The sequence below is a fragment of the Rhinolophus sinicus genome, chromosome 18, assembly GCF_057876585.1.
Source record: "Rhinolophus sinicus isolate RSI-liver-muscle chromosome 18, RSI-T2T, whole genome shotgun sequence".
NCBI classification, from domain to species: domain Eukaryota; kingdom Metazoa; phylum Chordata; class Mammalia; order Chiroptera; family Rhinolophidae; genus Rhinolophus; species Rhinolophus sinicus.
In genome coordinates, this window is record NC_142518.1 from 22,190,097 (window position 1) to 22,334,275 (window position 144,179).

Consider the following 144,179-nt stretch of genomic DNA (forward strand, 5'->3'; position numbering starts at 1 on the left):
CTTCATCAGAAATTCCCATCCAATAATGAAACTAGATGAACATCTAATCCAGTGGATATGCGTGCTTAATTGCCCAGATATCATGTCAAATCAATTTACAGATCTCTTGGCTTTACTTTGACACACGTAGGAATTTCCTGGGAGTATTGTTATCATCCACATTCAGTAGGTTTGGTGCGTGGCCTGACATTCTACATTTCTAGCAGTCTCCCAGGGGATGACAATGTTGTCCATCTGCATAGGACCACCCTTTGAGTTGCCACGATCTTAAGGCACCTGTGTTCTGCATCTTAACATGAGGCATTATTCATAGCAAAAGTTTTTATGTAGAGCATACCTACTGTGTCTGCAGTGCTTACTAGAAAGTTTGATTTATGTCATTTAATCCTCAAAGTAACCCTATCAAATATGATGTTTTTTAAAGAACGCAAATGTGGCTTTCAGAAAAGTTGATTCTTTTCCCCACATTCACACAGCTACCAGTAGTAGATGCCAGGGATTTGGACCCAGGTGTTTCTGTTTTTTTTTTTACTCCAAAAGACAGAAGAAAAAAAAGGAAAAAAAAAGCCAGAACACTATTCTATGTTATTATATGCAAAGTCCTGTACAGAGTACTTTAAGAGAAAGATGAGGAGATGAGGAAGAGTTTCTACCCTTTGGAAGTCAATAGTAGCCTAATGGCAGGAATTTGATATACACATTAAAAGATACATAACAGTTTTTAAGTATTGTGCAAGTATCAAAGAAGTGTAGACTATTGAGTTAAATAGTAGTAAAAATGGAAAGGAAAAATTAATCAACAACATATTTCTGTAAAATTACTTTGAATTAACTCTCATTAATTTCTGTTGTGGTAAACTACAAAAATATTTCCAATACAATTTAAAAACTGGCACTGGCATGCTTAATGGATATAAAGCATATTCAAGAGTTTAGAAAAGAAAGCCCTTGCTCATGGAGAAGTGGAGAAAATGAATATACCTTCAAAAAAATAGTGATAGGTGTTGGGTGAAGAGTGAAGAAGACATGGAACACAGTTCATTTTAGGGAAAGGGTATGAACAAAGGTGTATGAACAATGGTTTGTCATGGGGATTGAATGGACCTATTTGACTAGAGCAGAGAATTCCTAATTTGGAGACTACCCAGTTACCCATTGCTGCAGAATAAACCATACCAAAACTTTGTGGTTTACAATAACAATCATTGGGCAGCCAGGTGGCTCAGGTGGTTGGAGCGCTGTGTTCCTAACACTGCGGTCACTGGTTCGATTCCCACATGGGCCAGTGAGCTGCACTCTCTACAGCTAAGATAGTGAACAACCACTTGACCTGGAGGTGAGCTGCCATGAGCAGCCGGCCGTGGCTGGCGACCCACCAACTGGCTCAGCTGGGTAGAGCACAATGCTAATAATACCAACAGGGGCCAGTGAGTTGCGTCCTCCATGACTAGACTGAAAACAACGGCTTGACTCAGAGTTGGCGGGGAGGGAGGAAAAATAAAATAAAATAACAACCATTTATTTAGTTCACAATTCTGTAGGTGGGTTCTGGTCTGGGCCAGGCTGGGCTGATCTCACCTGGGATTGCTCATGTGTCTGTGGTCAGCTAGGAGCTGACAGACCCCAATGGCCTTGCTAGTATGTCTAACATAATGCTTGGCTAGAGCAATGAGGATGAATGAAACCTTGTCTGTCATCAACAGGCTAGACAAGTGACAAGGGCACCAAGGTGACAGGCCCCAGTGAACCAGTGTTTTTCAAGCTTCTACTTGTGTCACATTTGCTAATATCCCATTGATCAAAGCAAATCACATTGGTCAAAGGAAATCACATGGCCAATCCATGTTCAAAAGACTCTACCTCTTGACAGGAGATGAGAATAGTGGGCATTCCAACAACTGCCGCTTGTAAATAACAGTGAAGAAGAAGTTGGAACTATTCTGAGAGTTATTGTTGATAGGGAGAGCGGGCTCTCCAAGGTCCCTTCAAAATCTGCACTTGTATGATTATGTAATTCAAAATTTAAATTTGTCATTTGAAAAATGTCTATAAACTAGCTGTTTGTGGTTTAAAAATACGTAATACTAGAGAGCTATAAAGGGAAAAGTCTCCTCCTCTAGCCCCCTCATTTCCACTCCCCAGAGGAAAAAAAATTGTTTTCAGCTTTATAGTTATCTTTTCTGGCAGAACTAAGTTTTTCTTACAGGTTTTTGCAAATTTTTGGTGTAAGCTTCATTGAACACAAGATACATTAAAGAAATTTGGTATAGAATTATTAATACTTTTGTAAATTTTTAACACTGAGCTCTAGACAAGTGATCACTACTATTATTGAGCATTTATTATGAGCAAGGAATTAGACATTTAGCACATAAAAACTATTAATACTAAGTCTCAATTTCTACCTCCACTCACTCGTAGTTTAGTGGTTTCTTTATGTCTCTGACCAGGAAAAAGAATGACTGTGCTGCAGACAGGAAATTACTATTTAATACTAGGAGAGTCTTCTTCCTGTTTTACCCAAAGATAAAAAGTAAGCTTTTGAGGGTGTATTCTCTTCAGGCAAGTTTCATTTCTTCACTGTGATTCCTATGAACCACTTTATAGACTGGAATCTAAGGTAATCCATTTGAACCACTCCTTGGATCTATCTGCCTTCTTACAATTTACAAGGAAATGAAACTGTTGCCTTTACAAAGTTTTTATCCTGGGTTCAAGACAATCAAGAAAAACTGGTTCTTGCCAGTCCTCTGACATAAGTCTTGGGATGAGGAGTCAACTGCCTATGCCGAATCCACTCGCCCAACCCAGATTTATAAAGTGACTTCCCACGAAACTGTGTGAAACTTGAGTGGCATGAGAGAAAAGTCCCTCCATACAAGAATAGTACCTTGTCAACTCATGCAACTGAACAACAAAAAAACAAACAACCCAATTGAAAAATGGGCAGAGGACTTGAAGAGACATTTCTCCAAAGAGGACATACAAATGGCAAATAGACATATGAAAAAATGCTCAACATCACTAATCATCAGAGAAATGCAAATCAAAACCACAATGAGATATCACCTCACCCCAGTCAGAATGGCCATCATCAACAAGACAAATAGTAACAAATGTTGGAGAGGCTGTGGAGAAAAAGGAACCCTCATACACTGTTGGTGGGAATGCAGACTGGTGCAGCCGTTATGGAAGGCGGTGTGGAGGTTCCTCAAAAAATTACGAATAGAATTGCCATATGACCCAGCAATCCCTCTCCTGGGTATCTACCCAAAAAATCTGAAAACATTTAGAGATAAAGACACGTGTGCTCCAATGTTCATTGCAGCTTTGTTTACAGTGGCCAAGACATGGAAACAACCAAAATGTCCTTCGATAGATGAATGGATGAAGAAGTTGTGGTATATATACACAATGGAATACTATTCGGCAGTAAGAAAAGATGATATAGGAACATTTGTGACAACATGGATGGATCTTGAGAGTGTAATGCTGAGCGAAATAAGTCAGACAGAAAAAGCAGAGAACCATGTGATTTCACTGATATGTGGTATATAAACCAAAACAACAAAAGAACAAGACAAACAAATGAGAAACAGAAACTCATAGACACAGACAATGGTTTGGTGGTTGCCAGAGGGTAAGGGGGGTGGGGGGTGGGGGGTGGGGGGTGGGAGATGTGGGTAAGGGGGATCGAATATATGGTGATGGAAGGAGAACTGACTCTGGGTGATGAACACACAACGGGATTTATAGATGATGTAATACAGAATTGTACACCTGAAATCTATGTAATTTTACTAACAACTGTCACCTCAATAAATTTAATAAAAAAAAAAAAAAAAAAAAAAAAAAAAAAAAAGAATAGTACCTTGTCAAATAATTAACCACTTTGTCTTTATTCCTTTAAATTTTAAAGTCATTTCTGCATGCAAAATCTCACATTAAAAGGTAATTTCCCAGGGGAACTTTTAAGATGTGTACTCCAAACTCTGTGGGTTGAGTTTAGCTGAGTAATGACTATGTTAGCAACTCACACCTTAGCTAGCCTGCCATCAAGAACGAGGAAGCTGGGCCCACATGTTACACTAGCACAGGTGCCTCTTCGCCTCTTGCTTTGAACCTCCTGCCTCAACTCTGCTCGAAATGGACCCCAACTGCTCCTACCCCACTGGATCCTGCACCCGCACTGGTTCCTGGAAATGCAAAGACCACAGACACACCTCCTACAAGAAGAGCTGTCCGGTCTGCCCAGGGCTGCTTCTATGAAGGACCATCAGACAAGTACAGCCTCTGGGCCTGACGTTGGGGGGAAGCTGCTCCCCAATATAAATGGAGCAACGTGTTCAAACCTACATTTTTTTTCATTCCGCCTGACCTATCTTATCTATGAAATATGTGAAGGATAATAAAAGTTGTTGACTTTTTTAAAAAATGCAACATTATTTACAATAGCCAAGATATGGAAGCAACATAACTGCCCATCAATAGATGATTGGATAAAGAAACTGTGGTATATGTATACAATGGAGTGTTACTCTGCCATAAAAAAAAGAATGAAATCTTACCATCTGCAACAATATGAATGGACCTAGAGGATATTATGCTAAGTGAAATGAGTCAGACTGAGAAAAATAAATACCATATAATCTCACTTATAAGTGGAATCTAAAGAAGAAAATAAACAAACAAAACTGAAACAAACTCAGATACAGATAATAAACTGAGGGTTGACAGGGGAGGGATATTAGTGGGCAGAGTGTAAAAGATGGAGTAAGAAGTACAAACTGATAGTTACAAAATAGTCACAGGGATACAAAGCAAAGCATAGGGAATATAGTAAATAATATGGTAATAACTATGTATAGTGCACGGTGGGTACTAGACTAGTCAGGGGGATCATTTCTTATATAAATGTCTAACCACCATGCTGCACACCTGCAACTAATATAATATTGAATGTCAAAAAGAAAAAAGAATAAGGAGGTTGGGAAGAGAATGGTACAATGTTTCCCCCCCAGCTGAGGCAGTCGGTCGCCGCCCACTCACGGCAGCTCTCGCTGGCTGCTGGTCACTCACGCTGGCCATAGGCTGCTCATGGCAGCACACATGGCAGTTCACACTGGTTGCTGATCACTCATGCTGGCTGCCGGCCACTCATGGCAGCACACAGTAGCCCATGGCAGCACACAGCAGCCTGCAACAGCCCACGCCAACCTCTGGCTGCTCACAGCAGCCCAGCTCCAGGGAGAGCTGTTGTTCACAATCTTAGCTGTAAAGGGCGCAGTTCACTGGCCCATGTGGGAATCGAACTGGCGACCTCGGTGTTAGGAGCACAGCGCTCTAATCCTGAGCCACTGGGCCTGCCCCGGGAAGAGTATTTTATAAGCTTTTCAGATAACAGTGGATAGTCTTCTTCCAAATGCTGACACATTTCATATTGTATAATATCAAAAAAAGCACTTTTGTTAATGTCACGACCACTCTTATCAGAAAAATCTTTAAGTGTTGGGAAGCTGTCAAAATCATAATAGCGGATCAATTATTTCCAAAAATTTTAATTTTTCATTTAAAAACTTAAATTTTATTGCTGACGACATATACTGTCAATAGTTTTCCTCAAAGTGAAAGACTCCCTTCATTCTCAAAAAGATGTCTGCCAAAATTCCAAGTCCGGATAGCAATAGTTTGTCCATTGTTCTTTCAAGTAAATATGGTGTTTTGTGAGAAAATCTACTACCCTGTTTCCCTGAAAATAAGACCTAACCGGACAAACAGCTCTAATGCGTCTTTTGAAGCAAAAATTAATATAAGACCCAGTATTATATTATAGTAAAATAAGACCGGGTCTTTAACATGATATAGTATGATATGATATGATATGATATGATATGATATGATATGATATGATATGATATAATTTAATTTAATTTTTGCTCCAAAAGATGCTTTAGAGCTGATTGTCTGGCTAGGTCTTATTTGCAGGGAAACACGGTAGCTCCGCTTTCTACTCAGTCACCCAAGTGCTTTTCCTGGAGGCATTAATTTTACTTCAATATGCAGCAAAAGTGCTTTATACATACTTCACATTTCATTACAGATAATATTTTTAAAGTGTACTCAAGGGTCAAGATTTAATAAAATTAATGTTTTTTGATGCTTCATCAAGGGCATTCTTAAATTACATAGGCATTTTTTTATTGTGATTGTGTGGTAATGAAGAATAAAATGACTACTAGTAGAATTTGATGCCACTGCCTTGATTTGTGCTAAGGAGCCAGCTTTTTTTTTTTTAATTGCTTTTGCACCATCGGTACAAATATGAATGCAGTGAAAAAGGCAAATAGCATCTTGGTATTCTTATGAAAATGGTTTTGACCTCATAGACTTCCTGAAAAGGTCTTAGGAACCATACTTTGAGAAGTGCTGACCTAAAAGAACATAGAGCAGTATTAGTGAGGAAGTTGGGTGGGACAAGTTCTGTTGCCACTACACCAAGTCGTTTTTCTTGGTTGAATTACTTTGGGTTTCAATAACAACTACTAAGACTTAATGAACACTTATTGTACACTAAAATCTGTTCTCAGAACCTTAAATGTATTAACTCATCTAATCCTCCCTGCAGGGCCCTTATTAGCCCTATTTTACACATGAGGAAAAAGAGACACAGAGAGGTTACTTAGCTTTCCCAAGGACACAGAGCTAATAACTAGGGAGTTAGGATTTTAACCCAAGGAGAGTAACTTCAAAACTGTTTTTGTTAAACTAATAAAAAATAATAAATATTTTTAAAAGTTTTGTTAAAATGTCCCCTAATTCAAAACACCAATGAGAAACTTAAAATTATGTATATACTAGGGGTGCCAAAAAATGTATACATATAACTTGTATTCATCTTTTGATATCGGTATATATTGAGTATTACAATTTTAATACAGTTTTTCCTTTCTTAAAATGTGTATACATTTTTGGCATCCTCTGTATATGGCATACTTGTAATTATTACTTGAATAAAAAGTACTTAAATGCATGAAATGGATACTTTTGCCTGCTTGCATATACGTAAAATGTCGTGCGATCAAAAGGTCTTGGTATATTTGTTTCATTTCCTCAAGGAGAGGCAAAAGCATGTGTAGGAAAATGTTGTTAAGTGTGTGGAAATTTAGGCAAGAAGTTAATTCACATAAACCACTAAGAATAGAGTCCTAAAAGGAGCATAGTTCAGTTTACATTTCAGATTTTCAAGATCAGGATGTGGTGGCTCAGTTTGCAGATGGGAAAATGATGTGGTCTGTGTCATCTGAACATATGACAGACACCCGTCGAAGAGCACACCTGTTCCTGGAGAAGACTAGGGCACTGGAACAATCATGTGTGTGACAATAGAACCATTTCCTTTACCATCTACCACCACAAGAATTAGTCGCCTTGGGGTATATTTCCTTTTTCTAAAAATAAGGTAGGGGTATTGTTACCTAGTCCACTAAAATGTGTTTATAGGTTAACTTCCAAGTCAAGAGCTCTTTTTCCTAAGTGGAACTCCATTTCCCCAGCCAATAGGAGACTCCCTATCTAGAAAAGAAGGTTATTCATTTTTATGTATGATTGCCAGAAAAATGCAAACAGGCTCCCCACTTGGTCCTTCCATGTGTATTCAAGAAACTGCCTCCCTCTGGACACAGAGAGGTTACTTAGTTTTTCCTTTCCTCAGAGTTCCTTTTTTGCCCCTGCCCCTCCCCCTCACCAACTGCAAACCCTAATGTCAACTCTGACTCTACTTCCCTGCCACACCTCCATCTTTTCTCAGTCTCCCTTCCCAAGTTCTGATTGTACCTTCTTGCTTTTCTCAGGCCAAAGCAGGGTGGAGGGTCTCTGCAAGAAAGAGAAGGGACTTTAAGGGCAGGAAAACCCTCCCTCAGTGGGCAACAGCATCTACTAGCAAGAAAGCAGGGAAGAGAAAACCCTGTTCTATAACTAAGGACTCCAAACATTTTAGCTGCCATTTCTCCTCCTCTCTTTCACTTGTTCCTCCCCTACTGACGTTTTTGGTCTCTGCTTATCACACTCAGGAACCTCCCCAATGGTACAGATGAGAAAGGAAGAGACAACCTACTGCCCTCTCCACAGGAAACTTCCTTTCCCCAGGCTTATCAACTCCAGCCCCTCAGGCCCACTCCAGCCCTTCAGCTACAAACCCAATACGGGTTCCTCCCTCCTAAAGCCTTCCCACTCCCCATTAGAGTCACAATTCTGATTTCCCAATCCTAGAATTCCCAATCCCTGCCCAGGTGGACTCCACCTAGAGCTTGAAACAGGAAGAATCTACCATCCCATTTAGAGTTGCCTCAAAGGATCCAGGAGCCTCTGAAGACATTTCCCCCAGAAGTATTGCTACACCTAGTGGTTCTGATCTATACTGCTCTTAACGTAGACTCCACCTCCATTCTGCTTAAATTAACTTTTCTGTGCTCACCTGGGAACCTAATTACATTTCCATCTAGTCATTTATTATTTCTACACATTAGCTCTGCTCAAAATATTTTTTGAAACAGAGCCTAAGAACTGTTTGGGGCATTCTACAAAATAAAGTTCCTACTTTCATAAAAGAGGACAATCCATTGATCCAACTTGAGGGCTATCCACTGGATGTAAGTAGAAATCCCCACCCCAGCCCAGGAATTATAACACCAAGTATAGCCTGGGCCCCTCAGAAAGTTGCCAGAAAACCTGTTCCCTTAGAAAGCAGTGAGCAGCCATTAATTCTCCAAGACTTCCACCTCTAGGCAAAGAGCAGAGGATCTCTGAAAAGCTGAAACTCTAGTGCTATGCTGGTGAAGGTACTGAATGATGGTCCTCGACCCCCTGGGAGAGCAGGAAAAGAGTCTTGAGATGGGAAGTTGACGCCCTCCTGGCATCTGTCCCAGCCATAGTAAAAAAGTCATCTCAGGCAGAGTCACACAAAGCAGGCCCACACTGGCCTTGAGAGTTCCATCACGTCAGGGATTGCAAGAGGCAGGAGAACCAACTAGGACAGCCATGGCGATGTGCTATGAAGCACAAACTGCAGACTGCTGCTCGGCAGATGTCTCCCCTTTCCACAAACAAAGTGGAACAAAACCAGAGCTTCTTCAGGATTTCAGTAGTCCTTGTTCCTTCTTCTCTGTGAATCTCTCTTTCCCTTCCTGTCTCTAGTCACTGACCTCAGCCACTCCCATTCTCCCCAGCTTCCTCTCTCCCCAACTAGAAATGAGTAACTCCTTCCCCACCATTCCTCAGCTTCTGGCCAGTTTTCTACCATCCATTCCATAGTTCTTGCTCTTTACCTAATCTCCATTCTCTGTGCCTCGTTATATTAGCAGTTCTGAGTATCACTCAAAAGGCATTAGCTTCTCTTTAATTGTTTTAATTGTCTTAATTGCTGTTACTGAAAAAAAAAGACATCTTCGACTTTAATAGTTCGTGATACCTAGCAAAAGTATTGAAAATTTCAGTGAACTGAAATGTAATAGATTTTTAAGATCTATTGTAACTAAAAAAACAAGATGTTGAATAAAGCTTGGGATGTGCTACTATTTATGTGGGGAAAATACATATATACTGGGGGTGCCAAAAACATGTATGCCCATGACTTGTATTCATCTTTTGTTATTGGTATATATTGAGTCAATTTTAGTACAGTTTTTTCCTTTCTTTTTGGCACCCTCTGTATATAGTTCTAAATACATATATTATCTCTGGGAGGGTATGGAAGAAGCTGTATACCCTTTGGTAATTTTTGAAACTCATATTGTGTGTATGTGTTACCTTTTCTACAAAAGAAAGCAAATATTTAAAAAATAAAATAGTGTATGAGAAAAGTTATTTTCCACTTAATTACATTATAAGCAAGGTTATGAAGAGATTTGACTCTGGGTGGTGACACACAATGCAATATACAGATGATGTATTATAGAAGTGTACACTTGAAATCTATATAATTTTGTTGACCAATGTCACCCCAATAAATTTTTTAAAATATTAAGAAAAATGTTTATCTACATTAGGGTAGCCACCAAAAATTAACAGTAGTTATTTTGAAAATATGTTATTTGAAAAAAATGCCCTGCCCCTACCTTTTTGCTTATTTGAGATTTTACGTGTTATAATAAATATTTTGCTTATGTATTAAAAATAATAAAGTGGAAACTAAGCTGAGCATGTGGCGGAGGACAAGAGTAAATGGGAAATCTCTGTACCTTCTGCTTAATTTTGCTGTAAACCTACAACTGCTCTAAAAAACAGTCTTAAAAAAATGCTTGGGGGTGGCCGGATGGCTCAGTTGGTTAGAGCGCAAGCTCTGAGGAGCAGGGTTGCAGGTTCAATTCCCACATGGGTCAGTGAGCTGCGCCCTCTACAGCTAAGATTGTAGACAACAGCTCTCCCTGGCGCTGGGCTGCCCTGAGCAGCCGGAGGTTGGCGTGAGCTGCCAGGTGCTGCCGTGGGCTGCTGCTGTGTGCTGCCGTGAGCTGCTGTGAGGGGAGGGCAAGGCTCATAATACCAGCATGGGCCAGGGAGCTGTGTGCTACACAACTAGACTGAGAAACAACAGTTTGATCTGGAGTGTGTTGGGGGGGAGGTGAAAGAAAGGGGGAGGAAAGTTTGGAATATTGCCATATATAAAATAAAAATTACAGAAATTCAAGGAACAGGAAAAAAAGGAAAATAAACTGTTTATGGAAACATACCATATACATTTCCGTACATATTTTCCTAATAGCTGTCCAGGTTGAAGCTAGAGCTATTTTCCATTATTTAAACACTCAGTATACAGAGTGCCTCATTTGTTATTATAAACATACACCCACACAGCACAGCTTTATGTCTATCCAGACACCCTCAACTCTCAAGAAATCCAAGATCTTAGAGCCCCCTCCTCAGGATACTCTCAGTTCAGGATCATCTAGGACATTCTTTCCTGGGTTGCTAGTATACAAATACCTTCGGCCCATTGCCCAAACATGGTCAAGTTCTAATTTCAGGAACTGCTCCTCCTCCCCTTCAATGCACCTTGATCAGAATACCTTGACCAAGAAGTCAAGGATTCCGGCAGACCCCCTTCTTAGTCTTCTGAAATAACTTGTTACTCCCAGAACTAGGGCAACACGTCACTTCTACATGCCCTCAGCTGTGACATTGCCATTTACCTTCCGCATGCTGCCTTGTCTTCTACATCATTCCTTCTTTATCTATTCAGTCATTTAATCGTTCATTCATATCAGTAGTCTTTTTTCACCTAACCCTCTGTGCCAGAGACTTGGAGATAGCTCCTACCATCAAGCAACTGTCTATATTCGACTTCCTAGTTAGTGACTGCTAAGATTGAATCATAAATAGTTTCAAGTCAGCGTACCATCAATACTTTAGTAGAGAAATTATTTAAAAGGTGCTACTGGAGTAATTAGTTATGGTCAAAAGGCTTAGGGGAGATTTGACAGGTGACTAAACATTGGAGCTGAGTCATGAAGAATGAAGAAGCAATCTCCAAGTAGAAACTGATGAAAGAATATTCCAAGCAGAGAGACCAGCGTGGGTAAAGTGAAGGAGATGTGAACACTGGTGCACATTAAGGGAATAGTCAGTAAGTCACTGTAGTTAGAGCACAGAGACCTGGAGCAGGGCTAGGGTGGGGGGTTGGTAAACATAAAGGAGACAGAAGGAGAAGAGCCAGGAAAGAGGGGTAGGGACCTCCACTTGGAAGGACCTAGCATGTCTTGTGGAGCCTTGACCCCAGCCTCACCTGAGCTGGGATTCAGGCTTATGTGGTATACTGGTCAGTAAGGTCAGGAGGGCTCTATTTGCACAAGAATACCTTTGGGCAATGAAAAGGACCGCCTGATTACTATCCCACGTATGGGTTCCCTGTCCCTGGACTCCTGACTTACCATGGGGAATATGGCCTGTAGACTGAAGCTGAGGAGCTGGTTTTAAAACGAAATGTTGGGGCCAGCCCGGTGGCTCAGGCGGTTAGATCTCTGTGCTCCTAACTCCGAAGGCTGCTGGTTCGATTCCCACATGGGCCAGTGGGCTCTCAACCACAAGGTTGCCAGTTCAATTCCTCGAGTCCCGCAAGGGATGGTGGGCTCCGCCCCCTGCAACTAGCAACAGCAACTGGACCTGGAGCTGAGCTGCGCCCTCCACAACTAAGACTGAAAGGACAACAACTTGAAGCTGAATGGCACCCTCCACAACTAGGATTGAAAGGACAACAACTTGACTTGGAAAAAAAGAAGAAAAAAAAGTCCTGGAAGTACACACAGTTCCCCAATAAAGTCCTGTTCCCCTTCCCCAATAAAAAAAAATCTTAAAAAAAAAAAACACGAAATGTTGGCACAGAGGCACAAGCAGACCTGGGTCAATGCCCAGGACGTAAAGTACAACATCGAGTGGGGCACAGTGGATGTTCTTCCCATCTTCCCACTTCTGCATGTAAAAACCACCACCTCACTTTGGTATATCAAGGGAATGAGATGGGCTATTGATGCCTTGAGGGTTTACAGCATTTAAGAACCTAAGAGACTTAGGGTGATCACTTCGTAAGGTATATGAATGTCTAATCACTATGTTGTATACCTGAAGCTAATATAATATTGTATGTCAACTGTAATTGAAAAATAAAATAAGCAATTTTGTAAGCATCAAATTCCCTGTATTCAATCCCTTACTGCTTAAAACGCAAAAAAGAAAAAGAAAAAAATTAAATAATTAAAAATTTGTAATTAAAAAAATTTAAAAAGAACCTAAGATGAGAGTTCCCTTGGCACACACAGCAGTGTTCTCGTGAAGTGGGAAATCACCATCCATGATAGGGTGTAGATACCAACCTGGAGTGGCTTTTGTGGGAGACAGATATCCACAAAAGTACTGACGAGGAAGAACTTGAGATGACAAGTGATGAGCTTATGTGAGACCCCAACCAAGGCTCAAAAAGTTAGTAACTGGATGTACACTTGAGATTGTAGAAGGAGGCTAGAGGCCTTTTCCTGTGCAGGAAAGGGCAGAGCCAGAATAATTGGAGTTAATGAGATAATGTATATGGGACAAAGCCATCTCGGCTGGGAGGCCACTTGAGCAACAGCCTGACCACTATGAGTAAGTGAAGACATCCTAGGCAACTCAGCCTCCAGCGGATCCTGGCCAGAGAAGAACAACTGCCCAACTGGCACACAGAACCATGAGAACGCAAAAATAATGTTTGTTGTTTTAAACCACTAAGTGTTGAAATGGTTTGTTACACAATAAAAACAAATTGATAAAGGCCCAAGATGAGAACTGATGGGGAAAGCTGCTTAAGTATGGTCGACAGCTTGGTCCAGGTCCCCAAATGCTGGGAGCATAAACCTCAAGGACAAGCCTACTTGGGAAGGACAGGGAGGATTTATATTGTGTTAGTTCAGCTAAGCTGAAACTACGTTTCCCAGAACGACCTTCCCTACATAGTTCCAGTTTAGCTGGGGTCGTGGGACATTCTGCACATCATTGAGAAGGTGAGAGTAGAAAAGTAGTCATTTTCTCTTTAATTCAGAAAATTGGAGTGGGGTGTGAAATACTGTTGCAGCTCATGCATGGGTCTGTCACTTGTCTGCTGGATCGCCTGATTGGCATATGGCAGCAGTAGGGCCCAAAGCTCTTCCCCCTTCTATCACATGTTCCTCCAGCTCCTCTGACTCCCAGGCCAAGTGTATTTAACTCTGTGCAAAACGTATCAGCTTCTCCTTTGGAACACCCCCATCATCAAGGTTAAAGGCTTAAAGGTTGGGAGAGACTGACAAGGGCTCCAGTCCATCTTCCCGGGTTCCAGCTCAGCCTCACAGGTTCCAGCTTTTTCTGTTTCTCCCACTTCATGTTGGTTTCCTTCAGGCTCCAGCATCCACAGCCTTAGAAATTACCACCTTATATAGATTTTTTTAACTAGCTCCCACATTTCGATAAGGTCAAATCCCCGTAATAAATATGTAAATTTTATAATATAATATATAATATACAGATGATATATAATATATAAATTATACATAAGATTCAAATTATATATATTTAAGTTATATTCAAGTCTTCAATCCATTTCGAGTTCATTTTGGTGTATGGTGACAAACAGCAGTCTAGTTTCATTCTTCTGCATGTGACTTTACAGTTTTCCCAGCACCATATATTGAAGAGGCTTTCCTTACTCCATTGTATGTGTTTGGCTCCTTTGTTGAAAATTAGGTGCTCATATATGTGTGGGTTTATTTCAGGGCTGTCTATTCTGTTCCACTGATCTGTGTGTCTGTTTTTATGCCAATATCATACTGTTTTAATTATTGTACCTTTGTAGTATAATTTGAAGTCAGAGAGTGTGATACCTCTAGCTTTGTTCTTTTTTCTCAAAATTGCTTTGGCTATTCAGGGTCATTTGTGGTTCCTTACAAATTTGAGGATGTTTTGTTCTATTTCTGTGAAAAATGCCATTGGGATTTTGATGGGGATTGCATTAAATCTGTATATTGTTTTAGGTAATATGGCCATTTTAACTATGTTGATTCTTCCAATCTATGAACATGGATTATCTTTCCATTTCTTTAAGTCTTCTTCAGTCTCTTTCAACAATGTCTTGTAGTTTTCACCTCTTTTGTTAAGTTTATTCCTAAGTATTTTATCCTTTTTGTTGCAGTTATAAATGGAATTGTTTTCATTTCTCTTTCTGATACTTCGTTGTTAGTATATAGCAATGCAGCGGATTTTTGTACATTGATTTTGGATCCTGCAAATTTGCTGTATTTGTTTATTGTTTCTAATAGTCATTTGGTGGACTCTTTAGGGTTTTCATATATATAGAATGTCAAATTATATATATTCAAGTTATATATACAAATTATATGGTGTGTAAAACAATCTAGTAGTTCTGTTTCTCTGACAAACACAGAGAGCCTAAAAGGCTTGGCCAGCCTAGATGAGAAGGAACTTCTAGTGGCTTTCTTCCACAAGGGGTGAAAATACCACAGCCCTCAGGTGGAAAGAAAAACTGAGATAACCATCAGTGAATCAGAAGAGAGGAAATTCAGAGGACAGAAGCAGTGGTGGTGCTGTACCATCTAATGTCTCACTAGAGGGACCCTTTAGCCTAAGAGCACCCAGCGTCTTCACAGTTCCTTAAGTGGACATTGAAGGGAGGAAGATATTGCTCAATGTGGAGGTAAGAGATGGCCACATAAAAGAAGACTTGTTCCGTGTTCAGTTGTGAGCACTGCACGCTCAGAAGAATTGGGGAATGCACACTCAATGGGGAATTGTGTAAAACAATTCCCCATTGCACTTGACCCAATAATCAGATGAAATACCCCAGTCCTTAATGGAATTTTGCAAACATACATTTCAAATTTTGTTGGAAGCACTTGAATTGAAGTAATCTCTCTTCCGAGCTGCAAAGTCTGTTCTTTTCAGCTGTTTATGTCATAAGTTGTTTTACCTGACGGTCAATAATGTGTTTTGGATGTCAAAAATAATGGTCTCTCATAGTAAGTACTTTAGTAAGTACTTCACAATTTTTAAAAGTACTTCATTTTCCAAACACATACAACTGTTCTCAAAACTGTTCTGTAATAAATGTAGAGTATTATCACCTTATTATTACGTACTTGTACCTAATTTTGAAGGTATACATGGCTTGCCCCAGAGTCACACTGTTGGCTCATAGCTGGTTTCTGCAACATTTAGTGGTCTTTAAATTTGTCACTACCCTATGAGAGTGAGAGTAAGAGAAAGAGTAAGAGGGATGGAGAGAGGGAGGGAGGGAGGGAGGGAGGGAGGGAGGGAGGGAGGGAGAGAGAGAGAGAGAGAGAGAGAGAGAGAGAGAGAGAGAGAGAGAGGATGAGAGAGAGAGATGTATTTTAGGGAATTTCCTCATATGATTGCAGGGGCTGGAAAGTCCTAAATCTGCAGGGCATGGTTACAGGCTGGAAATTCCAGCCAGCAGTTGATACCTTGAGTCTGAAGGCTGTCTGGAGGCAGAATTCCTGAGTTCCTTCTTCTTGGGTGGATGTCAGTCTTTTCACTTAAGGCCTTTTTTTTTTATTATTATTCTTTTTTTTTGTAATGCTCACACTTCTTTTGTTGTTGTTTTTTTATATTTTATTGGGGAAGGGGAACAGGACTTTATTGGGGAACAGTGTGTACTTCCAGGCCTTTTTTCCAAGTCAAGTTTTTGTCCTTTCAATCTTAGTTGTGGAGGGCGCAGCTCAGCTCCAGGTCCAGTTGCCGTTTTTTCTAGTTGCAGGGGGCGGAGCCCACCATCCCTTGCGGGACTCGAGGAGTTGAACCAGCAACCTTGTGGTTGAGAGCCCACTGGCCCATGTGGGAATCGAACCGGCAGCCTTCGGAGTTAGGAGCATGGAGTTCGAACCTCCTGAGCCACCGGTCCGGCCCCCACTTAAGGCCTTTAACTGATTGGATGAGGCCCATCCACATTATGGAGAATAATCAGCTTGACTCATTCTACTTATTTAAATGTTAATCACATCTAAAAAGTACCTTCATAGCAACGTCTAAACTAGTACCGTGTTTCCCCGAAAGTAAGACATAGCCGGATCATCAGGTCTAATGTGTCTTTTGGAGCAAAAATTAATATAAGACCCAGTGTTATTTTAATATAAGACCAGGTATAATATAATATAATATAATATAATATAATATAATATAATATAATATAATATAATATAATATAATATAATATAATATACTGGGTCTTATATTAATTTTGCTCCAAAAGACGCATTAAAGCTGATGGTCCGGCTAGGTCTTATTTTCGGGGAAACACGGTATTTGCCCAAACAATAAGGCACTGTAGCATAGCTAAATTGACACATGAAATTAATCATTAGAGTTGGTATTTGGAATGGCTGTGTGTGACCCATTCTAAATTAACAAGATACCTTTCAAATAAGCAGTCAAAAGCATCAGTCCTGAGCTGGTCTAGTGACTCTACAACAATTAATGGTCCAGGCCCTTTCCAATTTGTTGCTCTACTATCCTCAACACATAGCTTCTGCCTCATGTCCCGAGATGACTGCTTTAGTCTCAACTATCACAATCTCATTGAGTTTGCAGAAAGAGGGGAAAGGAGAGGAGAAGAGCACCTACTTCACTTTAAAGGCACTTCCTGGAAGTTTCACATGTCTTACACACGTGGTCTAGAATTGAATTACATAGCCACACTGAGTTACAATGGAGGCTGAAAAAATTGTCTTTATTTTGGTGTCTACTTACCCTGCTACAATTCAAGGAATCTGAACTTTGAAATTCAGGGAGTAAAAAGAATAAATAGGTATTGGGAAGAAGTCTACCATGTATAGATTATTACACGGAATGACTGAAAGAATGCTATGTCTATCACGATGTACAGCATGAATTGTTCAGGACTGCTCATATGTGAATGCGAAGTAGTGAGTGACACTTAAAAGTAGACTGAGTCTCTGAATGGTTGAGAGAACTACACAAATCAAAGGACACCAGTCAAATCACAGTGTATGTCATGGGTCTTTCTTAATTCCTGATATACTCAATGTGAAAGCAAGCGATGACCACATGAAAGTAGACATTGCATATGTGGTTGGGTACACTGCACAACTGAAGGGGGGCCATTCATATTCTACTCTATTCCACAGAGCTTTCTGGATTCTTCATATGCTCAATGTGGAGGTAAGAGATGGCCACATAAAAGAAGACTTGTTCCGTGTTCTGTTGTGAGCACTACACACACAGAGGATACCCTTCCCCGTCACATCACAGTCTATAGTTTCTTTCAGGACTCTGAATATGCTCAAAATGGCGGTAAGTACTGATAGATGCACTGCGCAACTCAGTTGCTGTCATTGACATGGCATTGTATACTATGTACTTTCTGGACTCCTCATATGGTCAATGTGGAGTTAGTGGTGATCTCATAAAAAATGTGGGTGTACTCCATAACTTAAGGGACTCTATTCATATTACAGTCTATGCCATGACTCTTTCTGGATTTCTCATGTATTCAATGTGGAAGTGTTGGCCACCTGAAATTAGATTGTGCACATACTGTGGGTGCACTGCAAAACGCGAGTGGTTACAATCATCCTAGTCTATGCCTTGGCTCTTTTGAATCTCCTTACATGCTCAATGTGGAGGTAATGGATGACCATATTCAAGAAGACTGTTACATGTCCCTTTGAGTGTGCTGCATAACTCAAGATGTGCCAATAATATTCTTGTGTGTGCTGTGGATCTTAGTGTATTCCTCGTATGGTCAATGTTCAAGTTCTTGTTGCCACATGAAAATAGACTTATTTCATGTACATTTCTTTTTAATGTACTGCACAATTTGATGGGTGCCGTTCACATCACAGTCTATACCATGGATCTTTTGGTTATCTCATATTGTCAGTGTGGAGGTAAGTAATAGATACATGAAAGTATACTTATTGCACCCATTATTCATTTACGTTTTCTAGCTGTATTTAAATGTTTATAAGTAATGGTAGTCCTCACGCTATTCACATGCTTCAAATGCCCCTAGATAACCATTACAGGGACTAAAGAAGAAAGACCAGGTTAAACAGTACATAGGAAAATAGTAACATTCTAATTCTTCACCAGATTTGTGGAATAAATGCTTTCTATATGAATATTTTCCCAAATAATTTAGTCCCTTATCAGTTAAAACTTAAAATCACAGGTGTCACTATGTTTGATGGAAATCGTTCTAAATAAATTACTAATTTCACTAGTTTCTTTAACAGACAGTCTTAAATGTCATTTAAATTATTTTTGATGAATTGGTATCATTGTAATTATCTGTTATCCTGTCCTCAGCAGTTACTAATCAAACCTCAAATAATGGTTTGGAGACTCTTGTCAACTTTTTATAGTTTCTTTTCTTCCTCTTCAACCTGAAGTTAGTTCAAGCTGGCACTCTATTTGTCATGCAGTCTTTGTAAGACTTCCCATCCTTTCTGTTTTAGGCTTCTACTATGTAAACCTACTGGATACTCCCTTACATGTGCCTCTCCACTCTCCATCTCAATGAGAAGACCCCTCTCTGTCTGCAAAGTTGTCTCTCCTTCACTTCAAGGACCAGGCACATATTTATTACGTAGCTTGTTCCTGTTGGATACCAACCCATTTCTCTCTGTCCTGTGTGCTTTGTCTGAAGTCCCTTTACTTGCCAGATAGTTTGATAATTTTGTACTACTGTTTAATCTGGATGTGGTAGATTATTTGCACAGATGACCACAAAAATTACTCCTACCCCTAAATGTATACCCTTCGCAATATAACTCTTTGCAGACTCTTTGCAATATAGCTGTTCTTCCCATCATTAGATGGATTCTATTTTCTCATCCCTTGAATCTAGGCTGGACTTGTGATTTGCTTTAACCAATAGAATGTAGCCGAATTTATGCCATGCCAGTTCCAAGGTAGCCCTCAAGAAACCCTGTAGCTTCTGTTTCACCTCTTGAAATGCTGAAACTGACGTGTGAGGAAGCCCAGACTAACCTCTTTGAGGATGAAATCCAAGGGAGAGAGAAGCCCAGCTGGCAGCAAGTATCAACTACCAGACACATGAGAGAGACTGTATGGGACCATCCATCCCTAGTCAACCCACCAGTGACTGTAGCCACATGCATGACCAGAAGCAAGAATAGCAAAAGAATCATCCAGCTGAAATAAGCTCAAATTGCTAACATAAGCCCAAGTTGCTGACACACCAAATAGTGAGCAAATAAAATGGCCATTTTTTTAAACCAATATACACGTGGGGGTGGTTTGTTATGTAGTATACACTGGATATGCCAGCCCAGTTACACTATTGATTGTGGAGCTTCTCCTCAATAATTTCAATAAATGCTTTTGACTATCGGTTCTTATCTAGGCCCTGTGCTAGATATGGCAAATAGAGCTGTGGGTCCCTAGGATCAGGGATCTTCTGGTGTCATATGGAGCCAGACCCTAAACAGGTAATAACAAGTATGATAAATTTAAGAAATAAGAAATGTGGGTGATACAGAAGTGAATAATAAGAGGGTACATGACCTAATCCAGATTAGGTGGGGCCTCCCCTGGAAATGACTTTTCTTTTTTTTTTTTTCTTTTTTTTCTATGTATTAATTTTCTTTTTTTTTAATTAAAGTTTATTGGGGGGCAGCCGGGTGGCTCAGTTGGTTGGAGCACGAGCTCTGAACGTCAGGGTTGCCAGTTCAATTCCCGCATGGGATGGTGGGCTACGTCTCTTGCAACTAAAGATTGAAAACGGCGACTGGATTTGGAGCTGACCTGTGTCCTCCACGGCTAGATTGAGGAACAGCGACTTGGAGTTGATGGGTCCTGGAATATTGGGGAACAGTGTGTTCCCCAATATTCCCCAATAAAAATTTTAAAAACGCAAGTCAGAAGATCTCAGACTGACATAGGCAACCATTATGCATATAAAGTTCTGTATTAATTAATGTGCTCTGGTAGCTGAGCTTCCATTCTATTCAAAGGAGAGGAAATTTAAGATTTGTAAAAAATCATAATCATAGCCTACACTTGATCTGTTTCTAATAAAACAGTCAAGTATGACTGAAGCAAAGATAGTGCACACACCTCCCCTAGGGGGAGCTCAGCTCACATTGTGAAAAGTGAGTTACGGCAGAGATGAAGAGATGTGTCTAGAGGAAGCCATTGTCTTGTTCCTGCTGGGTATGAGCCTTCAAACAGATTCCAGCACGGCATATCAAGACCTTTCTAAAAGAACCACTATGTGAATTAACAAATTAACCATTGAATAGTAAAATTACACTAAATTAAAATTCTTAGGAAAAAAATGAATAGATCAAAGTCTCCATAGCTAAATTAAGCCAACATAGTTCTTTAAGTTCTAGTTTTCAGTCCACTCCAATTTGTCTATCAATGCACTATGGAGTTGCTGACAAATTAGGGAGACATGGTCCTGTTTATAAATACCAGATGTTTCTGGAACCACTGCTTTTGCTAAGGAAATTTAATTTTGCCTTGCAATTTAATAAGAAATAAGAATTGCAATAGTTGGACTGTATTCTCAAAGTTGAAGTATTCTTGAAGTTGTGGGACAACCAGTAACAACTATACTTATCTTAAAGGTTGAAGTTTTGTGGATGAGCAATTCTATGAATATTCAATGTCTTTTTCACGTATAAGAAGATATCACCCTTGGTTGATTTTTTGGAGGGCCTAACTTCAATTTAAAGGATTTCAGCATGAGGTTCACCAATTGATATAAATATGTTTTTTCTTATTTTACTTTCACTGTGTTTCCCCATTGGGGGAGGGGGCGATATACACACTCACCAATAATATCTTCTCTTAGACTGGAAACGTGAATAATACCAATAAAAGAAGAGCTATTTCTGCTTTCCTTATAAAACGTGTTTAGTTTGTTGTTCAAACAAAAGAGTGAGCAACGCTATCTTTTTTTTTTTAATTATAGCACTTTTTAAAAAAAATTTTATTTGGGAACTGTGTGTTTCTCCAGGGCCCATCAGCTCTAAGTCGCTGTCCTTCAATCTAATTGTGGAGGGCGCAGCTCAGCAATAAGTCCAGTCACTGTTTTCAATCTTTAGTTGCAGGGGACGCAGCCCACCATCCCATGTGGGAATCAAACCGGCAACCGTGTTGTGAAGAGCTTGCGCTCTAACCAACTGAGCCATCCGGCTGCCCCTCTGGAAGCTCAGGGACAGCTCGTTGTTTCAATCTACTTGTGGAGGGCTCAGCTCACTGGCCCATGTGGGAATCAAACCAGCAACCCTGTTGTTCAGAGCTCACACTCTAACCAACTGAGCCATCCAGCCACCCCAAGCAACACTAGCTTGTTTAGCAGTCACAGTCATGACTCACTGAATGACAGAGAAGTGGTTTAATGCCAGTAGAACTTGCTGGAAACCCACTCTAACTTGCTGGGAAAAATCAGTCCTCTAGTATTCTTAAGGAGCTGTTCACAGAGAGGTGTATCATGAGAGGCATTCTGCTATAAAAACACTCAAGATGGGTGCCAGGGAAGCTTCTGGACAATAGATGCTACTGGTATCTGTGCACTGTGGGACCTGGATGCTGAAGAAGTTGCGCTGGTAAAGCCCAGCATCCTGAAAGACACTGCTGAACAAGCACATCGGACCATGATATAAAATCCTTTCCTCCTGCAGTGTCTCTCCAGCACCTTCTAATAACAAAGCTTCACATTGTGCAGCTGGCAAAGCAAGAAGATTTAAGGATTCCAGGCCTGTTTTTCCATAGCAGACAAAAAGAGTAAAGTGAGTCAATGAGTCAGTAACTGGCACTGGAGGTGAGAAGGGGAGGAGTCAGTAAGCAAGGTGATGAAGGCCTAGGAAATGTCCACACAGGACACCTGTCACATACCCACCAGGTTCTAAGGAACAAAGGGGCTGAGTGCTGGTCTTACTCAGCCCTACCCCCGTAAGGTTTTAGATCAGCTTCTACATAGCTCTCTGCAGATAAGAACAGTTTAGGGGCCGGCCCGGTGGCTCAGGCTGTTAGAGCTCCATGCTCTTAACTCCGAAGGCTGCCGGTTCGATTCCCACATGGGCCAATGGGCTCTCAACCATAAGGTTGCCAGTTCAATTCCTTGAGTCCCGCAAGGGATGGTGTGCTCTGCTCCCTGCAACTAAGATTGAACACGGCACCTTGAGCTGAGCTGCCACTGAGCTCCCGGATGGCTGAGTTGGTTGGAGCACATCCTCTCAACCACAAGGTTGCCAGTTCGATTCCTCGACTCCCACAAGGGATGGTGGGCTGTTCCCCCTGCAACTAGAAAACGGCAACTAGACCTGGAGCTGAGCTGCACCCTCCACAACAAAGACTGAAAGGACAACAACTTGAAGCTTAACGGCACCTTCCACAACTAAGACTGAAAGGACAACAACTTGACTTGGAAAAGAAAAAGGCCTGGAAGTACACACTGTTCCCCAATTAAAAAAAAGTCCTGTTTCCCTTCCCCAATAAGGAAGGAAGGAAGGAAGGAAGGAAGGAAGGAAGGAAGGAAGGAAGGAAGGAAGGAAGGAAGTTTAATATTTGCTCTGGGTCTATGTGCATTCCCTTCATAAACCTATGGTGTCTCAGGCAGAAAGAAGTATCTCCATTCTCCTCGGTCTTCAACTCACGTTGGCTGTATTTATAAGGTGTTACTAGGGGCCAAGGAGCATTTACCCAAAGACAATGGTTTGAACAGATTAGCAGTATAGTCATTTTCCCAGCTTACCCTTCCCCACAGACAACCAAATGAAAAGGCAATGTAAGAAACATTTATTAAGTGTTCTTTACCACACACTATACTAGGCACTTATGTGTAGATACGTATACATGTAGTAATAGGTACATTTTACAAAAAACGCATCTGAAAATTAATGACTTGCCCAAGTGACAAGAGCTGTGACTTCAGCTCTGAACTTCTAACTCCAGTTCCAGAATTCAGTCCACTCAATCATGTGGAATATTGCCCCTCCCATAAATACCAGCTTTGATAAGACAAAGCTGAGTTCATTTTTACTGCAGTATAAAAGAGTGACCTTGACACAATCTTTGATGGGGAGAGGAAAGTCAGGATATTCATGAGATTTTGAAGTCTGGGTTAAGGAAGGCCTTTCCATGAGTTGTCTTGATTAGGATTAGGTAATGATCATGATATAATAGGATTGGTGGTAAACACAGCAAGGTGAGGATTTTTAAGGCAAGGAATTCAGAGTCTGGGAGTGTAATGTGTCTTTCAGGGAGTTCCCAGAATGAGCAATCAAGTTATTTGCAACTGCTATCTTCTTGGGCAAGAGTCGGCTGAGATAGTAAGTTACGGTGATGAATACAGTGGAATATGGAGTAATAAAGTGACATTAATGATTGCAGACAGTAAGCTCTGTGAGTGTAGATGGTTTGGGTAGTCATCCATAATGGATTTTTTTTTCTCGTTGATCGAATTCAAACATGATATGTGGCAAATTATTAATGGATTGATCATTAACCACTTTTAATATTAAGATCATTCTTAGCACATTAACTAACATTTACATAATGCTTTCTATGTATTCTTCCCATATTAACTCCTTTAATCATCATAACTATGAGGTAGATGCTATTTTCAGCCACATTTTGTAGATGGTTGTCAATTGGCAAAAAATAACTCTCCAGGGGTGGCCAGTTAGCTCAGTTGGTTAGAGCGCGGTGCTCTAACCAACAGGGTTGCCGGTTTGATCCCCACATGGGCCACTGTGAGCTGTGCCCCCCACAATTAGATTAAAACAACTACTTGACTTGGAGCTGATGGGTTCTGGAAAAACACAATTAAATAAATAAAAGTTAAAAAAAATACTCTCCAGAAATCCACCAAAAGAACGGTTTATTCGGGAAAAGAAAAAAGGAACAAAGCCACCAAAGAGTGTGTATACACACACTCGCTGGCCAGTGTCCCAACCGGTGGGAAAAAAAGGGCGGGAGGGCGAGCCCAACATGGCTTCCCCCTTTATTCGCATCCCTCCCCCCCCCAAGTTACCACAAAGTTCAACAGAAAGTCAAGACTAGAGAGTTGACAAGGGGCCCAGCTCCGCCCCATAGTCCTCCCAGCTCTATGGTTAAGCATCTTAAGATGCCAGTTCACTTTTATCATGGTGAAGTGATGCACAAAGAGGTTAAGTAACTTACTCCAAGTCACAATGCAGTAAACAACTGAGCTGGGATTTGAACCCAGGCAGTCCTTTCTCAGGACCTAAGTAGCGTACTCATTATTCCATGTTAGGGTTTTACAGCTACCACTCCCTCAATTCATGCGAAACTCATATAATTCAGAGGTGTTTTAGATCAATCCATTTCCTAAGGTTATTCAGTTACTAAGTTATGACCTTAAAACTAAGTTTTTAGACTTCCTTACCTGAGTAATTGTTTTCCTCACCCCATACTTTGTCTTGTATAACTTTGGTCTTAATTTCCAAAGAACAATTAACAAATTCATTAAATAGTGCCCAACCAAGAGAAAAAAAAACAAACAAAAAAAATCTAGATATTAAATTAGGGGTCTTTGATTCCTGCTATAAAATAGAATAAGAAAACACAGAATTTTCATGTTCTCATAGCTTTGAAGTGGCTTTGCTAAATGACTTTCATTAAAAGAGGTGACTAAAAGTAATAATCTTTTACTTAAAACAAACACTTAACTCTCACAAGAGAAATGTAAACAGAGCAATGATTTGTGATTTCTCAATATGTTCTTCCTTGCTGAAGTTCATTTAATTGCTTTTGATCTACAGTCAGGATAAACAGTGCAAACTTTAAATTTCCAACAATAAAGACACACAAATAGGAAAAATAAACCATGACATAAATGTCATTTGGGAAAGAAAAAATAAAGCACGGCACCATTAAATGTCTAATACTAATCACTTTTCCCCCATTAACTCAGGAAATAGAGCTTTATAATAGTCACTAGAGTTGACCTCTTTTGGATTTTAACAGAATAAAATCTCTTCTGTCTTTCAGTTGATGTGCCCTTTTTCTGAATTCCAAAGTTGATGGGCAAGTTGATACACAGTCACTCTTTGAGTGAAGGGGAAAAAACGGTGTGCAACTTACGGACAATTTCCAATGAAGGTATTACTTTTCTTTGTTGTGCTTTTTACAAGCAGATTACATAACTTTTTCAGGATATGTCAGCAGATTCAGCAACATATTTAAATAACATATGCTAACTACACAAAGGTACTTGGCTTTTTAGTAAATGTAGTTTGAAGTGAGCTTCGTTGTTCCCTCTTTCCTCCTGGTGGGTACAGTGGGAGGAGACGGGGAGAGAAAGGCAGGGTGACAGGAATGTTTTCGTAGGTCTGCTTGGAGAAAGAGAAGCACAAATCATTGCTCTGTTTACATTTCTACTGTAAGACGCTTCCTATTTATCCCCCCAATCCAACACAGATACCCACATTACATAAGGAACCCCATGCAGATGAACAAAGCTCTTTGTATTGCTTTGAAAAATGACACAGTAATTGTGTGTCTCCGCTGCCTTTCCCTGGATTTACACGCCCAAAGCCATGCATAAATTCTACTCCTGATCCCAACCCAACACCTCCTTACCCACCCACCCCCACCTCCCACACTTTCCTAACATCGTTTCCTTGTGAGCCAACCGTTGTGGAGGCTGTCACCTGGTTTCTAATATTTTGCACCTTTAAATCAGATTAAAAAGGATGTTACACTGGCAAAGAAACCATGTCAAGCAGCAAGTGAGTATTTGCTGAGAGCCTGCTGTAGGCCCACACACTTACCTAATACCAGATAGATCAAATACAGGAAGTGCCCTCCCAAACAAGACTCTAACCCTGTCCTTTGCCAACTATGAGGGATTCTCCTATTTGGACAGCCACCTCAGCCTTGAAGTTTTGCCCATCCTTCCGAAATGCAACAAATCAGCATTTTATCTCCACTTTAAAGAGTAAAACTTCTGGAAGTAGAAGTCTGAAGACCTGCACTTAAGTTCTGACTTAGTTCCTTCATAACCCGCATAACCCATACCACTTTCTAGGTTAGATCACTCTTGTTCGTGATTAGGCTCTTCCATTTTGATTCATATTAGCTGAATTTCAGATGATGATTTTTTTTTCCGACCTCATTTTCAAATTCTGAGTGAAATACTACTAACACCATTGTGAGAGCTAAAAAAAAAAAATTTCCTCCCACCTTCTAAGTTCTTCTAGCTGGGCTAATAATCAAATTAACAGAGACAGATTAACAGGAGAAAGTGTCCAAGTTTATTATATGAATGCACATTTGTGGGGTGCCATAAAAATGTGATCCAAAGAGTCAGTTGAGGTTTATAGGCCATTTTGGACAAAGGGGGACGGGGGCAGGGGTCTGGGATTTCAAAAGGGGAAAAAGGCAATTCACTGGTAGCTGAAGAGAGCGGAACACCCGAGGCAAACAAATTCCTGCAAGGCGACCCAGAAATAATGGTACAGAGGGAGGAATCTAGTTAATCCTGCCTAGAGTCTTCCTATCTAAATGCTACGGTAAATATGCTAAGATTCCCTTCCCGGAACCGGCCTTTTGCATCAGAATGTCTTGGGCAGGAAAGGAGGAGTGTCAAACGTTCTTTCTAAGTGTTTTGTTTCTGAATAACAACTTAAATCAATATCTCCAAAGGCACATTTTGGGTGGCAAAACTTTGGTCCCCTTTACCTTGAAATCAGAAGGGAAGATTAAGCTGGGGCGGAGGGGGGGGCGATTATATAATTGTTCACGAAAATGTGCACTTCAGACCTTAGAAAACAATCGACTTTCCTAAACAGTATGATTCTGTTTAATTATAGACACAATTTATCTTATTATCTCCAAATTAACTTTTACTCCTGAATGTTGCGGGGGGGGGGGTGAGGGAGGGGGTTCTATTTTGTGCCAAATTGTACTCTTCTCTTTTCCTACCTAAACCTCCAGAGTAAATTTTGTGTATGTATGTCTGTGTGTGTTGTCACACATGTACAACTCAAATCAGTGTTGCTCAGAGTTTTTGTCAGTGAAGAGTGATGATGATAAGTGTTGCAGCAGGGGCACTCGTGAGTGGTAGAACTTTCTCAGGAAGTGTGCTAAGGACAGAGTACTGTGACAGCATGATTTCATACTAGGATGTGGTTGTGTTGGTGGATAAAGGACTCCACAAAAGGGCAAACGCACTCATGCAGACTTAGGGCCAGCAAAGACATCCTAACATAAAGGGGCTGGGGTGGAGTTAAAGGAATTAAGCAATCGGGGGTCCTATTTGCTTCCCAGGTTCAACTCAAGTAGGAAACTAGTGTAACAGGTTTTCCTTCAGGCTACCCTAGACTGAAGTACGTCATCATGACATCGTAAAGCCACATTCAGCCTCTCTACATAAATTACTAGCATTCCAGCCCCGCTGGCTCCTGTCAGGAGCATTCCTGTATAGTTCCAGAAGTGGCCATTATCTTCACATCCTGTGGTGGGCAGAATAATGGTCCCCCAAAATGTCCATATTCTAATCCTTGTAGGTGATGTAGGTGATATTGGATCTGCCGGCAGTTTCTGAGTGTGGGCCGGGATCGTGTCTTGTGAAGCCGAAGAATGGAAACACGGACCAGGGAGAGGCAAAAAGTTTTTAAAAAGAGGATAGTTTATTAGAGGCAGGAGAAGAGGTTGCAGCTCCCTAGCGGGAGGGGGTCCCGAATGGGGGGTGCCCCCTGACTGAGGCAAAAGCCCCTACTTTTATACCTTTCCTTTGCCTGTTTGGAGAAGGGAACTGTTTGAAGAAGGGAACTGGTGCCTTCTAATGAAATTCATCTACCAGGTTTGTTCTGCTTGCCCATCCTGAAGGAATTAGCAAAGTAACCCACTCTCCATCTATCAGATCTGCTCCAATTTTCAGGCCAAAATGAATTTTATGATTAACCTCAAGGCCTTGTTACATTATGTCCTGGAGCGAAGGAGTGATTTTAAAACCTGAAGTTTTAGGATATGGCTGTCTTTTGTTTATTCCACCAGGGACCTCCCTGTCTACCTAGAGACATGCTAACTCTCCTGTATCATTTGCAGCCTTTGAATATGTACCCTTACATGCCAAAGGAAAATTAAGGTTGCTAATCAGCTGATCTTATGAGAGGGAAATTGTCCTGGATTATTCAGTGGGCCCAATGTAATCATAAGAGTCTTTAACAATGAAAGAAGGAGAGTGTTAGAGTGATACAGTGTGAGAAAGACTGGACTGGCTTTTGCTGACTTTGGAGTTAGGCCGAGTCAAGGGATGCGAGCAGCCTGTAGAAGCTGAAAAGGGCAAGAAAACAGATTGTCCCCTGGAGCCTCCAGACAGGAGGGCATCCTTGACAACACCTTGACTGAAGCTCAGTGAGATGCATTTTGGACTTCTGACTGCAGAACTGTAGGATAATACAGGTGTGTTGCTTTAAGCCTCTAAATTTATGGTAGTTTGTTACACCAGCAATAGGAAACTAATACAGGCCCCCTATGGCTTCTTGGTGATATTTTTTTTGTTTAATTTTTTTGCTTTATTGGATTTTTGTTTTTATTTATTTATTCTCCCCCCTTTCTTCTGTCTCTGGTTCAAGCCATTGTTTCTCAGTCTAGTTGTGTAGTGAAGAAGGAATATGTCTCTGTGAGTCCCTAAATGATGTAGGGGACTTTGGAGTGAGTGAGTGCCGGGATCGTGTCTCTTGAGACCTAAGAATGGAAACAGGGACCCAGGAGAGGCAAAGAGTTTTAAAAAGAGGATAGTTTATTGAAAGCAAAAGGTCAGAGCTCCCGAGTGGGAGGGAGTACCGAAAGGGGGTGCCCAGTGACTGAGGCAAAAGCTCTTACTTTTATACCTTCCCTTGCCTGCTTGTGGAAGGGGACCTAGCTTGGCGCCTTTTAATGAAATTCGTCTACCAGGTCTGTTCTGTTTGCCCATCCTGAAGGAATTAGCAAAATAACCCACTCTTATCTATCAGATCTTTTCCGTTTTTCAGCCAAAAGGAATTTTATGATTAACCTCAAGGTGTTGTTACATTTTGTCCTGGAGCGAAGGAGTGATTTCAAAACCCGGAGTTTTAGAATATGGCTGTCTTTGTTTGTTCCACCATGGACCTCCCTGTCTACCTCGTGACATGCTAGCTAACCTGTCTCAGTAGGACACAGTTACCTGGCCCATGCTGGTATTATGAGCCTTGCGCTTCCCCGGCTGAGGCAGTTGGTCGCTAGTTATTGGTTGGCCACTGACAGCAGCTCATGGCAGCTCTCGCCAACTTCCAGCTGTTCATGGCAGCCCAGCTCCAGGGAGAGCTGTTGTTCACAATCTTAGCTGTAGAGGGCACAGCCCCCTGGCCCATGTGGGAATCAAACCGGCGACCTCAGCGTTAAGAGCACAGTGCTCCAAACACCTGAGCCACCAGGCTAGCCTGGATTTTTTTTCTTTTTTTAATTTATTGGGGTGACAATTGTTAGTAAAATTACATAGATTTCAGGTGTACAATTCTGTATTACATCATCTATAAATCCTATTGTGTGTTCACCACCCAGAGTCAGTTCTCCTTCCATCACCATATATTTGATCCCCCTTACCCTCATCTCCCACCCCCCACCTCCCTTACCCTCTGGTAACCACTCAACTATTGTCTGTGTCTATGAGTTTTTGTTTCTCATTTGTTTGTCTTGTTCTTTTGTTGTTTTTCGTTTATATACCACATATCAGTGAAATCACATGGTTCTCTGCTTTTTCTGTCTGACTTATTTCGCTCAGCATCATACTCTCAAGATCCATCCATGTTGTCCCAAATGGTCCTATATCATCTTTTCTTACCGCTGAATAGTATTCCATTGTGTATATATACCACAACTTCTTCATCCATTCATCTATCGAAGGACATTTTGGTTGTTTCCATGTCTTGGCCACCGTAAACAAAGCTGCAATGAACATTGGAGCACACGTGTCTTTATCTCTAAATGTTTTCAGATTTTTTGGGTAGATACCCAGAAGAGGGATTGCTGGGTCATATGGCACTTCTATTCGTAATTTTTTGAGGAACCTCCACACTGCCTTCCATAACGGCTGCACCAGTCTGCATTCCCACCAACAGTGTATGAGGGTTCCTTTTTCTCCACAGCCTCTCCAACACTTGTTACTATTTGTCTTGTTGATGATAGCCATTCTGACTGGGGTGAGGTGATATCTCATTGTGGTTTTGATTTGCATTTCTCTGATGATTAGTGATGTTGAGCATTTTTTCATATGTCTATTTGCCATTTGTATGTCCTCTTTGGAGAAATGTCTCTTCAGGTCCTCTGCCCATTTTTCAATTGGGTTGTTTGTTTTTCTGTTGTTGAGTTGCATGAGTTCCTTGTATATTCTGGATATTAGCCCCTTATTGGAGGCACTGTTTGCAAAAATCTTCTCCCATTCAGTTGGTGGCCTCTTTATTTTGTCAATGGTTTCTTTTGCTGTGCAGAAGCTTTTAAGTTTCATATAGTCCCATTCGTTTATTTTAGCTTTTACTTCCATTTCCTTTGGAGTCAAATTCATAAAACGCTCTTTGAACCCAAGGTCCATAAGTTTAGTACCTATGTTTTCTTCTATGCAGTTTATTGTGTCAGGTCTTATGCTTAAGTCTTTGATCCATTTTGAATTAACTTGGGTACATGGTGACAAATAGCAGCCCAGTTTCATTCTTTTGCACGTGGCTATCCAATTCTCCCAGCACCATTTATTGAAGAGGCTGTCTTTGCTCCATTGTATGTTTTTAGCTTCTTTGTCAAAAATTATCTGTCCATATTTATGTGGTTTTATTTCTGGGTTCTCAATTCTATTCCGTTGGTCTATGTGTCTGTTTTTCTGCTAATACCATGCTGTTTTGATTATTGTAGCCCTGTAGTACAAGCCAAAGTCAGGAAGTGTGATACCTCCATTATTGTTCTTTTTTCTTAAGATTGCTTTGGCTATTCGGGGTCTTTTGTGGTTCCAAACAAATCTGATGATTTTTTGTTCTATTTCTTTAAAATATGCCATTGGGATTTTGATGGGGATTGCATTGAATCTGTATATTGCTTTGGGTAATATGGCCATTTTAACTATGTCGATTCTTCCAATCCATGAGCACGGAATGTCTTTCCATTTCTTAGTGTCTTCTTCAATTTCTTTCAAAAATGTCTTATAGTTTTCAGCATATAGGTCTTTCACGTCCCTGGTTAAGTTTATTCCTAGGTATTTTATTCTTTTTGCTGCAATTGCAAAAGGAATTGTTTTTTGTATTTCTTTTTCTGAGGTTTCATTGTTAGTATATAGGAATGCAATGGACTTTTGTACGTTGATTTTGTAGCCAGCAACTTTACTGTATTCGTTGATTGTTTCTAATAGCTTTTTGGTGGAGTCTTTAGGGTTTTCTATATATAGCATCATGTCATCTGCAAAGAGTGATAATTTAACTTCTTCATTCCCAATTTGGATGCCTTTTATTTCTTTCTCTTGCCTGATTGCTCTGGCAAGGACTTCCAACACTATGTTGAAAAGCAGAGGTGATAGGGGACAGCCCTGTCGTGTTCCTAAATGTAGAGCAAAGGGATTCAGTTTTTCACCATTAATTATGAAATTGGCTGAGGGTTTGTCATATATGGCCTTTATTATGTTAAGGTATTTTCCTTCTGTACCTATTTTATTAAGTGTTTTAATCATAAATGGATGTTGTATCTTGTCAAATGCTTTTTATGCATCAATTGATATAATCATATGATTTTTGTCCTTTATTTTGTTTATGTGGTGTATCACATTGATGGATTTGCGGATGTTGAACCATCCTTGTGCCCCAGGGATGAACCCCACTTGGTCGTGATGAATAATCTTTTTAATGCATTGTTGTATTCGATTTGCTAGAATTTTATTTAGGATTTTTGCATCGGTATTCATCAGAGATATTGGTCTGTAGTTTTCTTTTTTTGTGCTGTCCTTACCAGGTTTTGGTATCAGGGTAATGTTGGCCTCATAAAATGAGTTAGGGAGTACTGTCTCTTCTTCAATTTTTTGGAAGAGTTTGAGCAGGATTGGTATTAGATCCTCTTTGAAGGTTTGGTAGAATTCACTAGTGAAGCCATCTGGTCCTGGACTTTTGCTTTTGGGAAGGTTTTGGATGACTGATTCAATTTCGTTACTGGTGATCGGTCTGTTTAGATTTTCCAGTTCTTCATGGTTCAGACTTGGAAGGCTATATGTTTCTAAGAACTTGTCCATTTCTTCTAGGTTGTTGAATTTGGTGGCATATAGTCCTTCATTGTATTCTTGGATGATCCTTTGTATTTCTGTGGTGTCCGTGATAACTTCCCCTTTTTCGTTTCTGATTTTGTTAATTAGTGTCTTCTCTCTTTTTATCTTAGTAAGTCTAGCCAAGGGTTTGTCGATTTTGTTAATCTTTTCAAAGAACCAGTTCTTTGTCACATTAATTTTTTCTATTGTCTTTTTGTTCTCTATTTCATTTAGTTCTGCTCTAATTTTTGTTATTTCCTTTCTTCTGCTGACCTTGGGTTTTACTTGTTCTTCTTTTTCTAGTTCTTTAAGGTGTAACATGAGGTTATTTATTTGGGAGTTTTCTTGTTTCTTGAGATAGGCCTGTAATGAGATAAATTTCCCTCTTAAAACTCCTTTCGCTGCATCCATCTGGGGGTATTTAAAGGAAAATCTGGGCATTCCTCCAGAGGCTGCATGATGGTTCCAGGGGTCTGCATGGAGCTTTCCCTTTGGCAATGTGGTTCTCCAACCAGGAGCAGTGATTACAGTAACCTGGAAAGAATGCTAGGCCATAAAGATTATGATCAGTAAGCATGGGGGCATTGTGATCAGTAAGCAAGCATAAGTTTCAGGGTAATTATCTAAAGCAGGGAACTGGGACAGGGGACATCCTAAACTCAAGAATTGGGACAGGGGACATTCTAAACTCAAATTGCAGGGAGAGGGTTGATCAATTGTTAAGCTCTAGGGCAGGGAAAGGTGAGGCCAGGGACATTTCAAGGTCTCCTTTGTGGGGGTCCCAACCAGGCCCTGTTTCAATATAGCTGTCTCACACTATAAGTGTACATGGCAGAAGGGACAAGGGAGTTCTCCGGGGACTTTCATGAGATCACTAATCCCATACCTGAAGGCTCTGCTCTTATGACCTAAATACCTCCCAAAGGTCCCACCTCCAAACACCATCACATTGGGGATTAGGTTTCCACATTTGAATTTTGGGGCCACATTCAGTCTATAGCAGTAATAAACCACAATGCATAGATGTGAAAAAAAAATTAAAGATAATAATGCACAGCCCCAGAAGAGAATTTCATTTATCTCTGACATTTTAAATGTGTTTTCATATTTTTCTGTTTTAACTTTTTAGTTACATGGTATAAAATAAAGTCAAACCAAAATATTTAAATGAGGGGGGGAAACTTGGTTTAAAAATTATTTGCTATTAGCAACAGAGTCCCTTCCAACCCTACTGCTTATGCTATAAATTTTATAAGCCTAGTATCAGTGTATGTATATTGTTTATTTAGTTTACTTAACATTATTTTATATGTTTATTTCCATATATTTATATGGTCTTAATATTTGTCACTTGTAATAGGAATATTAATCCATTGCCCAAACACATCACAGTTTGCCTAGCAATTTCTCTACAGCAGTATTTTAGATACTCTCCAGTTTTGACTGGAATATAATATGCAAATGTAAATATCTTTGTATAAGTTGGTCCTTTTCCTTTCTTTTGAAGTGTTTCCTTGGTAATGATTGCTCACATTCTATCGGCAATGTATAACAATATCCTTTTTTCTCCACAACTCTATCAACAGTGACCTACTCAGATTGATTTATTTTTACTAATCAAATATTGTTAAAATGATACTTCATAGTTGCTCTAATTAACAAAATTTTAAATGCTTCTGGAAGCTAAACTTTGGAATAATATTTGATTACTTCATATATTTCTTCTTATATAACTGTGCAAATTATATTCTTTGACTATCCTCTGATTAGAAAGTAGTTGCTGCCTTTATAAACTAGTATCTCTCTTGCTTACATATCTTGGGGCTAAAATTTCTGTTACTACATATCAATTACAAATATCTTTCTCACTCAATTGTTTTTATTATTCATTATTGTGGGAAAACATTTCATTTCTTATTGTATCCATTTTACCACAGATATTTTTAGTACTTAAATTTTCAAGAAATTATCTCCCTTCCACAACGTATTTAAGATCTATGATTCCTTTTTTTTCTAGCTTTGTTTATAGATGGCAAAATATTTAACTCTAACTAAGTTGAAATATATTTAGGATGTGATATAAGATATTACTGTAAATTTATTTTTCTCCATATTCATATCCATTTTAACACATGTATTAATATTAGTGATTCATTTTTATTACTTTGTGTCACTTGATTTGCTATATTGATATCTTAAAATGTTACTAGTCTACTTTTTATATCTATTCTAATTCATCATTCTATTTTTCTCTACTTAAGATAGTACCAAAAAGAATATCATGCCAAGCAAAATAAGTCAGATGGAAAAAGTCAAGAGCCACATGACTTCACTCATATGTGAGATATAAAACTGAAAGAAACAAATGAACGTGACAAACAGAAAATAAAAACTCATAGACACAGACAACAGTTTAGTGGTTACCACAGGGCAAGTGGGGAGAGGGGGTGGTAGATAAGGGTAAAGGGGATAAAATATATGATGATAGAAAAAGATTTGACTCTGGGTGGTGAACACACAATGCAATATATGGATGATGTATTTAAAATTATATACTTAAAACCTATACAATTTTATTAACCAAAGTCACCCCATTAAATTTAATAAATTTTTAAAAATAAATTTTATTGGGGAACAGTGTTTCTCCAGGGCCCATCAGCTCCAAGTAGTGTCCTTCAATCTAGTTGAGGAGGGTGCATCTCAGCTCCAAGTCCAGTCACCGTTTTCAATCTTTAGTTGCAGGGGGCGCAGCCCACCATCCCATGTGGGAATTGAATGGGCAACCTGGTTGTTGAGAGCTCGCGCTCTAACCAACTGAGCCATCTGGCTGCCCCTTAATAAAATGGAAAAAAAAAAACAGATTTAAAAAAGATAGTATCAGAAAACTGTAACAATCATTTAAATGTTTGGCAGAGTAAATCCTATGCTGTTATCTTTTTTTCTAAAAATATTGCTTGGTTGCTTGTTTTTCCATAAAAAGTTTACAGATAGTTAAGTTCTGTTAAGTACTCTGTTGGTATTTTAATTGGTAATGTATTGAATCTATAAATTAAATTGTAAAATACATTGTCTTCCCAAACATGAACACAAATATTTCTTCTTGTATTGAGGATTATCATTTCTGCTGTTAAAATTGTTGAAGCCTCCTTTATAAGTTACAGATGTCCCTCATTAGGTTAGTACCTAAATAATGTTTTTATTATCCCCTACATTGCTAATGCTTGGATCATCCAGGATTTGTTTTCACCATATAATCGCTTAACATTTTGTTGTTTACATAATAATTTCCCATGTATTATCTCATTTGACCCTCACACCAAACCTATGTGACAGGTGAAGTTTCAGGCTTGTGACTTCAGACATGAACACTTACATTTATAAGAAGTTACTCCGAGGTCACTTAGCCAGTAACTGCTGGAAATAAGCTTCAAGCTCCAATCTAAAACCCTTTCCACCTCCTTATTGGATTTCATAAGAAAACAGTGAAATGCCGAATGTTGTCTTTAGTATTAGTAGTCCTTTCTATCATTTCCTTCAGAATAAAAATTAATGAAGGGTCACGAGGTACAGGAAAAAGTACAAAAATCCTGGCGTGGTCACTTATTACCTTCATGTTAATAAGCAAGGCTTAAATTCTTTGAGCTTTGTTTTCTTTTCTGTAAATTCAGAATACCACCTGTCATGTTTACTTCACAACGTTTCAAAGATAAAATGGCACCATATATATGAAAATTCCAAAGAAATGTTACCTGGTAAAGTCACCAAATTTTTCTTAATTTAATTTTATTGTAGAAAATGAGGAGTGATCTCTAAGGTTTCTTCCAACCAAATATTCTATCATTCAAGGCTGTTAATTAGGGGAGCAATTTACATTTAATTTAAGGATAAAATATTCTTACTTGATAATTTCAGTTTCCACCTTTTACTGAGGGTGGCAGAGCTGGTCTGCTTAGAAAACAGAATTTTTGGAGTTCCAGCAATCTTCTTTAGAGCTTACAAAACCCTTATTACCTCTACTAAATGTCATATATGGCATGTGTATATTTTTTAAGTGGAAATGAGGTGGAACTTTGTTTTGAATTAGAATATAGTACTATCCTATTACTTTTTTTTTTTTCAAGGTGGGCGCAGCTCATAGTGGCCCATGCAGGGATCGAACTGGCAACCTTGGTGTTATTAGCACTACGCTCTAATCCACTGAGCTAACTGACCACCCCCCATTACTTTTTAAAAATGGTACGTCATTGGGATGTCACTGGTACTGAGGTTAGAATTTCAGTCAGGTGACTTTGTGCAACTCCAAGCCAATACTTTGCATTTAAATGTTATGAAATTCTTGTGGGCTACCATCACTGCATCTACTTCAGTTCTTTAGGTAGGTTAGAGGTCATCCTGCATCTCCCCCTTTTTATTACCTATATGAATGGCAGTGTGAACCATTGAAAGTAGAGGCGAGTCAGTGGGAAGGGATTAAAGTACTCTGGTCTACCTGCTAGACATTGGATTTTGTATAGTTTACTAAGCAGTTAGTCTTGGGCAAACATTGTGAAGGTCATGTCATTATCCTCCAGCTCCTAACTTTTCTTTTCCAACCTCTCCTTGACCTTTTGCTCAGTTCTCTCCTATCAGGAGGAGCCAGATCTGAGAGGCAGAATGTAGAGGAAAGAGCATGGCTTTGGCATCAGAAAACCTATGTTGTCATCCTTACTCTGCTACTTTGAATTTGATTGACTCCAGATGAATCATTTAAACCCTGAGCCTGGTTTCCTCTTATATAAATTTGGGTGAATGATAGCTTATTGAAGATTGTCAGAAGATGTAACAAATAGGAAAGTATTTATGTAATGTATACATTTAGGTTATTAATTGGCCAAGATCTAAACCTAAATATTTAATGTATTGCTCCTTATTTGTGAATAACACCAAGGTCTTTGCACATGTTACTGACTCCCCTGGAATGATCTCTGCCCTTTACCCTCAGGATTCTGACTCTAGAAGGCTGATTGTAGTTCCCTTCTTAGAGACCGCAATAGCACTTAAATGCTTCCTTTTCTTTAGTCTTTATGACATGTTACAATTATCATTTATTTACCTGCCTGCATGTCCCTCTAGACCAACTAGTTTTTTGAGAGAAGAGACTTTCAGGACACACATCTTTATAGGCCTAGATAAAATATCGGATGTTCAATAGATGTCTAACACAGAGGGAAGAGGAAGGAAAAGATGGATAAAACAATTAAAGGTAAAATGATAATACAACGCAGACTCTGAAATGGACTATGGGAGTTAGAGTAGGAATGGGTCATATTTGCTTAAGGAATCCACTTCATGGAAGACAGGCCTTGAGATGAATTTGATAGGCCAAAGTTGGAAAGACAGTGTACTAGATGGCAGGACCAGCATAGTCAAAGACACAGAACAGAGAAAGAGCAGGATGTCTTTGGGGAATGGAAAGCATGCTCATTGGCAGTGGGTAGAGTACAGATGGGGAAGTTGTGGGGGATGAGGCTGGGAGGGTAAACAGGAGCTTACTCTGAATTCAGAGATGAGGAAGTTTAAAGAGTTCCCGCTGCTGCTTGGCCTAAATCCCTTTCTTCCCCTAAGTGCTTGGAGCAAGCTCCTCCTCCATTTCTCCTAACTTACAGTCAGGCCACAGCTTCCTTTCCACCGTTAGTAACTAGCTTAAGCATTAGGAGCCACTTTTAGGACTCTCAGAGTAAACCCTCCCGAATGATTCACTTTTATTACCCCTTCCTCCTACCATAAGTTTACACTTGTTGGGTCTTCTGACCTAGTTACCCTGATTTCTACTCCATAAACAATCTAAATCAACTATATAGACATGGGCCTGCTCTGAATTTTATTTTGAAAAAAATAGTTATATGATTTGTCACATGACAAATGAAGGCAACAGATAAGATGGAACATGAATTGCCAATTGAGTCATTTAGACAAGAGGTATGGTGGGTTGGGGGCAGGAGGCCCTGGGTTTATAAGACAGAAAAGGCACTGTGAGCTAGCAGGATCAGTCCACGTTTGTTTTTTCTTGCCAGGCCCTAAAGACTTTCGATGACCTTGCATCTCTGGCCTTAGCCAAGCCTGACCAAAGCAAGCCTTCCAACGCCTAAAGTAGTCTTTTCCTGTAAGTACTGGGCCACTACTTGCTGTCATGCTGACACCTTGCCTCTGACATATCTGTTGGCCAGATATATGACTGTAGATCTGTATTGTTTTCTTGATGTACACAGCAGTTTTCTCATTCTAGGGATTACAACCTAGCTGGCTTTCTCCACTGCAGGGCCATGTCATGGCCTAGAGATTGCTGTTATGGCACCACAGTGGATCTCCTGGAATAATAGTATTGATCCAGAGCAAGCCCATATCCAGTGTGTCTTTTTAAACTCTGTCACTTTGACAAGCTTAGAAGCCATTCCTATAGACAAGTTGGTTCCTCTAGGCCTTGGACCCATCTCTTTCAGCTCTTCACCATTAGTCAACATCTTTGGACCATCTCTGCTAGTCCAAAGATGAGCATATCAAAGACATGAAAAAAGGGGAAAGTGTACTAGGTTGCATTGCTGACCCCAATGCTTCAGCCTTACCTACAGGCAGACACTTGCCATGGTCTCATGATGGGTGGAGTGGATTTCCCTGCCCCTTGACTTTAGGCTTGGCCATGTGACTTGCTTTGGTGAATGGTATCTGGATGAAAATATTAGTGTGACAATTTCAAGCCTAACCCTTAATAGGCCTTGCATGTTTCCATTTGTTCTCTTGTACTTTTACCATCACCATGAGATGAACATGCCTAAAACCAAACTATCTCACTGGACCAAGGAAGATGATAACACACATACAACAGAGCCACCCTGTCCGATACACAATCTGAAGTGATAAAAAGGGCCACCCTAGCTCCCACACCTGAGGCAGTGACACCTAGCTGAGCCCAGACTAGATCCATGGAAATCCAGCCAACGAGCAAATGCGCAGTGTTTTTGCCCACCCTATCTGTCCCATGTCACTACTGCTGACCAGATTGGGGTGACCATCTGATTAAAGGGAAGCTTACATATAAGCAGTAGGCAAATGAGGTGAGCCAATCAAATCTTTTTTTTAAAAGACACAAGGGAAGATAATTTTATTTATTTATTTTATTATTGGAGTGTGTTTCTCCAGGGCCTATCAGCTCCAAGTCATTGTCCTTCAATCTAGTTGTGGAGGGCGCAGCTCAGCTCCAAGTCCAGTCGCCGTTTTCAATCTTACTTGCAGGGGGCACAGCCCACCATCCCATGCGGGAATTGAACTGGCAACCTTGTTGTTGAGAGCTCACGCTCTAACCAACTGAGCCATCTGGCCGCTCCTCAAATCTTCTTTTTGAGGGTTTGTATTTAGCAACACAATGTTATCAATAAGGAATAGAGTCTTCTAGACTTAGAGACCGAGGTGTCATTTGGAGCCCTGTGCAACATGATGAATAAACAGAAAAAGCCAGTCTTCAGAATGCAGTAGGAAAACAGAACAGAGAACAGATGTTCAAAGAGTTTCAGAGAAAAGTCCCAGAGAGGCAAAAAAGAAAAGAAAAGAAAAGAAAAGAAAAAGATGGTTTGAGTAGATTCAGTTCTCAGAGTCTCTCCAGTACGAGCAAACATGAAGCCTGGCTGAACTGCAGGTCTTATGTCTAAGAAGGTGTCTGTTTTGTCACCAAAACCATCCCTTACCTTCCACTCAGCATGTGCACATGCACATACACACAGTTTTGTTTTTAGCTAATTTAAACATATTTGGTTCCTTGTACCTAAAGAACTAGAATAAGATGTTTTCTATAATGGAAAAAGAGGAAAGATGAGCAACCAGTTGTGTGACTGGTGTTCCCTCGTGATAGAAAACTGAACTGACTACATGTGGGAGTGTATATCACGCAGCTTTTGTTGCATAACAAACCATCTTAAAATTCAGGGCCTTGGAACAACACAATATCTGATTTAGCTCACAATTCTGTGGATTGTCTGTGTTGACTGGGACATTTGTGATGGCTTTTCTGGTCTGAGGCTAGATGTCCTAGGATAGCCTCACTCACATGTCTGGTGGTTGTTAAGGTTGTTTTTCTAGGAGGACCTCAGTAGCCATCACTTGTCTCTGTTCCATGAGGTATCTCATCCTCCAACAAGCTAGCCCAGGCTTCTCCACATGGTGGTTTGAGGACTACGATAGGAGCAACAAAGGAGTTCTAGTTCAAATGAAGAAGTTCATTTTAAGTCTCTGCTTATGTCATTGTTAGTATTGCTCCCTTAGGCAAAACAAGTCACCTGGTCAAGTATAGATCCAGTGTGATGGAGACTAAGCAAGAGCTTGGATACAGGGAGGAACGAACACATTGGAAGCCTTTATTGCAACAATATACTACAAAGTGCAATGGATGGACATGGTGGGAGAAAAACATACTGCTAGAGAAGAGCCTGTGAGCAAAGGCTAAAGGCCAGCAGAGTGGTATTTTTAAGGGAGTGAGTCTAAGAAAACCTCCAGTTTCCTATAAATTGACCTATATACCTTTAGAAGAGTACAGATTTTAATTCAGGGACTCATGATTCTAAAGCCATAGAAACACTGGTCTAAATAGTTATAAAATATGCAATAAGTATCTGTAGTATTTTTACTCTCATTTGAATATGAGTATATAAGCTGCCTTTCCTCCTTTAGAAAAAAAACAATTTCAGTAGAATTAACAGGGGGAAAATAACAAAAGAATTAAAATAAATTTTTTCCTGAATACAATCCACATAACAAGCTCTCTTATACTTGATAGAAGAGAAGACTGCCAAATAATAAACAAAACTATTCTGCTGCAAAACACTTCACTGGGGGTATCACAGAATGCACTGAACCCTTATGTGGAATGGGATGTGTTCCTTTACACTTCATAACCTCAGAACTATGAATCATAAGTTAAAAGTGATCACTCTGTTCCCTGTTTCTGAACACATGTGCCAATCTGGGTGTCCATATCTGTAAGACAGGCAGACTGGAGGTCTCCAAAGGTGGAAGCAATATAGACTTTGTCACCTGTGGGATATGCAGGCATCCCAACGTGTCTGGACATGGGCACAACAACGCCAGTTCTCTTGAATAGGCAGAGATGTTATATCACCCCATCCAGAAGAAGAGGGAGTCATACAAACCTATGGTTTCCTTACTGTACAAATACTAATTTACAAGTAGAAGATATTTCCCCTTTAACAAGGTTCCTCTTGTTATGTTGCCTAACTGCCAACCAACGATTTTGACATCACTGTCATTTCCAGGCAGCCAGACAGACATAAACAACAAAAAGAAAATTTCCATTTGTAGACTATAGTGTCCTTAACCAGCAGTTAGGGAAAAGGATATGAAGGGGAGTAGAGAAGTTACGGTATATTTGAAAATGTTAGTACAATGAAATTTTCCTGAAGAGCAGGGTTTTGGGGACCAATTGTTTTTACAAGGAGAAAAAAACTCTATTCTCCATAAGTGAGTGTTTTCATGTTGTGCCAGTATTTTACAAAATGTTTAAAATAACCTTAACTTTGAGAAATGATTAAATTCATAAGCTTATTTAAATACAACTAAAAATAATTCTAATAAAATTAATATTATCATAATGCAAGGAAGTATACAAATGAAAGCAATGTGGTTAGAAGTAAAAGAGATTGAGACCAAAGAACTGAAACGGCAAAGGGAGGGTAAGAATGGTGAGTTCTTGGGGTCGGCAGCTTAGCTCAGTTGGTTAGAGCTCGATGCTTATAACACCAGGGTTGCCAGTTCGATTCCCACATGGGCCTCTGTGAGCTGCACCCTCCACAACGAGGATGAAAACAGCTACTTGACTTGGAGCTGATGGGTCCTGAAAAAACACACTTAAAAAAAAAAGTTTAAAAAAAAAAGAATGGTGAGTTCTCAACCAAGGTAATGAAGGCCCAGTACTGTGCAGTCAGCCAGCCAAGAGGATAAGTAGGGGACAGAACCATCCAAATCTATCAAAGTATCTCTACAGTTTTTAAAAAAAAACATATTTTATTTTTTAGAGCAGTTTTAGATTCTAGCAAAACTGAACGGAAAGGACAGTTCCCATATGAGCCCTGCTCCCATACCTACAGCCTCCCCCATTATCAACATCCCCATTGAGTGGTGCATTTGTTACAACTGATGAGCCTACATTGATACATCATTATCACCCAAAACCCACAGTTTATATCGGGGCTCATTTTTATGTTTCACATTCTATGCATTTAGACGAATGTATAATAACATATCCATTGTAGTATCAACACGGAGTAGTTTCACTGCTATGAAAATCTTCTATGCTCTACTTATTCATCCCCACCCCTACCCCACCTCCAACAAACCCCTGACAAGTATTGATATTTTTACAGTCTCCATAGTTTTGCCTTTTTCAGAACGTCATATAGTTGGAATCATACAGTACGTAGCCTTTTCATATTGGCTTCTTTCACTTAGTAATATGCATTTCAGGGTCCTCCATGTCTTTTCATGGCTTGATAGGTCATTTCTTTTTAGCACTGAATGATATTCCATTCTCTGGATGTACCAGAATTTATCCATTTGCTTACTGAAGGACATCCTAGTTGCTTCCAAGTTTAACAATTATGAATAAAGCTGCTATAAACATCTGGTACAGGTTTTTGTGTGGACATAAGTTTTCAGCTTCTTTGGGTAAATACCCAGGACCATAATTGTTGGATTGTACAGCAAGAGTATGTTTTATAGATGATGTAATACAGAATTGTACACCTGAAATCTATGTAATTTTACTAACAATTGTCACCCCAATAAACTTTTTTAAAAAAGAGAGTATGTTTAGTTTTGTAAGAGAATGCCAAACAGCCTTCCAAAGTGGCTGCACCATTTTGCATTCCCACCAGCACTGAATGAGAGTTCCTGTTGCTCCACATCCTCGTCGGCATTTGATGTATCTCTACATTTTTAAATTACTCATTCTCTAACATAAAGAGATAGAAAACAGAGATGAATACCTAGGTTTTGTGTACAGTGGTGAGGAAGGGGGCCTTCCCTCCCTCCGTGGGAGAATGGAGTACATAAAGTAAGCTAGGAAAACTCTGAGAAAAGGCCACACTTATTTTTTCAGTGATGGCTTAATTATTTATACATATAATGTTTATATGTTTATATGTTTACAGTATCTTTGGGAAAATGGTACTGTTGATTCACTGTAGATTGGCTCTTTTTTTTTTTTTTTTTTTTTTTTTTTTTTTTTTTTTTTAAGGAGGGTGCAGCTCACCGTGGCCCATGCAGGGATAGAACTGGCAACCTTGGTGCTAGCAGCACCACGCTCTAACCAACTGAGATAATCGGCCACCTCTGTAGGTTGGCTTTTACTCTGAGATTTTTTTCATAAGTAGTGATAAATTCATAAGACACATTTACATCTCACCACTTGGTGACCAATTTCATAGTACATGCGAGTCACTTTGGACAAGTTACCCAGATTCTTGCCTTTATTTTCTTCAGCTCTAATAAGTGCAGTTGAGCTAGATAATCTGTAAAGTTCTTTCCAATACTTACATTTTTAAAAATTAAATCTATATGTTCCTTCACAAATAAGAAGTGCCCCCCAAAATACAGGTGCTTTCAGTGGAATGTCTCAAAAATGAGTAGTTTCCCATTAAAAAGACAATAAATATACTTCAATTGAGATCATTGTTCCTTTTTCCTTACATGCTATTATTGAGTGATAAATGACATATTTTCTTCTAATTTTTTTCCTAATCAAGTTTAAATATGGAGCCTAAACAAACTGTAAAGTTACTTTCTCTTTTCAAGAGCACACTTTTTAAAAGACGAATCTGCAAATGAAGGATTGTAATTTCATTGAGCTTAGTGAATTCCCTTCATCCATTCAACATATATTTTGTATCTACTAGGTGATTTGTCAGAGAAGGCACTAAATAATTTTTGCATTATATGAATGTGTTAATGGAGGACTTGAAAAGTCAGTGCCCCAGCATTATAAATGTAATACATTATTTGTAATCGTGAATGTATTTGAATATAACTGTGAACATAATTGTGGCTACTTGGGCTTCATTTTTGTCAGTATCCATATTTTTTACATCTCTCTATACAGTGTGTGGGGACAGAACCCCAGAGAGCAGTTTCCAGGCTCTTGGCCTCACATAGAAAGGTGCTGGCTCAGGTAGTAAATGGCCATCAACTGTGATTGGATGGCCGTCAGCTGTGGCTAGTTGGCCGTCAGCTGTAACCAGTGAGCCATTGGCCACTAATATAACTGCTGTGGCTACGCTAGCAGAAAATGGGGACTAGCAAGAAGATGGTAGCTGAGCTAGCAAGAGCGGATTGCAGTTAGCACGGCGGATTGCAGCTAGCAAGTGAGGTTGCTTGGCAGAGAGAAGCAGATGGCAGGTTGTGGATAGTGTGGTTCCTGCTTCCTGTGTCTCCAACCCAGCCGCCAGCGAGAATATAGTGGTATGACTCCCCCAACTATGGCTCCGCGGGTGTTCCTTTTTGGCCTCACCATGTCCTGCGTTCCTATGTGGGGAGCGGGACCAGAGACCCCGCATGCCGCACTGCACGACACAGTGACAAGTCAGAAAATAAGAAACATACATTTTTGTCTCTCTTAGCCTCTGGAGGCTTAGAGGTGGGCATATAAAAAAAAAAACAAGGGGCGGCTGGATGGCTCAGTTAGAGCGGGAGCTCTTAACAACAAGGTTGCCGGTTCGATTCCCACATGAGCCAGTGAGCTGCGCCCTCCACAACTAGATTGAAGATAACAAGCTGCAGCTGAGCTGCTGGTGGGGTATCCGAATGGCTCAGTTGGTTAGAGCACAAGCTTTTAACAACAAGGTTGCCAGTTCAATTCCTGCATGGGATGGTGGACTGAGCCCCCCCCCCCCCCCCGCCCCTGGAACTAAGATTAAAAACAATGACTTCACAACTAGATTGAAAACAATGACTCGACAACTAGATTGAAGGACAACTCGGAGCTGATGGGTCCTGGAAAAACACACTGTTTCCCAGTATTCCCCAATAAAAATTAAAAAAAGAAAAAAGACAAAACAAGTACACAAAAAAGAAAGCATGAGGAAAATAAGAGGAATGTGAGGCTTGAAAACCAAAGGGATGCTGAGGGAAGGAAATAAAAACAGCCAAATTGAAAATACTCTTGCCTTAGGCACTACCTTGCCCTTAACAAGACCTCAAGAGCATTTCAGGTGTCATCCCTGCCCCAGATCCTTGAAAACCTCTCAACTTGTATCATTTGCAAATTACCAAATGTGTTTGGAAAATGAGAAAACTTCCGGATGCTCATACTTTGATTTTTCCAAAAGGCCCAGTGTCTTGGTGGTAACCAAATATGACCAAGAATTAAATTCTGTGAGGAGAAGAGATCACACCAAAATGTAATCATTGTATCATCTATCTGTTGTTGCATCGCAAATGATTCCAAAAGCAAGTGGCCAGAAACAACAACCATTTAGTATGTCTCATGACTCTGGACAATTTTGGCTCAGCTGGGTAGTTTTCCTGCTCTAGGTGATATTGGCTAAGGTCATTCTTCAACTAAATCACTCATTCAGCATCTGCAATCAGCTGGGAGCTCTGCTGGGGCTGAAATATTCACATATCTGGAAGTTGGTGTTGGTCAACTAAAGTGCCATTGTTCTCCTTCACGTGGCTTCTCATCTGCTAGTAGATTAGATCAGCTTTCTCACAGCAAGGCAGCTGGCTTCCAAGAGGGAAAAGCCCACTTTTGTACAAGAACTTACCAAATCTCTGCTGCATCATGTTTGCTAATGTCCCATTGGCTGTGCAAGTCACGTGGCCCAAGCCCAGTCTCATGTGTACCTGTGAAAGGACAGAAGTGAGTTGTGACTAATAAGGGTTGAGACTAGACAAGGTAGAGTAGTTACAAGGAGATGGGAATGTGTGTAAGGTAACAGATGGGTTTTGTCTGCTTATCAAGGGAAATGTTACTGTTTTATACCAAAGGTATTTATATGGGCAGCCTTTGACACAATGTATTCCAAAAAGAGTTTATATTATAGAAGTCATAATTCGTCAGGAGCCACCTATGCAGCAGTCTGTCACATTCATTCATTCATTCATTCATTCATTCATTCACTCATTCATTCAACAATTACTTATAGAACACCCAGACCCTAGGGATATAATAACTATCAGGACAAAAATCCCTGGCATAAGGATAATCTCCTTGGGTCTGAGGGGTTGGGGTAGGGGGAAGGTGGCAAGAATCTGCATCCTTAACAAGTGCCCTAAGTGATTCTGACAGACTAATGTTTGAGAGCCTCTACCTTAAACCTTTATCTGTAATACCAATATTCTAAGTGGATTATTTGATTGTAAGCAGATAACTGAGATTTGCAAGAGAAGGCACTAACACAAATCACAAGACAGATTTCTCTCACCACAGTTTTATCAACTCCTAGAAAAACAGATTCCAGCAGATCCATAGCCCAGGGGTTCTCAAAATGTCCCTGTAGCAGTGGTATCAGCATCACCGGGGAACTTGTTAGAAATGCAAATCCTTACATCTCACCCACTAAACCAGAAATTCTGGGGTTGGGGCCCAGGAGCCTGTGTTTTTTCTTTTCTTTTTTTTTAAAGATTTTATTGGGGAAGGGGAACAGGACTTTATTGGGGGAACAGTGTGTACTTCCAGGCCTTTTTTATTCCAAGTCAAGTTGTTGTCCTTTCAGTCTTAGTTGTGGAGGGCGCAGTTCAGCTCTAGGTCCAGTTGCCGTTTTCTAGTTGCAGGGGGTGCAGCCCACCATCCCTTGCGGGACTTGAGGAGTTGAACTGGCAACCTTGTGGTTGAGAGCCCACTCGCCCATGTGGGAATCGAACCGGCAGCCTTTGGAGTTAGGAGCACGGAGCTCCAACTGCCTGAGCAACCAGGCAGGCCCCGAGCCTGTATTTTAACAAGTCCTCTAGGTGGTTCTGATATAGGTAAAGTTTGAGAATCATCGCCATATCCTTACACTATTACAACTGCAACATTGCATAAAGTGATACGTAATCTTAGGTAGTTACACTGAGATTTCCAACATGCATGTGAAGGGATTCTCCAGTTTGTATGGAGTGAAGGGAAGGCTCCCAATTTGGCTATTTTTTTCAAGTATATATAAATTCTTAATCTGTCTTTAACTCCTGATACCTTGGGCAAATCACTTCTTATATCTGCCTAAATCATCCCAGTTCCATAAAAATAAAGGAGTGCCTGTGCTATTTGTTGTAATCCTTTCCAGCACTAACTTTCCCTTGTTGTACTTTCCATATCCATATCAATCCATAGTCAAGTTATAATTACAATAGCAAAGATTAAGGAAAGGCTAGCTTTCCAAATAGACTAGACTAGAAAGAATAATTCAGGCAAATGTGAGAAGACCAAGAAGCATTACTGGACAAAAAAAAAAAGATTCTCTAGGGAAATCTAGTCTTTCTGCTTATATGAATTCTGTGTAAATTAAGAAAGAACAGGAAAAGGCAGAGGAGAAATAAATGAAACATCTAGAGACTCTCCAATGAGGGTTAGCATTCAGAAATCATCACAGTGAGCTTCAGATAACTCAAGCTACTTAAACCGTTTGCATGAAAGACCCTGGTCTTCACCTTTGGGTTTCTTTGGTGGAAACAGACTTGCCAGTGAGGCTACATCTTGCCTTTCATAATAAACCGTGCTGCTTGTAGAGTGCTTTCCCAGGCATTACGTAATTTGTTTCACATTAACCCATCCACATCAGTGACATTTTCCCTATTTTACAAGTGAGCAAAGGGAAGCCATGGGAGGAAATGAGTTACTCAAGGTCAGGAAGATCAAGTGTTAAATGGCAGGGCCAGGATCAGACCAAGATCCTTAGCTTTCCAATCCAGTGTTTCTTCCACTGCTTTGCCTTTAGATCTGGGGTGAGTGGTAGGGATATCATAGTGGACTAGCACCCTCCTTTCTTCCTTTCCATCCATTTTCTTTCCTAATTTTCCTCAGCTTCCATTCCGTCAACCTGCTGTAAAAGGGCACAAGGCTTGACGTCAGGAAATGGAAATTCTAGTTCTGGTTCTGCCACAGAAGGCTGGCTGGTCGTAGACAAGTCACTTAAGTTCTCCGGGCCTCAGGTTCCCCATTACTTCCAACTCTGTCTCAATGACAGTATGATGAATGAAATCAGAATATCTATTAGTTGATTTTTACATTGATATAAATTTGAGTTGTCAGAATGCAGCTGGGCCACGAAGGAATGAGAAAGAGCAGGCAAATGGCAGTAATTCCAAAAGGAAAAGAGAAAAACGGTCTATGAGAGTCAGAATAAAAATTTAGGGTGTGGAGCTGAGATAGGCTGAGCTAGATTCTTCCATTTAAGACTCTTCCCTGATCTCTAGATGTGTGACTCCTGAAAGCTCCAGTAATATTTTGGCCTTTCAGTTTTGTTTTGGTGAAAGAAATGAAGATGTGGAATACAGACTGTTGTGGGAACCACAGGATCAATATATTTAAGAATGTCTCATGTACATCTAGTCCTACTTATTCTTAAATGTATGAATTCTGATCCCACTATACTGCCAAACAAACAATTTGCTGTCCTGTTAGAATCTGAGAGTCAAAAGTATGTGAAAGTTGAAACATGGTCAGGAATTCTTTTTTTTTTTTTTTAATGGATCGATATGGTAGGGTTGGTGGCTTTCTTTTTACTGCCTTCTAGAGTCATGGAAATCCTTATCTATATCATTCAATTACAGTATTTAGAGGCAAATTAGTTTACTTCCTTTACATTTGTCTGTATGCCTGCGTCTTTTCCTCTTCCAAGAAATTCAGAAATACTGATTCATCTGCGTTCCTGTTCTAAAGCCAGCCAGTTTATCAGTAGTTATCAAGTCCAGCATCTCCCTAAGCAGGCCTCATTTGAAACACCAGAATCTGATTTCTAGACAGAGTATAGGAAAATTTACTTCCAGAGTAAGTGTGGTAAAACTGTAAACAGGGAGATGGACTAGTGAGGTAGTGTGGAGTAAGGCTAGAGGGGAAAAACATAGAAATTATGTTTCAGAACACTGAGAGATTGGAAAAAAGTGACAGTGGGAATAGAATGCTTTCGGAATTGATAGGAAAACCAATTGTAATTTTCAACCAGCATTTAAAAAAATGATGTGCAATAGAATAAAACAATGCAGAATACATAGCATAGAAGGATAAAAATTGTTTGGAAACGTTTTTTTCAATATATGTAAATGAAGGGGTTCAGAACAGGCCTCTTCAAGGTGTGCCACTTTGGCATGTGACCTACTTTTATTTATTTTCTATTTTTTAAAATCGTATTTGTTTATTTTTGTTTAAGTATAAGTGATATACAATATATTAGTTTGAGGTGTGCAATATAGTGATTTGACATTTATATACTTCACAGTGTGATCACCACACTAAGTCTAGTAATCATATGTCGTTGTACAAACTTATCACATTATCCACTTATTTCCCATTACCCTTTTTCACCCACCCCCCTACCCCTGTAACCCCCACCCCTCTGGCAACCATCAGTTTAATCTGTTTCTGTGAGTTTTTGTTTTGTTTTGTGTGTTTGTTTAGATTCCACAAATAAGGGAAATATAGTATAATATTTGTCTTTCTCTGGCATGTGAATTATTTTTGGCTGAAGGCAGTTGAGACCCCTTGGGCTCAGGAGAAACTTTTACCTTTTCCTTCAAGAATGCAAACTGGGGACTTGCCTATTATAAGAGTTATCAGAAATAACTTTTTATGACCTATCTATAGGGCAGGACAAACTTCTAATTACTGAATATCTGTTCTTATCATCCTGAAACTTGCCCTCCTCCCTTCTGAAGCCTCAGGCGCCTTACCTCATCCAGAGCTCAGAAGGCCATATATGAACCAGGTCAAACAATTAACTTTGCAAACTCATCCTAGAAAAAGTGCTACATACCTCATTGCTGAATATCACTACAGTCAACTTCAAAGTACTCCCCTTGGGAAGCTATGCACCGACACCAGAGCCTAGTCCACCCTTCAAAGCAACTTTGGAACTCTTTTTCTGGAACGGCTATCAGAGCTGTCCTCGTATTACCCTCAATGTCCTGAATATCATCCAAATGTCTTCCTTTCAATATTTCCTTTATTTTCGGGTAAAGAAAGAAGTCATTGGGGGGCAGATCAGGTGAGTAGGGAGGGTGTTCCAATACAGTTATTTGTTTACGGGCTAAAAACTCCCTCACAGACAGTGCCGTGTGAGCTGGTGCATTGTCGTGATGCAAGAGCCATGAATTGTTGGTGAAAACTTCAGGTCGTCTAACTTTTTCATGCAGCCTTTTCAGCACTTCCAAATAGTAAACTTGGTTAACTGTCCAGTTGGTACGACTTCATAATGAATAATCCCTCTGATATCAAAAAAAGTTACCAACAGTGTTGCAACAAGTTGGCGAACTTAATTGTCAGACCCTGTATATCTCATTTTAACTTTCTGTCTCTAAATTTCTCATATATGTGGGGTCTCTGACTCATGTATGTGGAGTTGTATTAATAGGTATATAATTAAATTTTCTCTTATTACTTTCTGTTATTAATTTGCCTGTGAACTTATTAGACTAGCCAAAAGAACCTAGAAGGTAGTTTCTTCCTCCCCCACGTAAATATATATAAAATATATTTATGTATGTAACTATGTATACACACACACACACAATGAATGTAGATGGACACGCATGCCTGGGGTTGTTTTGTAAATTATTTCGTACAGTGGGTCTTGGTCCAAAGTTTGAAAGCCCCTGGAACATAGGACCTGAAAGGATCCTGGCAAGGTAAACTCAAGGTCAAAGGAGAGAGTCCCTTTTCTCTCCCTTTGCCGGCCACAGCAGTTAATGGGGGCAGAGGAAATGGCGTGTGAGGGAGGGGACACCAACGTGAGTTTCAGCGAGAAGCAAGGGCGCATCAAGACAGGGAGGTCCTTTCTGCCTGGAAAGTCAATTGAGGGACTTGGGGAGATTAACTTTTGAGAGCTTCCTTTAAATGCTAAACCGAAAGAACTTCCGCGTTCCTTGTCCCTGAAAAGCCCACAAAAGTGAGGGATTGGTGATGCTTCTGGAGGTGACCCTACTTGGGGGTCAGTTCCTACAGAGCGGAGATTATCAAGGGCGAGGAGCGGGGGAGGTGGGAGGGGCGTAAGGAGCGCGGGAAGCCCCGGCCGAGTGAGTGCAAAGGACTCACGCCGTACTCTGTACAAGTCATTAGAGGAACAAGCAGTTCGGCACTTTGGGCACCTACACGTGGGCAGGAGGCCCAGGACGCGGGTGGGGTTGTGCCCTTTCCGCCGGCCAGTGCCCCTGCCAATGGGCAGCAACCGCCTCCGCCCACAGCCCTACAACAGGCTGCCTCCGTCGCCGCCGGGTCGCCGGGCCCCACGTGACCTACTGCGCCGGCCACCGCCCCCGCCGCACCCAGGCCCCGCCCCCGTGACGTCACGCAACTATCTAATTGTCTGTACGTTCCGCGTCTTTCTGCGTTTTCTGATTGGCCAGCCCAACAGACAGCGCCCCTCCCGCCACGCCCCCGGAGTCCTGGGGAACGCGATTGGGGGCGTGGCCTGAGCCAGATGGGCGGGGTGAGGAGACTCCGCGCGGGTAAAGGGGCCGCCTGGAACGCTGTCTGATCGTTCTGCGCTCACTAGCCTCCTAGCCTTCGGACTCGCCGCCTGCACCTCCCCCACTCTCTGCCGTTATCCGGGAAACCGGCCGCGATCGCCCGTCGACCCGAAGCTGGTTTCATGGCAGCACCGAAGAAAGCAGTTTTGGGGCCATTGGTAGGGGCAGTGGACCAGGGCACCAGCTCGACGCGCTTTTTGGTGAGCCCGGGGTGACATTTGAGGAGGAGGTGAGCCCGGGCGGGAGCCCCGGGACACCGGCGCTGGGTGTCGCGTCCCCATCCCGCGCCTCCCCCTGTCCCGGGCCCTAGCCTTTAGGCAAGGGAAGGAGGCCAAGGCCCCCGGAGCAGGACCTGCCACGCTGGAGCTGCCCCGCCCGGGCCTGGGGGACCTCGGCCTCTCGCGAACACGGCGGGCGAGCTGAGCAGCCCCGGCCTTGGTGGTGGAGCGGGGTCATCTACTAATAGGGGCACACCTCCTCCAAAAGGGTGCTAGGAATCGCCGAGCATCCGTGCGGAGCGGCCCGCTTGCAGCCAAGGACAGGTGGCCACATTGACCGCTGCTGCGGTCTTCCTCCGGAGCATTTGGCCTGCGGGGCGCAGGACGTCCTTGGATGGGGGGAAAGCTGTGTCACGGCTGTGGTAGCCTAACACAACGCCGTTTGGATCAGTAGAACAAATACATTATTAGCGTGATGATGCGTTGTCATCCTATCCCACAGAAATTGCAGAAGGTTGAATGGTACCGGGGAGATGGGGGTGGCAGGACACATTATGGAAAAGACAGTACACTGCCTTTACCAGAATCTTTACTTAATTTTGAAGACTCACAAATTTCAGTTTTAATAGTTTGCCTATTACAAACATTTCATGCTTCGCAGGGTAAAATGACAGGGAAATTCTGTTTCTATTTATCATGAATGGCAGCAGAGTTTTACTTTACCAGTGCTATTTAAGTGAGTGCTAGGAAACTTGCTCTTAAAGTGATCTAGCACTGAGTTCAGTAAGATAATTTAAAAGTAATTTCAATAAACGGTTGTTGGTTAAGAGCCCTTGCTTTAGTGGACATTTGACTAACCTGACAAGTTGATGTAAATTAAATATTTAATGATTATTTAGCTCCATCTTCACTACTTTACCTCATCATGTTTTGTGCTTTATTAATATGTATATGTATGTGGATATATATTATATGTATACATTATATATGCAGTGTATATATTGTTCCAAGTTTCTGTTTAGCCGGCCAGTTGACTAAAACCTGCATTTATGCCTTCATTTTGATACTCCTCTCTCTTGTCTAAACTGGAATGCTTTCAGTCCAATTTTAGTTTAAATCTTACTTCATGAGTTAGTTACCCTGCTCTGAGTCGCCAAGACATAGTTTTACAGTCTTTTACATTGTTTATCTTTTGATCACCCAGAACAGGTTTTATTTTGTCTTATTTTCATAAAATGTTTATAAGGTAATCCTGAATCATAAGTAAGAAGGTCTACCTAACTGGAATTAATTAATATATAAAATGTATAATCGTCATTGTATGTTTAAAATGAAGACAGACCATTAAGACTTGTGTGCTGCCTGTTGAGTTTTGAAGCCATAGTCAAGAATTGCCTGCGCAAATGCCTGCAGGGACCAGGCAGGTAACAGGGAGGGCAGGCAGCTGGGGAGCAGAATCAGGCTAAGGGGGGGTAGTCTATAGTTGCCAAGCAGGAACACAAGCCCAGCGTCGCCAGATATTCAAATTCTTCAAGAAAAACTGGTCATCTCAAGTTTTCAGTGAAATCTTCCTCCTCTTGAATGTTGGCAACTAGTTCATAAAGCACAGTGGGGGGCAAACCAAACATAGAGGTTGTTTTCAAGTTTATACAGCCTTTGCTCTCTCTGAAAATGGGTAAAATATTTTATAACTTTTGTAGGCTTTTTAGGAGCCAGGCTGACTTTGCTTGTCTTCCTTTCAGCTCTTCACTGTTGCTGTCCATGTAGCCCAGTGGTGTTTGTCTACTGCAGGTTGTTTTTGGTCCCTCAGATTCTGTTGCCCAACAGACATCTTTCTGCACTAGTGGGGAAAGGACTAAGTCTACTTCATATTCTCACAATCACTGGTTCATTGTGTGACATTAACATGGGCCTTTGAAATTGGGTTTCTGTTTATTGGGCTCTGTATGGCCTGATCTCTGAGTAAGCTAAGGTGCAAATTCAGGAGCTTCCTATCCTGTTTATAAAAGTAGTGTAAAAGTTGATCAATAGTTTTCCACTCCTTGAGAAACTACAACTAGGAAAGAATGCTTTCCCAGAGGTAGAGCAAAGATTTAGAGATCCTGTGCGAAGTACTAGAGAAAAACTGGGGAATGGTTTAGCGAGGTGTTTTCCCCTTTGGTTATAAGGAAAGAGCTTGCTAAACCACTCCCTGCAAAATGCAGATAATAGAATTGCTGAATAAGTGCTTCAATCACAAGATGATTCCCAGGAGTTATTCCAGTTACATTGTTCCATGTTGTAATTATGACTCAAAAATAATTGCTTACGTTTTCACAAAAACTAAGGTGAATAAGACTGTCATAAGGAAGCTTATAAAGTTAAAGGCATTTAAATAATTTCCTGACCATTATTCATTCAATTTGCATATCTAATTCAACTTTTACAGGACCAATAAACTCGCCAAGCTTTCTTCTCCCCTTTTCTCTGCTAGGAATACTAACCTTCTCCCATAAAGGACACGAGATTTAAAAAAAAAAATTTTTTTTAATTTTTTCCAGGACCCATCAGCTCCAAGTCAAGTAGTTGTTTCAATCTAGTTGTGGAGGGTGCAGCTCACAGTGGCCCATGCGGGGATGGAACCGGCAACCTTGTTGTAAAGAGCCCCGTGCTCTAACCAACTGAGCCATCTAACCAACTAAGCTAACGGGCTGCCCCCACAAGATTTCTTTATTCATCCTCCTTCATCCAAGGGAAATGCGTCCTCCCCTATTCCCTATACCTTCTTGAAATTCTACTCTGCCTCCAAATAGGGGCTCAATTGCCTTCTCCTCAAACCCTTAGGCAGAATTTCTCCCCCTTCCTACAGCACTTTTCTTATATCTTTCTTAGTAGCTCTTGTCACGTACTTTGTATTATAATTCTATGCCTGCTGCACTTCAGAGGACCTCCTTTTAAAGTCTTCATCTCTTTCTATTCTTTAAAACATCTTCACAAATGAACACCTGTTTTGCCTATAGGTAGCACTTTATACATATTGAATAAATTTTGATTTTCATAGGTCAACTGAATTTTAATTCTGGTTATCCTTTATACCTAGTCAAAAAAGTCTTAGAACTTTCTGACTTGGGTATGTTTGATTATGTAATTTCTTCTATTTTACTAATAGACCTGTAATTTTAGAACATATTCATTTCTTCCTCCAGTTGTGAAAGAATTAATCTTGGCAACCTACGCATATGATTTGTACTAAAGGAAAATTTCCAACTTGTCTGATAGGAAAGTGAACTCCGGTTGGCACATGGTTACTCAGATTGCAGAGTAGCGACTTCTTGGAAATATAATTACTGTAACAGGTTTTAAGGAGAGGCCGTTTGTTTATAAGACAAAGTTGCAGCTTACAGTCATCTTCCTTCTTTCATTTGGTAACTTTGTTTTTTTCGTCCATTAAATTGAATGTTAAAACAAAGGCTTAGAATGTGTTGTGACTTTAAAGCAAGGACTTTTCGAGCATTATCTCATTTAATCCTTATAATAACTGTGATTCTGGTAGTATTATTAAGTTCCTTTACATAGGTAATTAGACCTTGCTGGGGATTGTGCCCAAGGTCACTGAGTATCTGGTGGAACTAGGATTCGAGTCCAGGTCTGTCTTACTCAGAAGCCTGTCTGTCCTCCCTGTGCTTGGGATTGTCCCCAAGGTGGCAGAGTATCTGGTGGAATTAGGATTCAAGTCTAGGAGCCTGTTCTCCCTAACTCCTGTCTTAGGCTCCCTGGCTGCCTGGAGTACTGAAAAGAGAACATGGGAGGCTGGAGAAGACCACCTACCCACCTATCAATCTGATTATGGTGATAAATGAATCTTCACCAAGAAAAATATATGTACAGCTTGGTTTTGCAATATGTAAAAAATTTTGCCTTTGGATAAGTACTGCTGATTTGATCATACTGTGACTCAGCAGGTCCCGGGCGGGGTTCAGGTGTAGTCACTATGGATAATGGTTGCATAATAATTTTGTTCCAATAGCCAGCGTCTATAAAGAATGACTAGAATTGTAGTTCTGTGCTTGTTTTGGCAGGAAGGGGTGCCTTGGCTCTAGTTGTCTCATTATACTTAGAGACCGCATACGAATTTCCGCTTTCTTTCTTTTATTTGTTTAAAACATTTATTAAGCACCCATTAGGGGCCAGGACTAATGAACAATAAATTTGGTAAAACTTATTTGGTTCATAGCTGGAATGGGGCCACTCTTGTGATAACTATAGTTGTGATTCTTTGATGGGTTTTTTCCCCCCCACCAAGTTGGTTTATTTTCTTGCCCATCATGTTACACAAATGGCAAGAATACATTCTCACCAGAGAGCTGCCACCCTCTTGTCCTCTTGTCTTTCACAAGTGTGTTAGGAGCTTTCAAATTTGAGCTCCTTGAGGAGCCAGAATGGTGTCTTTTCTTTTTCTTTTTTTCCCCCTTCCCAAAGCCTAACACAGCCTCTGGCATGAGGTAGGTGCTCATCGCATGAATAGACATCAGCAGAGAGGGGCTCAGATGTGTTGACTACAACTCTTGGGTTGGAAGATTAGGAAGGTAAACCTGTGGGGTCTTGGAAAAAGTGAAATTAATCAACTACAGATGTATTAGATGTATATGTATAAGCAATTGGCTACAATTTCATTTTTAAGAAAAATACAGTGCCATTTGCTATGTTTTCTTTACTTCTGTGGCTTGTTGGAAGATGCCATTATGCCTTTTGTAGTCAAGTTTTCAGTGTAACATTTGTAGCTAGTATTTTTATTTTAGGTCATTCAAATTTATATAGTATCCTAGTGTCGTAGAGAGGGAGTTTACATTTCTGAATAAATGTCTCATCACATAGTAAAGTTGAGTGTGGCTTAATAGGGTAGGCTAGTGGGGAAATCACATGGGGAGGGAAATGAATGTGCATGTTTATGATGGGATGGCTGAATTAGTCATAGGATGAGTGAGGCAAGCCTAAAGGGCAGTTAACTTAGTAAGGGCAGCATTTCCTCTCTCCACCACTCTCCTTCTAAGACAGAGAGGGCATGTGTTGTTTCAGAAAGTTCTTTTTAAACAACTTTTTATAAAAATTAATTTTCCTTGTTTCTTCATTTTTCTAACTATCCCCCTCCTCTAAATGTAGAATTGCGTCATGTCATAATTTGGGCGTAGAGATACGTGTATAGAGCTGGTGACTTCTTTTTTCTTTTTGAGGACATGATACACATTTTATTTACATTTTTAAGACTAACTTTAATCTGAAAATCACATATCCATACACCTATTTCCTTTCTGTTGATTTCACTTAAATGCATGGTTTGTCAAACAAAGACTGTAAACAAATATTTACCATGTCTGTTACATGTAACACAGGAACAGCTCTTAACAGAAATTCATCGACCTTCCCCACGACATTTTTTTAAAAGATTTTATTTGGGAGGGGGAACACGACGTTATTGGGGTATTGGGGAACAGTGTGTACTTCCAGGACAAGTCAAGTTGTTGTCCCTTCAATCTTAGTTGTGGAGGGTGCCAGTTGCCATTGTTACAGGGGGCGGAGCCCACCATCCCTTGCGGGAGTCGAACCTGCAACCTTGTGGTTGAGAGGATGTGCTTCAACCAACTGAGCCATCCAGGAGCTCAGCGGCAGCTCAGCTCAAGGTGCCGTGTTCAATCTTAGTTGCAGGGGGCGGAGCCCACCATCCCTTGTGGGAGTTGAACTGGCAACCTTGTGGTTGAGAGCCCACTGGCCCATGTCAGAATCGAACCGGCAGCCTTCGGAGTTAGGAGCACGGAGCTCTAACCGCCTGAGCCACTGGGCCGGCCTGACATTTTTTTATTATAAATACAGGTACAAAACAATCCTGGATATATTTTTGCTGCTGTTAGTAGTCAGCACCACACCGCTTCAAAAATTAAAACGATGTGTGACAATATTCATTGTACCTGTTACTTTAGATTTTTAAATTGTCTTTCACTTTAAATTGTCCGGTTAGCTAAGTTGGTTAGAGCATGGTGCTAATAATACCAAGGTTACCAAGGTTGCCAGTTCGGTCCCCACATGGGCCACTGAGTTGCGCCTTCCTTAAAAAAAATAAAAATCTTTCTCTAAGAGAGATGGATAAAGCATGCCATTTTTTTCTTTTTCTTTTTCCCCCTTCTGCCTCCCCCTCACTCTGGTTCAAGCCATTGTTTCTCAGTCTAGTTGTGTAGGACACAGCTCCCTGGCCCATGCTGGTATTATGAGCCTTGTGCTCCCTCCCTCCCCCGAGGCAGTAGCTCTCGCCACCTGCGAGCCACTCACGATGGCCACCGGCCACTCATGGCAGCACACACGTTAGCCCACGGCAGCACACAGCAGCTCATGCTGGCTGACGGCCACTCACGCTAGCCACTCATGGCAGCACACAGCAGCCCACAGCAGCTCACGCTGGCCACCGGCCGCACACAGCAACCCACGGCAGCTCCAGGGAGAGCTGTTGTTCACAATCTTAGCTGTAGAGGGTGCAGCTCACTGGCCCATGTGGGAATCGAACTGGCGACCTTGGCGTTAGGAGCACTACGCTCCAATCACCTGAGCCACTGGGCTGGCCCACTGTTTCTGTTTCCTTCTTGAGATTTTTACTTTTTAGAAACACACACGCTTCCATAGCTATCTCACCATGCTTTCATCTTGTAAGCCTAAACTCTATTTTGAGTGCTCCAGGTTTATATTTAAATGACAGTGTCTTAAAAAAAATTGTGCTGCATTTTTGCTTCTGTTACCTGAACACATAATTGGTGTACATATGTTAAATGTATTCTTACAAATGTCCAAGTCATGTTTACCAGTTGGAATTCTTTTACTAATGTGTGGGTATTTTGCATTGTGATATTTAATCAAGACATTAACATGAGTAGAAGATTGTTGATGTAAGACAAGTTTCAGATCCAAAAATTGTATGTTTGTCCTTCTGGTGGCTGTGGAAGCTTCATATTTTCTTTGGATATCTTTAGATGTGTTAGCTATTGGAGTACAATTTTAATGCTGTATGAATTTTGCCGTTTTGCTAACTAACACTGTTATGCTCCATGCATCCACCATTCCATTGGAATTATTTATTCCATTCATATTAATTTTGGTTACAAATCTAACTGATGGAGGAGCGTCTGGGTATTTAGGTCCACATTCTACTTTCAGGCTATATATTGTTTTCATAATTTGTCCTTGGTGGCCCAATAATCATGCCTGTCCCCCTGTTAAGTGTCACATTCATCATCTTCAAGACCCCAGCCTACTCCTTTTTGTCCTTCAAGTTCTTCCAACAAACGAAAATTATAAGAAAATAACTCCTGTGGAGACCGCCATCTCCTGCAGTTCCTGGTGACTTCTGATACTACCTCTTATAGGTAACAATAGTAGTAATAGTAACAACAAAAACAATAAGTTGCAGTAATAATAACAGTAGTATTGGTTACACTTTTGTGTGTGTGCTATGTACCTGCACTGTGCTCAAATCTTTTCCTACATTAACTTTCTTTGTTTCTTCCCTTTTGAATTGCCCTCCCTCCCCAAACAAAATCTGGAACCGATTTGTGATTTGGGCTTAGAGATTAATATAGATTAGAACTGGTGATTTCAAATCCTAACTCTGTCACATACCGATGGTGGCGGTAGTAGTAGGAATAGTAGTAATGGTAATAAAAGTACCGTGTTTCCCTGAAAATAAGACCGGGTCTTAATATTAAGTTTTGCTCCAAAAGACGCATTAGGGCTTATGTTGTTCAGGGGATGTCCTCCTGAAAAGTCATGCTAGGGCTTATTTTCCATTTAGGTCTTATTTTCGGGGAAACACTCTAGTTGCAGTCATCACAGCACCGGTAGTGGTAAAGTCTTTTGGGCAGGGCTTAGGCTTGACCCCTCACCCCCAGCTCTGCAGGCCTCCCAGTCCTGAGCTCTTTGCTTCCCAGTTAACGCCCAGCCCAGCATGGAGTTCTCTTCTGCCATATTAGCAGGTCTAAAATTTATCCTTTGGTTTATCGGTGATTAAAAAGTCAAGAGTAGTTAAACTTAGACTTATTTAACAATTAATGATTCAGTAGTTTATCATGTTTGGAAATGATCTACATACTCGGTGAATTTGACTTGACTCATCATTTAACTTAACCTAGCAAAACTGTGAGGTTTCAAGTTACCAAAAGGTTTTCAGAAACTATTTAAGGACATATACCATACAACTTAAATATTGCTGAAAAATTTACCTAAAAACTTTTAAATCCATCTACATCTATTTATTTTACTTATTCTCAATAATTGTGTGTTTAGGTTAATTATGAAAATTTTGTCATACTGAGTTATTTTCCTTGCTGACAAATTTTGCAACAGAGAAAACATGGACTAGTAAACCCAAGCAGAATAAACGTGTTATACTTAACGATGATGCTCTAAGGACATGCCTATTTAACCAAACCAAACTCAAGCAGGCTTTAATAGCAAATATATTTTCAGATCATGTAATCCTGAAAAGCCATTTGGGTAGTTTTCTATTTTTGAGAACTTTTATATAAGCATTTATTTCCTTTAAGCCAATTAAACAGACCTCTTTACAAATCAGTTCTAGTAATATTCTCTGGAGGGGTACATACATACACACAGACAGATGCAACCAGAGACCTGATAGTTTTGTTTTTAACATTTTAGCCATGAGACAGGTACAATAAAGCATAAAACCCACTAATTTATAGCAGTTGGAATAAGTTTATTTGTTCAGATGGCTAAGACTTTTATTAATATTTGTGAAGGAGACAATGAAGATTTGTATTTGTTTTTGGCATGGAGCCTTGGAGCCAGAGCAGCAGTTTATACTGCTTTAAAAAACAAACAAGGACATGAAAACCCCTCCTTTGCTATTTTTTATCTTCAGTCTTAGGACTTGAGGATGGTAAAGATAGGTGGGCTTTGAACTGCTTCTAGAGTTGCTTTTCTGGTTTCGCACAGCTTTGTAAAATAAGGACACTTACCCTCAATCCCCCAAATAATTTGGTTGTAATTTAACGTCATAGGTTGACCTACCCTTCGGACTACATCATTCCTCATTTGCTTCTTTCACCCTGGGTATATTGTTTATGTGAGTTTAGGGGAGGAGGCTTTAAAAAAGTCCTTTTGAATATCAATCAAAGAATGATGCAGTCCATTCTCCCTGAGAGGTTTGGAATTCTCTCCTGTAAGGGGAGAGGGAGCCTTGAGGTGAACTTAAACATTTTCCTGAATCGCCATTTGAGTTTTAAATTATTTTGGCTAAATTGGTCCATTTTATTAAAAAGGCACAAGAGGAGGGACCAAAATATTTGTACATAGAGTAGCTAGAGTTCCCAAGGAAGGAACTTTTTGGGAACTTTTAGAGGGTTGACGATAACATGTTAAAGATAAATTCCCCTGAAAGCTGTCACAGGCCGAGAAAAAGACCAAAGAGATGTTAATCGCTGCCAAATGCCTGCTGATGCATGTACTTTTTTGGATGGTAGGGATCAAAAAGCCAACTTTCAGGATGAGAGAAAACCTCTGCTTTTTTTTTAAATTATAGGCACGTTAATAGCTTTAGCTAAGCCTTGGGTCCCTTGCAGCCAGACTTAATACCTAAGGGGGATGTGCCTCAGAGTTGGAGATTGTGTGCCATTTTACAGCTTTCCTTGATGCATGGAAATTTTTCTTGAGGTGGGCAGGTGACCTAATGTCAATATAATAACCTGTTTTGTGACCAGACTGCAAAGACTTAGTACTAAAAAAAATGTTAAAGATCTCATTAATTTTTATATTGATCACGTGTTCAAATGATAATTTTTAGATATACTGGTTTAAATAAAATGTGTTATTAAAAATAATTTCACCTGTTTCTTTTTACTGTTTTTAATGTGGATTGCATTTGTAATTTGCACTACATTATTAGTTTCAGGTGTAGAAAACAATATTTACTCTCAAAGTAAGGAGTCTACTGCCCCTCTGACATTACAATACCACTGACTATACATGTATATATTTGACATTCAATATTATTTTATATTAGTTTCATGTGTACAGTGCAGTGATTAGGCATTTATATCATTTATGAAGTGATCCCCTGATAAGTCTAGTACCCATCTGACACCATACATACTTGTTACTGTATTACTGACTATATTCCCCATTCTGTATTTCACATTCTGTGGCTATTTTGTAACAACCAATTTATACTTACTAATCCCTTCACCTTTTTCACCCAGCCCTCCAACCCCCTTCCCATCTAGCAACCATCAGTTTGTTCTCTGTATCTATGAGTCTGTTTTGTTCATTTATTCTGTTCTTTAGATTCTACATATAAGTGAGAGCATTATATATCTATTGGATGGCGTTTCACTAAGAAAGTTGCAGATTCCAAAAACATTAAAAAGTTTCTGACAAACTTGGGAGTGGTGCACAGGGTCAAATCCTAAACAGCTAAAGGTGATGTCTGTATTTTCCTCAGATTCAGTGCTCTAAAGAAGTAGGGTGGTCCAAGCTTCATTCTGTTACATCCAGATGCTCTGTGATCAGAAGGCATCATGCTCCAGTATGGCAAATGGAATTTACCAACATCTTTCCCTTTCCTTTACCTATTCTAAAGGCTGATCAATCCATCTTTAGTGTGAGGCTCCTGAAGTTAGCCTAGTTAAAACTAGGAGGTGATAGAAGAAGAGTCCTACTCCATTCATAGCCCCATAGGTCTGCTAATGAGGTTTTATTTAAGAATCCAGCCAGCAAAAATGGATGCCTTGTTTCTTTCTCTTTTCATTTTTTTTAAATTAAAGTTTATTGGGGCGACAATTGTTAGTAAAGTTGTATAGATCTCAGGTGTACAATTCTGTAATACATTATCCATATATCACATTGTGTGTTCACCACCCAGTCAGTTCTCCTTCCATCACCATATATTTGACCCCCTTTACCCTCTTCTTCCACGCCTCTCCCCCTTACCCTCTGGTAACCACACCTTGTTTCTTAACCCAGAGTCCTTTGGGGATTTGAGAGTAGACCCTGGGAGCAGCAGTAATATGAATAGAAAGAATACAACTGTGGTTTCTTTCTAGAGTTTCTGCCACATAACTTTCCCATTTTATTTGGTAAGTTTTCTCCTAGTAAGTACTGATAGACCATATTTTTTTAGACATTCAACAAATATTTATTAATCATCCGCTCTGTGCCAGGCACTATTCTAGGCCCTAGAGATACTTCAGCAAATACAATAGGGCAAATAAAGTGGACATCCTAGAACATACCCTAGTGCTAAGTTGTAAATTAAATGGTGTTCTGCCAAGTGCCTTTTGCTCATGATGTGTTAAGTTAACCTTTGACTTGTAAGATACTTTATCTCCTCAAAGGGCTTGAGAATTTGCCTTCATGCTTTTATTATGTTTATCGCTTCCAATGAAAAAGGAGGTGTATGTGTGGTAGGGAGGGAGGGGAGCAGTGACTCAGAGTGCACAGGCTCTTATTTCTTTCTCTTTCTTAATCTGCACTCAGGTAATTTTCTCTCACAGGAAACCTAGGCATGGGAGCACGTACCTAATTGGATCTGACTGTACTACTGCAATTACAGTGATTTTGGAAGTTAACTTTAATGAAAATATGAATTCTTACTCTGAAAGACTAAGTGCTTTGGTACTCTAGTATAGGAACTCCCAGATGAAAAACAATATAGTTACTATCAGCATTTTGCCAGCTCTCCTTTATTGTTGGTTTTCCTAGTCTCAAAAAGAAATCCGTATTATTAATTGGTTGATATATTAACTTTCCTCCCTCTGGAGCCATTTTTGTTTTTTTTAAAGAATACAGAATTGCCACTTCAGCTTTATCTTCAATAAGTTTCTATTTATCTAAAGAGACATTATTTCTGAAGCTACCTTACAATTTTATGTTTCTGTCTGAAGAGAAGTAGAACATCTTGTATGGCATTCCATTTGGTTGGACTGTTTCCATCAGTGAATAAGAGCTTCAGTTGCTGAATAATTTTCAATATCTGCTCTCTGCCTGCATTTTGACCATAATGTTGCAATATCTTTTTCAGGTTTTCAATTCAAAAACGGCCGAACTACTTAGTCACCATCAAGTGGAAATAAAACAAGAGTTTCCAAAAGAAGGGTATGTTTCCTAATTTAATATATAAAGATAAATCACATTTATTAGTCCATCTCACCTCATTGCCCTGGGGCTTTGTAAAGTAAACTTGGCTGAACACACTCCTGTGAAGACTTAAGGGATAGGTATTAGTCAAGAAAAGAAGCAATAACTTGGTAGCTCAGCAAAACATGTGGGTAACTGATGGCTTAGGAATTCAGTGATAGAAAAGAAGGGGATGATATAGTAAAGTAAGGAGGGCAGTGTTAACTATTGGAAATTCAACATTGACTTTGAAGTCATTTACTTCTGTGTCCCCATCATTGCCAAAGTGCTGCTTTGCTGATTTGAATGTAAGGGTTTTTCCCTTAAACAAAGATATGTATTTTAAAAAGCATTCACGTATCTAATACTAAAATCATCCTATTTGGGAATAATGTTCATAAGTAGTAATTGTGAGTACATGGAATGCTAAGTATATTTAAAATTTATTGATGTGTATGATACAACCACTTTGAAAAATTCTGTGTCAGTTTCTTATAAAATCAACCATACATCTACAGCATTACATCCTTAGGAATTAATCCAAGAGCAATGAAAGCATATGTGTATAGAAATACTTATACATGAATGTTTATAGCAGCTTTATTCATAATAACCCAAACTGGAGATGACCCAAATGCCTGTCACCGGTAGAGAGGAAAGGCATTTGGAATTTCCTTGCTACTTGTAGGTCCTAAGGTAGGATTCTTTTAGCTTGTATCATTTCTACTTTTGGGTTTCCTCAGTCACCATTTATTTCTCCCACGTTTCTCTTCCTTGTCATTTATTATGCGACTTTCAGTTCTGAGGCCCTGGTACCTTACCAAAATTGCACTGGAATTGGGTCTGAAAACTTCAACCAATTGCTTGTCTACTTGAAATAGTTATTAGAACAAATTTAAATTTCCCCCTAAAATCTAACAAAATGTTTTGAGAAAAAGTGGCAAGAGAGATTAGTATACTTACTTGAGTTTTCAGAATTCCTTTTGCTTCATAGATATCAGTCCACCTAGAAAAAAACTAGTGAAACATACATATATAGTTTATCAATTCATCAAACCCATGGGATATAAAGAACTGGGGAAGTAATTTCTTATTGGAGTTGAAAACATGATTTAAAAATAGGCAGAATATTTGCTATTTTGTGACCTGTTATTATTTGCCTCCTTTTGAATGATTAATTACTGCATGAAGAATAATACAAATGTAAGGGAAATAGACTTTTCTTTAAATCATTTCTTTACTGTTAGGTATTCTTTGCTTTGCTTATCTGATTTTAATTTATGTACCAGACATACCATCATAAGCGAATATTTCTAGAGAAATAAATTGCAGTTGTATTGCTTTCTTCTGGACTAACCAAATACATTCTTTTGTTCAAAGATGGGTGGAACAAGACCCTAAGGAAATTCTTCAGTCTGTCTATGAGTGTATAGAGAAAACGTGTGAGAAACTCGGACAGCTCAATATTGATATTTCCAACATAAAAGGTATCTTAATAGAATATTTTACTCCATGGTATGATTATCTCAAGCTAATTAATTAATTAATTCAGCACATAATTGAGTGCCTATGCAGCCCTAAGCGTTTCTGTGGGAACTGAGGATAGAACAATAAACGGGAAGATTAGGTCCCTGTTTTGATGAAGCTTTTATTTTGGTGGGAGTGAGACTAACAATAAGAGCAGACAAATGAAACGAACTTCAGATGCTGATAAGTCCCATGCAGAAAATAAAACTGAGTGATATGGTGGTTGTGCCTAGAGAGGCTTACTTTTAGACTGGATGACCAGAGAAGTCCTTTCTGAGGAGGTGACACTTGACTTAGGTGTCAAAGGCAAAAAGGGGCCAGCCATGCAAATATCTGGGGAAGAGTGTTTGAGGAAAAGGAAGCAGCATGTGTAAAGGTCCTGAGGTGGGAATAAGTTAGGGACATTCCTAGATCAAAAAGAAGGCCTGCATATCAAAAGTAGAATAAAAGAAGGGCGAGGGGTGAAGGTGGGTAGTAAGAGCTGAAAGCGGAGAAGTAGATAGGGCTTGGTAGCCATAGTTAGGAGCTTGGATGTGATTATTAGTATCACAGAGAGCCATGAAAAAGTGTTAAGCAAGACAACAGGGAATGAGAATCTGATTTGCGTTTTAAAGAAATTCCTGACTTGCTATGTGGAGCAGTGTGGGGAATGCACAGTAAAGGCAAGTGTGGACGCTGGGAGACCAGTGTGGAGACTGCTGTGGAAGTCCTGAGAGCTGATGATGACTTGACAGACAGTGGTAGCAGTGGAGGTGGAGAGCAAGGGCCAGAAGTTGCTGATGGATTGGATGTCAGGGTCGTAGAGAGAGTAGTGGGGTATGGGGGGGGGAAGGCTCAATGATGATACTTGGGGTTTTTGCTGGAGCTCCCGGATAAATAGGGATGCCTTTTACTGAGGAGAGAAATACCGGAATAAAGAATAGCAGGGGAGGGGGAGGTTGTTTCAAATCAAAACACTTTACCTCTAAAATGTCCCTGAAATACTGTTTTAGAGTGTTAGACTATTACCGTGTTACCCCGAAACTAAGACCGGGTCTTATACCATATTTCCCCGAAAATAAGACCGGGTCTTACATTAATTTTTGCTCCAAAAGACACATTAGGGCATATTTTCAGGAGGTGTCTTATTTTTTCATGTACAACAATCTACATTTATTCAAATACAGTCATGTCATCTTCTTCCGGAACATCGTTATAACATGCTAAATGCGTCTGCCTGGCTGACGATCTTAACGGGCTTATTTTCGGGGTAGGTCTTACTTTCGGGGAAACACGGTACATAACTGTTAATTCCTAGTAGTGTTAATAGAGTATCAACCTAAGTTTGGCTTTGCATCATTCATACAGGGAGAAAATAATAACCCATCTAATCATCTAAAATTGACATACTAGTATAAAGGCATAATGTGGTAATCGCCATCTCTTTATAGTTGAAATTTTTCAAGTTCATTCAAGGGCTATTGTTTCCTTCATTAGGTAGTTTAACTCTATGTAGAGGAAACCATCTATTGGTGATGGTGGTGCCTTGAGATTCACCCATCTTTCTTGGCTCTAAGATTTACCAGCACATCTGAGATAAAACTTTGATTTTTTTCAGACTTCCCCCTATTTGTATAAATAAAACTTGCTTTAAAAAGACTAAACATAAAACCGTTCATTCAGCAAACTCAGAGTACCTACTATGTGCTGGGTGTGTCAGGGAAACAGCACAAATAGCGTCATGCAACTAATAGTCAAGTGGAGGAAACATTTTAATCCAATAATCACAATAATTGCAAATTAACTGTAATAATAGTTATTTCTGTTATTGCAGATTTTTAAAAGAAATAAACAGCCACGTAGATTTACTATTTTGTTGACAATTTTTTATATCCTACCCTCATTATATTCCTACATCTAAGTGGAAGTGCTTCAAACTTCTTTTAGAGCTGCATTCACCAAGTTTTAGATAGGCTGTGCAAAGGGATTGCCAATCATTTCCTTGAGTTGTTCTCACAACTTTCATAGTCTAAACTGCATAAACATACAAAAGGCATTTAGCAGTACACTCTGCTGAAATATCTATTACCACAGATGTAAATCATCTAGGTGGCTTAAAGCCACAGCCAGGCTGTAGATTCCAGGGTGATCGGCCAAAGATTTGACATCATTCTACCCCCCTTATAGGTAAGGTAGACTGCGGAGCCTTGGCCTTCTGGACCCACTCGGGTACCATTCCCTTTTCTCTTTTTTTGTTTGGTGTATGTGAAAATGACGCATACCTTCTTTCCCCTCTATCTTAATTCAGTTCCTTCATGCCAAGTAAAATTGGGTTTCTTGCAGACAATCAAAATCCAGTGAATAGCTTCCCAGGATTCTCTTCCAGCCTTAAACACATCTCTATGACTGGTTTCTCCTAAGGTCACACGGGTATTATGCAGTGCCTCTGAACTTTTTTCAATGTTCTAATCTCTTACAATTTTTACCTTGAAATCCTCTGTTTTTTAAAGAAAACTTTTCCAAGTGTTAATTCCAACACATGTGCTTCTCTTAATAGTTCCTAATTTTAATTCCCTCTTCCTCAGAGTAAACACATTCGGGTTTTGTAATTCTTCACTTTAGCTCATCTGTTTAGGAGCATATGAAAGTTACACACATAAAATATATATCCTGGCCTCACAGTCTTTTAGTTACAGATACTATAATGACTGGCATATGTAAAACCCAATTTGTTACTCTCTTATCTAGCAGGTGTTCATGCTTCACATACATATTCTTTCTCAGGGGTATTTTTCTTAACACTGAGTGTCCCTAGTGAAATTAACTAGTTAAATGCTACATTCAACACCTCTAGTTAAATTTTGCTTAAAATTGCCTGTGAAAAGTTACCACAGTTAAGAAAATACACTTAGAAAAAAGCCTTTGGAAATATTCCAGGATGTTATATTCCTATAATATACCAACTCCAGGACGTTGTCTTGATTCAATTATGGATGACGGGAATCCTTATTTAAAAATAAAAGCATAATTGGTCATTGGAACACATTTAAAACAAAAAACTAAAAACAGAGAGCAAAATAAAAGCCTCAGAGGAGGCCTGGGGCTATTAAAAGTGCCTGAAGGGAGGGGTATCAATGTTTTTAAGAAAATAGTCTCTGGAATGTGTGTGCTTGTAGCAAGTTTTAACAATTGCAAATGATAAATGGGAACTCCAACTTCCTGCTGGGAAGTTCTACGGGAGAATGAGGTGTCTGAGACCCCTGAAGTGACGGAAATGCCTTTGACTCTGTTGAGTAGGCGTCACCCAGGCGGTGGAGGAAAGGATGTGGCCATTTGTCAAACACTGAGATAACTACTTTTGATACAAGAGAAACTAATTGCAGAGAATGCTATGCTCTCAGCTTTGAAACAGTTTATGTGGTGTTTTGATTGTATCAGGTGGGAGACGATGAATGAAGAGTCTGGTATTGGAATCCTTTTTTTTTTTCTCCTTTTTTTTTTTTCTCCTGAAGAACAAGTATTTAAAATCATGTAGATTAGTGACTCCTTGATTCAAATACTAGTGTAATTTAATTACACCATAAGGGCTTAATGATAGTTAGAAACACTATTTTAGATGTGAAAACTGTAAATTAAGAATATATCAACATATGTGAATTTTAGTTTATTTCATTTTTATTCTGACATCATTTTCTCATGGATAATATACGCTTTGATTAGCATAAATATGCACTCATTCTTAAAGTAAAGTGAATAAAGTATTTCTTTGTACTTTATAGTTCCTTCAGTCCAGTGACAGGCAAACAGATCAGCCCGACTCGCTAAGTCAAGAAGGAAAGAAGCCTATTTACTTGCAGTGGGCTCATGTGTGCTGTTTAGCTAGAGAGTGGACTTTAATTTTGGAGGCATTGTTCATAGGGACCTGAAATCAACAAGCTTTCTGACAGCTGAGGACAACTAAAACCAATGAAACTGGAATTTGCAAAAGAAATACAATCGGCTATGATGAACTCTTTAATGATTATCGGGTAAGACTATAAGTGAATCACTGTTCAGCTGGAAAACCTTTTTTTTTTTTTTTTTTTTTTTTTTTAATTTTATTGGGAAAGGGGAACAGGACTTTATTGGGGAACAGTGTGTACTTCCAGGACTTTTTTTTTCCAAGTGAAGTTGTTGTCCTTTCAATCTTAGTTGTGGAGGGTGCCATTCAGCTTCATGTTGTTGTCCTTTCAGTCTTAGTTGTGGAGGGCGCAGCTCAGCTCCAGGTCCAGTGCCTTTTTCTAGTTGCAGAGGGCGCAACCCACCATCCCTTGGGGTAGTCGAACCGGCAACCTTGTGGTTGAGAGGATGTGCTCCAACCAACTGAGCCATCCGGGAGCTCATTGGCAGCTCAGCTCAAGGTGCTGTGTTCAATCTTAGTTGCAGGGGGCACTGCCCACCATCCCTTGCAGGACTCGAGGGATTGAACTGGCAACCTTGTGGTTGAGAGCCCACTGGCCCATGTGGGAATCGAACTGTCAGCCTTGGGAGTTAGGAGCATGGAGCTCTAACCGCCTGAGCCACTGGGCTGGCCCCTGGAAAAACTTTTATTTACCATACTGGAACTAAAAACTAAAGTGGTTTGTGAGGTTATCACTATGGCTCAGGAAAATAAAGCACGGGACCAGGAGACAGGGGAGCTGTGCTTTAATTAGTTATTTACCACCCCAGAGCTACATAAGCTGCAATAAGTCTCTCTCCCTCATTTGCAGCTAGGTCTGCCTTCTGTGATGTCGAGTTCTATATAGGCAAGCAAAAGCTTGACCTTTGGCAGAGCCAACTCAATAAATTACCTGGGAAACAATTTGTAGCACAACTGGCTTTGTATGGAGGAGTGGCTTATGGAACTCTTAGGTTGGCAATTGTTGAAAAGGAAGTGCTGGGTCACTGGCTCAGGTATGGGTTTCACACTGGCCAGACACAAAAGAGTACAGAGCAGAGATCAGCATGTTCAGTATTCTAACAGACCAGTTAATGCAAGTGGAAGACAAGTCACTTGGACTGGAATTGTGTGTCATTTTCACATGCACCAAAAACAGAGAGAGAGAGAGAGAGAGAGAGAGAGAGAGAGAGAGAGAGAGAGAGAGAGAGAGAAATGGTACCCGAGTGGGTCCAGAAGGCCAATGCTCCGCAGTCTACCTTACCTATAAGGGGGTAGAAGGATGTCAAAACCTTGGCCGATCACCCTGGAATCTACAGCCTGGACATGGCTTTAAGCCACCTAGATGATTTACATCTGTGGTAATAGATATTTCAGCAGAGTGTACTGCTAAATGCCTTTTGTATGTTTATGCAGTTTAGACTATGAAAGTTGTGAGAACAACTCAAGGAAATGATTGGCAATCCCTTTGCACAGCCTATCTAAAACTTGGTGAATGCAGCTCTAAAAGAAGTTTGAAGCACTTCCACTTAGATGTACGAATGAAATGAGGGATAAAATGTGACCAATAAATCAGATAGAAATAGCTCTAGGTTACATTCTGAATACAAGTTAGAAGGAGCCAATAAAGGAAGGTAGCGTGAGGGGCATAGAATGGTGACTTAAGGATTGTGGCTAAGGAAGCAGCCAGTCTGTTTATGGAACATTAATGTAGTGGGGAGGAATAGGAGATTGTAGTCAACTGTGAAGTCATCATGAGCCCACATTGTAAAGTTACTCCTTAAAGTATCACGTTCACAATACTCCACTTTAGGTAGCAGCCCATGGCCATAGTCCCACTGAGGTTTCTGGCCTCTGTTCTGCCCACAGTGTTGCTGGGGAATTCCTTTATGTGTCCTGCTTAGCTCACTCCCATGCTCTGCAACTCTACTCTCTCCTCAATAATGACAATGACTAGCAGCAATATCATTTATTGAGTACTTACTAACATGTTTCCGCAAAAATAAGACCGAGCCGGACAATCAGGTCTAATGCGTCTTTTGGAGCCAAAATTAATATAAGACCCACTGTTATATTATTATGTTATTAATATTATATTATTAATATTATATTATTATATTTATTATATTGTATAAGACCCGGTCTTATAGTAAAATAAGACCGGGTCTTATATTAATTTTTGCTCCAAAAGATGCATTAGAGCTGATGGTCCAGCTAGGTCTTATTTTCGGGGAAATACAGTATATGCCAGGCACTGTTTTTAATATGCATTAGCCCAGGGATTCCTCACTGTAACCCTGTAAACTGGGAACCATTGTTTTATCCCCATTTTACAAAAGACAAAAACCAGCCAGGGTCATGCTGCTAGGAAGCAGAGGAATTGGGGTTGGAATCCCAGCAGTCTGGCTTCAGAGTCTGAGCTCTAGGAATAATGCCCCAAACGTGCATTCTACCTTCGCTAAGCCCCATTTCTGCAGACAACCTGTGTGCTACTTCACAGAGAAAGTTGAGGCTCTAGGGCCTTAATGCCTCAATTTCCTCTTCCTGTCTAGATCTTTTGCCTCCTTTGGTCCATCACAAGGAAAGCAGTCTCCTTCTGCCCTCCTTGAGACTCCTCCCTCCAACTGGGCCTTGATCCCATCCCCTCTTTCGACTCCCATGATCAAGACCATGTCCCACTGATTCCCAGCTCCCCCGCCCCCCACATTCTCCTTTCTCTTCCTTCTTTAGCCCAACAAGCAATTATGTCCTCTATTTCTTCAAAAGCACTCCCAAATCTCTTCCTTTTGTCCTGTGCCTCTAAGTTTCCTTGGAGTAGAATCTCAGTCATCTTTGTACCTCTAGGAAAGGTGTTAAACAAAGTAAGTAAATCTGCACTGGATAGAGATTATTTAGAACAGGGTCCCCCTTAGCTCTGTGTTGTTGGTGAGGACATTCCTATTGTTTTTCTCTGGGTGTACAATTTGAGTAATGCAGATAATTGCTTGTTCCTAGGAGAGGTGGACCAGGCCACATAGAGTCGGAGGCAGTGGAAGAAAATTGGATTGTTTAGCCTAGACAGGGGAAGAGAAGCCTTGAGGGACGAAATATGTTTCAAGTGTGAAAGACTGACATGTGGAAGAAAGATTAACCTTATTCTGTGTATCTCCAAAGCATGTAGCTAAGATCTGTAGGTGGAAGCGACAAGAAAAAGGATTTTATTTTGAATAGCAAAGCTGTGCAGTAGAGATTGCCTGCCTGGAGAGACGTAGGGAGTATCTTGTCACTACCAGGGCTGTTTGAATGGTCACAGGACAGGTGATTCTAGAGGAGATTTGAGCTTAAGATGTGTTGTTGATTATATAGCCTTTCAAGGTCCACCCTAATCTCAAATTCTAGAATCGCTCAATTTTTTTTTTTAGCCCAGTGCTATGGGCTGCATAGTAGAATCACCTGGGAATTTTCAGAAAAAGTACTTATTGTCAGATCCCTCCTTAGGTCAGATAAATCAGAATGTTTGGGCCAGGGCCTGGGCATTGGTATTTTTTAAAAGCTCTCCAGCTGATTCTAATGTACAACCAAGTCTGAGGACCTCTGATTTAGCTGAATCAAGCTGAATTTAATAAGTTGGTATGGATTCGTATACTATTCATAGTGACTTCCTGTAACTATAGCACTAAGTTGTATGTAGGTCAGTATAGTGGAAACACCATCAAATATTGTACTTATGCCTGGTTCAAAGTTGTATGTCTCGTATCATATTAAAATACAGAAATAAAACTGAATTTCTAACTAACCATAACATGCATTTGCCTAGCATGACGGATCTTATCTGTGGCTATTTTCATAACACGGACACACACACACGGAAAGAAATTTCTCGTAGCAATTAGTAAATAAATGAGGTGATTGTTGGCGTCAGAATAATAAATTGGGTATTGTAAATTTGGAAAGTTGTTGCATTCCCTTTTTATAAGGCAAGCTGGGAGACTTTCATTTGGATTATGATCTGGGTGTATGTCATTCATGGTGTGCTGGTCGTGAAGCAGGAAGGAGTCTGTAGTAATAAAAAGAAACACTTGACATAGGGTGTTCACTTTTCCTGGGGCCACTCAACAAAAATAAACTCAATACCATTACAAATGCTGCAAATGTTTCTTTGAATTGTTGTGTTTAGTTGTGTCTGTAAAAAAGCAAAATGAGAACTATTCTGAAATAGTTTTCTACTTTTTTAACTTTCTACTCCCTTCTGCTTAACTCTTTTCAAAGCTATTGGTGTCAGTAACCAGAGAGAAACCACTGTAGTCTGGGACAAGTTGACTGGAGAACCTCTCTACAATGCTATAGGTAAGCTGTAGTGCATGGATGTCAAGTCCAAGGCCTTTCTCCACTTGCAAGTATTATCATACTAAAATATCTGGCTAAAAAAAAGCGTGCAGTCATGATTCCTATAATCTGATGGGATGGGCAGAAGAGTCCTCTAAGAAATTCGTTGTTATATATTTACCATTTTCAGATACTTATTCACACCTTGAATTAACTCTTTCCCATGCTCTCCCCTTTTCCTGATTATTTGTATCATACAAAAATGGGTTGATGTTGCCAGAACTGTTTTATAATTCCTGCTGTTTCTGATACCTAAAAGATCTCACCTCTCCCCCTCAAAAATCAAAATGACAAATGTACGCAGTCATCTCTCCATAAAGCACTTGTGTATTTGGTCTTCCCAACCAGGAATTTGTTAAATCTCCAAATTTTAACTCCTTCTGCTAAAAATTAGGCTATTATAGTAGGGGTTTCAATCTCAAATAGATCACCATTAGGTATCACATCTTATGAAATGTAAATGACCGTGGGTATATTTTAGCACCACTCTTAGCACGTGACAATTGAGCACTGAATGACAGTCACTTGCTAAAAGGAAAATTTTATTCTAAATATACAATCACTAAAAAGGCATCATTCTATCAGAAACAGCAAAGTGCAATTTTTTGTGAATAAAAGACCAGGTTGTGGGGTGGGGGATGGAGATTGAAATTGTCAGAAATGGGATGGGATGATTTAGACTGAGCTATTTTTACTTTACAGTGACTTTAGTAATAGTTACTTTAGTATTAATTGGAAGAAAGTGATATTCAAACAGAAAATACACTAAAAAGTTGCCTGTAAGAGTACCATGAATCCATTGGAAATACTCTTTATTAAAAATAAAAGGAATTTAATGTTATTGTGGTGTAAGTATTAGTATGTCTTCTGTATTTGTGATAAAAAATGTCAGAATTATAACCAAAGGTTCTATTACACAAAAGTACATTCTTTAAATCTTTATTTTGTTCTCATTCTCATGAGCAGCTCATTTTGATTATAAGTAAAGCAGGATATTACAATTTTAATGACTAGTACCTAAGAGAGTATTCTTCACAGAACAATTTTGGCCAACTTTTTGAACTTGTTAGGGTTTTACTCCCCCCCCCCCGCTCCCCACTCCCCAGTGAAAGGAACATGAAAGTTGCTGTTAAACTCTAAACTTGAATTGTGAAAATGTAACTTTGGACTTTGAATTGTCATTTTCAAATAATGCAAGTAGGTTAGTTAAAGTTAAGCTTATGGTCAAGGATTTAGGGAAATATTTTACTGGAAAAAGTTGTTTGTGTGATGTGCTTACTTATTTCCTTTTCTTTTACCTATGTTCCTCTGCACTGCACTGTTCCCCCATTCTGTGTGCTTTGAAGTATTAATTCAAATTGTACCTATGGAATATGAAGAACTTTTTCTCTATATTGAACCTCATGCATGTGTTGAGAACCTCTTTCGTGTTTGGTGCTATAGTGTGTGTGTTATGGAGAATACGAATTATTGGCTGTTTTTGTAAACACTTTGTAATCTAGTTTTGGAAAGAGACTAATGGAAAGTTGGGGAATGGTTGATTGTGTGCTGCTAGTTGTACAGGAATTAGAGCAAGTGCAGGTTAGTATGGATTTTCAATTTTTGGCATATCTATGGGTTAGGTTGAACTGAATTCCATTTTAGGTCTTGAAGAATGTGTTGGATTATGTTAGGAAAAAGGGAGAATTGAAGGAATAGTGTGAAAAAGCTATGAAGGTGAAAATGTCTACACTTGTTTGACATTTGAAATAGCTATGAAAGAAGCTATGAAGATGAAAATTCTACACCAAAGAGTGAAGAAGACTGATCCTAGCATAGAACGACTTACGTATTTAAGAGTTTTAATGTAATTAGCAGTGACAATAGTGCTCAATAAGTTCTAACTGCTATCATTGTACTAAACACTTTACGCACATGATTTAATCCCAGTGACCCCGACCCTGAAGCTGGTTTTACTAGCCTTATACTCTAAATGAATTATGGAAAAGCTATGTAACTTGTCCAATGCTCTTTAGCTATATGTAGAGGTAAACCCACAGTTTGAACATAAAGCTCTCCAACCCCAAAGCCTGTGTTCCAATTTGGATAGATAGGGGCTGGTGAGGATAAGAGGGCACCAAAGGCTGTGTACTGGGTAACATGGGACAAATGAGTAATAAAGGGGAGTTTAGCTTCCCACAGTGGTGGAATAGGTTATTTCAAATGCACCTGTCTACTGAGAACAGCTAGAGAAGTTGGGGGGAAAAAAAACGATCTGAAGGATTGTAAGGCTACCAAGGCAGTGAGGAATTATGGGACCAAGATCCAGGAAAGAAGCAAAACCCAGAGAGGTAAACTTGGCAATTGGTATTGCTTTATTCCCTAGAGATATCTGTAGATTCTGAAAGGAGCATCTGAGAGTCTAAACAGCACTTTCATAGATTCCTAAAGGTAGGGAGGCAAAAGATGGAGTCAGGGGCTGCCAAGGGTGGGGATGAATATTGGTAAAGTCCCACGTTTTGATTGGGACTGTGAAGGACGAATCTTAGAAGTAAGGTAAAGTAGAAATATACCAACCCTGGGGGCAGACAGTTACCTCAGTTAGTTGGAGTGCGGTGCTCTTAACAACAAGGTTGCTGGTTCAATCCCCACATGGGCCACTGTGAGCTGTGCCCTCCACAACTACATTGAAACAACTACTTGACTTGGAGCTGTTGGGTCCTGGAAAAACACAGTTAAAATAAATAGAAGTTTATGAAAACAGAGAAATATACCAACCCTCACAGGAACTGAAGCCCAGATTTTCAAATAATTTTAAACCCTGATTGGGTTAAGATGATCTGAGATTATCAATGCTCCTAGCCTAACTTCCTTTGAGAAACAAAAGTGAACCTTTCTGGAGGAAAACTGTCTCCATAGTTTTCATATACAAGTTCTAGTTTTCTATAACAAAATAATAAGATACACAGAACAAGACATGACTTAGAACCAATAGAAAAAAGTGGCGTTAGAAACAAACCCATAGGAAATGTTATCAGACTTTAAAGTTATCAGACTTTAAAATAACCATGATCAGCATCTTCAAGGAGTTAATTGACAAGATTGATAATCTTAGCAAAAAATTAGACATTTAAAAATGGAAATTCTAGAACTGTATTAAAAACTCAATTGATGAGTTTTACATCAGATTAGACACAGGTGAAGATGAATTAGTGAACAGGAAGGGAGATCAGAAGTAAATATCCAGACTGAAGCATAGAGAGACAAAAATTTAGAAAATACAGAAAAGAATCTAAGAAATATGGAGTAAGCGACTATGTCCGACATATTTGTAATTTGAGTCCCAGAAGAAAAGGAAAAAGATGATAAGTTTTTTGAAAACTGATAAAAGCTATTAAGTCACAGATTTAAGAATCACTGTGATGAATGCACAGGCAAGATGAATACACAGAAAGCCTTACATAAACATATGCTGAGACCTGAAGATAAAAAAAACACAACTTGTAAAGTAACCAAAGGACTCATCTCTCTGAAGTAAAATTGAGACTGCTAGTGAGTTGATGGGATTAGTGCTTGGAGGTAGAGAGTGGAGAGAAGGCAAATCAGCGAGAACTTTCCGAGGGAAGACACAACCTGTATATTTGCAAATTAGATAGGGTATACAGATGAAGGGAAAATAAGACGGCTGCAAGACTTTTAGCCTGAGAGACCAGAAGGAAATTAAGTAATTACAGGGTGTCAACCTGGGAGAAAAAAACGACTTTCTGTTTTGGACAAGGTAAGTATCAGACTTGCAATCAAAGCTAATTTCTGGGCAATAAGAAATTTGTAGGTCTATTTTAAGAGATTGTTCAAAATGTATACATAAAAGTAGGTGACAGGTGATAGTTTATTATAGATGAATTCACTATAGGAATGAATGTAAAATTAATTAATCCAACAAAAATGTAGGTGCCTTTCTATGTACCAGGTTCTGTCATGATCCCCTAGGTATAGAGTGACAAACCAGGCAGGCACAGTGTTTGCCTTTGTGACACAAAAGGCTAAAGATAAGCATTTGGAAGAAAAGGAGGGGGAATAGAAAAGGAGGAGAGAGAAGGAATAATTAGCTGGGAAGAGAAGCCACTAAGTATTGACAAGGATAGATTCTGCTTCCAATTTTATTTCACCAGGAAGACACTACAGTGTCATATCTCCATGCAAGCCTTCAGTTGAGAATATCAACATAATATTACATCTTTAGCAGCTTTATCTTAAAACAGCGCAAGGTAGGATTGCTGGAAACAGACCCAGATTTTCATATGTATTTATCTTTGTTTATATCACAGTCTGTGGGCTTTACACTCTCTCGCGCTCTCTCTGGCTCGCTCTCTCATGCCTTCTCTCTGTTCCTTCCCTGTCTGTTTCTCTTGTAAATCTGTCACTCTAGGACTGTCCTTTTCCTCTTTGTTTTTCTTTCTCTTTTCTTACTAAATTATATAACTGTTGAGCAGTATTTGTTATAGACAGATATGAGCAAGGAGTCTGAGCAAGCAAATGAGGAGTCTGCATTTCTCTTTTTAAACATTTTGCCTTTTATGTGGCCTTTTTTATGGCTCAGGGGTCTTTGACAAGCAGTCAGCTCACTCACCCCAGTATAGTAACAGATAGGAGAATTTCAGGGTAGTTTTAGTGGACATGAAATATGCTCGTTGAAGACGTTGAAGACTGAGAGGCTATTTGCTTTTGCTTGCAATAAAGGTGTGTTTGTATGCTGACATCTTTTATGACAGCTAGAATTATAAGCATAGAAAAAAAGTTTAAATGGGTCCATTGAGGCACAGATGGTCCTGTCAGAAGTTTCATATAGTTTTAGAATCTGTGTTAATTCTGTGATGAGTGAGGTAAACATTGGTGTGGTATCTAAAATGAAGACACGTCAGTTTGTGCCACTGCTTCCCAGTCACTATGCCATGACACCGCCATTTACTATTATGACCTCACAGGTAGATTGCAGGAGCCTTGTGTATGAAGCAGGCCTTCAGCTGCTCTTACCCGTCTTCAGTTATCCTCATCCCTCTGGTACTTTTCTCTCTACTTCTTACCATTATTTTCTTCAATATTCTTTTCCAAAGAGTTCCCATCACCCCACCCACCCCTGCCATGTTCTAAGCCCTTTTCTTCCTCAAATGAACTCTCTTAGTGGTCTACATATCTTGGTGTCTATTATTGGGGGGAAAAAAAGAGGTTTGGGTTTATAAATACATCGCAGACTAAACTGATGAAGAAGCACAAAACGCCCCAAGTAGTTCAAATGTCAAGTGGGGGAGGGCTTGAATCAATGATAAAGACAGTGTTCATATGTACATTTCACTGATGCCACCAGTGAAATATTCTGGCCCAACGATGGTCCAACTGTTTCCCCCTTCTTGGCCAGGTTTTGTCACTCACTACTGCAGTTGATTGGTGTGCAATATGACTCTCACTCCACTCCTTTCTGTAGCTTTCTGTAGAGCACAATTCATGATTTAATATAAAAAATTATTCATAGTAAGGACTGATGTCCATGCAAGAGTCACTGATTTGAGTAACCGTATCAGTGACCAATATGCTAAAGGTATATTAAAGAAAACCACGAACAAAAATAATTTGTCTCTGAATCATTTTTCTTTGATTTTTCCTAAGATGTTGGATTTAAAATTCCCCGTGACACAGAACTCTTTATGCGGAGTGTTACAATTTTAAACAGGGCTTATCCTCTTTGTCTTTTTAAAATTTTTACATGTTGGTTTATCCTGGGCCAATGATTAAACCTGTGTAGTCATCTGTTGAGATGTGAAGGAACCTTGAACTCAGCTTTTTAAGTGTTTTCTAGAACTGTTAGCGTTCAGAGTATCAGCATGAAAGAAAACCATAGATGGCAAACCATCTAAAACTCCTAAGAATACTTGGCCTCAAACAACAAAAGTGTAGATTTGTTTCTATTGTTTTGCATGTTTTTTTATTTTCATAAAATCTAGAATATTCAGCTTTATCAAGATACAATTATTTTTCTTTATTTCATGTCTTTTATTACACGGTTCTTTGAATGCCTCATGTCTCCTTCAATCCTCGGTAAAGACACACCACCATATTTTACAATGATTGAATTCTTTAACCAGATTAAATTTAAAAAAAAAACTGAATTAGATTTCAACTTGGAGGTCTTCAATCTTTAATATTTCTTCATATTCTTTTTAAGACTATGAAGTCATCCTGACTATACCTACGTCATAGAGGTTTAATTCTGGATTCAGACTCTGGGTTCAAATCCTGGGTTTCCCATTTACTACCATTCTGTGCCTGTTTCCACGACAGTTAAACTGGAAAAATTAGAAGTCTGGGCTTTATAGGCTTGAAGTAAAGATCAATGAGTTAATACAAATATAGTACTTAAAACTGTGCCTGGCAGACGATAAGGCTTCAGTAAGCGTTATCCATGGCCACTGTTCTGAATTGGCTGATAGCCTTTTTAATCCTGGAATGCCAGATGAAATGACTGATTTGTACATGACAAGTGTTCTTAGGGGAAATGCAGAGCCGACCTGGGATCACACACACTCATGTCAGTCATTGGCATTTTAGCATTTATACGTCTAAGAGCTAGAATAGGTTTCAGCCCTCACTTTTTGGCATACAGATATATGTTTTAACTCACCCTCTTCCCCCTCCCCTTTCCATTTTTTTTTTTTTGGCTTCACCTGATTTCTGAAAATGTCATCAGGGACAGTCATCCATCTAGTCTCTTCCCCTTTGGAAACAACCTCTTACCCCCCGCTTAATTAACAGCTTAACTTTTGGCAAGTGATAACACATGGCAATTAAATCTGGTTTACTATTATTGTGTCTCTTGTGGGGGAAACAACCCGATAACACTGTGTAGCCAGCAGCAGTCCTTGCTTAGGGTGTGTTCTGTAACCTGGAGCCTCCCCTCCATCTCACTTCCTGTCAGGCCAAGAACTCCTCATAACAAACCATCTCAGAGGAGATGTATTATTTGCCTTTGCTTCTAGTCAACAGAAAATAATTCAGATTATCCCTAGTGTATTTTTTTCCTTAGGTACTTTTCCCGTCTATTGTTACAACTAACCAAAAATAATGGAGATTTCTAAATATTCTAAAAAGTTTCTTCCTCTGTGCTGTTACTACACCACTAAACTAACCGTGGTCCATGGACATTGAGGCAACTGCATTTCTCCTTACGCTTAAAACTTTGTATTTCAGAACAAACCAAATCTACCAGACATTTTGGATGGACTTTATTTAATGCAAATGAAAGTTTCAGATCATCCAAGTTGATTTTTTTTAACCTATTCATTTAGTGGTCTGAACTATTTAAATCCAATTTACTTGGTCTAAATAAGGGACATGCCTTCCAGAAGCAGGCTGCATAATGTTCTGGACTCCCTAGTGTCTATTTTCCTTCTCGTTTATTTTTAAATCACTTCAGAACTTAGCAATTCCCTGTTCCCTCTGGACATGCTCCTTTGTTTTGGATGCGGCCTTCACTTCCTGCCACTCCACCAGGGAAGTGCTTTCTTGGAGCCGTGTCTTCCCAAGCAGCCCTTTCATGAGAGACTGTGACACATTCCTCAGCATTCCTTTCTAGCATCCTCTAAGAAGGCGCTCGCTCACTCCATCAACACAGTCTTTCAATTTAGTGGTTGGGTGAGCAGTGAATAACCAACTGAGCCACTTTTCTAACTAGGTCACAGACATGTGGCCAGGTAGGGAAGAGTCATCCTGAGCAATAAGCAGGTGTTTACCTGGTCTTTGTTCAAATGGAAATACTATAGAACTAGAGACTCTGAGTAGACTGTCTTTGTTCCCCTTCTACTCCATGTCTCCTCTTTTTCTGCACTCAAATGTGTGGAAAAATGTTCATTCTCATGAACTTGCCCAAGCGAGCTACCATTTGCTAAGTGGGCAACAAGAGAACACAGACCTTGAATCTGGCCATCTCTAGCATGAATTGCCATTATTTCTCCTAATGCTCCAGCCGCTCCAGTTTCTCCTGGCCCTTCAGATCCAGTTGCCGTTGTTCCCTCTGGCTCTTCAGTTCCAGCTGCTGGCACTTCCTCAGGTATTGGTGCTCTAGCTCTTGCTCACTTCCCGGCCTTCCAACTCAGACATGCTGGGGGAAATTGACCACTGCCGCTGGATCTGATCTTCTGATTGTTCTCAGAAATTGCCTCCACAACGGGCTTAGTCCTTCAGCTTGGGGTCTTCTCTTTGGCTTTTGGTGACATATACTGCAAATCTAATTCTGCCATCTTAGCTTCCTTAATGAGTTTTCTAATTGTTTTGTTCTTAATGTAATTAATTTTGAGCGTTTGTGAATTGCTTGGTAGTGTACCAGCCACTGACATTTTTTTTCCTCTTTGGCAGTCTTACTAATTCATTTCATGTATTCTAATTGCCTTAAACTCATGGGCTATTAAAAAACAAAAGTAAACTATTATGCCAGCCTTCTGATCATGGAATAACGGAAGGAGAGGGACTTTGGAAACCATCTAGTTCAACTGCCTTATTTTATATTCAGGAAATCCAGGCCACAGAGGGTAAAATGGCTTGCTCAAGTCACATAGCCTGTTGGTGGCAAAGCCAGAAGACATAGAACTTCAGTCTCCTGATTTCACATCCAGTGTTTTGACTCTGTGGTGAGGGATTAATTCTGCAGACACCACTGTGGATACTTGCAAGCTTTCAAGTGAGGGTAAAGTACCTCGTTACTTATGTGCTCCCTTATCAAGGAGCCGCTGGACTCAGGGAGCTACCTGATAGTCAGTTTGTCTTTAGTTTTGTTTTTGAATAAGTGATTGGAACAAATGCAGTATCCTAAAGAAATTGCCCTAGAAAAGAGGTTCTCCAGTTCTAGTATAATACTGAATAACTTGGGATGCTTATCACAAAATTAGACTCAGGCCTTCCTTTGCCAAGACCTACAATCAGAATCCTGCAAGGTAGGGCCTGGGATGTGTGATTTCAGAGTTTTCAAGGTGGTTCTGGTGTGCTTTCTGGATAAGAACAACTGCTGTGGAGTCTAGCAGTGTTTCTTTTTCTAGCAGTGTTTCTTAAAGGGGGCACCTATTTAAGAGGTACGTTTCGGGGCCCCCTTCTCAGACCTAGTATCCTAGAATTTCTGAGAGTCACCTTTAAGCTCCCTAGTGATTGTTGTGTCCATTAAAATAGAGAAGAACGCTGATCTAGAAGGCTTTGAGTCAGTAAACAAAAAGCCTAGAGCAGTGGCTTTTCATGTCTCTTGTTCACGTCCGTTGGTAAGAAATATGTAGGTATTTACATCATGATTCAGCAAACCCACAGAACTAAAACAAGTTTCACAAGTCAGTACTTACCGAGTTCTCTGATATTTTCCATTCTAATCCATCCTATTTCATTTTTTGTAAGTAGGTCATTAAAACTCACTAAATTGATTTTAAACCTCTAGCCCACCGTAGTTTGAAACACTGAGGACTGAGATATGCTTATCAATTCTACCCTTCGCAGATTTCAAACTTTTCTCTCGAATTCCTCTGTTTTTCCCAATTACTCCCTGTTAAGCCATTCACACCTGCTGAGGTTGCTTGCCTGTGAGGAAAGTCCACTTGTGTCACAGTCTTACAATAGTGCCACTGTGTAAAAAGTGGACCACCCTTGTTCCCTGTACACAGGAGATCTTTCCAACTCCACGGTGCTGCTGCTAAGGGCTGGACTCAATCACAATGCAAGTAATAGAAAACTCAACCACACTAAATAACATTTTTTAATATTTTTTTATTTTTAGTTTCAGGTGTACAAAACAACTTAATGATTAGACATTTACACACCTCACAAACTGATAACCTCAACAATAAATGAAAAACGTTTCAAGGAATTTTGCTCATGAAAGCAGCAATCTAAGAGTAGCTTAGTCCAGGTGCTGTTTGATTCCAGCCTCAGGTGGTCACCGGCATCCTGACAAGCCTGTCTTTCCTGGGGTGGCTCTGGCTGTGGCCAATTCAGCTCTCTTTCCCTGATGGCAGCAGGCCCCAGCCACGCACTGCCCAGCTGAGCTGAGAAGAGGAACTCCTGCAGACTGAGCACAAATCTCGCTTTGGCTGATTAGACCACATGCTCTTTTCCTGAACCCATCACTGGGGTCAGGACAGGAGCTGGAGCTGGAGGTGGGGGTCGAATCTCAGGCAAACCACATGACCGAGGCTGAGGGAGGGATGATTTCCTGAAGAGAACTTGAGATACTGCTCCCGTTAGCAAGAGGAATGGATGCTGGGCAGCAAATGCAGATGTCCCTTTTGCTTCCCGTTTCCTTGGTTGTAATGAGCCTTTTCTTGCTGCTTTCCACACCTGTGGAAACCAGAAGAGTGTCCTGAAGGTGCCATTTAAGTCTTAGGTGCAGGAGCCACCGTCAAAATCACAGTCAGCGCTCAAGGGAAATGACAGTTTAAGTAATTAGAAAGAATTGACTAAAATTCACTACAGGAATTTTACTGGTTTTTAAATGAACAGAAAAAAACAGTATAGTTAAGGGTGACCCAAGCGAGACAATCACCGTCGGCATTCACCTGTGTTGTGGGCCAGCATGTATAAACCAGCAAATAAAGCTCAGCTGATCCTATTACGCAGTTACCTTTCACAATTGCTTTATGTACTACTATTTAATGCCTTCTCTTAAGCTTTTTGTCATGAAACAGAACAGAAATGCTTTCTACTAGGAGATCAGAAAGTGGATGATAATTTAGTTAAAAATAATGTTGATCGGTTAAAATGGAGATTTTTTTTTTTCTTTTACAATCCAGCATGGGAAAGAATGGTGAAATAATTATTTTAACGATTCCAGGTTCTTGCCTACTTTGAAAGAGTTTAATGTAAGCATTTCATACATGAGAGACTGAATCTTATTTTTTCCTTCAATAATAGTATCAGGTTCTCTACTTTGTCATAAATTGCTCCCAAGTTTTCAAAGATACATGCTTTATTCACAGTACGGGGATTCTGAGCTGTGCATTCTGCCCTGGCAACTAGGCTGCCTAGCATTTAGATTTTTCTCTGCACTCATGTATGCTTTAAAAATCTGTATCCAGGGATGGCCAGTTAGCTCAGTCGGTTAGAGTGCGGTGCTAATAACACCAAGGTTGCTGGTTTGATGCCCCCATGGGCCACTGTGAGCTGCACCCTCCTTAAAAAAAAAAAATCCATATCCAAAACATTTTTTTTCCTATAAAAACTATACTAAATAAGTGCCCTAAGGTTTGTATTGTTCTCTTAACTTGGTCTGTGATTTTGCATAAAAGCTTTAAATTCTCCCTCATAAATTTATTCTCTTCTAACAATATGCCCATTCATTTCTAATTTTCTAATTTCTGTCTTTTGAAAGCTATAGCATTTTAATTGCTTACGGAAACTAATCAGTCTCCTGACCTCAGCAGTGATTTCATTAAGGTCTGATTTTTTTTTAATGAAGTTTTTCAAATATATTATTATATTTTGGTCTGTAGTGTGGCTTGATCTAAGAACCCAGTCTACGGTTGAGAATCTTAGTAAAAGAATTCCAGGAAATAATAACTTTGTCAAGGTAAGAGATTTCTTCAAAAGTATACTTATATGAATGCTTGTTTTAAAAAAATACTTAGAGATTTCACCAGAAAGACTATTTGGGCCTTCCATCTTATTTCACAGCAGTTGTTTGATAAAATTTATAGAGTATTTCTCTGCAGATAATTGAGGGCAACTCAACGTCTTTACCTTCCTGTCTTCCTTGTCCTGTGGTGGATTGGAGGGATAATATTCCAAGGATGGTAGGCTGGAAGGTATTATAAAGTATTCCTGTGGTTTAAACCGTCCTGTAAATCAACCCTGCTTTCCAAATCCATTCCACTTGTTTTCCATCAAAGCAAGTTCTGGGTGATTTTGCGTTTTTAGGCATCTGGATTCAAGGAGAGAATGTAGAAGACAATTCATTGAACTCTCTTTCCCTTCTACTTTCTTCATATGAAGACAGCTAATAAAAATTGCCTAATTTTCAGACCTGATGTATAGATCTCTCTTCAAATACATGAGAAAGAATTTTTGAAACAGGCAAGGTATTTTTCCTACCAAGGAAGGTCAAGACCAAATTCTCCTAGTGTCCAGTTCTTTGTTCTGGTTTTTGGTTTATCCCCTTTATATTTGTCAATGGGACTCTGTGAGGGCAGTTTCTTGTGGTCGTTGATTCTGAAACTGGTGTTAATTACAGCAGTTTAACAAGCATTACCCTGACCCCAGCTGCCCAAATAACTTCAGGTTAGTCCTGAATATACCCTTACCATTTCCTATTCTGTTCTCTTTGTCACCCTGCCCAATCCTCCTCACCCCCACCTCCAGCTACACTTTGTTTCAAGGGATGCATGGTTTTCTCTCCAGTGACATTTTAGGCAATTTTTACAGTATCTAAATCATGCAAATGAGATGTTATATACTACCTCACTATTATCTCTGTGGGATGAACTTTGGTCCTTCAAATCAAAGAAGAATATTCCTGTAAATTATTTCCTTTGATTATTTTTGATCATTGATCTTTTTTTTTTTTTTTAAAGGAAAGTTAGAAAACTGTGAGTTAAGTTGCATTAAAGCATTAAATCCTTTGGTTTGGGTTTTCTTACCAAACATATCCATAGAAGAGAAGGAGGAAAAGATATCACTTTCTGTAGTTAGGTGACAAATGAGAAGACTAGGGGTGGGAAGGGAGAGGAAAGATGGTTGCATTATTTTGATGTATGTATGTATTTTCTTAACCACTTTTGTTAGCCCTTATAAATAAATTTGATATTTAATATACAAATAAAAATAAGAGTGGGCCCTGATCCATTCTCAAAGAAGATTGTTCAGCCCGTATGTGTTTCATTATTACCCTTTAACTTTTATTTGGTCCACCCTCCCTTTGTTTAATGTATTCGCTGAATTTAGGCGGCTACTTTCTTACACAGAACAACTCTGTGTTGCTTTAATCTGGCGTGTCTTTGAGTTCTACTTTATTCCCCACTAATTTTATATTGTTATTTGAATATGAACGTGTTTAAATATTAATATATACATATAATTTATAATATAGGTTTTTACACATAAATATAATGTTAAATCTTATGCATATATGTTTTAAAACAACTTAGCATTTTCTTGTTATGGTCATTCATTTATGATCTGATATACTCTCTGATTGTCAATAGTTTATCACTTTCATGGCATGTGAAATAAAAAGCAGAGTTCTGGACTAGGTTAATACTAACTCATCACAAGAGTTAACATCTACTTTTCACTATCTAGATTATAGGGCGTTGGGATCATTTAATTTTCTCTTTCCTTGCTACGTGGATGCTCTTTGAACTGCAAACATACCACTCTGATCTGTGTTCATGAGCATGCTTTCCTGTGCTATGAGATAGGAAAAGCATTTTTATCTCTCATACCGTGGGATTGCCTTTAGGGTCATTGAATATTTTGTGATTTGTTGAGTCTTTTGGTTTGGTGTTTTGTTTATTGTGAACTGTTATGAATTTAATTTGCTGCTTGAATTTCCTGTTTTTAGTCCAAGACAGGCCTTCCACTTAGCACTTACTTCAGTGCGGTGAAACTTCGTTGGCTCCTTGACAATGTGGAAAAAGTTCAAAAGGCTGTTAGAGAAGATAGAGCTCTTTTTGGGACCATTGATTCATGGCTTATTTGGGTATGTTTAAATAGAATATGTGTATGGACAAATTTTTCTAGACTGACTTGCCTACTATCTGTTTTCTAATAAGAGTTCAAACTTTTTGGTTGGTGGCATTCAGAAAAGCCACTCAAGGAATAGAACATTTCAGCCTCCATTTAAGAGGCATTTTTGTCTGTTTCCTCTATTTTTCTTGGCTCATTTTAGTAAAAATGGAGGATGATTACAAACCATATCTAATATCTATTATCTTTAGAATATTAGGTAATTAGTAATTGGTAATTTAGGTGGCCTTTCTCTCTTGCCTATCATATACTTTCCCACTAGCCATGTCTTAGAAGAAATAACTATTTAACATGATAAAACATCTATGCCACTTTTATCATTCACTTTCAACAAACATTACACAGCTGTTATTTAATTAAACCACAAGATGGAAAATCATAGTGGAAATTTCTGATGTATAATCTTTTTGCCTAAGCTGAACATGGATAAGTAGAAGTTAACATTTCAAAGATTTCCCAGATATATCTTAGAAGTACATGTTCTCTCTCTCTCTCTCTCTCTCTCTCTCTCTCTCTCTCTCAGCCCAGCGCGGGCTGTGCTTTGTGCTCATGGCCAGTAGTTTTCACACGTGTCAGTCACAGTTGAAATAGTTCTGACAATTGCCTAGAACTAGAGTCGGGCAGGATGTGGGAACTGGGAGCTGCAGGAGACTCAATGGAGCACATTTGACTGGGCCTCACACATGATGTTTTTTCTGCATTTTTGTTCCTTTCTTACCTCATTGCTTCCACATAAAAGAAAGCAGCAGTGCTTCTAGTTCTGGTCTGAGGGTATTAACATTAGAGAGTTTAAAACTTGGCTTTCAAGATAAGTGCTTGGGTCAGTGCAGGCACATCCCAGTGAGAATTGTTATTCCAAAACAAACCCAAAAAGAAACAATGGCAGTACAAACAGGATTCAGTAAGATCCTGAAGAGGCAGACATTTCAAATGTTCTTCACTTTGCCAAATTTAGTAAGACTCTGCATTTTCCAAAGATAAGAGGATGTAAACAAAGCTGATTTTTTTTGGTTCTTGTTTTAAGTATCAATTAACTAGAAGTGTACTGTCTAATATGGTAGCCATTTAGCCACATTTAGCTATTGGGCTGTTGAAATATGGCTGGTTTGAATTGAGGTATGCTGTGAGTAAAATTCATACTGTATTTTTTTTGTATACTCAAAAAAAAAGGTAAAATGTCTCAATAGTTTTTATATTGCAAGGATATTTAGATATATTGGGTTAAATAAAATATAGAGTATTACTAAAATTAATTTCACTTTCTTTATCCTTTTTAAATGTAGCTCTTAGAAAAATTTTAAATTACAAATGTAGCTCACATTATATCTCTGTTGAACACTGCTGAAAACTAGAAAATTAAGTAATTGAAATGTTCTATTCTCCTGCTTTATGTGCTCTGCTGCTCATTATGTCCCTGAACAAAATATAAATTAAATTGCAAATAAGTACAAATTGAATGTGTCCTTTTTATTCTGTCTAGAGTTTGACAGGAGGAGCCAATGGAGGTGTCCACTGTACAGATGTAACAAATGCGAGCAGGACGATGCTTTTCAACATTCATTCTTTGGAATGGGATAAAGACCTCTGCAAGTGAGTTGTATTTTCCCCTAAGAATAGTTTTCCAAGTGCGTTACCTATTTATAACCTAAATCTTATTCTTTTAAGATGTCAGTGGAGCACCAAACTTTAATTGCTGGTATTTCAACTATAATACACCAGTCTGTTGTGTGTTCTCTTAAGAGAAACTATGTTGCATATACAGTAAATATGCCAAAGTAATTGCCTTGATTCTTCTCTGAGGGAGATTAGGTTCCTTTAGAAAAATACTTTGGTTTCTCTGTGCTTTGTATTTTTTATTGATTTGCTTGTATAAAATTAGAATGTTAAATATCCAGTCATACAACTATGTTGTGCTGGCTTATTTATTTGTTACTATTTAATTCTATATTCAAATCCATCCATTTACTGTTGTTACTTACATTTTTAATGCATATAAATGTTTAAATGCATATAAATGTTTTCCAGATATTTACTTAAAATAGTATTAAACACCCAATCTTATCTTATTTTTCAGATTTTTTGGTATTCCAAAGAAAATTCTTCCAAATGTCCGGAGTTCTTCTGAGATCTATGGCCTAATGGTAAAAAAATAAAAAAAATTATTTCATTAAAAATTTTTTATTATTCAAGAGTTTAAAAGTCAGTTGTGTTACATTTGATAGTTTGAGAGTTGTGACTTTTCTGTGAATGTTGGTAGTGTGTAAAATAAGAATTTAGTATTGTTTAGATTTATAACTTAAAAATCTTAGAGCTCTTCTTACCAATTGATCTTACATTTTATAAATTTTAGTTGGCTTTTCTCCGAGTATTCTACTTCTGAAGTATTGCTGGGATAATCTAACTATAGAGCGTGGCCTGGGAATGGTTGAGCCAGTTTATTCTTTTAATACAAATAATTGTTTAGTAGTTTTTGGTGTCTGCCTTTAATTATAAGAGGGTCTCTTCACATTTTAGTGGTGTTCTTTTTCCTGTTGAATCTCTTTTAATGGCCAAACCATGTTTTATATTAGATTCTTTGTCAGCCTGAGCAAAACTTTAGCAAAGAAACTGAAAGCAAACAGTCTTTCTGATTTGTGAATACTAATTAAACTGGCTTCCATAATGGACATTTTTACTGTTGCTTTCGTTGAAACTCAAAGAAAAAGTGGTCTGAGGAAAAAAATGTGCTTAACATCATTGAATATCCCTGATGACACATCAGAGATAAAGAGCTCTAGGAGGATTTGAACTGGTGTTTGAGCACAAAAATCTGGAATTTGTGATTAATACTTAATGTATCTTAGGTAAATTGCAAAGAAATATTTAGACATTTCATGGCAAATATTAGGAACTCTACTTAATAGAGTTAATACTAATAGAGTTGAACACTAAGTGCTCTGGATAAAGCTTGAGCAAAAATTCTTAAATGTTTCATTCATAATATAGCCTTTTAAGGCAACATGGAACTTTTAAAGGGATGGTCACTGCTTATCTACAGTAAATGGGCTTTGATGATTTCATAGCTGTCTACAAACGGAATTGGGTCAGAGGAAAAAGTCTGTTCTTGAGAAACTGTTTCAGAGGATGGTTGAAAAAACATTTAACTGACCTAGTTTTTTCTTGCATTTAAAATATTATGCTTCTGTCCCCCTTTTCCCCCCTTGCTGACTATAGAAAATCTCTCATAGCCTGGTGAGTAGGTTGCCCACCAATTATGCTACCCGTTCATTTGGAAAAGATACAGTGCATTTCCATTTAGTTTTAAATAAGCAGAAGTCCATTTACCAAACAGAATCTGTCTAGCATCTCTATGACCCTTCAATTTATTATAAGCTCTAGTCAAGCTTTAGGGTTTTTTTTTAAACTTGGTCTTATTTGTTTTTAAGTGTTCCATAAGACTGAGAATGATGTTTCAAAATAAAATACTATAAGGTAGTTTCCTGGCATGAGAAATTCTGGTGTCCCCATTGCAAAGTACAGTTGCGATGTGTTTTGGGCTTTAGCATAATAGGGGAATTAGATGTAGTTTTTAAATATCCTAAAAGTCTGTCTTGACCATCCTTTCAGACCAGTTAGTTGGAAATGCACTGTCACTTTTTCTGCATGCTTCACCAGAGCATGTTCCCAGGAATCCTCCAGAGATCCATCCTTGTGAAGAAAAAGACGCGCTTTCCATGCTGGACTGCACATAGTAGATCCTGCTGGTAGTTTGATAATAACATAAATAGTATAAGCAAAGACTTCATTAGTATTTAAATATATTAAGATATACAGCCTCTAGGTTTCCTACTGTTTCATTTTCGGCCCTTTATGAAGTTTACCCTTCACATCATATTCAGGTTCAGGTTTTCTAAGAATATATACAGTAAATTAAAATAGTAGGTCTTGAATTAACGAGAAAGCATGAAAGAAATAAAATAACACCTGCTATCTGAGGGTGTTCTCTATTTTGTCAAGGGTTTCCACATATATGCTATTATTTGCTATCATCAGAGCTATATGAGATGGCCTCTATTCTTACCCTCGCTCTAACAGCTAGGGAGCCACACGCTCCCAGAGGCCAGGAGACTGGTCCACAAATGGCAGACTAAGGGGTGAGTCCAAAGCTTTTGTTTGGTGCTCTTCCTAGTACATCACAACTACTTCAGGGATCATATTCCTTTCCCCCAATTCCTTAATCCCAGGACAGATTGCTTGGTGTTAGTGTATGTTTCTTGGGGGGGAAAAAATTGGTAAAGTACACAGTTAGCTACTTAAATCTCACTTTTCTTCCTGGAATGCTGGCTATACTTCATCAAAATAAAAACCACTATTCATGACATAAATTAATTATTGCTTATCTAAACTTGATGATGTTGGCTATGAACAATTAGTACCCAATACCTGAACACTGTTGTGTTTCTTACCTAAGAGCAATTTGGGTAGGAAGGCTAGATAGTAAAATAAGTTCAATGCTGATTTGATAGCTATTTTTATATATTCATTTTAAAGAATGTGTTAGTCTTTTCTTAGTAATGGCAGTAATAGCAAAGAGCTAATGGACTTTAGCATTTATGTAGCCCAGGCCCCATTTTGTAAATAAATCAAGTGAGGCATAGAGAAATTTCAGGGGCCTGCACAGTTGGCTTAACACTAACCAGGAGTATAGCCCACGTCTCCTGATTCTCAGTCAAATGTTTCGTGTCCATTTTCCAATGCCATGTCTCTTCTTGTCATTGTAGGAATACTTCTAATATCTGTCTCTGAACCACTCATGTAGTTGAAATTGAAACACTTGCTTTGTCTTGTCTACCCCACATGCTCTGGCATGTCACTGTTCGTGTTCATTCCTGTCACAGTTTTGTTAGTACAGCCAACAGTTTGTGATTATTCATAATCCTTTTTTACTTTTTTATTAGAAAGCTGGGGCCTTGGAAGGTGTGCCAATATCTGGGGTAAGTTTCATCACCAAACATCTCCCTGCTTCTTTCGTACCCCCACTCCTTCCATGTTATGGCTTTCCTCCTATATCTTCATCGATCTGCCCCTTCCTAAAGTGTGGAAAGCTATTAATAGTAAGAACAGCAAAATCGGGTAATTCTTATTCTTATATGACACTGTGTGAGCCATTGAGAATCTTTTGAATAAATGAACTGTTAGCTCTCCCTTCCCATACCTATTATCTCATAGGGGTATTAACAAATGCAAAAAACATAAATCAATTCATTCCTTGATAAATAAAAAAGGAAAAATAAACTTATGGCTCTTCTAAAAAGAAAGTTAATAATTTTGTCTTAGTCAGTGTACTTTATTACCATTTATACTTCCAGTGTTTGGGGGACCAGTCTGCTGCATTGGTGGGACAAATGTGCTTCCGGGATGGACAAGCCAAAAACACGTGAGTTTAAGAAACAGACCTAAAAACCCATGGTGTTTTGTTTGTTTGTTTTTCCCTTTGGTGCTTTGAATGAGGAAAAACTTCTGAAGTTCTTCTGGGCTGAAAAGTAATAGCTTAAGAGTTCCAATAGGAATATATAAGTTTTCTGCCGTTTTTTAATTTTATCTCCTTCAAATAAAATATATTAGGCCATATGTGAGCATATCGATGAGTCTTGTGAAGAGCTTAATTTATAAAATTCAATACCTTTTCCATCCAGAAACTACATTTTGATTTTTAAAGTATTCATGCCTTTTGGAGGGAGGTTGGTGGGGAGCCGGGGTGGGGCTGAACAGAGGGAGGAAGAGCCACGATTTCAACTACAATTTTCAACATATTATTCCTGCCCTAGATTTTCTCGGTATAACTAGAAAGTCGTATTTTTGTAGGATCTTCAATGCTATTCTCCTGGCTCTGCTTTCTCCTGTTATCTGGAGTGTTTCCTTTGACAAGAAACAAAAGGAACGATGGAAGTAGAGATTTGGTGCATTTTTCTCCTAATCTGATGTTATTAGTACTCACACAAGCACAGTCTGTAACAAGCCTCATATCTATGAGTAATAAGATTACTCCTACTTCAGGATGAGAAAACAGATGTTTAGAGAGGTTAGGCTAGTAAGTGAGAGAAGCAATCTTTGCACCCAGATGCATCTGATTTATCTTAGTGTGGAGGCTCTTAACCACTACATTTTGCTGTCCCCTGTGTGGTAAAGATTTCCATAGACCTGACAGGAAACTATCTACATCTGGTTTTTCTTTCATTGAGGATTTCCTATGTCTCTCACCAATGTTTAACTTCAGTGATTAAGTTCTTTTTTTGTGAATAATGGAATGTCTAAAGTTTTAGATATGTTCTTGTAGTCTAGCAGGGTCAGCAGTCCTCATGTGAGAGTGTAAGGGTTTGGGGAAGGAGGGGAGATAGTAAAAATTCTTTGCAGGTTGTGGTATCCTGAGGTTACCATCAAGAGAGCTTGAGTCAGCATGGGTCTGGAAACATATTCTTTGAATTCTGGATTTCAGGCAGCTAAATCAGGAGTCAAGAGAAATGGTAGAAAACCGGGCTAACCCCCTCTTTCTTTCCTCCTTGGTAGGCACACTAATGCTAGTAAGTTAGGTGCTATCTCTCTTTGTCAAGTACTTTATTTTACACAGTACCCAATAAAATTGTCTGATTTTCCTCTTTCTACTCTCCTCCTCCTTAAACATTATCAGCCAAGTCCTGAAATGATGAATTTAAGTAAGGGAGGGCTTCCAACCACTGCAGGTTGGAGGAGGAAAATAGCAGATTACAAGATTTTGGGCTCATTTCTCTTCCTGGGGGGCAAGAATACAAATACACAGTTAATCGTATTATAAATCAGAATTTCTGTGCCATAAGAAACTTTGAAGTACGGCTGTTGGGTTTCAAAGGGAGGGGAGAAAAATCACAAAAGATTATGTTAGTACCGAGATTATTTATTTTATTTTTTAAAAGATTTTATTGGGGAAGGGGAATAGGAGTTTTATTGGGGAACAGTGTGTACTTCCAGGCCTTTTTTCCAAGTCAAGTTGTTGTCCTTTCAGTCTTAGTTGTGGAGGGTGCAGCTCAGCTGCAGGTCCAGTTGCCATTGTTAGTTGCAGGGGGCACAGCCCACCATCCCTTGTGGGAGTCAAACCGGCAACCTTGTGGTTGAGAGCCCCCTGGCCCATGTGGGAATCGAACCGGCAGCCTTCGGAATTAGGAGCATGGAGCTCCAACTGCCTGAGCCACCAGACTGGCCCAGTACCGAGATTTTAATTGTGGAAACAAAGCCAGGATCATGTTATGAAGCCCTACATTTCAGACTGAGGAGTATTTTTCTTGATAGGCAATGGGATATTTGTGAGCTGGTGTTCAGAGGTGACTGGAGCTGTTCGTTAATAATATGGCAGTACTAGGTCAAAATGAGGAGAGACTAGAGGCAAAGAGGCCGTGGAGGAAGCGATTACAGTGTACTCATAACGAGAGCAAGGACTAAGAAAGATGGGGACAGAGAGGAAGGCTGTGGGTGGATGTCCACGGCACTGCGGAGGGACAAGAGACAGGAAGTAGCTATGGAATCTAGTCACCTGGCCCAGTGGTTAGTTAGGCTTAGCCAAAGTAAGGAACCGGTCGGAGTAGGAGAATTTCTGTTTCGAAAATGTTTGTAGTACTGGTAGGCTATATATTGCACACATTTGGAAATGTGGAATGAGTTTAGTATAAGAGTAGAGAATTTTGATTTCCCCTATTTCGAGGTGATTTTTTCAAGCAATAGGAAGAGATGAAATTACCAAGAAAAAACCATACAGGTAGAGGAGATATTTAGAAATAGAGACACAGCGATGGGGAATTCAGAAAAATAGAATGCAGTTATTGTATCTACATTATTAATGTGGAAATCCAGGGTATAGCTATTTAAGAGGGAGGCTTGGTCAGCAGTGCAAGATACTACAAAAAGGTCATGGAGGCTGAGATTGAGAACAGACCATTGTATATAGAAATTAGGTCTTCAGTGGTGACCTCCAAGAATGAAGTTTCAGTAGAGCACTCAGGATGGAAGCCAGGTTGCAACATGTCAAATGGGTGTTGTGGGTAGGTAAGAAAATAGAGACAGGAAGATAGTACTTTGCAAAAATGCAACCATCCAGGAATGGTGAGAGAAGTAGGTAGTTTCTTAGGGAAATAGGATCATGCCAAGTTTGGAGAATTTTGTTTTTGTTTTTAGTCACAGCAAGACCACAGAATGATTCTTTGGCATCTGGTACAGAACAGATGGAAGCTGTGAAATAAATGGGAGCTAAGTGATGGGTAAAACTAAGTCCTAAGAGGTTGGAAAGATTGGGACTGAGAATTTAATTAATCTCTCCAAACCTCAGCAGGGAGAAAATGACAGCTCAGAATTCAGTGGAAAGCCCATTTCTGTTTCTGGGTGGAGGAACAGATTATGGGTGATTCTAATTTTTCTTTTAGTTTATCTGTATTTTCTAATTTTTCTAGAATGAGCATGGATTATTTGAAGATTACATTTCTCTTTTAAGAAAGAGAACCTAAGATAGACGTCTCCTCTCTCCAGAATCACTAAGTGTAATAAAGGAGGCCTTTTACCTCCTTCACGACTTCAGTCTGGGTCACTCAGCTTCCCTCTGTGCACCATCTTTGTAGTCAGACATCTTTTGGGGAGGTTTGAACACAGGACAATCTTGAGGAAAAATAGATAGACCATATAAATGCTGAAAGCACCATACATGTTAGATGACTGGGAAGAAAGTAATAAAACTTAAGAGGAAAATAATTGCCTGTGTACTGCTTTGAAAGCTGCGGCCTCAGTGTAGCAAGGGAGTCTCTTCATACATTGCTAATGCTCATTACTTATTAAGTATACTAACTAAAGGATTCACTTTTAGTAAGTGCCTTGAGCCTTTGCGTCAATTTTGTATTTTAAGACTTGTGTACCACTGTTCAGTACACAGAGTCTATATGGATGCTCAATTGGTACAGCTTTCTCTTTTAAAAAGCATGAAACAGATCATTACCTTTCAGTTTTATGAATATTAGAGGGGAATAACGTAAAATAATACAACTTTTTTAGTATTATGGAAGTAAAAAGTTATAGTGATTTATGTGTTTTACTGTGTATAAATTTATTATTACCTATTCCTCATGTTATTTGACTGGTGTCTTCTAAAACTTAGATATTCATTAATCCCATGTTCCTTGAATGTGTCAGCTGTTCATCAAGCAGGCCGAGAATATATCTGGGTGAGAAGAGATAGAATGTCTTGTGCTAATTCTTATTCAGAGCAATGGTGCCTGAAAACACATTTATCGGGTAAAAAATTGCCCTTGGTTTCTGTTTGCTCCACAAGACAAAAAGGCAGCTGATGGCGTCTGTTGACTTAGGGCTTGACTGGTAGTAGCTTCTGCAGAGGTCCTTCTGCCACCCCTAGATTGAGAGCTGCCCCTTCTCTCACCTACCAGGATGTCACAGAGCATAGCAACAGGGCCCAGGGGGAGGGAATCCTGAGCTCGGGCAGGACAGCTTGTGGAAAGCCAAGCTGTGACAGTCCCAGCCAACTCAAGGGTGACAGTCCCAGCCAACTAAGTTGAAAGCTCTTTCCCTATGACCCTTACTGGTATCAGTTTGGGCTGCTTATCTGCCTGGCACAAGTCAAATCTACTCACTCATGTTCACATGCCAGACTTGTTGCAGAATCCAAAGCTTATGCTGATAAAACCACCACAAAACAAATGCAGTGCTTCCATGGCAGCCATGTTACATTCTGACCTCCACTACTCTCCCGTCACTGTTAGAATGCCTAATTCTGCCAGGAGAATGGGAAAGCTAGGCCTTAAATAGCCTCCCCCTCTATGTCACTCCTGCCCCTCCCGCCCAGCTGCACTTTCCTGCACTCTGGACCTGGCCTCCTCTTTGTGCCAGAAGATAGCAGTGTCTCTGTTTATGATTATACTAATGATAGAACTAAGCTGGCCAGATCCATTGGTGAATGGCTCTTAGTCACAATGCTTCGCTCCACATGAATTGGTAGCAACATACCTGTGACTGAATGTAGAATTTGTTGTAATTCAGAGGTATTTTATAAACAGCCCTGGGCTATGACTGACTGAGCACTGTATACTATACCTGCATTTTCCCATTAAGATGCACTAAGCAAGGGGGTGACCGGTTAGCTCAGTTGGTTGGAGCATGGTGCTGATAGCACCAGGGTTGCCGGTTTGATCCCCGCAGGGGCCACTGTGAGCTGCGCCCTCCTTTAAAAAAAAAAAGAAGAAGAAAAAAAAATGCGCTAAGCATATTTTCTTCTAGACTGATCTTTAAAACATGATTCTACAGAGTATATGATGTTTGTCAGCTTTTGGAACTTTATCTAAAACTTTAATATAATTACTTTCACTGTACTAAGTTAAGTTTCAGTTTAAATAATTTGGATTATTAATGTTTCAGCACGTAATTTTAATAAAATGGACACTTTCTTCCCTCACTATAGGTACGGAACAGGATGCTTCTTACTGTGTAATACAGGCCCTAAGGTTGGTTTCTCAAATTAAAAGATTAATGAAAGTCTTCTTTAACTTCATGTAAATAATGCTTGAGCATAATTTGCTATTTAGTTACTTTTGAGCCTGCAGCTTTTATTTACTCTTTTAGTATTTAATTAAGAGCTCAATAAAAATGATGAAAATCACTAAATTTGAATGGTTCTGATAAGAACCATTCTAAGTTCTTTGAATTTTATGTGTGTTTCTAATTGTGTTGGTGGGATATGTTCACTAGGACCGTGTCAGATTCTTAATGCAAATCTAATTTTGAACAAGGGATAGACTTTTTCTACTGTTTAAGTGTATTGTTCTTAATACTGGTAATTTTGACTAAGATTTATTTTTTAAATTGTTATATTTATTGAATTGTTTTGTACCTGTGTTATTTTAGCTTTAAAAAATATGCTATCTTTTTATTTTCCTGACTACTGAAATCTTTCTTTCTCCTACAGTGTGTATTTTCTGATCATGGCCTTCTGACCACTGTGGCTTACAAACTCGGCAGAGACAAACCGGTATATTACGCGTTGGAAGTAAGTACTTTTCAATCAATATGGATAATATGTGAAACATTTTAAACTAATGAAAATCACAGTGTTTTCTACAACTTTTTCTGGTAAATCTTAATACATAGGACTGAAAAAACTTGGTTTTCTTCTAGACATTTGGTTAAGTAGAAGGAACCTGGGATGGGAGACCTTAAGTATATCGCTCAGTTCTTTTACCAATTAATTGTGGGACCTTAACCACTTTGCAATTACTTAGCTGCTTTGGAATGTAAGATTTTCTATTTCTAAAGTTTAAGGAGGCATTGATTTGCTCTCTAATATTTCTTTCAGCTTGAAAATTCTGTTTTTATAAGCACAGTGCCCCAGTGTTCCAAAGAGAACTACTGGGTGTGAAAAGGCAGAGCACTCGATTCCTATGTCTCCCCATAACAATAAAGTTTGTGTCACATTTTGATGTGGGAAAGAAAGTCAGGAGAGATTTATGCCATTTTTCACTAGAAGCATTTCTTTCAAGCAGTTTTGTAAACTCTAGTAGAAATATGTCAGCCTAACTCTATAGGGCATGGTGAGTTTGTATTAGAAACATTAGAAACTTATTTGTAAAGTCAATGAAGCAGTATGGTTAGTAAAATCAGATATGTTTCTTTTTTTCCCCCTCCTCCAACTTTGGTTCAAGCCGTGGTTTCTCAGTCTAGTTGTGTAGGACACAGCTCCCTGGCCCATGATGGTATTATGAGCCTTGTGCTCCCCCTGGCTGAGAGGGTCAGTGGCGGGTAGTGGGTAGGCCAGTCGGTCAGCTGGTCACTGCAGCTCACAGCAACTTGGGGAGAGCTGCTGGCCGCTCACGATGGCTGCCAGCCACTCACGCTGGCCACTGGCTGCTTGCAGCAGCTCAAAGCAGCTCATGCCAACCTCCGGCTGCTGATGGCAGCCCAGCTCCAGGGAGAACCGTTGTTCACAATCTTAGCTATAGAAGGTGCAGCTCACTGGCCCATTTGGGAATCCAACCGGCGAACTTGGTGTTAGGAACACTGCGCTCCAACCACCTGAGCCACCGGTCCAGCCCAGATATATTTCTTAAATGCATTTCTTTACAATTAATTTTAAATGGCTCCCTAGTAATGTGCAAATATACAACTGATATGAAAATGTATTGAGGCTTGTTTCCTGGAGTATCTATCTAATAATTGGTCACAAGTGTTAGACTTGTTTTTAGTTAAAACATTTTATTAGTTTTTATGCCTAGAGCATAAGGAATTTTAGTTTATTTCAGTTTCTTCTTGCCCTGTCTCTATAATAAGCACTTAAACCTCCCCACAAACCCTTTTTCTTTGGATAATAGGAGCATTTGGGAAATACTTGGTCTGTATATTAAAGAAGTCTTAATACTTCTCAGAATTTAAAACACCTACAAGCCCTCCCTTCCTCTGTTCCCCCGATGAAAAGTGCTTAGTCCAGCACTAGGCATATTGACTATGTGTTACTTATAATATGTAATAATAGTAAGCTGCTCTGTTTCTTCCATGTATTGGAGACAACTAGTCATTTAGAATTATAGATTCCTTGGACCTGGAAAGGGCTTGAGGGATACATGTTACCTGGTCTTAATTTCCCTCCCAGTATGGAAAGCCTTCTCTTCTATCCTTTGCCTATAGCGTTCCAACTTCTGTTTGAAAATAGCACCAAAAAAACGCTTCTTACCTCAATCATCGGATGTAGGTCTGCTTTCAAAAGCATTCAAATACTAAGAGGCAGCTATCAGTTTTTCTACATCTTCCTACTCTAGGAAAAACTTCCCCAGTGGCCTGATGGCACGTGGTTTCTAAATGCTTTTTAGTTCTGGGCTCCCTTCATTAGATACATTAGAATTTGCCAGTGTCTTCCAGAATGGAATAGAATATTCCACATGCAATCTGACCTATACTTGCTAGTGTGATTTGGGCATCTGTGACCATAAACACTGCTTTAGCTACTCTAGCCTCAGAGTTCATTAGTTTAGTCTAATAACCCCATTATATCGTTGGCTCCAAGAGCACATGTTAAAATATCTAGCTTTTTTTTCAAATGTATCATTGTCAAGCCAAGTTTACTCCATACTGTATCTGCACAGAAGATCTTTTGTTAATGTAAATTCAGGTCTTTGTTTCTTCCTCTTAAATTTCATAATAGTGATTTCAGCCTATTCTGACACAGTCTGAACTTTTTCACTCTTTACTCTGTTACTCTTCCAGTTTTGTCTCATCTGGAGACTTAATACATATGCTTTATGACTTTTGTTTTAATTCATGAAATTTTTGTTTAGATACATAAAATTTTAAGCTGAGAGGGAAAGTAGATTAGATGACAGATAACAGGCTTTGCTGCACCCTGCTGTCCCCTTGTTTTGCACACAAATCAGAGAGTAGACAAATGAAATTGGAATTACTTGGCCATGGTACCTTTTGACAGCTGGTAGTAGCCAATCCATCCAGCATGAAAATCTAGACTATTGGACTTCCAAAGTCTAGATGCCTAGGCTACCCCACCCCACTGTGCTGTCTCCTCCCTTGTAAATCTGCATATTCAGGGTTCCATTCTCCCAAGTCCAGTGTTCTTTTCACTGAATCTCACAGCCACAAATGTGTGCGTGCACACACACGCACACACTAATATGTTAATAATACATAGGATTTTTTTCTTTTCCATATTTTCTAATTTTTTAATAGCAAACATTAATTAAATATTTTAAAAAACATTAAACCAAATTAAAAAATGGCAGGGAATAAAGCTAGATTGGTAAAACTTTCTCAGTAAATTCATGCTAATTATACTTAGTCATACTGCTTCCTTTTTCTGTAAGTGCTTACAAAGCATATATTTAATACTCATTTCTTTAATTTGACAGATTATTTGTTTGGCTTGGCAATCTGAGGTATTAAAATTTTACCTTCTACCCTTCTTAAAAAGTGAAACTATACTTATCCATCTTAGCTTTTAGTTTTCTTTCATTCTCCCTCTGCTGATTTGGAAGCACCAAAATGTATTTCTAATTTTTTTGTTGTTCTTTTCTTTTGTGGTACCTTTAAATTTTTAAGGTATTGTTTAATTCCATATTTTCCTAAGGGTATTTATAGTGTAGTATTTTCCCCCTCCCCCCTTTCTTTATAGTTGTTTAGTATTTTTAACCTCCTGGCCAGCATGAGATCCTCTAATGAGATCCCCCCACCACCACCTCCACCAGTAATCAGGTTATTGCATTTAAAGTTTTCATTTCCCCTTTTTCTTAAACATGCAATAATTAGTACTATTTTCTTCTGAGTCAATAGTAAATTATATTTATTGATTTATTTTATCAATTTCTGTGTGCAGTATCATTTCTTTGGTCCCTCACCTTTTGTGTCCCTACCCCTAGTTTTCTCTTGCTGAGGACATCCTCTCATAGTTCTTTTATTAAGAGTCTGGGGTAGTAAGCCTGTTCTTTTTAGGTTTGTCTTTATATTGCCCTCTCTCTGGGGTGGATAAAAAAATCTTAGATTAAAAGTTGGTTTTCTGGGGCGGATGGGTGGCTCAGTTGGTTAGAGTGTGAGCTCTGGGCAACAGGGTTGCCGGTTTGATTCCCACATGGGCCAGTGAGCTGTGCCCTTCACAACTAGGTTGAAGACAATGAGCTGCCGCTGAACTTCCAGAGGGGTGGGCCTGATGGCTCAGTTGGTCAGAGCGCAAGCTCGCAGCAACAAGGTTGCCGGTTCCACTCCCATAAGGGATGGTGGGCTGCCCCCCCCCCCCCCCGCAACTAAGACTGAACAATGGCAACTGGACTTGGATCTGAGCTGCGCCCTCCAGAACTAAGATTGAAAGGACAACAACTTGACTTGGAGTTGATGGGTCCTGGGAAAAACACACTGTTCCCCAGTAAAGTCCTGTTCCCCTTCCCCAATAAAATCTTTTAAAAAAAAGTTGTTTTTCCCACATCCTTTCTGGCCATTTTTTTATGCTGATGAGATTTCTGCTGCTCTGATCTGTGGTTCGTTTGCTGATAATCTTGTTTATTGTCTAGGTGGTTTGTTTTGTTTTATTTGTCTTTGTTTTAAATTTTTATGAGTAACAGTGTATTTCTCCAGGGCCCATCAGCTCCAAGTCATTGTCCTTCAATCTAGTTGTGGAGGGCGCAGCTCAGCTCTAAGTCCAGTCCCTGTTTTCAATCTTAGTTGCAGGGGGTGCAGCCCACCATCTCATGCCGGAATTGAACCAGCAACCTTGTTGTTGAGAGCTCGCGCTCTAAGCATCTTAAGTCATCCGGCCACCCCTGTCTGGGTGGTTTTAACATTATCTCCTTATCATTGATGTTCTATAGTTTTATTAGGATGTGCCTGGGTTGGGATTTATTCTTACCTTGTTAGGTACTTGGATACAAGTCTGTCTTCAGTTCTGGAAGATTCTCAGCCAATTATCTCTTCAAATATTGTTTCTCTGCCATTACCTCCATCCTCTTCTGGAATTGCTGTCGTATGGATATTGGAACCTTTCAACCCATCTGTCTTTTAACTGCCCTTTTATATTTTTTTATTTTTTTCGTTTCTCTGTGCTGCGTTCCTAGTGAGTTTCTCAGTATCTACCTTATGTTTTGAAATTCTCTCTTTAAAACAAAACCTTTTTATCATGAAATATAAGACATATACAGAAAAACGCATAATATATCAATATACAGGTTAACCAATTATAAAGAGAAGACCCATGTAACCTCACCCAGGTCAGGAAACAACGCTATTAACACCTAGGAACCCCCTATGTGCCCCTCCCAACCACAGCCTCCTCCCTCTCCCTAAGGTAACCACTACCCTGACTTTTATTGTAAATATAATCACTTCCTTAATTTTCTTTATAGTGCTAGCACTTACATGTGCAGCCCTAAACACCAGAGTTTAGTTTTGCATGTTTGCAATACTTGATATATTAAAAATAGAGAGAAAGCAAGAGAGAGTAAATCATACAGTATGTATTCTTTCATCTGGCTTCTTTCAGTCAACATTATATTTGTGAGATTCATCCATGTGGTTAGGTATAGCTATTGTTTTATCCTTTTTCATTACCATATGAAAATCCCACCAGCAGTGACCGGAACTCTAATTTAATCATCATATCTGTCTATTTGATAGTTGAGCCCATCTATTACATTTTTAATTTCACGCAGTAATTTCATTTCTAGGATTTTTAATTGGTTTTTCTTATCCACCTGAGTTTGTTTTAGTTCTCCTTTCTTTTGATTTTTAACTTCAGGGATTTTAAAAAATGGAAATCGTACCTTAATTTATCTCTTTGGATATTTTTTTATTTTATTTTTTTAAGAGGGGCGCAACTCACATTGTCCCATGCCAGGACCGAACCGGCAATCTTGATGTTATTAGCACCATGCTCTAACCAACTGAGCTAACCGGCCACCCCCTCTTTGGATATTTTTAATACATACTTATTTTAACTTGTTTGTCGGACTGGAGTGAATTCTATTCCAGCTGTTAAGTGTTGTTGGCTCATGTCTTAATAATAGATTTCTTCTTGTGTTTTGGAATTTTTCACTTCCTGTCTCATCTTCTTCCATTAAGCCGTAACCTTAGTCAGTCAGCAAGTAGACAGGTTTCTATCACTAGTACTCTGGTGGCAGAGCGCCACCTAGCCCCTGGCTTCAAGCACTGAAGCTGATTCTATTCTGTGTCTTACACAAAACACTTTGGATCCCTTTTCTCTGGAGGAGCCCGTTTCTGGCCACCACTCACGCTTCCTGACACGCACAGAAAACTGAATCAAAACCCATTGTGCTGTGGCTTCAAGTCCTGCTCGGTCGTGCACTTCTGTTTCTGTCCACATAGGCGCTATTCTGTATTTGAGTCAGCTTGTGTTGTTTCCGTTTTCTTTTTACACTTGGCCTGTGATCCTCTGTGTTTAGAACAGAGGGGGATTTTTAAAGCACAAACTCACCATCTCGACACGAACATCTTCCTCTCTTTCATCACCAAGAGAATTCTTTCATTCTCTCCCTACCCCCTGGCGTGTGATTCATCCAGGCCTAACATTTTAACATTTCTAGGTTCCTGTTTTCATTCTCAGTAAAAAGGAATTTGAGCACTTGACCCTTCAGTTGTTCTAAGACTTCAAACACATATTAAACTGCTTAAATTTGTCCCACTCTTCCTAGTTGAAAATTTTTTATTAGTGGTGGAAGAGACTGAAGCAAAATAGGGCAGTTGAGTAGTTCTGTTTTTCCTCTGCCATCTATTAATAGTGCACTGTCTTCCTGAAGCTGTGTTTCTCCCTTGTTCGTTTTTTTGCTAAATGTTTTTTTCACAAAACAGAATCCTTTGGGGGCCTTTAATATGATTATGAACTTGAGCTTACTTAGGATTTGAGACTTCCGTGTTCTGTATTCTGTCACTAGGATATAAATTGCCTGAGGCCAGGGTACTTGTCTGTCTTGTTCACTCCACCTCAGCAGACTGACATAATAGAAGATACTCAATAAATATTGTTTACATACCAAATCCTATGTTATGCCATTTTTGTCTATTTAAATATGAACTTCAAAGAGGGTTCCCTATGCCCCAGTCCCTCGCATTTGTTTCTTTAAATGTCCTTTCTCCCACCTCTTCTTTGATATAATTTATAATTACAGTGTTAAGATTTTCTTTTTAAGAATTTTTCATCCCTCTTGAGCCAGCTATTTCATTTTAGGTCTAAGCCTATGTATTAATTAACTATTGCTTTATAACAATATAACCACAAATGTAAGTAGCTTAAAACCATGCCCATTTATCATCTCACAGTTTCCATGGGTCAGCACAATGGCTTATTAAAATTCATAGTTTACTCATTTAAAACTATTGAAAATACACACTTTTTTATTAGATGCCATTTCAGGTCATTGTCTTTTTGAGAGTATAAGGAGAAGGTTTTTTTTCAATGAGACCTAGAACTATGCTGTCCAATATGGTAGCCAGTAGCCACATGTGGTTGAACACTTGGAATGTGCCCAGTCCAAATTGAGATGTGCTATAAGGGTAACATACCCGATTTCAAAGACTTAGTACTGAATAATTTTTATATTGATTATATGTTGCAGTGATAATATATTTAATATATTGGGTTAAACAAAATAGATTACAATTAATTTAACCCGTACCTTTTTCCTTTTTTAATATGGTAACTATTAAATTTAAATTAGGTATGTGGCCCACATATTTCTATTGGACAACACTAGTCTAGAAAGTCTTACACATTTACTATTCTTTGGCAACTATTGTCTCTGAATTGTTTGCTTGCAAAGGAAATTTGAGAGTAAAGTTCTTGTCTCTAAGGAAAAAATTTACTTAGTTCTCCTTGATGGTCTCATTAAGTACCTAAATATGTAAAATATCAAAGTTAGAAAGTGTATTAAGAAATTATTTTAGGGAGGGAGACAGTGCTAGAGTCCCTTATAAGGTATTTGTTGAATTTTTCTATGTCCCATTTTTAAAGCCTGGTTATATTTGCACAGCGATGTCAAATCTCTTCCTCAAATTTTTACAGCTAAAAGGCCACTGTATAAAGAGAAAAAGTGTGCTGGGTTGCAGCTTTGTACTAAAATACAGTCACTTGTTATATATAAACTATGAATGATAGATTGCATTGATATAATCAGCCTCTAGTTCGTTTACATCCTGAAAACTGCCAGCAAGGAGGGGTGATGATTTGTAATTCAGTTCATTGAATTGGGAACAGGGAGGTCGGCAACAAATAAATATTCCGCTTCCTACACTTGCTATCATTAACAACCTATGTGAATGAAACATCAGAAATAAATAACATTTTTTGGAATTCCTAGTGGTTTGTGCTAATACTTTTTTTTTTTTATTAAATTTATTGGGGTGACAATTGTTAGTAAAATCACATAGATTTCAGGTGTACAATTCTGTATTACAGTGCTAATACTTTTTTTGCCTTCAGGATCTTATAACAGTTTTATTGAGATATAGTTCACATATCACACGGTTCACCCTTTTAAAGTGTACAACTCAATGGTTTTTAGTATATTCAGAGTTGTGCAAACCATCACCACAATCTAACTTGAGCACATTTTCATCACCCCAACCCTAGGCAACCACTGATCTATTCTTTGTCTCTATGGATGTGTTTATTATGGACATTTCATATAAGTGGAATCATACAATATATGGTGTTTTGTGACTGGCTTCTTTGACTTCACGTTTTCAGGTTTCATCCAAGTTGTAGCAGAACTTCATTCCTTTTCATGGCCAATCCATTTTGTGGATGTGCTGCATTTTATGTATGCATTCATCATTCAGTGGACACTTTTAACATTTAAAACATTAATGAAACTAATATTTACATTCAGTAATAACCTTCTCGTATATTCTCATATCGAGCCTCATAGTGGTTTGTTTAGGTAGGTATCGTTAAAGTCACCACCATTTTCTAGGTGAAAAAAATGAGGAGGCTCAGAAAGCCTAACTGATTTGCCTAAGATCACAGTAATTAAGAACTAAAACTCAGACTCAAATCCGGTTCATCTCACTCCAAATCATGTGTTTTCTTCCTAATTGCCGCCCCCCCATCCTTTTGTGATTTTATTGGAAGGAGTAATTACTTTATTAATTTGTAGTTAGCTTCTTTGCTAACTTGTTGTAACATACTGTTAGATATGGGAAATGGACTTGAAAAGAACTTTTAATGTGGCTTCTCTCCATAACTTTGTGGATAAGATGGGAATGTATGCTAGGTGATGATGTACCTCAGTAGCTTCGCAACAGATAGAACAATCGTACAAGAAGCAAATTGCTCAACGCATTGATGTCCACACATGGAGACAGGTCCAAGGGTATGCTAGAGGGCTCTCTTGTCCCTGTCTCATGAAAAACTTCTATAATTACCTAAATAAAACTATGTTTGTATTAAAAGACCTACTTTATGCTCTTTGGAGAAGTCCCAAAGCTGAAATGTTTGAATTTTATCCATCTGGTAGTATCATACACAGAGAATATGCTCAATAAAACTTTTTATAGTGATGACATATATTATCTTGTGGATTCCTTTTTTTCCCATAGGGTTCTGTAGCAATAGCTGGTGCTGTTACTCGCTGGCTAAGAGACAATCTTGGAATTATAAAGTCCTCAGAGGAAATTGGTAAGTATGTTGTAACAAAGGGTTAGAATCTAAATAATGAAGTTTTAATATTTTACCTTTGCAATCTGTTCGTATGTGTGCTTTTTGCCCCACATGCAACATTAAATTATATGGATCCCTATTATGAGTTTGATTTATGCATAAAAGACTATTTTGTGGAGATTTATAAAACAACGAATTGACATATTTAGTGGTGGTTATTAATACACTGGCAAGATAGGACATAAAAATTACCCAAGTGTAAAATTGGACCCCAAAGATTGCCAGAATCTGCAGGTGAAGTAGTCTAGTTAAATTTATCTGATGCAAAAGAGCTTTAACTCTTAGGTTAGAATGAATATTAAAATTACAATAACTATAACTTAAGTATTAATATGGCTATTTTCAGTCTATGGATGATTATTTGGAACTCAACCTACCCACTCTATCATTTAACTTGTTAAATTTTGCCTGAAGGTGAGATAATCAGAAACACATTTTGATTAGGGATGTACTGGAGGCCACTTCTTCATCTTTTAGTCAGCAACCTTAAAAATAGTGGAAATGAGCTAAAATACCTTAATGAAACTAACCCAATTTCTTATTTCTTGGGCTGGGTTACATTTTAGTGGTGGTAGTCAATGTGAGGAAATTTGGTTTTGTTATTCCTAGCATACTGCTGTTATTAGGAACATTTTGCTGTACTAATGAACAGGAAGCCAAAAGCCTGATCCTAATTTTTTAAATAGATGTGTGTTTATTGACTGAAGTAAGTAGGATATCGTAGAGTGATTTTTCTTTTTGTTTTTCTTTTATTTAATGTTAGAAAAACTTGCTAAAGAAGTAGGTACTTCTTATGGCTGCTATTTCGTCCCAGCATTTTCAGGGTTATACGCACCTTACTGGGATCCCAGTGCAAGAGGGTAAGAATTAAAAATAAGGTATGCTTTTGTGAGTCTGATAACTTATTAGTTAATAGTTTCCTATCTATTTTCAAATGATTTTAAACTGTGCGAAACCTTTTCTATCTGGAGAGTGTAATTTCTTAACCTTTAAACTCCAAGAAGTTACAAATCATCTGACAATAAGCCCTCAGTTTATCCACATTCATGTTAGTGTTACTATCTTTTATCTTCAAGACATCTGCAAGTTAGGCATCAGAGACACATCATCTAGAGGAATACTGCTTTGGTTTTATATTGTCATCTATTCAGATGGACCACGAACTTTTTCATATGTGGCGGCAGGATTGTGAACCACAAGGACTTTCCAAACTACTCAAAGTTTACTTCCAATTTTATTTATTTATTTATTTATTTATTTAAATGTCTATTTTTTCCCTGCACATTTCTATCTACCAAATTCAATCTTTCCGTATTCGGGACATTTCAGATTGATGACTCATTTTTTTATCACTCTTATCACTCTAACCTTAAACATCTTTGTACTTTTAGGATCATCTGTGGGCTCACTCAGTTTACTAATAAATGCCATATTGCTTTTGCTGCATTAGAAGCTGTTTGTTTCCAAACCCGAGAGGTAATAAATATGAACTTGTTTTCTTACACTTAATCTACCTTTATCATTCTTAAATTATATATGAATGTCAGAAATTTATTAAATACTTACTCCAAAATCAATCCCTGCCTAAACACTAATCTAATCAGTGTAAGTTTTTGGTTTTGTAGCTGGCCTTACTTTCTAAGTTCCTGTCGTCTGCCAGGCACTGAGCATTTTGCAGTTGGGGGGATGCTGAGTGGGACATTAGGCAAAGGGAATAACACTGACATAGGCATTGAGACAGGAAACCTGGGTATAAAATAGATTTGTTTGGTTTGGCTGGATATACGGGTGAGTGCAGAGGTGTAGGGAGGGAAAAGGTTGCTTGCGAACAGACTAAGGAGGGCTTGGAAGACCAGAGTAAAAAGTCTAAATTTTATCCGGTAAGCTTTGGGAAGCTCTTGAGTGTTTTTGAGTAGAAGATTGTCATTTTCAGAGATGTTACTAGTATGCAGTAGTTTAATTATGTTCATTATGTTGGTTTATTTCAGATTTTGGATGCCATGAACCGCGACTGTGGAATTCCACTCAGTCACCTGCAGGTGGATGGAGGAATGACCAGCAACAAAATTCTTATGCAGCTCCAAGCAGACATTCTGTATATCCCAGTAGGTTAGTAAGCCTTCATTCCTTTAAACTCTGAAAGTAATGTTTCTTTCAGAAGAATTGGTTTTTTAGGCATATGTAAAAAAACACAAAGATTTCTTTAATTAAAAAATTTTTTTCAATTATAGTTGACATTTAATATTTCATATTAGTTTCAGGTGTACAGCATGGTGGTTACACATTTGAATAATTTACAAAGGGATCTCCCTGACTAGTCTAGTACCTATCTGACACCCAGTTAATACAATATTATAGTATTATTGACTGTATTACAGTTATTACAATATTATAATACTATTACAATTTTATTGACTTATTACAGTATTGTTGACTGTATTCCCTATGCTGTGCTTTATATCCCTTTGACTATTTTGTAACTCACAATTTGTACTTCTTAATCCCTTCACCTTTCTCACCCAGCCCCACCAACCCCCCTCCCCTCTGGCAACTCTCAGTTTGTTCTCTGAAAAAATACAAAGATGTTGATGTAGCTCTTTCCCTTCAGTGAAGCCCTCGATGCCCGAAACAACTGCCTTGGGAGCCGCCATGGCAGCAGGGGCTGCAGAAGGAGTCGGTGTTTGGAGTCTCGAACCTGAGGATTTGTCAGCCGTCACGATGGAGCGGTTTGAACCCCAAATCAATGCTGAAGGTACATTTAAAGAATGAAACTTTTCATTGTGTACTGTGAAAATGACCTCAGTGAGAAAGAGCTTGCCTTTCTATTTATTCACAAGTTAAGAAACTAAGTACAATAGCAAATGTTACTACTGTTTCAGGTTTGGCTACTAAGTATATTGGGCTACACCGAAGGAGTATGGGTGAAAGAAATAGTTTCTTATTTTAAAAATTCTAGAATCACATTTTTACCATTCATTTCTACTATTTACAAGTCCTTTTATATAGGAGGATGACACTGCCACACTATCAATGCCAGATTGTTAGAGTACCCTTTTCTAAGAGTAAGAAGGGAGATTATATCAGCCACCCACCCCTGATGTCTATACCAGATCATCTTTGGTGTTAATGACTTGGTTTTAGGACATGATAAGCTGGACTAAGGGACTTTCTGGTAACTTAAGCACAGCAGAGCTAGCCTGACAAAAGCAGCAGCAGTTAAAATAAATGAGCATTAAATATCCAATTCACTTCCTAACAAACTAAGTTAAGGCCGAAGCTCGGGCCAACACCTTTATTAAAATATAGTGATGCATCTCTTAAACTGAAATAAATGTGAGTACAAAAATAAGGTTTTGTATAGACTGAATGTGGTTTCATAACCCTTTAAAAAACGTATGCATAAAATGGCATCAAAGTGGATTTTTGAGCTACTGAAAAATAAGGTTCAAATGTATTTTTGTTTAATTTTCTGGAAGACTGCCATCACTTTTTTTTAAATTTATATTTATTTGGGGAATGGGAACAGGACTTTATTGGGGAACAATGTGTACTTCCAGGCCTTTTTTCCAAGTCAAGTTGTTGTCCTTTCAGTCTTAGTTGTGGAGGGCGCAGCTCAGCTCCAGGTCCAGTTGCCGTTTTCTAGTTGCAGGGGGCACAGCCTACCATCCCTTGCGGGAGTCAAACCGGCAACCTTGTGGTTGAGGACGCGCTCCAACCAACTGAGCCACCTGGGAGGCAGCTCAGCTCAAGGTGCCGTGTTCAATCATAGTTGCAGGGGGCGCTGCCTGCCATCCTGTGCGGGACTTGAGGAATCGAACTGGCAACCTTGTGGTTGAGAGCCCACTGGCCCATGTGGGAATCGAACCGGCAGCCTTCGGAGTTAGGAGCATGGAGCTCTAACCGCCTGAGCCACTGGGCTGGCCCATCACTTCTTAATTGTAGTCATTTTTTTATGTACGAGAAAGTGGAATATAATACTAATAATTTTCTAATCAGACAGTATGCCATGTACCTTGATAGGAAAATGTGTTTAAAATCTGACATTGTAAGTAATTTTTCACTTTTGCAATATTGGATAAAATACGAAGTTCAAAAATTTTTTCTGCTTCTGAAAAAACTTTCTAACAAGCAAATAATGTTCAGAGCAAGTATATGGTCTTGAGATGCCAATCCCACTCTTAAATCCCAGGAAGTTTTGTGCAAGGAGTTAAGGATTACTGTTTCCTGAGGTGCGCCATCTTGTACTATTTTTTCTTTTCCTTTTTTTTTTTTTTTAAATTTTATTGGGGAGCAGTGTGTTCCTCCAGGGCCCATCAGCTCCAAGTCGTTGTCCTTCAGTCTTAGTTGTAGAGGGCGCAGCTCAGCTCCAAGTCCAGTTGCCGTTTTCAATATTTAGTTGCAGGGGGCACAGCCCACCATCCCATGTGGGAATTGAACGGGCAACCTTGTTGTTGAAAGTTCGTGCTCTAACCAACTGAGCCATCCAGCCGTCCCATCTTTGTACTTTTGAGGCTTTAGCCCGGAGTTGATCAGTTATGTTGATTGCCCTTCCCTTCACCAATCCTTCTCCTCTCCCTACAACACACACACATATGAATGGGCACCTAGATCTAGATCATTCTTTCAGCAAACATTTGTTTGGAGCCAACTACAGGCCAGAAACTGTCCTTACGTGGGAATATAGAGGTGAATCAGACCAAGTAAGTCCTTGCCCTTTAGGAAACTCAAGTATATTGGGAGATGTCGACAAAACTATGAAAATTCACTGTGGTAGCTGATATACTGAGGTGTGCGTGAAGTGCTGTGGGAAGTCGCAGGAGGGGCCAGAAGTGGGGCACTGGAATGCTTTTTGAAGCGAGTGATACTTAGAGCAGTGTCTCACAGGAGTTGCAGCCTTTGGGTGCTATGGAAAGGCAGGGAGACCTTTGAAAGAAAGGTAGCTTCATGCGTGTTCCCCATCTTTAGGAGGAGTGCAGTGTTTGTGGACACACCAGCGCCCATTTTTGTTTAGTCCTTTTCTTGTTGATTTCTACCTTAAAAGGAATCCTGTCTCACAGGAATGCAGTTTGATTCTTTTGAGAAATTTATACTCATTAAATTCTTTGGCTAGACCAAAAATAATTCTCCTCTTAGTCTTTCCACATTATAGCATACCCCTTCCTTTATCCCAAGCTCCCCCTACCCCCACCCCAAGAAAAAGAGAAAGCAGATTAAATGAGATTCCCCTTTCTAATTCATCACCATTTCTTTGCAAATGGCCTGGTCTTAGCAGGTAGCCTGCCTCCCATTCTCCCGTCACCCTGCAGACCATGCTGAATTTCCCATCCAACTTCAAAGCGAGCTTCTCTCCCAATCACTGGTCATCCATCTACTAGCAACTACTCTTCCAAATCTGAGTCCTGGTAAAGCCTCACTCAATTTTAACACGTATCACAATTTGTCAAGAATGCTGAGTGAACATAAGTATGGGGCTTAAAACATCTCATTAAACTGCCTTTCTGTGTGTTTTTCCTATCTTCTATTTCTAGAAAGTGAAATTCGATATTCTACCTGGAAGAAAGCTGTGATGAAGTCAATGGGTTGGGTTACAACTCAGTCTTCAGAGAGTGGTAACAATGTTTTATTATTATTGCCACTTTGTCCTAGTATGTTTAATAGCTTATTTAAGTATCTGACCATTTACCCTTACCTTAGCAAGGCTGCTCTGAAGAAAAGCATTATAATATATCCAGTTTCTAACATTTTGAAAACACTTTATAAAGTTCTAAACATAAAAATGTAAATTATCAGGTTGATATAGATACATCCTGCCATGTCTTGTTTCTTAGTTTATTCCTAGTACTTTGATTTTATAGCTTAGTTTTCTAAAAGTAAAATTATTTCTAGTTTCTTCTCAATGAAAAAAAAATCAACTACAGTCTGTTTTTTTGTTTTGTTTTGTTTTCTCTTAATGTCTTACTTTACCTTTTTGGGGGGCTGTCTTCATGACCTGAACCAACCAAAATCTATATTAATTTCAGAATTTATTTTGTTATTTCCTAGGCTGATTCCAAGTTCTTAGCGAGTGTATGTTATGAGAATTCATTGGAGTCAGACAGCAAGAAATGCACCAAACATAATAAATTACAAGTGTCATAATAGATTAGGAAATGCTCTTGGCAGAAAACAAGACTATGTTTTTCAGTCATTTAGGTAGAAAGTTATTCAGCATAAGTTGACCATTTAGCTGTAAAGAGCCTTAAGCTTCCTTTATATGCCTTTCATTTAAACAGCCTTAAACATGTTTAATGTGGTACAATATATTAATTGTTTGCTAAATTCAAGATTTGGAACATAATGAATGGAACAATAGCCAATAATATAATGAAGCATATACAGTAGTACCTCGGTTTTCGAACATCTCCATTGACGAACATTTCGGTTTACAAATGCCATACACCTAGAAGTAAATGCTTTGGTTTTCGAACACGACTCAGAAGTAGAACATGTCACGCGGCTTCCACTGAGTGCAAGATCCTGAGGCCTAGCTGTCGGCTGTTTTCGAACGTTTCATAACTCGTGGATTACGTTTGAAAACTGAGGTACCACTGTACTTTAATGAAGAATAGTTCATAAATGAAATATAATCTGCCTTCCAACCCCAAAGTGAGTATAGAACCACCACCACCACCCCCTCACCTCCACCCCATAGAACCACTTTTAATCTGTCTGGTTTTTTGGAGAAGCTTCTGGAAACATCCACTACCACAGATCACTGTGGTCTATATTTTCAGTCTTGGATGTTCTGACTTGAAGCTTTTGCTTTTTTCTCCTAAATAAGCTTAATATCCTTTTTCTTTCAATCTTTTGTTCTGAGACTCAGGTTACAAAACATCAAAACAACCATGTTCTCAGGCAATATTTTAAAATGTAGATTAATATAATTTGGTTTTCAAATTGGAGTAATATTAATAGGTACATTTCTTTATACACCAAATTCTATTTTAAAAAAGAAAACGAAACCAATAGGGTTGGAAATTTTTTTCACTAGGCTAATATAACTCTTCTCTGATAGCCAAAGGATCTGTAATTGGAATTTTGGAGTAATTGGATTGCTTATTTAGTATCTTTTGGGGAAGAATCAAGATAGGTAAAAAAATCAACAGCCCCCCAAAAAGTTCTCCACTGGCTTCCTCTGGCTTTGCCAGTGGAAGACTTATGGTCTATATGCATTTATTATGTTCTTGGCTATTTGTGGCATACTATCTGTATTGTTTGTTAATTATCATAAACCTTCTATATTGATTATATTTTTGATTTGAAGTAATAACTCTTTACTAGCTTTTATGAATATACTATTTTTATAGCTTATTTTGTTTTGCTACCATGTGATTCTTAACACAAATATTGTAATTATGTGTCTCTCTTTTGGTTTGCTTGACTGGAAATCCCTTCTACTTGGATGACCACAGGTGACCCTAGTATCTTCTGTAGTCTACCCTTGGGCTTTTTTATAGTGAGTAGCATGGTAATGTTAATCGGAGCAAGGTACATCTCAGGTCAGTTACTCTTTAAATTAGACAATTTTATTAGTTAGCGTTAATGTATTTGTGTATAACTCAGCAAAAAGTTTTCAGTGTTTTTCATTCTTTCTATGCTTAGGAACCTGGAAAATCCATTAAAGGTCTTATTAGTTAGACTAATTAATCTTTTGTCAGAATTAAGGACTGTGAGTCTGCTTAACCTCTTTTATTTTTAATAGATGATGTTTTCTTTGAGGGACTACATTCTACTGTCAACTACAGCAATAAGTAAAAGTGAAAGTACTACTGTTAATGCTAAATGAAAAGATTTTCAGCGTGACAGATGAAAGTTAAAGTTTAATTTTGACATTAATTAAATTGGCTTTCAAACGTACATACGATGTTTTTCATACAATAATTTGCTATGCAAGTCTTAAGATTTCAGCTCTATAAGAGTTTTGGCCAGAGTATGTTAGCAGAGTTTCTGTAAAACTCTAAAACTGGAGAAAATTCACAGTCATATTTGTTTCAGTTAAAAGAATACATTTGGTGAACTGACATTTTAAAAATGATTGCTTAAATGAATTGGGGTTGAATTAAAACTGAATTATTATTTTTGCACATTAACTTCTGAATATTCTTATAAAAGTAAAATTGTTAAGCATGTGATGAAGTACATTGCATAACCTGTATTAATTTAAGTATAATAATCATTTTTGGAAGCTGTTCCTGATAATCACTCAATTTTTCAAATTAATGGTTTAAGTGGAAATAATTTGTTTCCTATGTTGCCAAGAAAGTGAAACATTCAAAAAATCTTCATGATTAGGGAAAGAGTTAAATTATTTCTCTCAATTAATTAGATGATAACCTGGGTTTAAAATGTAAAATTTATTGATATGGAGAAACATTTGTAGAAATCTGACAAGCCTTAATTTAATTCAACTTGCCATCATCTGTTTAGTGCTATATATAAATATGGAATGAAAATTATTTACATCAGCAGAACATCACATTACCTTTTTTTAAAAAAAAAACTTTTGTTTATTTTAAGTGTGTTTTTCCAGGACCCATCAGCTCCAAGTCAGGTAGTTTCAATCTAGTTGTGGAGGGCGCAGCTCACAGTGGCCAATGTGGGGATCGAACCGGCAACCCTGGTGCTAAGAGCATCACGCTCTAACCACCTGAGCTAACTGGCTGCCCCGAGATTACCTTTTAATTAATGATAAAATATGGGTTACTTGCATGAGAATTTAAAACTAGATTACCTTTTTCTGTTTTTTTAATATTTAGTATAAATTTGTTCAAATCTTCTGCTTCCATAATAATACCTTATGTTGGTGTTACAGCTTTACACCTTACAAAGGGCTTCTGTTTATATAAATCTATAGTGAATTAGCAGATGTCTATTTTCTTGGTGGAAGAGTCCAAATATTCCCCAGAACTGTAATTTAAATTCGTAAAGAAACTTACATACTGTTTGGGGGAAAGTTCTATTATTCTTTTCAGTATCCTGAGGTTTCCTTTTTTTTTTTTGGCTGCATAATGACAATCTGGAAAAAGAAAGGAAAAACATTGCAGCTGAATGTTTTCATTAATTGTTTTTTCTTCGCTGTTTCTCCTTTGGGTCCATGACAGGATGAAAAGGGCTGGTCTCTGAAAATTGAGACATGTGGCATATCTCTCAGCTAAAGGATACATTAAGTGTCCAAATTCCTATGCTTCCAAAATGGATATTGTTACCCTCTTTAGGTTCTCTCTTGGTAGCATTTGCTGAGATCTGAGAGCAGTGGGAATTGTTCGCCTTGGTAAGCAATTAGCAATAGTGTTAATATTTGCTAATTTGGGAATTGTCCATTATATGTATTGCATTTTAAACCATGAAGCAATATTCAGAAACCATATGAAATTTCTAACTGTATAAATGATTGAATAGTCTTTCTTTGCTTTAACTCGTGAATTGCGTGTAGGTTGTTATTGATATTTATGGTTTTTGTCCCCCATTTTAGGTATCCCATAAATAATACCAACTCATGGAATCGAACAATGCGAGCTCTTTACCTAACGAGAATCCAGCGATTCTGTCTCTTAATGTGATGACACTATTCATAGACTGATTTTATTAATAAGCCACTTGCTGCATGACCCTCGAAGTAGACCTGTGGCTTGAAATAAAGAAAATGCAGCAGAACGAATGCTATAGAAACATTTGGTGTGTTTTTTAACATCAACCATTAATATTGGACCAGCCACCTTTGGAGCTGACCTCTCCTTTACCATCACTTCCTGCCCCATTCCCTGTAAGATCTAGGAAGAATTTAGATCCTGTCCATTGGCATCTTTCCTCAAACATTGTCAAATGCTGATGGGCCAGGATTTGATTCTCTGTACTACACACACTCGACTAAGGGGTGGAGTTATTACTAACTGGCTAACAATGAGCGACTTTGTGTTTCCTTTTAGCAGAATACCCCCCAAAGTCCTCTTTTCTGCATATTAGGGAGACCAGCATCTTTACTGAATGCTTAAATGGAAACCTCCACCAAATTCTTAAAGTGGAAATTTAATACTCAAAGCCTAGATATTTTTCTGAAAAGTATTTGCCAAAACTGAGATTCTTCAGACATTTTACATGGTCTCACTAATTACACTGAATTGCTGTCTGGATCTTATAAGGAAGGACACTTTCCCCTTTTTTCATCTCTCCTTTTTATATTTTTTACTTTATATGTATAACATAAATGCCTATATATTTTATATGCTGAGGGTAACCCATTTATAAATTAAGAGTACATTTTACATGGTCTCACGAATTACACTGAATTTCTGTGTGGATCTTACGGGGAAAAATACCTTTTTTTTTGGCCTTTGCATCTCTTTTATATTTCTTACTTTGTATGTATTACATACATGCCTATATATTTTATATACTGAGGGTAGCCCATTTATAAATTAAGAGCACATTGTATTCGGTAGGTTATTATGGGGCTGGTCTTAAGTGGACCACTCTGTGTATAAATATTTTGGGGAAAACAGTTATATACATTTTTGGGCAACGGTTATGCATATTATTTACCAGGAGAAACGTTTTCTTAAAGAGCCAACATTTAAAATTTAACATATATGTTCTATGTCAATAAAAGAAAATATACTTTATTGTGACTTCAACTATATTTCTTATACCTTACATTTTTGTTTGATTTACCTGGATATATGCTAAAAAAAAGAAAACAGTAAATATTGTTTTCAAACACAAGTACTACTCCATATAAAGTTATTTTCCTTTGACATAATTTAAACATATTTGGGATCCTTTTAAGGGGATGTCAAAAAAGGTTAAAATGTTAAGGAGGAATAAAAAGCCCTTAGCAATAAAGCCAAGAATCTCTTTCCATCCAAATATGTTATTATTTGCTGATAAGCAATTATAATTTCTATTTGGGATGACAGACAATTACCTTTGCTTACTGTCATTACAACTTAAAAAAAAAGTTTACTATTAGAAATGGCTTCCAGTGAAATCAAGAATTTCTCAAAATATTTAGTGTCATGTGTTATAAAACTTACCTAATCTAGCTTCTTAATGTCGATTTTAAAAAATATCTGAAGATTAATTTCTGTTTACTACAAATAAGAAAGTACTGCCTCCTAATTATTTAATCAGCTATTAAAATGGAAAAAATATTTATGTTAATATAAAGTTCTGTTTCGAATTAATGCTAACTAGCATTTGCGGTTCTCATTGTGCTATTTCTAAATTGTTGAATCTGCTGGGTTTTATTGATGCAGCTGCCACTTTAGTCACATAAATATTATAGAAAGGTACTGTGAAATTACTACTTTGTGGCAGGGTACTTTTAAACATAATTATGTTTCTACAAAGGTAGGTTGAGTTAATTGTAAATAATTGTGAAAATCACTGTTCAAATAATTTTAAGATTACATTGATTTTTCTGGTAATTGCAATATTTATAAATGTTTGAAATTGTACACACTGATATTTCATGATAAATGTACTTAAAATAAATTGACCCCTCATTCTTATCTGCATTTCTCATTTACAGACTAGAACTAGATCAAAGGTAAATTAAGAAAGATGTTTCAGGAAACGTGAAACTCAGCTGTTAGCACTTGATCAGGCACATTCTGAAGAATTAATCAACAGTCAAGGAAGTAGTTTCTAGAATGTTGAGCACCTTCTTCATTCTATTAGAAAAGATGACACTGTCCCATCTCAGCATCCAGAAAATACCCTGGCAAGTTCACCATAATCAATAGGGTCTAACCATGACCTTGTTATACTGGTTTCATTCTATGCCTCTGTTTTTCTCCACCTGGGTTAGTCAATGGAGTCAACTATACCATCGTTCTCTCAACTCAATAGCCAACACCTCAATCTTTTGTTGCCAACTAATCACAAAAATAAGGAATGAATCTTTGCTCCCATAAATGGTATCTTAGAATTTTTTAGTGTGCTTCTTTTGAAGTGCCCAAAGCTCAATTCTTTGGTTTATGAGTGTTTTCTATCACATGGGAATGAAGAATAATATTTATTTAGGAGAAACCAACAAATGAAAGATGTCATAGCACAGAAATCAACAACATGAACAGTAGAGACATGTATTTAACTCATAGTATCTATCTGCCTAATAGTAAATAGAAGTACAAAGGTTATTTTTTACAGCTTTATTGAGGTATAATTGATATACAAAAAGCTACACATTTAATGTATAATTTGATGAGTTTGGACATGCATACACCCATGAAACCATCACCACAATCAAGGTAATAAACATCATCCACCTCCAAAAGTTTCCTTGTGTCCCTTTGCTCTTGTTTTTGTGGGTGTGGGGTAAGGATGCTTAATATGAGATTTACCCTCTTAATTTGAGTGCACAATATCAAATTGTTAACTGTAGGCGCTATGTTGTACAGCAGATCTCTAGGGTTTATTCATTTTGTATAACTACCATGAACAACTCCCCATTTTTCCCTTCCCCTCAGCCCCTCGTAACTACCAATTTACTGTTTCTATGAGTTTGACTATTAGATTCCACACAATAATAGATCATGCAGTATTTGTCTTTCTGTGTGGGCTTATTTCACTTGGCATAACGTATTCCAGGTCCATGGTAGGGTTTCTGTGGACAGAAAGTAGATTAATGGTTATCAGTCGGGGGGGAGGGGAAATGGGAAGTGTTAATAGGTACAGAGTTTCTCTTGGGGTGATATATGACCAGTAGGTTGCCTGATGGCATGTGAGCTTGTAACCCCTGAAATGAGCCCTTTGAAGGAAATAAATTTTATTCCTTGAAAGATGGAGGTTAATAAATTTAACTCCTTTTTATTCCATTTTCACTATTTTTCAAGCATTTAGTATTGGAAATAAGAAAAATTCTTTAGTCACTGATACATAAAAGATGGTGATGAAACACATGATCTGGTGTTCCATTCACCTTCCCAGGGGTTTTCATGGTTTGTCCAACAGAAGAACATACTGATATTAAAGGATGCAGTTAACTTGTTTGCCCCAGAGACTTGATAAATGAGGCAGTCTTCTGAAAGTATTAACCAAAACATATTACCATAATTATCAGTAACTTTTCCCTAAGTGAACCCTCTTAACTGCCATTTGTTAGTTTTCGTAAAAGTTTAATTTCGTCTGTTCATCATTTTCTTTCGCCCCAAACTCAGTTTAAACCTTCTGCCTTTAATTAATTCACTACCATATCTCTTTACTACAGAGCTTACCAGAAGGAAACAATAGGTCTGTTTGTAATCCACCTCTTTAATTAATTGTAAATCTAATTCAAATGGCAGTGAATTTGCAAGTTCACGTTCTACATCACTGGTTTCAGCAGCCAACAGAGCTCTTTTTAAAACTTTTTTAGCAAATTGTTTGGAAATAATACTGCTCTTAGAAAAATTGGAAAATAAGATTAGAAAGACGAATAGAAAATCATACATAGTCCTAAAATAATGCCTGTGGTTATTTTGATTTCCCCCCTCCCCAAAATTTTAAGTATATTCATAGATCTTGAATGTTCATAAACTTTACATGACACTGCGTATTGTCTTGCATATTAAAAATATATATATGGACACAAAGGTGAACTAGACGTATAAAACTTGCATAGGGATGATAGATACCAAGTTTAGGATGGTGGTTACCTCTGGAAGGGAGAGAAGAATCAGGAAAAGACTTCACTGACACCTGGAAAATTATATTTCTTAAAAAATTAAAAGAGCTAAAGCAAGTATAGCAAAATCTTAAGATTTGGCTGAGTGGTGGGTACACATGTATTTACTATAGTCTCTAGTTTTCTGTGTGCTTGAAGTACTTCATAATAAAAAGATACGGTGGATTGCCCTAATTGTATGTATCTAAGTCCATCACTCACTGTCCATTAGTATAATTTTGTTTATCCCGATAGTTCTCACAATTAAAAGGGCTGAAATCTTACTGATCTAATGGCACAATTACTTCAAGCACCTCATGTAAAGTAGGAATATATAGGAGCAATAATGTGTATCAGAAATTATATCCTTGCTTAGCCACTTATTATGAACTGAATTTAGAAGATTCAAAAAACATACCCATTTCCCTTATTTCCTGTATAGTACGTTCCACAAATTTTAATAGACAAATGCACTGCTGTAAGCTCACCACATTTATAATTACATATTAAAGGTAGAACATTTCTGGACAGAAAAGTCTCACCTTTATACCTAAGTTCAATGTCAAGGGAAAAAAATAATTGTGATCATTATAGTATTGGATTTTAAGTCAGGCACCTGTTTTATTGTATTCCAGGTTCCAGTTCATTACAGTCGAAAGAAAGCATTAAATAATAAAACGATACAATTTTTCTCCTGAACATGTTTAAAGGACCATAAAGACATGGATAAAATACAATGGTAGGGTGATGATTGAAATGATTAACACCTAAACACCTACTATGGAAGGGAAATGTCTGCTCTGAAATTGAACAATTACCCGGTTTCACCTATGCTGGGTTTGTTTACCCATTATGGCTTAGTATCTCACTTCTCTTTGCTCACACTCTGTAATGCCAACATTAAGTGACTAACATGGACAGATGCCGAACCTTTCTGATGAAATGTCTCAAACATCTAGTCACAATGTGTACTATACAAGATTCCCCTATCTTTTTTGGTAAAATCTGATACATTTAATTTTGGCATAATATTTATATTAATATTTCAAAAATATACTTTCGTGTTTAATAAAACCACCAAAGAACTTAATAATGGCTTACAAGCATGTTTTCGTTCCAAACACCAGGCTGCTGTTGCATTGAAGGCAGTGAATTCCATCACCGGGGTTATAAGATCCAGGGTTGCAAATCCCACAGCACTTAGGACATTTGGGATGTTTCAGGGTATTTATTCCATACCCTGGAGAGCAGCGATTAATCCAAACCATATGGAGAGTACCTGTAATATAGTATACCGTGTTTCCCTGAAAATAAGACCAGGTCTTATATTAACTTTTGCTGCAGAAGACACATTAGGGCGTATTTTCAGGGGACGTCTTATTTTTTCATGTACAGCAACCTACATTTATTCAAATACAGTCATGTCATCTTCTGGAACACCGTCATAACATACTAAATGGCGTCCATCTGTCTGGCTGATGATCCTAACGGGCTTATTTTTCGGGGTAGGTCTTAGTTTCGGGGAAACATGACTGTTTCAGGCAATGACTCTGCATGTCTGCCTAGAACTTCTACTTGTTGATTAAAAAAAATCTATGAGATTTTTAGCCTTCAATAGCCTTTTGGAAGATTCACAATTATGGTCTGCACGTGGCTTGGGTCCTTTTTCAGTGTCTAGAGATGAAATGAAAATGTAAAGAACATTTTTTTGCATTTAATGTGATGGCATTCAGACTTCCCATGAAAGGTCAAGAACCAATTTGCTTAAAATCTGAAGTTTCTTCTCAAAAGAAATATTATAGATACTATTACAGGGAGCTGCATGATATGGAGCTGTGAACTGGTAATAAAAACGAGGCTCATGATAAGCATATACAACATATTTTAGTTGAAGATTTTTTGACAACTTCCACAGTAGGTTTATACTCGAGGAAACGTGTAAACACCAGTCATCCTCTCCTCGAAGCTCTGAAATGCAAGGCTTCCTGTGGATTTTATTTGTGCAGCGCTGTTTTCTGAAATAATTTTTCCTCTTGGCCCGTGCCATCGGAGTGATGGCTCTATCAGTTCTGAATTTCGCAGTCGTTGGGTTACAACACATACGGAGTTTTTTGATGTAGCAGAACATATACTTTCACTGGAAAATTTGATGACCCCACTATTTTCAGCAAATCTTGGGTCAAGCGAAAACCTCTTGGTAATCGAATCAAAAATCGAACTGACGGGGGCGCCCACACTACATAGGAGGAGAGCGGAGGACAACCGCTGTCCTGGAGAGCCAGGAGCCCGCGGCCCTGGCCCGCCGCCTGCCTCCGCGAGCCCGGCGTGGGCTCGAGACCTCCATCCACACTACGCCGCCACCTGCCGACTGTAGGTGCAGAAGGTCGTTAGGCAGCTTGCACCTACCTGCATGCGGGAAGTTGGCCTCCCTTGTCTTTTCAAAGTCCATCATTTGCAGTCTACATTTCACCAGCTTGCTAAAAGCCTTGTGGAATAGGATCTAGTGACTAACTTGAAAAGCTGGTTTCTTGTTAGAAACAAATTCAACTCTAGGGGGCGCTGCTTTCCACACTCAGGCTTTTCGGTCTTCTCGGCATCTTTCCTATCAAGGTGTACTGCAGAGGTTGCTAGAGTACTCGTTTTGGGATGTTCATAATTAAATGAAAGCACTGTAGTGACCGTGGAAGATGTCCAGGATGCTTTCACGTTAGGATCATAAAAACCAAAGACTTAAGTGATGCCATCAATCCATTTACACTTTCCTGCAGCTTTGATTTTTCTTAAACTTTTCAGCTCATGATAAAAGATTTATAGAGGGGCTGGCCCAGTGGCTCAGGCGGTTACAGCTCCATGCTCCTAACTCAGAAGGCTGCCGGTTCGATTCCCACATGGGCCAGTGGGCTCTGAACCACAAGGTTGCCAGTTCAATTCCTCCAGTCCCGCAAGGGATGGTGGGCTGTGCCCCCTGCAACTAGCAATGGCAACAGGACCTGGAGGTGAGCTGCGTCCTCCACAACTAAGACTGAAACGACAACAACTTGACTTGGAAAAAAGTCCTGGAAGTATACACTATTAAAAAAAAAGATTTATAGATAATTTTCTTCATAATCTATAATTTAACAATTATTTAAAAACTGAAATATCTTTGCTAATTACACATTATATACTCTCCCAACTTTATTCAATTATAAAGATCTTAGTTACAGCCTATTTTTAAACACCTCTGTTTTGACCCTTGGGATGACATAGTAGAAGCGACAATCAACCAATTCCAAGGCAAAATTGTGCCCACATTATTTTGCCAATACCAACCAAATTCATCATTGCTTATTTTATTGTTTTTACCTTTCATCTGTTTGGTTCCGGAAAATTCTAAAGAAATAATCTCTTTTTATAACAATCCACAGACATGATCAAATCATGACAAAATTGTGTTAATTATACCTTATGTTGATACCATCATTATTGTCTCAGTACCAAGCAAATGTTTAACTCTATCATTGTCATTAGCTTTTTACATATTAAGCTTTATGAAGTTATTAAGAAAATATCCTATATTACTATAGTCCATCACCTTTTTGATCATATATCTAAGTACCATAAACACTTTAGCATCCAAATGTAATAAAATGTAACTTATTTGAAAAATGGTGAATAATCTAATCTATAGAATCTTTTGTAGTAAAAACATTTTCTACATACATTTGTATGAGACAAAGGGTATACTCTGAAAAAACAATCACAATAGATTCATATCAATGTTAATAAGCTACAAATAGGGATGTAGGTCTTTCATCATAAAATAGGTATTGAGCCAACAATTTTAACACCCTAATTTCTTAGGTATCTTTTGGGTAAAGTGTATTTTAAGTGGAATTCTTTTTATATAAAGTAAGACATTTTTAAAAAGAAATTTCTTTGAATATACTATAAAAAAATCATAACCCACATTGGAACTGAGTAATCCAAATTAATTTTTATCTAAGAGAAGTAGTGATATTTTGTTTTGCATTGTACTGTTAGTGAGAAATTTAATTGTAGATGTACAGATGCTAAAAATACACAAGCAGGAAGACATAGTGAAACATTGTCGTGCTCCCAAAACTCTTTTTTGGAGCTCTGCTGTAAAAGACATTTAAAACGTTTTTATCCAAAACATGTGACTAGCGTGTTAACTTGAAATAAAGCAAATGGCATTGGAGTTATACTATTCCTTTCCCTGCCTTCAGGTTTCTAGGTTAAGGAATAATGAGTTTTGTTTCTAAAATTGCTTTTAATAGAGCTAATTTAGTCCCCCTGGGAAAGGGATTGGAGAAAGGAAGGTAGAGTTTTTCTTACATGCTTTAGTGATCAATTGACTTTAGTCAATTGACTAAATGAACTTATCCAAATGAACTTGGTCATTCTAACCATGTATGCTTAAAGATTTTCTGAAACCAAAAGGAAAAATGAATTAAAATTTAATTCTGCCATCAAATATTTGGTTACTAAAGTAAAATATACTTAGATTATTAACTTTATGTAAATATCTTCTCAAAATAATAAATAACAAAAAAGTTAGTGATGTCTTTAGCATCAAAATTTCAGTTTAGGGTAGTCGTAGTTTTTGATAAATAGTGAACTGGGTGTATCGGTTATCTGTTGTTGCATAAGAGACTACCCCAAAACTTCGTGGCTTAAAAAAACAACCATTTCGTTGGTCACAATTCTGTGGACCATCAATTTGGTCTGGGCTCAGTGGGGACAGTTCTTCTGTTGGTCTTGTTTGGATCACTCATGGGCATACAGTCAGATGACAAGTTGGCTGGGAGCTGGCTGGCCCCACTTGACTTCACTAACACATCTGCTGTTAGCTGAGGCTGTTGGCCAGAGCACCTAAGTTCTTTTTCATGTTGCCCATCCATCAGGGTAGCTCAGGCTTTTTCCCATGGTGGCTGGGTTCCAAGAGGGCAAGAGTGGCACCACACTGGGTTCCAAGAGGGCAAGAGTGGCAGTTCTAAGTCCTCTTGAGGCCTTGGCTTTATGGGCCCAGCACGCTTCCACTGCGCTACTCTGCTGTCTGAGGCCTTGGCTTTAGACTCTACCTCTTGATAGGAAAGGCTGCAGATAGCCTGTGGCCATATTTATCTATCATAGTAGGTTATTTAGATCAACCTTCTCATTGAAAATATCAAAATAATACCTTAATAGTATTGATGAGCTGAAAAGACAATAGCAAACACCCAGGCCAATTTTTAATTTGGGGATGATTGCCTGTCATCAGAGATATACACTATGAGAGCAGCAAAGATGAGTAAGCTTCACACTTGGAATCCAGAAATCCAGGCCCAGGACACATTCAAAATAAAGGGAGGCTTATAGGCAATTCTCCATATTACAGAAGGACCCAAAAAGACTATACCTCCAGGATAAGGACTGGTTCTACTCCCTATCCCAGCAGACTACAGAGAAGCCTGCCTGAGCTCTAAGCAGAGCTAAAGAGGAAGAAAGAGAAGGTGAAGATCTAGGGCTTTCTGCCTGGGTTTGCTGTGACGGGCCAGCCGTCACGAGTCGATGGGTTCCCGAATGGGGGAGTGGGAATGAATAAAAGACACTCTCACACATGATGGCGATCGCGGGACTTCAGTGATCCTGAAGACACTAAGTTTATTTTACTGCACCCACATAAGCAGTTTGAGCACGTGCAAGTATGTATTAACATAACAAATGTAAATTCTTTAGCTTTCACATAGAGGATACAAAATTCACCGAAACTCACAAGTAATTATCTTATCAATTGCCCTGATAGGCATCAGCCTTCTGTGTCTGGGAACTGGCCGCTCCCACCAAATTCCTCGGCAGCTTACAAGCTCAAGCTCCCCTCAGGTGCAGGCAGAGACAATTGCCTCAGGGGGAGGAAACAGGTAGCATAAACCGAGCCATTCTGCAAAGCTCAGAGTTTCCTGTAACCATGGCTCCCCACAGTTTGCACAGTAATTAGTCGTGTGGCATTTGTCTAGTTGTTTAACTTGTTTGCATCATTCCCTCATCTAGAAAATAAAGATAATAACAATCCCCACCTGTTAGAGTTGTGAGGATTAAATAAAACAATACATACGAATTACTTTGAACACGGGTGTCATCAGCAACTGCTCAGTAAATGTTAACTATTATCGTTCAATAGGTAGGAAAAATGGTCATGGTAAGATAAGGCATTATGAAAGGAAGAGGGTCTAGTGGGGTTTTTCTCCTTCTTTCAGGATCCTCCTGGTTCCTTCATGCCCTATGCCCAGGCCAAAATATCAAATGCCTACAGAGGCCAGGCAAGAAATGTAAAGAGGGAAGAGGAAAAGTAAACAGAGAAAGAACTCTGTAGAAACAGACCGCACACCCTATGTGAATGGGGATTGTTGCCACGAGGGGACACTCTGACATGGTAATTTATTGAGCTATTAGAATGTGTTTTGTTCCTGCTGTATGTTCTTTGTTTTTTTCCTTTGATTGCTGGAGGGCTTTATGCTTGGGAGGGGGAGAAAGAGATAAATGCTTCTGAGGACAGTGAGTGAGGAAAGAAAGGAAAGAAAGAGGACAGAGCCCCGAGTTTCCACTAGAGGGGAGACTCATGTTCTTCTCCCTACAGAGACTCAGGTGAGAAACTTCAGAGGCCTCTCAGGTGGGCAGGAGTGGAGAGGAGCAGGTGGTGGAGTGGTGCTCAAGGAGGCGGATCCTTGGACTAGAATCTTACTAAGGAACAGGCAAGCTCCCTGAATCCCTTAGGGGCTGCTCAGAGAAGTTGAGTGATTTGCCCAAGGTCAAAAAGCAAGTGAGTAACAGAACTGAGACTCCCGCCCAAGTGTGTCAGACTCCAAAGCCAGTGCTCTTCACCAGACTGCTTAGCATCATTGACTCTCTTCTGATCATGATTAACTGTTGTTCTGCCATATGTATTTCTGGGGCCAAAAGCTGGGTAATGTACGCTTTCAGGAATGTTACCAAGAAATGGTAGTGGGACAGTAGACAGTAAACTGCAATTCAGCCACTCAACCTGACATCCTACTGGGTTAACTTTGATTCCACAATCTAGTCTATGACACAGGCTTGCTTCCTAGAAATGTGGCCCACTTTCACTCAGTAAAATTGCCATGATGAATATTTGCAGTTACATTTACTTGCAAGCCTTTATTTTGTACACCAGCAACCTCTGCCATTAATATTTACTATTAATCCATAAAGCATATGTAATTGTACCTAAGTAGGTGACCCTAAATTGCAAATTCCTATCCCATCAACCACAGAGGATTTATCTCTTCCAGGAGTAATTCATTTTTTTCATCACTGATTCTCTGGGGGGATTTCAGAGACTTCTTTCCATGGCCATTACTTCTCATATAACTGGCAAAATAGCCTGAGCAACGTTTGAAAGTGCTGGATGTTTGATAAATGCCTAGAACTTTCATTTAAAGTTAAGGACAGAAGGTGATCCTTTCTCTGTGAATAATAATACCAGAAAAGGAAAGAATGTGTTCATATGCTTGGGATAAAAAGGGCACAGTGAGTGATATCACTTGATAACTTAGTTTAGTGAACAAATTTCTTACCCACCTGTTCTGGCAACTGACAGGTGTAGAAATAATAGACAAACTAAAATGTCTCTATAAATTTCATAAATAAAATGGATAAAATAAAGGGACCTCAGATAAACAACAACATTTAGGAAAAATTGGAAATAAAAAGTCAAAGAAATAATCTATGTCTTAAAACTTCTTTAAAAACACATTTCAAGCACAGAGGGGTAAGAGAGAATGATGAGAGAGAGAGAGAGAGAGAGAGAGAGAGACAGAGAGCACAAATTAAAAAATAAACAAGCAAACCAACCAACCCAGGAACTCAGTGAGGCCAATGGATTTAAAAGTCATTATTGAAAAGCCCTTATTAGTCAAATATATGGTGACAGAAGGAGAACTAACTCTGGGTGGTGAGCACACAATGTGATATATAGATGATGTATTACAGAATTGTACACCTGAAATCTATGTAATTTTACTAACCATTGTCACCCCAATACACTTTAATTAAAAAAAAAAAAAAAAGGGAAAAGCCCTTATTAGCTAACCCTGCAGATCAAAGACAATGAGAGACATGGAGCTGACCCGGATTCAGTTTCGATCAACAGACTCCCCAGCTGCCCCCCAGTCATGTGAGCAAAATCAGTGTTTCTTTTCTTACGTCATAGCAATTTTGTTTTGTCATTAGGTACATACCAATAGTTGACTGATAACAATCATTATGTCTGTTAGAAAGGACATTTTTTAAACGGAAAGATTACATAAGCAAATGCATAGTGATCCATGAAATACTTTGAGTCAAATGCAAGATATTTGAGACCAGAAAATAATTCAAAGTTTCCTCATTAGAAGCACAAAAACGACAAGAAGTGATCCCGCAGTGGCTGGAGAGCCGGCTGGGGAATCAATTCATCAAAGCCATAGTGATCCAGGAGGAGAGTTAAGGCATGGGAAGAGCATCAATTAAGTCTGTGCTATGGTCTTGACGACTGAGGACATACATTATGTCACCACAGCTAGACACTAGGTCAAGAACACTGTCAAATAGTGGTTGTGCCTAGATAATAACATATTGATTCTACATAAATGTAAATAAACCCCCGAGATCACAGGAAATCCTCCCACAAGTTTTGAAGTCACTCTTAGTTAAAACAACGAAACCATGTGTGGCAGATTGTTTCAGTAATTGTCGCCAATTTGGTCACAGCCCCCTGTATCTATGCCCATGAGTGATCTTGTGCAATGATTGTGCAATGACTGGGCCAGACGACGAGACTTGCTTTGTCCAATGAGACCACAGTAAATGAGGAGCAAACAAAAGCTTGAAAAGTGTTAGCACTTAGGGAATGGCTTGTCTTGTTATTCTTTGGAGCCCTGAGACCACTGTGTATAGAAGCCAGGTTTGCCCACTGAAGATGAGAAGATCACATGGAACAGTGAATACGTTATCTCAGCTGAGGCTTCTAAGGTGGCAGAGCTGCCCACTGACTGCATTCACATGCAAGAGCGCAGAGATAGCAGCCATACAATAAATGACCAGCCGTACAATAAATGATTATTGTTTTAAGCCATTATTACATTTTCAGGGTAGTCTATGACACAGTAAAAGCTGATACACCATGTGAATGACCTCATGGATTACCTTTGCAATTCTTATCCAAAAGAAAGTGTGTCTTGTTTCCATCTCTAACAAGTTGGTAATGTGATACTGTGATTTATAATAAGAAATATATATTTGGTCTCCGTTCTCGTTCCTGGAACAGAGCTCCTAAAACCCTTGGAATTTCCAGTGCTGAGAGCCATAAAGGTGTTTTTTGTTATGTTAAAGAACAACTTTTGGAAAGCCCCTAGGTCACCTAGGGATGGGAGCTGGTTGCCAAGGAAACCAACCACGTGATTAGAAGGGTGAAACTTTCAGTTCCACCCCCTGACCTCGGAGGATGGGAGAGGGTTGGAGGTTGAATCAATTACCGGTGGCTAATGACTTAATCACTCCTGCCTGTGTAATGAAGCCGCCAAAAAAAAACCCAAAGGACGGCATTTGGAGAGCTTCCGAGTTGGTGAACATGCGATGAAGGAGAGTGGTGCTCCAAGAGCGTGGCAGCTCCACTGCCCTTTCCCCAGGCCTTGCCATGTGCATCTCTTCCATCTGGTGAGTTACATCTTTTTATAACACACCGGTGATCTAATAAGTAAAATGTTTCTCTGAGTTCTGTGGCTGTACTAGCAAATGAATCGAATCTGATTGGGGGTGTTGGGAACCTCTGAGGTATACCTGGTGGGTCAGGAGCACAGTACATCCTGGACTTGTGATTGGCGTCTGAAGTGGGGGGAAGGGAGACAGTCTTGTGGGACTGAACCCCTAACCTGTGGGATCTGACGCTATCTCCATGTAGTGTCAGCACTGAGTTGAATTGTACCCAGGTGTCGGAGAGAATTGCTTGGTGGTAGGGGAAAAAAACCCGCACGTTGGAACTGGGTGCAGAATCACAGAAACCGTACTAAACGTATTGAACCATTTGGGGACCTAGGAGTCAGCTTTGATAGCTCTCTCTCCCTGTTTGCATATACCTATCGCCAAAGCCTGTTGTTTTTACCTCCTATAAACCCGAAATCCATCTTCTTTTCTGCTTTTATACTGGCACCACCCTAGTCCAGGCTCCCATCTGAACTAAACTGGGAATCCTCCTACCCATCTCCCTGCATCCACCCTGGCCCCACTTGGATCTGTTTCCCAATGTAACAGAGCGGTCATTTTAAAAACAAATCTGACCATGTCCCCCTCCCACTTAAAACTCTTCAGTCACTCTCATTTATCTCAGGTATTTACCATGACCTACAGTCCTTCACAGCAGGAGCCGCCGCATCCCCCACTGCCAGCCCTATTTCCACATTTCCCCACATCCATCTCTTTACCTCAGCCCTTCCTCCAGTTCCACTAATGGGCAATGCTCCGCCTGCCAGAGCCATTTTGCATGCTATCGCTTTTATCATGGATTCTACTCTTGCCTTGCCACTGACTTCCCAACTTTCTCATCTCACCTCAGGTGTCACTTCCTTTGGGAAACCTTTTGTGGCCCTCTAGTGCAGCTTACCGTATTTTGCTGTGTATAATGTGGGAAATTTGTGAGGGAAAAATAAGGATGCACATTATACATGGGTAGTACTCATTCCGTATCTATATAAATTTTTAATTCTTTCATTTATGCTTATGAGTTAAAAGTGTAACTCTAAAAATCTATAACGATATCTATGTGCAAAATAATACCCTGGAATATGATAATGGGGTTTGTTGAACTTACGATGAACTTGCAATGATGAAGAGTTCTTAGCCTTCTATGATGTGTAAATATCGTATCTTGTACCGTGTATCTGTTCTTGTTTTGTAATTACGTGACATAAAATTTTTTGTACCATAATATGTTGAAAAATAAATGCTAAAATTCCTTTATAATACAAAAAACAAGTACCTAAATGTAAACAAATAAAAATTTGAGTTAAAAAATTAAAACGAAAGATTTTTTTTTTCCCCCTGAAAGTTTGGGCCAAAAACGTGGGTGTGCACTATACACAGCAAAATACATATATTCTTTTCCTTTATTGTACTTATCTCTTATTTTATTTTGTGATTGAATGTGCTGACATATACTCACATTCGTATGATTTCTAAAGTTAATGCCTGTATTCCCAGCTACATTATAAACTCCAGAAAGTAAAGAGTGCCAAGCTTTGCTCACCCCGAGAACTCTAATGTTACAGTGCCTGGCATATAACTGACACATAGTACATATTTGCTGATTGAATGAATGAGTTTGTTATGCAGAGTTATAGTTGCACTTGGCATATATAAAATATACCAATAGATATTTGTTGAGTGAATAAGGAATGAATGAATAAGCTTGGGATAGGGAGGGGATAATAAATGGAAAAACCCTATCTTACATGGCCTGGCATTCCTTCCATATAATAAGTTAAATAACTATTTTTGGACTGGATGAGTAATCTAATTAGAGGATTTTGAAGGGATAAATAACAATGTGGACAAAAGGAACAAAAGTTTGTTACCTTTATAATTGAAATAATTAAGTGGTCTCCTTTGAGTAGGCATGGAACTAATTTATAAACAAAAAAAAAATTTAAATGAGATTCTCTGGATGTAGATCTATAAACAGTGGTGCGATTCTATGGGATAATACCTTGTACTCATAATTACTTAACATTTTTATAGTCTATAGGATGAATTCTCTAGGTTTGTGGAACACTAAATTTTCCTACTAGAAAAATGAGCATGAATTGAAGTCAACTTTCTTAAACATAAATAGAAAATATACCAGGGTGCCAAAAAAATGTATACACATGACTTGTAGTCATCTTTTCTTATCGGTATATATTGAGTCTTACAATTTTAATACAGTTTTTTCCTTTCTTAAAATGTGTATACATTTTTTTTGGTGCCCTCTCTATGTTATCCTGTCCCTGATTATTGTCCTTATTAACCTTGTTTAAAGCCTCATCATCCCTCAAATGTACACAAATGTAAATATGTATACTCGGGCCACAGATGACATAGTAAAAGCCTCTACAGTAGACTGCTGCATACTGGTCCCTAATTTGTTCACAGCTTCCTGTATCCACATCTTTGACTGGTCCCCATGTGCACCGACTCGGTTCGGCTATGTGATTTGCTTTGCTCACAGAATGAGCAAGAAAATGATTGTCTCTTTAAGCCTCTGTTTGGGTTTCAGTTTTTAACACAGCAAAAGTTAACTTTCCCATTCTTGCTGCTCTTAGTTTTTTAAACATGAACATGATAGGTTATTCCACTATTTAAAAGCTTTTAGGATTCAGTAGTGGCGGAAGGAACCCTCAATCTGAGGAGTCAGGGCCTGGATGAGAAGGTCTCAGAAGAGTAGTCAAGATTTATTTAGGAGTTTGGTCAGATCTGTGTGAGTGTGTATGTTTGAATGGGTCAGGAAATGCTCTGTGTCCATGAAATTACATGTTTCTGTAGAGTCTAATCCAGGGGCATCTTTTTCATCTTAACAGGATAATTTGAAAAGACTTTAAAATAGGAAACACAGATTGGGGATTTTTGGCCACATGTGACACTGACTGAGCATTAGTAGTCTTAGGGAAGGAGAGATGTTGGCACTCATTTCTCTCCTTGTTGAATTTCTTTTCCATGCATACCCAGCATCTTAATGCAATATTCTGGTTATGTTGTTAAACAGTAATAAATAGGTCCAGATGCTTTACATTAAAAGGACATTTTAGTTAATATTCCTTGAGGAGAAGCAATAGTCACCAATGTTGCCCTTTTGTCTGGTCATTCTGGGCTCCAGATGGCCTCATCAGTGCTTGAGAAAATAGGAATTTTTTTTTTTTATTGGGGAATATTGGGGAACAGTGTGTACTTCCAGGTCTTTTTTCCAAGTCAAGTTGTTGTCCTTTCAATCTTAGTTGTGGAGGGTGCTGTTCAGCTTCAAGTTGTTGTCCTTTCAGTCTTAGTTGTGGAGGGTGCAGCTCAGCTCCAGGTCCAGTTGCCGTTTTCTAGTTGCAGGGGGCACAGCCCACCATCCCTTGCGGGAGTCAAACCGGCAACCTTGTGGTTGAGAGGATGCGCTCCAACCAACTGAGCCATCCGGGAGCTCAGTGGCACCTCAGCTCAAGGTGCCATGTTCAATCTTAGTTGTAGGGGACGCTGCCCACCATCCCTTGCAGGACTCAAGGAATCGAACCGGCCACCTTGTGGTTGAGAGCCCACTGGCCCATGTGGGAATCGAACCGGCAGCCTTCGGAGTTAGGAGCACGGAGCTCTAACCGCCTGAGCCACTGGGCCGGCCCTCTTCCGTCCATTTTTAAATTGGATTGTTTGTTTGTTCCTGACTTTTATGAGTTCTTTATATATTTTGGATATTAACCCCTAGTCTGAATATGATTTATAAATATTTTCTCCCATTCCAAAGGTTGCCTTTTCATTTTTTTGATTGTTCCTTTGGCTGTATAGAAGCTTTTTCGTTTGATGTAGTCCCACTTTTTAAAAATTTTACTTTGCTGCTTTTTTAATTTTTTAAATATTCTTGCTATTTCTTTTTCTTTTTTTTTTTTTTTTTTAACTCTTATTTATTTTAAGTGTTCTTCCAGGACCCATCTGCACCAAGTCACACCGTTATTTCAATCTAGTTGTGGAGGGCGCACCTCACACTGGCCCATGTGGGGATCGAACTGGCAACCTTGTTGTTAAGAGCGCCGCGCTCTAACCAACTGAGCTAACTGACCACCCTTTGTTGCTTGTGCTTTTGATATCATATCTAAAAAGTCATTGCCAAGACCAATGTCAAGGAACTTCTTCCCTGTGTTTTCTGGAAGTTTTACGGCATCAGGTCTTATGTTTATGTTTAAATCTTTAATTCATTTTGAGTTAATTTTTGTGAGCGGTGTAAGAGGGGTCCAGTTTTAGTCTTCTGCATGTGGTTACCCAGTTATCCCAGCACCATTTGTTGAGGAAACTATCCTTTTCCCATTAAATGTTCTTGATTCTCTTGTCAAATATTAGTTGACTGTAAATGTGGGGGATTATTTCTGGGCTCCGTATTCTGTTCCATTGATCAATGTGTCTATTTTTTTTTTTAATTGGGGAACAGTGTATTTCTCCAGGGCCCCTCAGCTACAAGTCGTTGTCCTTCAATCTTAGTTGTGGAGGGTGCAGCTCAGCTCCAAGTCCAGTCGCTGTTTTCAATCTTAGTTGCAGGGGGTGCAGCCCACCATCCCATGTGGGAATTGAACCGACAACCTTGTTGCTGAGAGCTCACACTCTAACCAACTGAGCCATCTGGCCACCCTGTCAATGTGTCTATTTTAATGGCAACACCATACTGTTTAAATTACTATAGCTTTACAGTATAATTTCAGATTGGGAAATGTGATGCCTCTGGCTTTGTTCTTCTTTCTCATGATTGCTTTGGCTGTTCAGGGCCTTTTGTGGTTCCATACTAATTTTACAATTGTTTGTTGTATTTCTGTGAAATGTGCCATTGGAATTATTTTTAAGATGGTAAACTTTTTTTTTTTTTAATTTTTATTGGGGAACAGTGTGTTTTTCCAGGACCCATCAACTCCATGTCAAGTCGTTGTTTTCATTGTAGTTGTGGAGAGCACAGCTCACTGACCCATGTGGGAATCGAACCGGCGACCATGGTGTTATGAGCACTGTGCTGTAACCACTCAGCCAACTGGCCGCCCACTGGAGGTTCAGCTCCAAGCTCAAGCCGTTGTTTCTCACTGGTCCATATGGGAATTGAACCAGCAACCTTGGTGTTAATGAACACTGCGCTCTAACCACTGACCCAACTGGCCGCGCACCAGTGGCTCAGCTCCAAGCTCAAGTCGTTGTTTGTCACTGGCCTATGTGGGAATCAAACTAGTGACCGTGGTGTTATGAGCACTGCACTCTAACCATTGAGCCAACTGGCTGCTTCAAGATGGTAAATTTTTTTAAATTGGGGTATAATTGGCATATAACTTTAGTTTCAGGTGTACAACATGATGATTCAATATTTGTATACAGCATGAAATGACCACCACAATAAGTCTAGTTTCCTTTTCTCCTTGTCACTTTATAAAGTTACAAAATATGCGGTACAATATCATTGACTGTAGTCATCATGCTGTACATTACATCCTCATAACTTTTTTGCCATTGGAATTTTGATATGGGTTGCATTAAATCTATAGATGGCTTTATACAGTATGAATATTTTGCAATATTAATTCTTTCAATCCATGAACATGAGATAGCTTTCATTTGTTTATCTTCAATTTCTTTCATCAAAGTCTTGTAGTTTTCTTTTTTCTTTTTTTTAATTGAAGTTTATTGGGGTGACAATTGTTAGCAAAGTTACATAGATTTCAGGTGTACAATTCCGTAATACATCATCTATATATCACATTGCATGTTCACCACCCAGAGTCAGTTCTCTTTCCATCAGCATATATTTGATCCCCTAAAGTCTTGTAGTTTTCGATGTATAGATCTTTCACTTCCTTGGTTAAATCTATTCCTAAGTATTGTTTTTGGTGCTATTGTGAATGGGATAGTTTTCTTCATTTCTTTTTCAGATGTTTTTTTGTTAGTGTGTAGAAACACAACTGATTTCTTTCTGTTGATTTTTATATCCTGCAACTTCCCTGAATTTTTTGATTAATTCCAACCATTTTTAGTTCCAAGCATTTTTTTTTATTGTCTTTGGGATTTTCTATCTTAGCATCTGTAAATAATGAAAATTTTTACATCTTACATTCTGATTTGGATGCCTTTTATTTGTCTTGCCTAATTGCTCTAGCTAGGACTTTCAGTACTATGTTGAATAAGAGTGGTAAAAGTGGGCACCCTTGTTTTGTTCCTAATCTTACAGAAAAAAAGCTTTCAGCTTTTGATTCTTGAATAAGTTAGCTGTGGGTTTGTGATATATGTTTATTATGCTGAGTTATGTTCCTTCTATACCCTAGTTGTTGAGGGTTTTTGATCATGAAAGAATGTTGCATTTTGTCAAATGCTTTTTTGGTAACTATTGAGATGATCATATATTTACCTTTCATTCTATTAATGTAGTGTATCACATTTATTGACTTCTGTATGTTGAATCACACTTGCATCCCAGGGATAAATCCAACTTGGTTGTGGTGTGTAATCCTTTTTATGTGATGTTAAATTTGGTTTGCTATTATTTTGTTGAGAAGTTTTGCATCTATATTTATCAGGGATATTGGTCCATAGTTTTCTTCTAGTGTCCTTCTCTGGCTTTGATATCAACATAATGCTGGCCTGGTAAATGAGTTTGGAAGTGTTTATTCCTCAGTTTTTTGGAAGAGTTTGAGAAGAATTGGTATTAATTCCTTAAGTGTTTGGTACAATTTGCCAGTGAATCTATCTGTCCTGAGGTTTTCTGTGTTGGGAAGTTTGTGATTACTGATTCAATCTCCTTACTCGTTATTGGTCTGTTCAGATTTTCCATTTCTTCATTAATTCAGTTTTGGTAGATTATGTTTTAGGAATTTATTCATTTCTTTTAGTTTGTTTAATTTGTTGGCATATAATTGTTCCTGGTAGTCCTTTATGATTCTTTGTATCTCTGTATTATCATTTGTAATATCTTTCATTTCTGATTTTATTTTGCTCTTTTTCTTAGTCTAGCTAAAGGTTTACCAATTTTATTTTTTTGAAAAACTAGTTTTCAGTTTCATTGATTTCTTTTTTAAAGTTGTTTTTCTGGTCTTTATTTCTTTACTAATAAGTGTTTTCAAAATTTTTTTAATTTTAAATTTTCAATTACAGTTGACATTCAATATTATTTTATATTAGTTTCAGGGAGTGTTTTCAAAATTTTCAGGTAGATAAACAAAAGAGGGATTGCTGGATCATATGGTAGTTCTATTAATTTTTTGAGGACCCTCCATACTGTTTTCCATGGTGGCTGCACCAACTTACATTCATACCAGCTAGTCTATGAAGGTTCCCTTTTCTCCACATTATTTCCAACACTTGTTATTATTTGTCTTGTTCATGATAATCATTCTAACAGGTGTGAGGTGGTATCTCATTGTAGTTTTGATTTGCATTTCTCTAATAGCTAGTGATGTTGACTATCTTTTCATATATCTGTTGGTCATCTGTATGTCTTCTGCCCATTTTTTAATCAGATTTTTGTTGTTGAGTTATGAGTTCTTTATACATTTTGGATATTAGCCTCTTATTGGAAGTATCATTTGCAAATATCTTCTCCCATTCAGTTGGTTACCTTTTTGATTTGTTCATGGTTTCTTTTGCTGTGCAGAAGCTTTTTAGTTTGATGTAGTTCCATTCATTTATTTTTGCTTTTACTTCCTAGCTATTCTTTAAATAAGCCTTCTGCCCCCTTTTCCCACCTCTTTTCCTTCTGGAATAATGATTATTCTAATATTTGTTCTTTTGATGGACTCTCACGGTTCACATAGGCTTTCTTCTCTAAGTGGGTATTTCAAAATTTCTATACATACTCTCATTCTGTCTTCCATTTGCTCTTCTCTCCTGCAGATGCTATTGTATTTTTTCATTTATTCATTTATTTCCTTAGCTCCAGAATTTTTGCTTGATTCTTTTTTGAGGATTTCTATCTCTTTGGTAAATATCTCATTTTGAATATGTATTTTTTTCGTGATTTCATTGAATTGTCTGTGTTTTCTGGTAGCTCCTAGCTCCTTGAGTTTCTTCAAAACAGTTCTTTCGAAATCTTTACTAGCTAGATAACAAAATTTTGTGCCTTTCCGGTTGTGGAATTATCTTTTGTCATGTTTCCTTGATATTTTCATGTTCCTTATAGTTTTGAATCTCTGCTTTTGCATTTGAAGCAGCAGATGCCTTCTTAAATCTTTGCTAAGTTGCGTTCAGATGAGGTATTCTGTTCGTTGGTGCTGTTATTTTCTGGGGTTTTCTCTGCTTTTGTATGGGTACACCAGCTCCACTCTTCTTGCTCCCTCTTGTGGCAGAATTCTTAGGCTTTTCTGTCTTTCCTGGATTTTACAATTTACCTGGCTGGCTACTGGAAACCTCTTATTTTCCAGAAGGTGGCACTACAGTTCAAGTTTGTAGTTTCTCCCTCGGCCTGTTTTCTGAGCACACTCCTTAACTACCTAGCAGAGCTAGCTCCAGCTGCTGCTGCTGCAGCTGCCAAGGAGCCAGCGGCAGAGTGGGGGAAGGTGTGTGTTTAGCACTCAGGATATTGAGGGTGCCAGCGGATCTGGCAGGGAGTTTCCCGGGTATAGTACCCCCAGAGGCCCTCGGTTGGACTTCCTGCTGAGTGCAGCCAGCAGACCGGTGTCCTTTTAATGCCATTTGATATACTTATCTGCCTCTTTCCTGTTTTCTTCGCTACTCTCAGTCATGGAGTTTCCCGTGTCTGTACCCTGGGTGCTGCTTCAACTGCATCCTGTACTGGTGGACTAGCTGGGCACTCACTCACTGCTCTCCTTTTCCACTGCAAGAGAGGTTGGCACCACCTGATTGTAAGCCCTGTGCAATGTTGCCTTGGGGAGGGACGGGTGGTGCTGGTTAAGTTCTTACTATCTGCCCTGTGTCCAAACTTATATATACTTTTTGCTCCAGTGGCATGCTGGAATCTCCCCTCGGAAAGGCTGGACTTCTGCAGTTTCTCTCTCTTCCACGGGTACCTGTCCGGGTCAGCATTCTCCAGGTTTTTTCTCAACTGGGAAGAGAAGAGTTAGGGCAGGTTTGCTGCTCCGCTGGTTCTGCAGCCTGTACTGGGGTCTGTATGCCTATTACGAGACGCATAGGTGGGCAAGACTCCTCCCCAGTCCCCTGGTGTATGGGTATTGGTTCCTACAACTCCCACAAAGGCGCTTTTGTTCATGGATAGGTGTCTAATTCTTTGTTGAAAAAGGGGGATAGAAAGGAGGAACATCACGTCATCATGACGTTCTTATAATTTAAAAAAAATACATTTTTATGGGAAAATATAATGTATCTGTTCATGGTTTTGAGATTATAGTGATTTAGATTAGGTTGAGGTTTAGCGAAGTGTAGGCTCTGGGGTCTGACAGGTAAGGTTGAAGATCATCTATACCATTATTTAGTTCTTTGACATTGGACACTGTACTTAACTAACCAAGCTACAGTTTCTTTATAAGGTACTTAGCATAATGCCTAAAACAGTAAATACTCAATATGTCTGGCTGATGTATATTAATTAGGGCATTAATAAAGGAAAGTTTAGGATATGAAATTTAAAAAAACCTCATAATCTATAAGAATATGTGTTAAGATACTAAAGAGGAGAAAGTATCTACATCTTTATATGATTTCTTTCTTTTGGAGTGAGATGAGTGTATACTTCAGTAATGCACAGGCCTGAGCCAATGACAGGAGCTCACTCTACTTAGAAGACACTCAGATTAAACAGGGTGTTGATTTGGTGGGAAAGCTTTTGGTTGTAAGCAACAGAAACTACTGTGTTTCCCTGAAAATAAGACCTAGCCGGACAATCAGCTCTAACGCGTCTTTTGGAGAAAAAATTAATATATAAGACCGGGTATTATATTATATTATATTATATTATATTATATTATATTATGTAAGACCCGGTCTTATTTTACTGTAAGACCCAGTGGTATTTTACTTATATTAATTTTTGCTCCAAAAGATGCATTAGAACTAATTGTCCGGCTAGGTCTTATTTTCGGGAAAATATGGTAGCTCTTAGCCAAAGGAAACAAATGTGTTTATTGGATAGACCTTACGGTGTATTTTGGATCCCAAGGACAGGAAGGTAGCCTCAAAGTTACATTGTAGCCCAAAACTAGGTTATCATCCAGGTCCCTTCCCCTCTTTCATCTCTGCAGGCAAAGATCATTATTTTCTGTCACTGTAGACTAGCATTATCTCTTTCATTATCTCTTTCTTCAGGGTACAGATTATAACTAGCACAACTGCCCAATTTATACTCTACATTTGATGGCCAGTGGGAGACGCTGCCTTACTCTTCTTGTCCCTGCTGTAGTGATTGTAGAACCAAGTGTCATGAAGGAGCCACCCTTGGCCAGAGTCCCTGAGGTGACTATTTTGAGCAGAGGCTGTACCGTAAATTTTTGCTGTATTCAGCCGCTGAAATTTGGGAGTTATCACAGCATAACCTAACCTATTCTGGCTAATAGAATATGCTTGACATTCAAGGCCTTTGTAGATTTTCTCCTTATCCCTCCACAACAGAAATACATGGACAGTTATGGGAAAGAGAACTTATACTGAAAACTAATTGGTGTCCTCTATACCAAAGCTTGCTTTCTTAGTTATTTTAATGTTATGAATAGCAAATGTATAAGTAGAGTTAACTGAAAACTGCTAAAAATTATGTCTCCTAGGGAATTAGTTTGCTTGTTGGTTACAGAGTATTACTTTTAGGGCATATTCTTGCCTACTAGTGTAAAACACAGTATTTAAAAGCTGCATGCAAAAAGGTCACTCAAAAGTTTGATTCACTTCATACAATCAAGATTTGAATAACTTAGGGCCTGCCCAGTGGCTCACGTGGTTGGAACACCGTGCTCCTAACGCGGAGGTTGCCGGTTCAACTCCCACATGGGCCAGTGAGCTGTGCCCTCGCAACTAGAATGAAATCAATGATCTACCGCTCAGCTCCCGGGTGGCCAGATGGCTCAGTTTGCTGGAGTGCGGGCTCTCAACCACAAGGTTGCCGGTTCGACTCCCACAAGGGATGGTGGGCTGCGACCCTGCGACTAGCAATGGCAACTGGACCTGGAGCTGAGCTGCGCCCTCCACAACTGAGACTGAAAGGACAACAACTTGACTTGGAAAAAAGTCCTGGAAGTACACACTGTTCCCCAATAAAGTCCTGTTCCCCTTCCCCAATAAAATCTTTAAAAAAAAAAGAGAAATTTCGGTATATACTGGAGGTGCCGAAAAATGTACACATATTCCAAAAAATGTACACATATTAAGAGATGTTATTTATGTATTACTTTTCGAAGTTGAATTGAATTATGGTAGCAATGTGTAGTATGACGTTCGCTCAAAAGATGGCGTTAATCAAATGAATGTATTTGATTCATTGTATTACATCATTCATTGTATTACAATTTTAATACAGTTTTTTCCTTTCTTAAAATGTGTATATGGTTTTTTGGTACCCTCTGTACTTCAGTGGTTTTGGTTTACCTAATATCACGCCTGTAGCAAAAACTGAATATATGGAAGTGATCAGGTTTAGAAGCACTTCGAGGTCAGGCATCTTACTGCTAGTTTCAAAACAATACTCCAGCAAAGCTCTAGTCAAGCAACTTGCTTCTCTTTATCTCATTTATCTTTCTTTGAGATACAATAGAAAGTAAAAAATAAAGAACAGAGAGAATGTGATTATAAACAAGAATCATTAGAATACCAAATCTTGGCTCAAATCATTAGAATACCAAATCTGGGCTCATGCCCCATGACCATAGAAATGAGAACAAGAAAGTAAAATGTGTTGTTTTTTTAATCAGAAATTTACCAAGAAGTCTTCTCTATTTCTTTTTATTTTTTAATTTGTTTTTTAAATTTATTGGGGTGACAATTGTTAGTAAAATTACATAGATTTCAGGTGTACAATTCTGTATTATATCATCTATAAATCCCATTGTGTGTTCACCACCCAGAGTCAGTTCTCCTTCCATCACCATATATTTGTCTATTTCTTTTAAGAAATTATCCTTGAATTAAATTTTGTGCGCTAAAAGAGAAATCTAATTATTACTAAAAAGCATCACATACTAGGAAGTTTATTTAATAATGTGCTGAAAAGGTAC

At 38.9% G+C, this 144,179-nt stretch overlaps 1 protein-coding gene and 2 pseudogenes across 8 annotated transcripts; 1 reads left to right on the top strand and 2 right to left on the bottom strand.

Moving 5' to 3' along the window:
- Window positions 1-52,423: 52,423 nt before the first annotated feature.
- Window positions 52,424-120,148, top strand: GK (glycerol kinase). Of its 8 annotated transcripts, XM_019710550.3 has the most exons (22): window positions 52,477-52,686; window positions 64,760-64,833; window positions 66,235-66,341; window positions 74,528-74,605; window positions 82,641-82,724; window positions 86,137-86,213; window positions 88,203-88,340; window positions 89,868-89,977; window positions 90,462-90,528; window positions 91,601-91,618; window positions 93,325-93,360; window positions 93,736-93,803; window positions 98,850-98,892; window positions 99,354-99,434; window positions 108,482-108,560; window positions 109,366-109,462; window positions 109,994-110,078; window positions 110,591-110,711; window positions 111,211-111,354; window positions 114,131-114,211; window positions 116,054-116,140; window positions 118,114-120,148. In XM_019710550.3, the coding sequence occupies exons 1-22, from the start codon at window positions 52,609-52,611 to the stop codon at window positions 118,122-118,124; spliced, it is 1,764 nt and encodes a 587-aa protein (XP_019566109.2). In that variant the 5' UTR covers window positions 52,477-52,608; the 3' UTR covers window positions 118,125-120,148. The 8 variants fall into 8 exon arrangements, with proteins under 8 accessions (XP_074180313.1, XP_019566114.2, XP_019566109.2 ...); XM_019710553.3 differs by lacking the exon at window positions 116,054-116,140; XM_019710552.3 differs by lacking the exon at window positions 82,641-82,724.
- LOC148754577 (ubiquitin-conjugating enzyme E2 variant 2 pseudogene) lies at window positions 58,537-61,223 on the bottom strand (annotated as a pseudogene).
- Window positions 120,149-123,277: 3,129 nt separating the features above from the next.
- LOC109433941 (zona pellucida-binding protein 1-like) lies at window positions 123,278-124,855 on the bottom strand (annotated as a pseudogene).
- Between the last annotated feature and the right edge of the window lie 19,324 nt (window positions 124,856-144,179).

Bases quoted from the DNA above. Each gene is read 5' to 3' on its own strand.
- GK (XM_019710550.3), top strand. From the start codon at position 52,609: ATGGCAGCACCGAAGAAAGCAGTTTTGGGGCCATTGGTAGGGGCAGTG. The intron at 52,687-64,759 runs GTGAGCCCGGGG...TATCTTTTTCAG, and splicing joins CCAGCTCGACGCGCTTTTTG to GTTTTCAATTCAAAAACGGC. The intron at 99,435-108,481 runs GTAAGTACTTTT...TTTTTCCCATAG, and splicing joins CGGTATATTACGCGTTGGAA to GGTTCTGTAGCAATAGCTGG.